This window comes from Ruditapes philippinarum, unplaced genomic scaffold (genome assembly GCF_026571515.1).
Source record: "Ruditapes philippinarum isolate M1 unplaced genomic scaffold, ASM2657151v2 ctg1882_1_1_1_1, whole genome shotgun sequence".
Lineage (NCBI taxonomy): Eukaryota > Metazoa > Mollusca > Bivalvia > Venerida > Veneridae > Ruditapes > Ruditapes philippinarum.
Genome location: NW_026865725.1, coordinates 1 through 134,370, shown reverse-complemented (window position 1 = coordinate 134,370; position 134,370 = coordinate 1). Strand labels below are relative to the sequence as shown.

At 32.5% G+C, this 134,370-nt stretch overlaps 6 protein-coding genes across 8 annotated transcripts; 4 read left to right on the top strand and 2 right to left on the bottom strand.

Moving 5' to 3' along the window:
• Positions 1-31,574: 31,574 nt before the first annotated feature.
• Positions 31,575-36,723, top strand: LOC132730111 (uncharacterized). The gene is made up of 2 exons (XM_060715966.1): positions 31,575-33,822; positions 35,515-36,723. The coding sequence occupies exon 1, from the start codon at positions 32,786-32,788 to the stop codon at positions 33,812-33,814; it is 1,029 nt and encodes a 342-aa protein (XP_060571949.1). The 5' UTR covers positions 31,575-32,785; the 3' UTR covers positions 33,815-33,822; positions 35,515-36,723.
• Positions 36,724-45,489: 8,766 nt separating this feature from the next.
• LOC132730115 (WAP four-disulfide core domain protein 1-like) lies at positions 45,490-53,447 on the top strand. Of its 2 annotated transcripts, none has more exons than XM_060715971.1 (8): positions 45,490-45,572; positions 49,801-50,005; positions 50,367-50,405; positions 50,684-50,734; positions 51,160-51,306; positions 51,812-51,929; positions 52,361-52,479; positions 52,969-53,447. In XM_060715971.1, exons 1-8 carry the CDS (start codon positions 45,558-45,560, stop codon positions 52,998-53,000), a joined length of 726 nt encoding a protein of 241 aa, XP_060571954.1. In that variant the 5' UTR covers positions 45,490-45,557; the 3' UTR covers positions 53,001-53,447. The 2 variants fall into 2 exon arrangements, with proteins under 2 accessions (XP_060571954.1, XP_060571953.1); XM_060715970.1 differs by lacking the exon at positions 45,490-45,572 and adding an exon at positions 45,830-46,038.
• Positions 53,448-66,015: 12,568 nt separating this feature from the next.
• On the top strand, positions 66,016-74,225 carry LOC132730124 (heat shock 70 kDa protein 12A-like). 2 transcript variants are annotated; one of them, XM_060715979.1, is made up of 5 exons: positions 66,016-66,122; positions 70,176-70,495; positions 70,669-70,887; positions 71,144-71,279; positions 72,065-74,224. In XM_060715979.1, exons 2-5 carry the CDS (start codon positions 70,181-70,183, stop codon positions 73,117-73,119), a joined length of 1,725 nt encoding a protein of 574 aa, XP_060571962.1. In that variant the 5' UTR covers positions 66,016-66,122; positions 70,176-70,180; the 3' UTR covers positions 73,120-74,224. The 2 variants fall into 2 exon arrangements, with proteins under 2 accessions (XP_060571962.1, XP_060571963.1); XM_060715980.1 differs by lacking the exon at positions 66,016-66,122 and adding an exon at positions 67,267-67,887 and having other exon boundaries at positions 72,065-74,225.
• Positions 74,226-80,054: 5,829 nt separating this feature from the next.
• On the bottom strand, positions 80,055-100,690 carry LOC132730097 (histone-lysine N-methyltransferase NSD2-like). The gene is made up of 12 exons (XM_060715950.1): positions 100,458-100,690; positions 99,897-100,057; positions 99,424-99,639; positions 98,110-98,217; positions 94,547-94,661; positions 88,493-88,568; positions 88,003-88,113; positions 87,307-87,390; positions 84,974-85,037; positions 84,529-84,711; positions 83,485-83,538; positions 80,055-82,730 (listed from the first exon to the last, which is right to left on the bottom strand). Exons 1-12 carry the CDS (start codon positions 100,688-100,690, stop codon positions 81,640-81,642), a joined length of 2,496 nt encoding a protein of 831 aa, XP_060571933.1. The 3' UTR covers positions 80,055-81,639.
• A 942-nt stretch (positions 100,691-101,632) lies between these two features.
• LOC132730110 (putative histone-lysine N-methyltransferase 1) lies at positions 101,633-124,481 on the bottom strand. Its single transcript, XM_060715964.1, has 9 exons — positions 124,363-124,481; positions 120,590-120,684; positions 112,309-112,364; positions 111,374-111,571; positions 111,036-111,122; positions 105,615-105,695; positions 105,015-105,110; positions 103,389-103,476; positions 101,633-101,853 (listed from the first exon to the last, which is right to left on the bottom strand). The coding sequence occupies exons 2-9, from the start codon at positions 120,639-120,641 to the stop codon at positions 101,648-101,650; spliced, it is 864 nt and encodes a 287-aa protein (XP_060571947.1). The 5' UTR covers positions 120,642-120,684; positions 124,363-124,481; the 3' UTR covers positions 101,633-101,647.
• A 166-nt stretch (positions 124,482-124,647) lies between these two features.
• LOC132730116 (7SK snRNA methylphosphate capping enzyme-like) lies at positions 124,648-134,268 on the top strand (the record flags this gene model as incomplete). The annotated part of the gene is given in 7 exon segments (XM_060715972.1): positions 124,648-125,166; positions 125,168-125,419; positions 125,483-125,520; positions 125,522-126,110; positions 126,531-126,749; positions 127,339-127,465; positions 133,717-134,268. Coding segments are annotated over 7 exon segments (2,092 nt in total), but the record flags the coding sequence as incomplete, so codon positions are not given.
• Between the last annotated feature and the right edge of the window lie 102 nt (positions 134,269-134,370).

Here is a 134,370-nt window from a genome sequence, read left to right as displayed (position 1 = left end):
AAAGAATCAAATAACGCTTTTTATACGAAAATGGTGTAAGATTATTGTTAAAGCCTTTAGAATGACATATAACAATCGTGGTCAAAATGTTAGCGTGTGCGTAAACATTGTTAGTAATCAACATCACTTTTGAATGGTTTGGCGGTGAGTGATTTTGTTTCATGAATCGTTTTCTTTCAAATATATTTTTGTAGGTATATACTAAAAATAATGTTTTTGTTAAGACATAATACTAATGCAATTATACCATATGAGCAACATTGAGCCATTTTAAGATAACACACCACTGTCTTGCATATTTATTTCAATATATATTAAGCAAAATTGTTATACGGAAAGTACTGAAATCATTATTGAAAGGTTTCCAATTAAAATCATATGTTAGGAAATCTTGTGCTGCAATGCTGTTGCAGGTGTATGTATGACATATACACACCAACAAGTTCATAGTTTATTGTCTGTAATAGTTTTGCGCAAACATCTAACGAATTATTCACCTGGTATTCTCACATAACTTTCGTTTATTTTCATTTGATTAAATTTGCGATCAAACAAAATATTAATTCTACTAATTCTCAAAACGCAGTACACATATAAACCTACCGCCGTTTGAAAATTTACGTTAATATAATAATATTGTCCACATAATCGTAATGACCCAAAGCCGTTCTTGCCTACTTTCGAGATGGTGTCCCATTTTGACGCCCTTATTTAAGAAAATATCAGTATGACAGCTTGCAATACAGTCTCGTTCGGCTCCATAGACATTAAATCTACACGCTTTTATATATATAACTTTAAGAATGCAAAAACTAAAAAATATGATTTACTAAGTCTTACGCCACTTTTATGGAATGACATGAACGGCAATTTGAAGGTTCTGTTACAGATTTTTTCAAGTTTCACTGTTTTTGTAACCTGCTCTTTTCATAACTTCCCTGAATAGGCTTAACGAAATAGAGCCTGGAACACTTTCAATTTTATCGTTTTGGGTGTTCTTAAGGGATTCTGTACGCTTTGGCCGACATTTAAGTTGCATTTATTACATTAACATGGAATTCATGGTACAGGGTAAATGTGAAATAACAGTACCAAGATGTTAATATAAGTTACGAAAATAAAACCCTCGAGTAATTGATTAATCACCTACCTGCAATATGACAGTGAGAATCTTGAACATTTGTACAGATATATTTATAGGATACCATAAATCTCATAATCTATTTTCAGGAGTGTAATGACACAGAAATTCTAATAAAGTTGTCATTAGAAGCTTCAAAACAGAGGCAGATAATATTTCACACCTGTCCTTGAACAACGTATGTAGTGAGAATCTGCAAAGAAGAGGTTCCTCAAAAGCAATGAAAAAGAAAATAATAAGTGAAGATTGCAGACTCCAACTGACTGACTTGCTTGTTAAAGATATTTAAGGATTGACATTAACCGTCACTAATATTTAAAACAAGTTTACCTGATCACTCGGAAGAAATGTTAGAAATTAATAGTAATGTTCACAAAGATCTTAAAAGGTTATTACAATAAATGTAGAGCTGTTTTTATAACCAGTGAGTCAGTATGTTATAAGAATTTTGTATCTTTGAAAATCTTGATTTCCTTCAAGAGTTTGAATAGTTATATCTGTATCTGCTTCATGATTATATTGTCTTGTGTTTCTTTTGATATTGCTCGAGCTCACTAATTTTTTTTTACTAAACAATCATTTTATTAACTGCACATCTGTGTCCAGATGGTTGTTAGATTTTGAAGTGAACAAAGAAATTAAAACATCGAAAGATTCATTATGGCTCTGCAAATTTAAACATCGAGATAAATAACAATGTACGATACGCATGGTCAGGTAAAAGCTATATGAACTCACCTAAGCGAACGTGCATTTAAAAATATGAACTTTTAATTTTCTAACATAATAATTATTTTAATGCATGCCAAAATGCATTTCGTTTTATGGAGCACGAATTGTTGAAACAAACGCAAATGATAATAAAGCACTTGGTTACCTTTCTCTAAAACAAATGAGTATTTATCGTTGGTCTGTGAAACCACAGAACGACATTTGTAGAACGCTATGATTGATATAAAGATAATGGCTCTGTTTAACTGATATATGCGTATTTTTAAGAATAAAAGTAAATTTATTGTGATAAGGTATTTGGTTCTTGAAAGGATGATAATGTACTTTTATATACTTAATATATTCAATATGTACTTATATTTAAAGTTCATATTCTTATTTCTTTGATTTATATCCTTTAGGAAACACTGATTCATGTCAAAACAATCAATGCACGCATAATGTTGAACTGGGAAAGTGTTTGTTTAACACTAGCTATGCTCCATTGGAAAGGTTTTTTAATGTTTTTTATCATAACATGAAGCTATGCGGAACTTATTAAACTTCGTTTTTTGATCATTTTTTAAAAATTGACTTATCACTAAAACAATGAGGGGTTATAGATCGGCAATTTCCTTGTTATTATATAGAGTTGAAAAAAATTTTTATAAATTTTTCAAACGGCTTTTTATTTTAGTTTTTTGATATATTGTCGACATGGCGGGATGGCCCTATTTTATATTTTATTTTTAAAAAGGGTTTTAAGCTAAAACCCCAATATCTTTGGTTATATTAGGTTATATTAAAATTTCTATATAAATATATAAAGTGACTTTTTTTACAGACTAGATGGTACAATTTTTTGCAGATAAACATTTTTGAATTTTCCCCTGAGCAAAAAACAGCCGTAATCCATTAATATTTAAATTTAATTTCATTTAACCTTGGAAAAAAACGGTTTTTAAATTCGGGGTTTTTCCCCCACTTAACAAAAGGCTCTTCGATTTTAAAATATACCCCCAAAAGTCCTAAGTCTGGTGAAATTAAAATCTTCAAAAGGGAGATCGTCGAAAACAAGGAAAGGAAAACAAATTGCACACTAGGTGGCAGTTTGTCCCATTAATAGTTAATAATATATTAATAGAGAAAAACGAAATGCACGAAGAACGCCCAGAATTGTAAAATTGAAAATAAAGAAAAACAAAGAAAAAAAGAAAAATTAACCCAACAAAAAGAAAAACCCTCCAAATTTGTTTAACTCAAACCCAAATTTTTTCAGTTTCTAAACAAAAAAAAACCATTTTAACTTTTTTTTCTTTTGAAAACAAATTCATCTTTAAAAAAAATTAACAGGTATGTTTGTCCCGCAAAACATAAAATGTTAAAAAAACGATTCGGGTGATTTTCCAAATTTTCCCTTTAAATTTTCCCTTCTGTGTCAGTGGTAAAAACCTTTTTTTTAATGAAAAGGGTTTGGAAAATCATGATTTTCAACAAGGGTTTGGTTTTTTCACCCAGTTTTATATTTTAGATTTGACTGATAAGCTGAAAGTGTTGAAACTCTTCAAACATGTGTTGTGGGAAAGAGGATAAACAATGTCTATATAATCAATACTTTGAACAAGATCAGATTAAATGGTAGAAAAATATAATACTTAATCTATTAACAAGGGTGAAATTTTTGTTTCATTATTTTCGGGTTAAAAATACTAAAAAATTTTAGAATGGAAATTCGTTTTTTAAAAGGTTTTTGAACTGCGAAAAAGTTTTAACCGTTAAAAAGCCCAAACCCTTTTCAATTTTTATTCAAAAACCCGGGGGTTATTTGCCCGGGGGAACTTTCCCATTAATCGGGGGTTAAATGTACCCTTATGAAAACATTCGATAAATCTAACCCAGGGGGCCCGCTCGTGTCTGACTTTAAAATGAGGCGGAAGGGTCCCTCCCCCCTATATTAAACGGGTTTAACAAACTAGAAATTCTTGCCCAATCACAGTGCTTTTTAAAACCTTTTAACCCAACCCATTTTTATTATTGTTTACGTTTTTAGGGTTTTTTTAAAATTTTAATTCATTTATTTTTTTTTTTATGTTTATTAATTTTGGCAAAATTAAAAAGATTTTTTTAAATGACTAATTTTCTAACCAAATGTGAAAGCAGGCCCTTTGTGGGGGTCCCAAAGGACTGTTTTTTGGGGTCTACCCTTTTTGATTGTAAATTAAAAGAACTTTTTTAAAACCCTTTTAAAACGTTTTTATAACACCGGGTTAACCCTCATAAAATTCTCATTCACTTCCCCGTTGATTTAATTTTTATGATAAAACCAAACTTTTTTCTTTAAAAACCATTTACCACCATTTTTTTTTTTTTGGATTGTTTTTATTCCCAGGGCAGGGTCAACCCCATTTTGCAGTTTTTTTTGAATATTTTTCCCACAAAGTTTGTAATCCTAGTTTTTTTTTTAATTTTCTCATTTTTTTATTTCATAAAAGGAAAAATAAAAATGTGTAAATTTATTTGTATTTTTTCCGGGTTTTTAAAGGGTTTTTAATAAGATCGGGAAAACGTTTTAAAAATTTGTTGTTTAAACATAACATTTCTTTTTTATTTTTTTTATGGGGTTAGTTTGAAATTGCAGGGGTTTTTTTAAATTTTTTAACTAAGGGGGTTTTTAATGAAATGGAAAAAAAAATTTAAAATAAAATTTAAATTTTTTTTTAAAAAAATTTTAAACAAATTACTATTGTGCATTACTATTTGTAGAAGTTTGCTAAACTTAGATTTTATTTTATTTTAAAAAAACTATTCGAGAAATTTTTAATATTATCCGTTTTCGCAATTTTTGGCCAAATTTGGAAATCTGGTATTTTAAATTGGGAACATATTTAAATAAGATAACAAAATTTCCTCACAAAAAATCTTATATGAGTGTAATGATACAAAACTTTAAATTATAAAGGTGTATAAAGGGGAACATTGAACAGAGACTTTTTAAAACGTTCACCCCCTGTTTCGGGCCCTCTTTTGGAAAGCCCCTTTTTTCTGAAAAGATTGTAACATGGCTCCCTGAATATTAAAAGGTCGTAAAAGACAAGGGGTTTGTAAAACAAAAAATTTTTAATACCTGCTTTCAAATTTTCCAGCCGTGCTTTTAAAAAGGGTTTTGAAGCGCAGTTTGTTGATATATATATTGTTTTACTATTTTTCAAATTCTGCGTTATTCTGAACACAAACATGTATATATCCTTCAGATTATATGTGTTTACCAATTTTATAATTTTATTGATTCTAAAACATAAGCAACCCAAGTGTTGTTGAACGTTGATAAGTCATTCTAGCACATAAGTGTTGAAGATTAAATAATCGCTTAACCCGGTGCTTGGTGGCGTGAGAGATGGTACACATACATGATCTGAAATGAACAGACATATGATTCTGATAACATTGAATTAATTTCTATTTTAGATGAAAAAAGGCAACCAAACGTTTACTAGTCAGAACAATAATCACACTGAGTCTGCAATTTTAATATTTGATATAATAATAAATAATAATAATTATAATTCATATAATAATGTTGTTTTCATTGCCTCCGACGGACCACCTGTTTGCCAGATTTTTGTACACAAATAGCACTAAAGGTTTATCGGCCATGTGACACATGCTTCTGGTAGTTGTGCCTAATAATTGTAAAAATTGAACAATGTATCAATATGTCGATGTCTTTACTCGTACTTTCTGCGTATTGAAATTGTGTAAAGGTGTTCACTTTGCTTTTAAATTCTGGCATTGCTACTATCAGACAACCGTCAATTAGCATTCCGAGATAACACATCAGTGCGAAACATATCACAGACCTTGGATCATCTCTTAGAAAAGATAATTAATGTTATGTTTTATCACAAAACAAAGTCCCAGTGGTAAATCAGCTTTTATCTGACAGATCAGACTTCTTTCTTAGAATTTTAACTTCTAAAAAATTATAATTTTTATTTAAATACACAGTAAACAAAAGGTTGGTGTAGGATGAACTAAAAAAATTATTGCTTTTACCTTAGGTTTCTGTTAGGTGATTCCCAGTCTCAATAAATCATACAAGAAAATATTTGCAAAACTAGGGTTAAATTGTAATAAATCAATATTATTTTAGTAATAATAATATCATTGATCCGGTCCTTCATTTAAAAGGAGACAAAGGTAAAGTTTTCATTTTTTCGTTTTGAATTTTTCATTCATAACTCATGTTCTCAAAATGAATACACTAGGCAGTCACAGGAACAAAACTTTCCTCCGAATAAAGAATAAAATAGTGGTTTCCTAACTTGACCCACTCGGATCAGGTTAGAGCGTTAATATTTCACAATTGTCTTTGTCACAGTGAAGTCTGGAAACGTTAAAGAACATGTCAAATGAATGTTTCAATCGTACAATATCCACAATATATGTTATTGTAAGTTCCGGGGTTTGAACAAGTCACATGTTTTATGATTTAATGCCATAAGTAATATAACAGATAACTTTGTTACTTTTCAACATTTACATTAGAATTAGATTCAACCTGACATAGTCAACGGAATTATTGTCCTACTTTACATCAAAATGTCATCAAAAATGTAAACATTGTTAGCAATCAACATCACTTTTGAATGGTTTGGCGGTGGGTGGTTTTGTTTCATGAATAGTTTTCTTTCAAATATATTTTTGTAGGAAATAATGTTTTTGTTAAGACATAATACAAATACAATTACACCGTATGAGCAACATTGAGCCATTTTAAGATTTCATACCACTGTCTGTCAAGACTATTCATTTTCAAAATATATTAAGCAAAATCGTTATACGGAAAGTACTGAAATCGTTATTGAAATGTTTCCAACTAAAATCATATGTGAGGAAATCTTGTGCTGCAATGTTGTTGCAGGTGTATGTATGACATACACACACCAACAAGTTTATAGTTATTGTCTGTAATAGTTTAACGCAAACATCTAACGAATTATTCACCTGGTGTTCTCACATAACTTTCGTTTATTTTCATTTGATTAAATTTGCGATCAAACAAAATATATTAATTCTACTAATTCTCAAAACGCAGTACACATATAAACCTAAGGACGTTTAATAACTTGCGTTAATATAATAATGTTGTCCGTATAATCGTAATGACCCAAAATCCGTTCTTGCCTACTTTCGAGATGGGGTCCAATTTTGACGCCCTTATTTAAGAAAATATCAGTATGACAGCTCGCATACAGACTCGTTCGGCTCCACAGACATTAAACTTACACGCTTTTATATACATAACATTAAGAATGCAAAAACTAAATAATATAATTTACTATGTCTCACGCCACTTTTATGGAATGACACGAACGACAAATGGAATTTAAGGTTCTGCGGATTTTTCAAGTTTCACTGTTTTTATAACCTACTCTTTTCATACTTTCCCGAATGGGCAAACGACCCTGGAACATTTTAAATTCATCTTTTTTGGGTTTTTTAAGGATTCTGTACGTTAAGCGAATTTTAAGTTGCATTTATTACTTTAACAGGGAAATTTCATGGAAGGGGTAAATTGAATAAAAGTACCAAGATGTAAATAAGTTTTCGAAAAAAAAACCTCGAAATTGATTAACATACCTGCAATATGACAGTGAGAATCTTGAACATTTTTATAGATATATCTATAGGATACAATAAATCTCATAATCTATTTGCAAGAGTGTAATGACACAGAAATTCTAATAAACTTGTCATTAGAAGCTTCAAAATAAAGACAGATAATATTTCACAGCTGTTCTTGAACAACATTTGTAATTAGAATCTTCAATGAAAAGGTTACTCAAGCGGAATGAAAAAGCAAAATGATAAGTAAAGATTACTCGAATTGACTGAGTTGCTGGTTAATGCTATTTTAGGATTGACAATATGTGTCACGAATATTTACCAAAAATGTCGATGAAAAATGTTAGTAACTTATAGTAGCGTTCACACAAAAATGCACCATGATTCAAAGAGAAAAGAACAAATCCTAAAAAAGTATCTGACGACGTTTTAAGAATTAAATTTGCTTTTATAATCAGTGAGGAGTATGTTATTAAGTACTTTGTATTAATACGCTTTGAAAATCTTGATGTTCTTCAAGAGGTTAATTTTTTGTTCAGGATTATATTGTCTTGTGCTTCTTTTATATTGCTCGAACTCATTAAATTTTGTATTTATTTATTAAAAAAATCATTTTAATAACTGCGCATATGTGTCTGGGTGTTACATTTTCAAGTTAACAATGGAATTAAAACATAGAAAGATTCATTATAGCTTAACCTTAATTCACTTATGTGAACATGGAGTACGACACGCATGGTCTGTAAAAAGCCATACGAACATTTCTTTCCTTACACACCTCAGCGATCTTTAATCTTAACAAAGAATGTTTCATTTTCTTACATAATAATTATTTTAATTGCATGTTTATTGCCAAAATGCATTCGTTGTGTCGAGCACGGATTGTAGAAACATACGCTTATGATAATGAAGCACTTGGCTACATTCCTATTAAACAAAGAACAAATATTCATCGTTGGTCTGAAAAACCACAGAACGACATTTGCAGAACGTTATGCTTGATAAAGAGATAATGGCTCTGTTTAAGCGATATTTGCGTTTTGCAGATGATTTTTTAAAGAATAAAAGTAAATTTATTGTGATAAGGTATTTGGTTTTTGAAAGGATGATATTGTACTTTTATATAATTACTTAATATATTCAATATGTACTAATATATTCAATATGTACTTATATTTTAAAGTTCATTTTCATATTTCTTTGATTTCTATCCTTTAGGGAACACTAACTGATTCATGTCAAAACAATCAATGCACGCATAATGTTGAATTGGTAAAATGTTTAGTGTTATTTATCAACATCTTGAAATTTAATCTAATCAATTCGTATCACACTATATAATGCAGTGTATTATTACTTATTTTAGAGACAACACAAAATAATGTGAATACTATCTCAAACTGCCACTGACGACGATGGTGATGTAAGGTTTTATTCAAAATAACATCAATGCATCAAGCGTTATCTTTCATTTATGCAAACCAAACTGTGATCCAGGCTTTTAGTTAAAATTAAATAATCAGCCCATCAAGTTTTATAAGACCGTCAAGTTTGATAGGGCCGTCTACATGTTTACTGGTGTTTGCTTCTATTGTTATGAATTTATGTCAAATTAAATGCCAAATCTGCCCCACAAACAAATGACAATTTCTCCCATTACGCAAGAACGAATAAATAGTTTATATTGAAACATGTGTTCTTGTACCAATTTGATCGTAAAATTTGTATACCTATGCCATCTATACATGTTACCGGTCATCTGATACAATGCTATTGTATGTTCTACAATGTTATCAACGTTGGTCAAAACTTTCTTTACAAATTGCAAAAGTAATTAAAATAGTTCCTGTAACAGAAATTGAGATTGTTTAATTAAATGTATTAACATAAAAAAACTAATAAAGAATGGCGAGCGGAATTTCATATGTAAGCATAGAAATTGTGCACATTTGACCATTTTGTCATTGCAAAAGTTTAGCTAATATATATCTAATTCGTTGCCAGTAGTCATTATCTTAGAGTAATAAAAAAGAATATGTTTGTCCTAAAAGACAAAACAAATGGCGGAACGAAGTAAGATGAGGTCTGTACATTACATTTTTATATCTTTTACACAAAAGGTTAGAACTACATAAAGGGATGTCTTGCTTGTTATATTTCATTCAATAATTTATTTTCATCAAGGGTTATATTCACAGACACTTGGGGTGTGGAGCTTAAAACGCCTTTAAAATCCAAATAGAAAATATATTTGTTAATCCCAGCACATGTACTGACTATATATGTAAAAAAAGTTTAATATAAGCCGTTTTGAAAAAAAAATCATATTTCAACGTCTATAATAATTTACAAGATAAAAATGTTCGCCGGAAAAAAATACGCGCACCTACCGTCAATATCACCATGTATTTTATTCCATTTCCAATATTTTCACATAATCCTTTTGTCCATCGACACAGAAGATGTAATTCTTCACGATGATGGTCAATTTTAAACTTCAACGCTAATATAAACAACGCAACAGCCGAAATAAACATCAAGATTATCGCCGTTTTACTCCATTAACAATTTCTTTCGATAAATTCAAACGTGGCCCCAGCTTTGCTGTGTGCAAAATGCGCTGCGCTTTGAAGATGGGAATCAGTCGGCTATGGGCGAAGCCATCAGGTAATATGTTGGTTCCCAAACTTAAAAGCGGAGCGTATTTGTACACGGCAATATGAAATATGATATTTAAAAAACAAAAAAAACGGCTTATATTAAGTGTTTTTTTTTATATATATGATCAGTACATGTGCTGGGATTGACAAATATATTTTATATGGAATTTTAAGGCGTTTAAGCTCCACACCCCAAGTATCTGTGGTTATATTAGGTTATATTGATATTCTATATAATTATATTAACGTTGAACCTTTTTCTACAGTACAAGATGTGTACAATTTTAGTGCAGATATACACATATGAATGTATGTTGTGTTAGATAGCTCTGTGCAAACACATGGAGCAAATAAACAGCCTGTAATCCATTATAATTCTCATTTAATTTCACTTTCTTGTGATCAAACGGAATTATTCTGCTTTTCCACTTAACACAACTATTTCGATATTAATATCCCGCAAGTCCTAAGTCTGGTGAAATTAAAATCTTCAAAGAGGAGATCGTCGAAATCAATGAAAGGAAAACAAATTGCACGTTTGTCGCATCATTAGTTATACAAATAGAGAAAAACGAAATCCATGAAGAACGCCCAGAATTGCAAAATTCAAAAGAAAGAAAAACAAAGAAAAAAGAATAAAAGAATAAACAACAAGAAGAAAACCTCCATAATGATACTTAACCAAACTTTCAATTTCTGAAACAATTAGAAAACAATTTACTTATTTTTCGTTAAACAACTAATTCATCATTAAAATACATCAACAGGTATGTTTGCGCCGCAAGATACATAATGTGAAGACGATTCGGATGATAAGATACCGTTATCCTATTTACCTGAATTTTCTTCTGTGTCAGTGGTACAAACACTTTTTGTAATGTGAGGCTGTAAATCATGATGTCAACAATGTTGTTATCATTAGCTTTTGTAGATTTGACTGATAAGCTGAAAGTGTTGAAACTCTTCAAACATGTGTTGTGAGAAAGATGGTTAACAATGTCTAAATAATAACTAGTTTGAACAAGATCAGATATTAGATAGAAAAATAAATATTCATAAATGACAATTTGTTCTTTTTTCTGTTGATATACAAAAACTTAGAATGAATCGTTTAAAAATTTCAAACTTTCGCAAAAGCATAACCGTTAAAAATTGTCTGTGTAGCTTATGAAACGCCGATGTATCTACCAAGCAGCCCTAATCGTACAATTTAATTATTATTGATTTTTATTTTAATTCTGTAACTGGCAAATAGATTTATTCAAATGACTAATTTCTAACCAAGCTTATGCATCACGAGTTTGCAGGTGTACTCGAACGCTAATTCGTCTAGATGTCGATTGTAATTTAGAACAGTGTTCAAACCTTTAACGTTTTTTATACACCTGGTAGCCTCATATAATTCTCATTCACTTCTCGTTGATTTAATTATGATCAAACAAACTTCTTCTTTCAAACCACTTACACCAGTTATTTGTTCTGAATGTTTATTACAGGGTATGTCTAAGCCATTTTGCAGTAAGTTGAATATTTTTCTACAGACGCTTGTAATCTAGATTTTTTTAATTTTCTTATGTTTTAGTCATAGAAGAAAAATATCAATGTGTGAATATTTGTACTTTCCTGTTTTAAAGTATTGATTAGATCAGAAAACTTAAAATATACAAATTGTGGTTGAAACATAACATTTCTTTTTATGTTTTTAGCTTGAAATTGTATGGTTTTATAATTTTCAAACTCAGAGATGTTAATGAAATGGAAAGAACAAAATTAAATGGAATTATCTTTTAACAAAATTATACAATTACTATTGTGCAATCACTTTGTAGAAGATGCTAAACTATGATATATTTTATAATAAAAAAACTCATTCGAGTAATATTAATATTATCGTTCTGCAATATGGCCTAATGGAAATCTGGTATATTAATGACATATTTATAAGATAACATAAATCTCACAATATCTTATACTGAAGTGTAATGATACAGACTTTCATTATAAAGGTGTCATAAAAGAGACATTGAACAGAGACATTGAACAGTTCACACCTGTCTCTGCCCTCTTTTGTAGCACTCTTCTGAGAGATCTGTATATAAGTCGGATAAGAAGTGCTTGTAAACAGTAATTATAATACTGTATCAAATTATCCACCCATGCCACGAAACGGTTGAGCGCAGTTTGTTGGTATATTGTTTTTAGTTGTTTTTTTTTCAGATTCTGTGTAATTCTGAACACAAACATGTTTATATCATTCAGATGTTATGTGTTTACCAATTTTATAATTATTGATTGTAAAACATACGCAACTAATGTGTTGTTGAACGTTTCTAGTCTTTAGGGATCAATCATTCTAACACATAAGTGTTTATGATCAAATACCGCTTAAGCCGGTGCTAGGTTGTGTGAGAGATGGTACACGTACATGATCTCAAATGAATAGATATATAATTATGATAACATTATTTTGATTTCTATTTTAGATATAAAAAGGCAACCAAACGTTTACTAGTCAGAACAATAATCACACTGAGTCTGCAAGTTTCATATAATAATGTTGTTTTCCTTGCTTCCGATGTATAACCTCTTTGCCAGATTTTTGTACACAAATAGCACTAAAGATTTATCGGCCATGTGACACATGCTTCCGGTAATTGTGTCTAATAATTGTAAATATACCAATGTAGTGAAATGTCGATGTCTAAACTCGCACTTTCTGCGTATTGAAATTGTGTAAAGGTGTTCACTTTGCTTTTTAAATTCTGGCATTGCTACCATCAGACAACCGTCAATTAGCATTCCGAGATAAAACATCAGTGCGAAACATATCACAAACTTTGGATCATCTCTTAGAAATGATGATAAATCTTAAGTTTTATCACAAAATAAAGTCCCAGTGGTAAATCAGCTTCTATCTGACAGATCAGACTTCTTTCTTAGAATTTTAACTTCAAAAAAATTATATTTAATTGCACAATTAACAAAAGGCTGATGTAGGATGAAATGCAAAATTATTGCTCTTATCTAAGGGTTTTGAATGTGGATTTCTCGTCTAAGTAAATAATAGAAGAAAATATTTGCAAAACTAGCGTTAAAATGTAATAAATTAATATAATTCCGGTATTAATACAAACATGGGTCCAGTACTTTATTTAATGAAACAAAAGCAGATTTGATTTTGAAGTTGACTTGAGAAGAATGTTTTACAGCAGTATAATTGCATTTATGAAAAAAATGCTATGTCACCTAATTAATACGACATTAAATGCATGTAGTAGGAACAGTAGTATTTTTCCTACTATACAATTGAGCTCTTTATATTGCAAGAGTTTCTAGTGAATTTTGAGGTCAAGGTCATATCTAAGCCTTTCAAATGAAAGATAATATGCAGATGTGTCTAATGTTTATATACAAAGGCAATAGTAAACTAATTTTGGTATGTTTTGTATAACATTGCTGTATTAAACTTTGAAATACAGTGAGTTGTTTTACTTAAATTCTTTTTCAATAAGCCATTACATACTTCTGAAAACACAAAAACACATGTAGGTCACTCATCATTATATACCTGATGTGAAATATAATGTCTTTATAATGTGCTCAGATCATTTTTATTTGTTTGGGTCGTCAGACCAAACAAATAATGGTAGCGGAATTTCAGACCCTGATGCTGTTAATTGCAAATGCCGAAAGTAGTCCGCTTTTTTGAAGCGGTTACATCCCTTTATATGTACACTAACGCCGAAAAATTCAGGGGAGATCACTGAGTAAAGATTGTCAAATGACAGGCGCATTAATTTTTAAGCAAAATAGTTCCCGAATGGTCGAAGATTTCTAATATTGTTTTATTCTTTATAGATATACATGCTTATAGTAAGCTCCATGATTATTTACATCTTTGTTAAACAACAGGTTTAGCGTCGAAATAATAAGAGTTACAAACCCACTGCGGTATACAGTACCCCGGATATTGCTCGATATTATGAGGACTTTCATCCCATTTCGCGACTTTGAACGGGGAACGAAGGTAAGTTCAGCGACGATATTTTCCAAACTAATGGCTATTTCATTTATCTCAACTGGTTTTATATATCTAGAGGTATTTTTGTAGCTCTAAAAGACGTAAAAGTATTAAAGGTATTTGTAAAATTGATTAAACTACCCCTAAACGACCCGCTGCTCACTAGAAAATACTGACCGCGATACTGTAGAATCGTTAGAAATTATTATATTACCAATATAAAAAAAAATGAATCGAGCAATTTTTTTATTCACAATCCAAGTATGCTTTGTCCAAATTTCAGGCAAAAAGTGTGAAAGTACAAAAAGATACAGGCCAAAAAAGATACAAGAAAGTGTACCGAGTATTGATTTTAAGTGTACTGAGTATTGCAAAATAGCCCAACTTTAGTGTACAGTGTATTGCAAAACAGAATGAGCACATTAGTATGGAAAATCGATATTTTTGTCTAATTTTCACGTCTGTTTATCGATTCCATTTCATTTTGCTGATAATGTACTGTTTATATGATATTTATTCAAATATTCAGATTCAACAATGCATTTTTAGTTTTATTACTGTTCTTTTCTTACGGGCAAATACAGAGATTTAATTTCCCATTTGATTGCAAATCACAATATGGATGAAATAAAGTGTGTGCAGGGTCGGAAGCAGGGTCGGGAGCAGGGTGGAACCATCAAAATTGACGGTAAAAATCTTTAAAAACATGTCTCAAGAAACTGTGATCAAGGAGACCCATTTAGATGACATTAATAATAGTTTTTTACAGGGCAAGTTTGCTTTAAGAAACATATCGACACACTTAGTAAAATATTGGCCCGAGGGCTTATGCCGTCCAAACATGCCGGTATCGTCTTAACCTTTTACTGCATGAGCATATTGCGAAAAAAGCCTGTTTTCATTGATTTAAGCCTCTTGTTACAAGTTCAAACTGCTATGAAACTATAAAAAAAATGTTCCAATACTGATCAAACTGGGCACAAATGTTGGCTGGACCATAGCCTGTGGAAAAGCATGCTCAATTTTAAATTTCCAGTTACTATGGCAACAGGGGGACGTCTCAAAAATGCCAAAACTCTCTATTTTGCGTTGTTTTTTCCCATCAAAACTGATTTCAAGGTGCAGCAACTTCTTAATTGATTGAGATAAAGTCTAAGGTTTTCGGGCGTTGATTACACCGTTCGTTTAAATCGATCTGAGGCCATTTTAGCCCCCCCCCTCACAAGTCCCAAATCTTCTCGGCGATTAGAGGGGCTACTGCCCCACATCAAAACCCCAAACAGAAGGGAGCACATCCCCCCCTGTGGCATCCCCTTGATGTACCTTTTTAATGGGAGGGGGTGGCGCCGAAAAAGTGATCACTCTTTTGAACAACATTTCTCAAACTCAAAATTTCTGAATAGCGCATGTTTTACACTATTTGAGGCCTCAAAACGGGTGGGGTGTAAAGCCTTCAAAACACTCCTTTATGAAGTAAAAGGTTATAAGGAACATAACCCTTTTATTTCATCTGCTGCCCTTTATCATAATCTTATCAAAATCCATTATTCGTTTTTTTAGCTGTACCCGCTCGGAAGTCATACGGTAACTCATTGCTAATGACGTAACAAATTTCACGTGCAGACGGTCTGCCGTTGCTAGAGTGCAGGTACAAAATGACCGAAAGTTACCTTTATATGGATTTTTGGCATAGTAGGAAGTCGGTTGATATTAGATATTGGCACACTTGCTCAATACCGTCTAATATTGACAATCTTGAGGCAGCATTAATGCACCTTGGATACTTTTTTACGATTTAAAGTAAGATATGCAATTATTATTAACAACTTCTGGAAAGGTTGATCCTTCGATAGCAACGAAAACTTTTTAAACACAGAAAATTGCCGAGTTCGATCGACTGAGATTTTTCATGAGCAGGAATGAAAATCTGGATTATTCGCAGATGTTTCCAGTAAAGTACCTCCGAACTCTGCATATTCTGCACATATAGTGTAAATAAGTATACACAATAAGAAATATTTAAAAATACTCTGTGTTTACTACTTGCATTTGCTTTATATTGATAACCAATACTCGTTACACTAAAAAGCAATACTCATGACACCGGCGGGCAACTCCAACGCAATACTCGGTACACTGACATATGTATTTATTCTCAAAATGCACTGTCATCTGAGGTTCTATTGTCGATTGAACATTTACAACATAAACATTATCATCATTGTCACATTTCACTAGATTCAAGTTTTCCTTTTAAGGAAGTATATGCACAAAAACATCAAATTTGACTGATCCGAGCTCATTTATCACGTGAGCAAAGAGACGAATTTTACTTCCTAATTACATTTCAAAGCTATTTAATTCTCATCATTTTTATACGCCCGTTTGAAAAACGGGACGTATTATAGGAACGCCCCTGGCGGGCGGGCGGGCGGGCGGCGTCCAATTTTGTCCGGAGCATATCTCCTACATGTATGGAGGGATTTTAATGAAACTTCATAGAAATGTTCACCACTATGAGGAGCAGTGTCGCACACATGAACCAGGTCTCTAGGTCAAAGGTCAAGGTCACACTTAGAGCTCATTGAAAAATGCTTGTCCGGAGCAAAACTTCCACATGCATAGAGGGATTTCAATATTACTTGGCACAAATGTTCACCATTGTGAGGCGGAGTATCGCGCGCAAGATTCAGGTCCTTGCGGCCAAGGTCAAGGTCACACATAGAGGTCAAAGTTCAGATAAAAATATGAAGATGTGTATATGGACCATTTAGTCATCATTTATTGAGGGATTGTAACACAAATGGTCATTATCAAGACTATGGCTGTGATACATATAATTTAGGTCAATATATACAAGGTCAAGGTCACTAAAGATGATGAAATATCCAGATTTTGTCCGGAGGCATATCTCCTACACGCATGGAGGGATTTTAATGAAATTTCATAGAAATGTTCACCATTATGAGAAGCCATGTCACGCACATGAACCAGGTCTCTGGGTCAAAGGTCAAGGTCACACTTAGAGCTCATTGAAAAACGCTTGTCCGGAGCAAAACTTCCACATGCATAGAGGGATTTCAATATAACTTGGCACAAATGTTCACCATTGTGAGGCGGAGTGTCGCGCACAAAATTCAGGTCCCTGCAGCCAAGGTCAAGGTCACACATAGAGGTCAAAGTTTAGATAAAAATATGAAGATGTGTATAGGGACGATTTAATCATCATTTATAGAGGGATTGTAACACAAATGGTCATTATCATGACTACTGCTGTGACACATGTACTTTAGGTCAATATATGCAAGGTCAAGGTCACTAAAGATGGTGAAATATCCAGATTTTGTCTGGAGCATATCTCCTACATTTATGGAAGAATTTTTATAATACTTTATGGAAATGTTCACCACCATGATATGTATTGCTCCATGCATGATCCAGGTCTCCAGGTCAAAGGTCAAGGTCACACTTAGAGCTCATTGAAAAACGCTTGTCCGGAGCAAAACTTCTACATTCATAGGGGGATTTCAATATAACTTGGCACAAATGTTCACCATTGTGAGGCTGAGTGTCGCACGCAAAATTCAGATCCCTGCGACCAAAGTCAAGGTTACACATAGAGGTCAAAGTTCAGATAAAAATTTGAAGATGTGTATACGGACCATTTAGTCATCAGTTATTGATGGATTGTAGCACAAATGGTAACTATCATGACTACAGGTGTGACACATTTAATTTAGGTTAATATTTGCAAGGTCAAGGTAAATGGAGATGATTAAATATCCAGATGTTGTCCGGAGCATATTTTCTACATGCATGGAGGAATTTTAATGTTACTTTATAGAATGGTTCACCACCATGAGACGTAGTGCCCTGCACATGAACCAAGTCTCTAGGTCAAAGGTGAAGGTCACAGTTAGAGCTCATAGAAAAACACTTGTCTGGAGCAAAACTTCTACATGCATAGAGGGATTTCAATATAATTTGGCACAAATGTTCATCATTGTGAGGCTGAGTGCCGTGCATAAAATTCAGGTCCCTGCGACCAAGGTCAAGGTCACACATCCTGTGCATATCTTCCCTACTGATTTGTTTTAAGGTTCATTTAACAACACAGTGCCAAGAATAAAAACTTGCTTGCTAGATAACACTTATCCATAATGCCCCCATCTCCATCTAAAGCTTTCGTAAACGGGCGTATTTTGTGACTATGGCACCCTTGTTGGGTTTTCAGCAACTAGAGAAATTATCGAAGTATTTGTTTTTCTATAAAATTTATATCAAACCAATTTAAAATGACTAAATATCGTCACTGAACTTACCTTCTTTTCTCGTTCAAAGTCGCGAAATGGGATGAAAGCCCTCATAATATCGAGCAATATCCGGGGTACGGTATACCGCAGTGAAACCCTAATTTAAAATAATATGGTTTTCTTCAGGCCGGTAACATATAACATCACCGTGGCCGAGGGGTTTGCATGCTCGCTTAGGAATCGAGATGTCTGGAGTTCAAATCCCAGTTAAGGCAACAAATTTTTTTATTGTTTATGTAAAATAAACATTGAATTGAATATCAGTGTTGCAATTAGTCTTATAGTCAATTTACTACAGTTAAAACACCGGAAAGCATTGGTGGCACTATACAAAAACAAATTGGTTTATAATCCCACAACCTTCACCTTTCTGACATTCTGAGACCCAAACAAATTCAGCGCCTTCTGTGCTTTGATTCTTGAAAGTGGTCATGAGCTCAAAAAATTTCATAATATTCTCCGAAAAGGAAACATCTCTCTTTCTTGATATCATGACCTAAAGACAAACTCCGAGTTAGTAAATCTTTGTTGAGAAAAAGTGCATAACATATACACATGTATGAAACACTTTCCAACATTTCCCTCACATTATTTAACTCATAAGCTGGACTATTTGTTTTAGCTATGGAGAAGACACGACCTTCTGGAAAAGGGCAAAATTTGACAACAAAGCCATAAATTGAATAATGTTAATGGAGGATCACTAGACAATGTTTCATGCCAGAATCTGAACTCTAGCCCTAGTAGTTTTGAAGAAAAAGATTGTTTAAATATTTACTATATACATTTAAGGAAAACCATTACCACATGGCGCCCCAGGGCTTTCATTTACAAGTCCACAAGACAATGCCTTGTGTAAATATCTGTGCTCAAGGCCTTTAGTTGTAGAGAAGAAAAATTTTTATGTTTTTTTTTTAATCTATTATTCATTTTGGTTGTCGTGGCAACCAGAATTTTGCAAAGAATCAAATTCTTTGGACAGCATTCGAAGCCCTTTATCAATTGAACAAAGCTGGAAAGTTTGGTTTTAATTGGACTTGTACTTTTTAAGAAGATTTTTTAACTCAATATATAATCTCTATAACACACCAATACACGCGCACGCACACACACACAGCAATAACAACAATTTAAAAAAGAGAATGTCTGAAACATTATTAATATTTTTTCATGTAGAAAATACGAGGAGTGTACATTACGATTTACTCTTTCAACACATTCCCGTTTAATTAGATTATAACGCAGACGTTTTGTTCTAGTTGGCAATATTTATGCCAGACAATTGTTTAGTAGCATTCCAGCTATGTGCATCATCATAAAACTATTGACCCTGGGTCATATTCATTACACCTTGATATTCTTTAGTGATAACAGATGAAGTAATTACAATCTGCTAAGAGCTGTGGAATACAAGGAAACCTTTAACCACAGCTGTATCAAAGCTTGTGATGAGTTATTCCGTTGTTTTAGATGCCTTTTTAATGCTTTATAATTGATGTTTTGAATAATAAGGAAAGGTTGTATTAATTAGTATTTGATTTAATTATTTTTTAAATAGTCTAACATGTGCATCTTAAGTTTACACACGAAAACACAAGCACAGTGTAAGCTTCCGTCATAAGGCATTTTTATTTAATAAAGCAAGCTACATGTACTTAATACTATTCCCATACAAATTCGCACAATTAATGATTTTATAATAATTGGGAATACGAATTTTGCTTTAGTTAACAATTGTTTGAGTAACATTTAAAACTAAAAAAAAATATGCCGTTATAAAATTTAGTCATATTTGACAGGTTTGCCTTCTCCATTTTGTGTAAATTTTATGTAAATTATTATATATTTTATGTCAAGAATATGCCATCACACTTTAATTATGAGTTGAGGAAGATGTGAAAATAACATAAAACAACCTGGAATTTTTTACAAAGACTTAACTGTAAACTTATCATTCTTGCATACTACAATCATGTGAAAAATTCAGATATTATGATCAAATGCATAAATATTTATGACACAAAGGGATCTTCTTTCATATTTGCAAAAGAAAAATGCTTTAATAAGGTTAAGATCAGGTGGCTGTTAGATATTGTCTGTTTGGTGTTTTTTTTGTAATCACAAATGATGTACTGTAGCCAACTCTATAAAAAAAGTTAACTTACTCAATGCATAATTTACTTTTATTTACACATTTAAAAGAAGATTGAACATTTAACTGAAGTGTTTGTCTGAAACTCCATATGATAGCTGCCGCGCATATATTATATAACGTATAAGTATTTATTAACTAACGTTTTCTACTGCCTGGAGTTTGATACAAAAAAAACATGCCTTTGTTTTGAAAAAGGTTGCAAAGTACCTGAAGTGCCTGTGTGAAAGAACTATGACAGTATATTTCCTTAGAAATAAATTGCGCATGCGCAACTTATTACTAAAATGTTTTCGGATTTTTTCTTGAAACATTTAATTTTGTTTCATGCAATGTGCATGTTGTAAACAGAAACATTCTATGTTTCAACTCAAAAATCAATGCAAGTGTACCGTTAGTGAAATATTATGAACATATTTCATTAGGTAAATCTTTATAATGTGTTAACGCTATTCACAAGGCTCATTTTTTCTAGAAATTAATATCATTAGTTTCGTATGACTTTAAAAAAGGGTCTTCTTTATTGGAAATGCTTAGCACCTTCACATTTGAAAAAGATTGCTCATTTGACCTGAATTCATGTTCAGGTATTAACAATTTCAAAAATGAACCGGAGTTGTCTGGTATGTGTTTAAAAAATGTTTATGTTTACCTTGCTTTATTTCTTAAAGATCCTGTAACATATTTTTTTATGGTTTTTATATCATAAATATGATGCTCAAATTAAGATTTATCAATTTTGTAAGTTCCAAAAAGCATTGTTTATAAAAAAATTACCGAATTTAACATTTCTTGTAAATAAAGGGAGATAGTAAGACAATTATTTTCTATAAAGTCTAAGTCAAATATTTCTATAAGTCAGAAATGAATGCATATATTTTAATGATTACATATAATGTGCACACTTATTTGCAGTACATATTTTACATATTCTTCGATGTATGAAAATTGTTTGATAAGCATTATTATATACATAATTATAAAAAAATTCACCTAAATGTGGAACACAACCTTAAGTACAACCTACAGGATCTTTAAATGAACTTATCAAGCTTCTAATTTTGGACCGGTTCCTTTTGAGGATATCATAATCTGGAAGAGGGCTTATCCCTCGGAGGCATTAATCGCAACAGGATTACATGAACATTGCAGACTCGTGTTGATTGAGTCTGTACATGAGGGATAATGAATAAGTGCAACATCCCACGCGCCCCTAGCGTCGGCTTGATCAATAGTCAATTTTCAACACTTAAGTCCTGGAATCAATGATTCCAAAATACCAGAAACAGATAACAACACTGAAGTTGCGGGGCAATTTGCCACGCTAGATATATATATATAAATATATATATAAATATATATATTGCAATTGAAAACCCATACAAACCCGACAATGCATATCTTTTGTAAACTTTATGGATTCATCAAATTAAATATTGCATATAAAAACATTCTAGTTCCGTATTCCTAAAGTGGATTTATTATAAGCACTGTTTAATTAATTACTTAAATATTCATTCATTTCTGGTGTTATAATCACTATTTCAATAACACTTTAACAAAACCAAGCTAATGGAAATATCATGTCTTTTTTCAACCAACTGCCACGTGTTGGCACACTCATCTTCTAAAAGTCATCTAAAAGCCTTTGATGTCGTCTAATGTATTTACAACAAAGCCGCTCAAGCAATTACTGCTCTTGTTTATTTTGGCTGGTTCGGAAATTTATTCTCAGCTTTACAATGAGAAATAGGCAAGGACGAATTCAGTAAACAAGATTGAATAAAAGTAAATGAGATAAAAAAGGTTCATTGTTTTTCTAAATAAATACAAATGATGTACTGCATACATCAATCGGAACTTGCACACTTAAAATCTTCTTCAGAGATGTTTTTTCATAATCAATTGGGGCAATAAAGGAATTGCAGAGTGATTTGTCTAGCAGCTGCAAAATTTTAGTTCATAATTATGAACTCATTGAAAATACTTTCACTCATCGGTTAGCATTCTTAAACATATTGTTCAATCCTCACATCTTAGTTGGTAGGTTGTAGTCCTGGTTCATCAACAAGAAACACATTATACTCTATATATAACAGAATGTACATTAATTGCGGTTTGTAATGATATCACGCTTAACATGGTTTGGCAGAAGATTTCTGTAAGACCATAATCTATGATCCCGCCCATGTACCACTGACATGAGCAATTTCATTACACTGATTATAACGGCATTAATGACCTACTATCTCACCATTAAATACGTGGAAATCAGAAACGACAATTCCAAAAATAATCAAACTAGTAGTTACATCTATGGCCTGATTTAAACCTTTAATTCATGATATGTTAGAACGTTTCAACTGAACCTGACAAATTCTTTTATAAGATGGCATTTTAGCATATAAGGATCTAGCAAAACAAAATAATTTAAGGTCTTATTATCTAGAAAAGAATGATAAGGAAGATTTCACAAATGTGCTATTTTGATGGTATGATTCACTTACATTGATTGTGTCCTCATGAGCCGAGTACAAAATATTGAATACGGAAACGGACATTCGTGATTCTTCGGTCGAAAATGACTGTAATTTCACCATGTATACATTGTAACAAATATGACTATAAATACGAAAATATGGTTTATTGCACCCTTGATGTTTGCAGAAGGCGAACGATGAAAACTATTGTGAAAGCTTGCAAAACGAAAAAGAAGTTTTCAAACAACTGATTTGAGTGAGAAATCTGAAAGGTCTTACGGTGTTCATTTTCCGAAGACAAAATTGTTTGCGTTGTTTATCTGATAATTTTCAAAATATGTTTTTTGTGTCTGCTACACTATGTGCCAAATTTTTTACTTTCACCTTTTCATGCAGGAAGTTCTTGAACTACATAGCAGACGGATCTATATTATCATCTCATTGATAGATAAATAGATTATCGATCACACGAATTGTTCTAGGTTGGTAACATATCTGCTAATTGTCTACTAACATTCCATGTTTATGATTCAGCATGAACCTGTTAACCTTGGGGTCATCTCTATCATACTGTCTTTTTTCTCTGTCGACAGCACATAGCGAACATATGAAGGTATAAAGTGAAACAACTTGCAACACAAAACAAGCATCAAACATTAGTGTTAGTTGTATCGTATACTGAGATTTCTTCGTATTCTGATTTCCCGTATTATGTGTACGGAGGCAACAGTTTAATAGTCAATGTCGGCTTCAAATCCGCTTGCTTTACTCTGAACTGAAAATAGATTTGAGTGCTTTATATCATGTATTTTGGTCTATGTGAAGTTGACTAGAAACTTCGACGGGAGCGACAGCGACAGGAGAATGTTTCTAATTTCTGTAGAACAGCTACGGATGGATACTAACATACTTAGTGTCAAGCTTTTTTGGCTTCATTAATATTCACTTTATTATGTCACTATGCGGTTCAATGAAGTACTATGAAAAGTAGAAGTCGTCTATGAACGGAATTCTATGTAGTATCGACTTTTGTTCTTCTATGAAAATTAACACACATAATTTTTAAGAAATACAGCGTTTTCATTGGATGACAAATAAAGTTGGAGTGAATATTAATGAACCCAGATAAAGCTGAACGCTAAAAAAGATTAGTGTCCAACTTTAATTGTCATCCAATGGAAACGCTGTATTTCTTCAAAATTGTACCTTTACACAAGGACATCACGTATTTCAGAGAAGAAAAGGAAAAACTTACTTTTCGGCTGCATCCGCCATCTTGTTTGTTTGGTTAGCGAACGGCTTGATTCTCTCCCTTGAAGGTGTTTACTATTTATATTTATTATTGATTATTTAATATGCAACGTTGATTTACTGTTGAAATATTTGAATTCTTTAAGTAGTTTAATTCTTAATTACTCTTTGCTTTGATTTATTTTATTAATTAATAATAAATTCAACGTAATTTTGTTATATCGAATTTGCTTTTTGTTGATCTACTTGCATTGTTTCCTAGAAATAGCAATCCTAGAAATAGGATTAGAAAATAGAAGAAGAAAAACGATATAATATTTTTAATACTTTTGCTCCATATTATAAAACAGATTTGTTTAAGTACAGAACGAAGTATTCAAACATTTTCTTTAATCGGCGTCAAACAATGAATTACTTTGTTTCTTCACCTTTTCGCACTAAAGAAGAATTATCGTTATCGTTTATAAAAACATTATTATTGAATTTGTAAACATAACTTTATTTCTATTATTATATGAATTACAGATTAAAACAGTTAAAAGTTTAACATGACTTTATAAGTAGTCTTTTGAGTACTCTATGGTTACATATATCAGTAATTTCGTCTACGTATTTACTTCCTTATTGAGTTTTTGTCAACTGAAAATGATAGGGAGAATATTTTAAATATGGTTCCTATCAAGCTTTCATTCTCAAATTACTTGTTTATTTGTTGCTAATTTAAATACATAATTGGTCGTCCGTGTTTTGTGAGCTGCAAACACGTTTATTTTTCAAGAAGGTTTTCAAAACAATGTTACATATTAAACTTAAATTTCAAGTGTTTTACGCAGATCTTCTTCTGCACGAATCTGAAATATCTAGCTATTTGAAATTTAGATAAAAATGAAATCAACAGCTTTTGTTTTGTTTTAAAACAGGTGTCTGTTAGATAATAATCGATATGGTATGTAAATTATCATAATTTTGGAAGATTTTACAGTCAAAATTTGTGATAACTAATAATTTTAAGCGCAGATATTTCATTTTTTGTTGAAATTCAAAAAACCAGAACATAACAAGATTTTCAAATCACATCCGTTTCATAGTGGTTCATGTGAATTTATTGTTGTGTACAGAATATTATGCACAGTTTTTGTATATAAATTGATTTTGTCCTGAACATTTGGTGAACAAAATACACACATAAAATGTTTAATTTCTAACCAATCTTTGACCTTCAAGTTTTCCTTTGGGTGATTCCAGTTTCCTTTTTTGAATATTGTTTAATCACAAAATGAAACCTTGCCTACGTTTTAAATATGTTTTAAATATCTTCTTGTGTTATTTCTGTTTTGTTTCTAAGTTGACACACGGTCAAATATGTCCTAAGTCAATCTTTAAATTTATTATCTTACTTTCGTAATTGACTTCGCATCAATGGGCATTAACAATCGACATTATATGATCGGGTTTAGTTTTTTTTTATTCAATTTTCATTCTGTATTTTGATGGAAATCAAGTTCACAGCAATTATCGTTAAGCATGCTTTAGAGGAAATAAATTGATATAATAAAATATCAGCAGATGGAATTTCTTTATATTTACAAATCAGTTCTTCACATTGAAATATTTGTTAAGCAGGAACACTGCCAACGGATGCATTATTTTTTACCAACATTTAAGCTTTTTGTACTCAATTAAACTTGAAGAAAATTTGGCAATAGGCACGCAATCAAAATACTTTAGATATTGTAAAGATAGGTTCAATGCAAATATCAGACTAGGCATTTTGCTGGATGATTAAGCTATTTAACAATTATCGAATGAGTCTAATGATGGATGCATAAAAACATTTACTTGCATGTCTCATCAAATATGACAGTTTGCAAATTGTTACTTTTTTGTCGAATGATTCTATTGTGACAACTTTAGATTGCACTTCTGGCTTTTATTGCATAACATAAAAATAATCTGTAGAAACTATGCTATGATATAATCATACATTTGCAAATTGCCAATTGCTATATTGACTTAGTAATTTTGTAGACATATGGTGAGTTACTCAAAGTAACTGATGGCGGTGAAATGTACCTTTATATAAAAACCATTTATGTATATAAATTTTGGTAATTTGATAACATAAATAATTTGAGAAAATTTATCACATTTATTTTCTCTTTTATTCCTGAATATATAATTCAAAACATGTTTAACTACTGAGTTTCTTTCATATGACACATTTAATTTTCTCTGTTTATTTTTCGCTTAAAATATACTTAATGCAAACAAAATGTGAAACTAATTGTAATCGTTTACTTATATATATACAGAAATTCATTTGTTTAAACGATAACATTTATTTTTTGGGCGGTGATGCCACATAAGATTTTTAAATGTCAGCCCACATTTATTGTGCTTATCCGTTAACTTTTATCAAGGCATGGTGTATATGCTTGTTTTATCCGAATCGCATGCATGTTCTTTCCATAACTAATGAGATACATCAGTAATGTAAACATTGTTAATTATATACATTAACTACTTCTAATTGTTCGTCGCACACACCGTTGTGTCTAATGCAAGTACAAAAAAACACACACAAAAACGACCCAAGACTCCGACTGCCCCAGCTATAAATCAACAGTATTACTGGTATCTAAGCTTTAAGACATTTAGATAAAGACGATGTGGGTGATAAGATATCCGATCTAGCTGAATATTTCTATGTCAGTGGTACAGGGTTTTGGAAGTGTAAAGGTGTAAATCAAGATGTCAAACAATGTTGTTTATCATCAACTATCATATCTTCGATTGATAAGCTGAAAGTGTTGAAACTGTACAAATAGGTATTGTGAGAAAGACGGCAAATAAAACTCATCTGTGTACACAGCAATAAATAGAAAAATAAATATTTATTCAATAATATGTTTAATATAAAAATTTAGGCGCAATAAAGTAGAGCGTGAAAAGCAATTTGCTTCTAAATTACCGGATAACGTTTTGTAAAAGAATCACTCAATATACGGTCTTTCATTATCATTAAGTTGTTACGAATGTGAATATCTATTTTTCACCCCAGAGGTTGTATCTGTTCATGTCTTATAATATTGTGTAGTTGGGTCAGATGTTTTTACTTACACATGTATTATAGCAATAATTCACATTCATGTCGTGCTTATGACATGTAATAATGTCTTGTCCGATTTAATACGTTACTTCTTTATTTTATTTTTATAAAATATAGACTTTAGTTTGAAACTGGTAAATTCTAGACATACCTGTGCAACAAGTTTTTCAGGTGTACTATCATATTAATTTGTCTAGATGTTAAAACTGTTTGCACATCAATTATACACCTGGTAGCCTCATAAAATTCTCATTTAATTCTCGTTGATATAATTAAGATCAAACTAAGCAACTTTCAACGATAATTTGTTTCAACGTTTATTACATAGTAAATCTGAGCCATTGTCTGGATTCTTCTTCCAGACTGAATTAGGGTAAAATCTGCTAGATCATACAAATTTTATGATTGTAACATTGCATTATCTTTTTATGTAGCTTTTAAAAAAAACAAACAACAAAAACATAGTTTAATTAGGTTAAATTAGATTTATACAATCAAAAATGACTGACATACGTATTACACAATTTGTAATCGTAATCTAGATTCAATAAAGTTGTATTCTGTAATATTACCTAAGGCAATCTTTAATAAATGCGAAGGTATATTGATAGGGTAACATAAATCATATATCTTATCCTGTACTGTAATGAGACATACATTCAATATATAAGTGTCAATAAAGAGATATCAAACAGAGACATTTTTGTAGCAGAATTCAGGGATATCTGCAAATGTCTGCTGAGTATAATTTGTAAACAAAGTGGTTATAAACAGTCATCATAATTCTTTAACAAATGGTCTACCTGTGTTATAACAAATGAGCGCAGTGCGTCGTTATATCTATAATTGTACATGTTCAGATAAGTCTGCACTGACCTCGGCACAAAATTGTAATTATATGTTAGTTATTATATGTATACCTATTAAATAAGCTAATTCATTGATACCGAAATGATACGTAACGTGTATAAAAACTTAACAGTCTCTTATAAAATGCATGTTGAACGTGTACCAGGTAATAAAAATCTGTCTGAAAACAGATCATTTAAATTTCAAAGAAACATAATAGAAGCATGTTGATGTCTACTTTTAATTTCTGCGCATCATAATTATCGTAAAAAGGCATTAGGTATGCATTCAAGTATTGACATTTGTCTTGTAATGGCATCAGACTAACGTCAATTAGCATTCCTAGATAAAACATCAGTGCGAAACATTTCAAAAACATTGGATCATCTCTTTCAATTGATAACATATCTACAGTTTTATCACCGACAAATCCCCTTAGGAAAATCAGCTTTCTATCAGAGAGATCAAAATACTTCTTTTTCTAGATTTCAAACCTATTTAAGTTAACATATTAATCTGAAAAGTTAACGAAAGACTGTTGTAGGATGTCGTACAAATATTTATTCTCTAAGGCGACCTCATGTTTCTTAGTATGGGATTCTCGACACATCAAATGGTAGAAGACAATATAAGTTACTCTATGTAATCAATTTTGCTCACAAGAGAAAGATTGTTGTCAGTATTTTTACTTGTTTACTTATACAGACTTACTTTGTTGTAAAATGCAAATCTTTGATAAGTTCATTTGACAGAATAAATACAGTTCAATCTAAGTCAAACTCTATTAGTATTATAATTTTTTTAAAATTCTTACAGTTCTCCTACCAGCTAAGCGCATAAATATTATAAATCTTATGTGTAAAAAAATGATTCAAACTTTTTACGTGCAACGTAAAGTCTGTTGGAGGCAAATGGTTCTTCCCAGCGCAGATCAAATTTATCGCTGCTTTAACTGTTTTCTTTAATACTTTTATATTCTGAATATGATTCATACATGTAATATGGTAGCTATGTGCATTTGATCAACAAGTTGGGTAGTTAAATTGTTAAGAGAATAAAGTTGTTTGATCACATTAGTGAGAGTTTTACGATGTCAACAGGTGTGCAATTCCATCAGATGTTTGCATAAAACAATTTGTTTTAGAATCAGACAGGTAACTGTTAAACAACTTCTTGTGATACCGAATAGATACTAAGCGTTTTGTTCTGAATAGAATGCAATTATGTACTATAATCACTCATCATATCTGTTTGTTTCATTTAGCGGTTAGCAGATTCAATGAGTTTAGACAGAAGACAACAATGGTTACAAAAGATTAGATAGAGGCAGTATATGTGTCCATCACATGTAAATGGTCAGTGCAAACACACTCGTGTTGGGTTTCTGAAACCATGATATTTATTTGTTTTATGCTGTCACTTTATTGTCAACGAAGATCGTAAACATTTTTAAAATCATCTCAAGTCAACTTCGAAGTCAGATTCTGCTGTTGTTTCATTAAATGAAGTATCAATGTTTGTATTTATGCCGGAAATAATATAATGATTGCTTACCCTAGTTTCTAGCATTTTTCAAAGATATAGCAAAACATCATTTAGTGGCATTCACCATTACTACAACTTGCCAATAATATAACAAACCATAGTAATTCGCATTATTACATAAACATTAATAAAAAATCAAGATTGGATTTGAAAACAGTTTAAAATAATTACACTTATTCCTCTCAAGTACATAAAGTAACAACTCGTGTGGACGTGAAGATAAAAAAAAAATGAAAAGCATAACAAACATTTTCTGATACAATTTACTGAGACGGGAACTCCACACTCAGAATCCTCAGGTACGATAGCCTTTTGCAAACGGTGCAGTTTAATTTTATTTTAAATGAAGTTAAAAATCTAGGAAAAGAAATATTTTCAGGCTGTCTGATAGAAGCTGATTTACCGCAGGGACTTTGTTTTGTGATAAATCCGGAGATTTGTTATCATTTCCAATGTTTGTGATATATTTTGCACTGATATGATATTTTATCTCGGAACACTTACTGACGATTGACGGTAATAATGCCAAAATGTAAATGCAAAATGAATACCTCTACACCATTTTAATACGCAGAAAGAGCAGGTAAATATATCGACATGTTACTACATTATTGTATTGTTACAATTATTAGACACAATTACCGGAAGCATGTGTCACATGACCGATAAACCTTTAACGCTATGTGAGTACAAAAAAGGTGATCCATCCAGAAGCAATGAAAACAATATTATTTTATGAAAATTGCAAGTTTGTTTGATTCATGTTCTGACTTGTAAAAGTTTTGTTGTCTTTTTACATCTTAAACAAATTTAATCAATGTCAGATAATGAGTGTGCAGATCATGAGTGTGCACAATCTCTTACGTCCCCTGTCATCTGCTTAAGAAGTAATCAAACTTCAACACTGCTGTGCTATAATCAATGATCCAGAAGGACCAGAAAATCTAACAACACTGAAGTTTGATTGAAAAAATAATACTTACGGAAAAACTAAACAGACCACGTGTAAAGATCTTGTGTTCATAACAACACAGATTATGAAAGAGTAGAAAAGATTGATACCGACAAACTAAACTCAGCGTTTTTATAACACGGATGGATAATTTATTACAGCATCGTTATTTCTGTTATATAACAGATCTCTCAGAATAGTACTACAAAAATGGATTGGAGACAGGCAGATGTCAATTGTTCAATGTCTCTGTTCAATGTATCTTTTATGACAGTCTGTATCATTAAACTTTACTTTAACAAATTGTGAGGTTTATGTTCTCCTATTGTATATCATAAATATACCAGATTTCCATAAGGCAACATTGCAGAAAAATGATTTATTTCCAGAAGGAGTTGCATGATTACCAAAATATATCACAAAATTAGTTAGTATCCGACATAGTGGTTGAGCATTAATCTTTTATAATGGTTATATTGTTAAAAGATCATCCCATTTACCTTCTTACTCTTCTTGCTTAACAGGAAAGTAAATCATACAAGCGTTTCGTGGAAGTAAAATTAACATATGCTTAATGGCTTAGACATGCCTTGTTATAAAAAGTCAAATCCAGTAATTGCAGTTAGTGGTTTGGAAGAGGAATCCTGTTTGATCATAATTAAATCAACGAGAAGTGAATGAGAATTATATGAGGCTACCAGGTGTATAAAAAACGTTAAAGGTTTGAAAACTGTTCTTATATACAATCAACATCTAGACGATTTAACATTTCATCCTACATATAAACTCACTAATGGGCCCCACAGAGAGAAGACGCAGCTATCAGCAGCCAGTGGTCATAACGAGGCATTAGCAGCTACGGTCAAGACGTATAATTGTTCTTAATTAAAGTAAAGCCTGTCGTATTTTTCACAAGTTTAAATTATTATAGTGTAATTATTTAGGACTAACAAGTGTTTCATTTGTGGATATTAATTAAGCAGTTAAGAAAAGTGTGATAAGAGGTATGTTTAATTTATTTGTATATATTTAAAGTTTATACTTAAAATCGTTTAATTTTTTGTCAAAAAAAAAAAAAAAAAAAAAAAACTCGTATTTGTTTGATGTCTGAACACCACAGACAATATATTCATTTGTAGTTATACATTTTATAACAACAATATTTATTAGCCAATTTTGTCTGAACACTGCTGCCAAATACAAAAAAAAAATGTCTGAACACCACAGGCAAAACAAGATACAGTGTTCGTAATCATGCTTATCCAAACACCATGGAAAAGCAAAAATTGTCTGAACACCACAGACAAAAGACTCATTTGTTCGTAATGAAATCATGCTTATCCAAACACCATGGAAAAGCTAAAACTGTCTGAACACCACAGACAAAAGATACATTTGTTCGTAATTATGCTTATCCAAACACCATGGAAAAGCTAAAACTGTCTGAACACCACAGACAAAAGATACATTTGTTCGTAATTATGCTTATCCAAACACCATGGAAAAGCTAAAACTGTCTGAACACCACAGACAAAAGATACATTTGTTCGTAATTATGCTTATCCAAACACTATGGAAAAGCTAAAACTGTCTGAACACCACAGACAAAAGATACATTTGTTCGTAATTATGCTTATCCAAACACCATGGAAAAGCTAAAATGGTCTGAACATTACAGACAAATTATATATTTGTTTGCAATAGGGCGTGTTCATGCAACATGACATACATAATAATAATAATAATAATAATAATAATAATAATAATAATAATAATAATGATAATAATAATAAAAAAAAAATCAGGCGTCTTGCATATCACAGAGGGACGAATTAATGATTTATGTAGATATCTATTTCACGGCGTTATTTACGCCTGACTGCGATTAAATTCTAATCGTTTATATATGTTTCTTCTTCATTTTATTGCTTAAATGGACTGCTGCTAGAAATGTTTAAAAAACATTTTTCAGGATCATGGCCGACGATCAAGAGGTCGGAAACAACCAGTCCAATATTCCCAATATATTTGAAAAATTCGGGACACTTGCAGGATCTTCTAGTCAGTTAGAAGACATCCAAAATGCAATAAAAGGTTTAACGGATTCTCTGACTGAAATGAGGTCTGACGTAAATTCTTTGAAAAGAACTGCAGTTACCTGCGAAGAAACATCAACTTCGAAACGTTTTTGCACGAGGGATGATTCAGGCTCAGATCACGAAAGCGTGGGAGATTTTTTCACCGAATCTGGGGTCACCGACGGAAATGATGATGATGATGATGATGATGAATTCTGCATGGTGGATTTCTTCGAGGATGCCTCAGAAACAGGAGCGGCGATAAGTGACAAACTAGCCACTTTGAGCAATAAAGCTTTGCAGGTACAACCGAAAGAAGAAAAAATAAAGGAACTTTTGGACACACACAAGAGGCCTAACAATGTAGAATTTCTACAAGTACCTTTGGTGAATGAGCAGTTGTGGCGACAGTTGCCATCTCAAGTTAAAGCACAGGATTTTCTGTTGCAGAGGACACAGAAATTTTTTTCGTCTGCTTTGGTACCGGTATTGAAGACCATGGATGAGTTAAAGACAGATGGACGACCAAAAATGAAAGAGTTGATTGGGGATACTTTCAAACTGTTAACCAATGCTTTTGTCACTACTTCTCAGATGAGACGTGACAGGATAAAGAAAGAACTTCTCCCGCTTTATAGGCCAATTTGTTCAGCAAACCAATCTGCCACTCATCTGTTTGGCGATAAAGTAGATGAAGAACTTAAAAAGTTAAGGGACAATAAGCAGCAACTTACATGTACTTCCAGGCGTTCTTTTTTAGGGAAACGCCAGGGCATGGCGACCCTGGTACCTCAGCACAAACGGAAACATGCGCTCAATTCACAGGGCAACATGAATTTCAATCTACAGCGACGGCGTCAAAATCACAATTACAGAACAAAACAGCAGAAAAAGAATACTTTCCAATCAAGAGCACAGAAAAATTAATATCCGAAGTAAGTAATCATAATATGAAATATTCCTCTACCATTATAAATACTTCACAGAATTTTCGGGCGGGGAAGACCAGAATGGCGTTGAATGAGTGGAGAAAAATAACCAAAGATAAATGGATACTAGAAACTGTAGACGGTTATCGGGTACAGCTGTCAGCAACTCCTTTTCAGTATAAAATTCCAAAACCATTTAATTTTAAAGAAAACGAAAAACAAGCAATACAGTTTGAAATTACACGGTTTTTAAATCAAGGAATAATAGAACTTGCAGACGAAAACTTGGACGGAGAATACATTTCGAATATATTCACAAGACCAAAATCAGACGGACGGATTAGAATTATTTTGAATTTAAAATCTTTCAATAGCAACTACGTCAGCAAAATACATTTTAAAATGGAAACTTTGGGGTCAGTGACCACAGCAATGAGGAAAAATTGTTATTTCGGCAAGGTCGACATTTCTGATGCTTTTTACACTATACCTATATACGAACGGGACAGACGGTATTTTCGTTTCTTTTTCGAAGGTGTAAAATATCAATTTACAGCGCTTGTGATGGGATTTGCAAAAAGCCCTATGATATTCACTAAACTGATGAAGCCAGTTTTTTCTCATTTAAGAGCGCGGGGTCATTTAAGTTCAATTTACATCGACGACGCATGTTTGCAAGGTCAGTCATACTCCGCCTGTGCTCGAAATATCAGCGAAACAATTGATTTATTAGACAAGTTAGGATTTACAATTTCAATGGGTAAATCTGTCCTGGTTCCGTCGAAAAAGATTGTATTTTTGGGATTTGTGCTGTGCTCTAAAACAATGACAATAAGATTAACAAAGGAAAAATGTGATGATATCACAGAGCTTTGCAATAACATAATAACATGCCGGCGAATAACAATTCAAAAATTTTGGAAAACTGGTTGCAGCATCACCGGGGGTTATGCATGCTCCGTTGTACATAAAACCTTTAGAACGACATAAAGAAAGGGAACTGAAAAACCATAAGGGTAATTTTAATAGTTTTTTTACAATCACGCCAGATATTTTGGAAAATTTGCGATGGTGGATCACTCATATACATTCATGTTTCAAAAGTATTACATCGCCTGACCCGAATAACATTATGTTTACTGATTCTTCGGGACATATGTGGGGCGCGTATGATAAAACAGAAAATAGACGAACAAATGGTTTTTGGTCGGCGGAAGAACAAAATCAACATATCAATGTGTTAGAATTAAAAGCGTGTCAAGTTGGGCTATTGTCGCTTTTTAAACACAACAGAAATATCTATATAAAAATTTATATGGATAACACTACGAGTGTATCATACATAAATAATTACGGGGGAAGAATAGATTCATTGAATAAAATTGCGCGCGATATCTGGCATTGGTGTATTCAAAGAAACATTTTGTTGTCAGCACATCATATATCGGGGTCATTGAACCGCACGGCAGACAAACTGAGTCGTACTGGAAATGAAGATTTAGAATGGAGTATATCACCTGAGATGTTCACAGCAATTTGTCGGTCTTTCCCGTCCTTAAATATAGATTTATTTGCATCTCGCTTAAATAACAAGTTTCCGACGTATGTTTCAAGACAACCTGACCCAAATGCTTTTGCTATAGACGCTTTTTCATTCTCATGGCATGATAATTGTTATTATTGTTTTCCACCTTTCAGTGTAATAGGCAGGGTCCTGCAAAAAGTAGAAATAGATCAAACAGAACTACTGTGTTTAGTAGCACCAATATGGCCTGCACAGACATGGTGGCCGACATTAATACAACTTATTGTTGCACCATGCCTTCTACTTCAGCACCCTCAGGACATCCTTACGTTGTGCCATCGACCGGGAAAGAAACACCCATTAAAAAAGATGAGGCTGGCGCTTTTTCCCTTATCAGGAAAGCGCTTGAAGATAGAGGGATTTCAAATGAAGCTCAGCAGATTATCATTAATTCGTGGCGGAGAACAACCAGGAAACAGTATCAAACATATCTTAAACAATGGTTTCATTTCTGTGAAGGGAAACACGATCCCTTTAAACCCCTTGTAGCAACAGTGATAGCATTTTTGTCTCACCTATATTCAAAAGGGATAACCTACAGTGCGATTGGTATTGCCAGATCAGCAATTTGTGGGTTTGTTAAGATAACTTCAAACGTAGATTTCAGCAATAATAATTAACCTGATATCACGGTTCATGAAAGGTGTATTTAACACAAGGCCGGCACTTCCGAGATATAAAGAGATATGGGATGTGCGAACAGTTTTAGATTTTTTATCAAAAACAGAAAATGATACATTATTATTTTTGGCTGGAAAATTAAGCATGTTGTTTTTATTGTTGTCAGCCCAGCGGTGTCAAACACTCCATCTCATTTGTTTGGAAGACATTAATATTTCAGACGAAAGATTGATAATAAACACTCCACATTTATTAAAAACATCGAAACCTGGTCGGCATCAGACACCCTTTTTGTTTGACAGTTTTAAATCAGATAAACGCTTGTGTATTGTCAGCGTCATTAGTGAGTATTTACAGAGAACGAAAGACCTCAGAAATACCAACAAATTACTGATATCAACGGTCAAGCCTCATGGGGCCGTTTCAAAACAAACAATTTGTCGCTGGATTAAGCTAATTATGCACAGAGCTGGGGTGCATAAATCATTCAAACCACATATCACGCGCGCTGCTGCGTCTTCAATCGCACACATGCGTGGAGTCCCGTTACAGACGATAATTGAATCAGCGGGATGGAGCAATGCTAAGACATTCGCTAAATATTATGATAAACCAGTATCAAATACCAATGGAAAATCTATGCAGGCTATCATAGATATTGCTAATTAGAGTGTATAATATTAGGACAAAAAAAACAAAAACTGTAGATCTAGTGATAATTATAGCTATATTTAATTACTTTCTTTATAGTTGTGCATGGCATTTATATTCTGTAAACATATGAAAAACATGTATTTTTACCGAATTGCAGAATACAAAAAGACCTTTATGTCTTGAAATTAAATCGTTGTTCTTCATAATAACATGAAAGATAAATATTTACTATGCCGTGTGATGGCACGTAATGTCCTTTCCAAAATATCGCAAAAAGGACTCTAAAATCTCTGTGGGGCCCATTAGTGAGTTTATATGTAGGATGAAATTAAATGATTAAGCTAGACTTACCTGTAAGGTGAAGGTTAATCATGATTTCATCCACATAAAACTCACTAAGGGCTCACACACCCAACCCGCTACCTCCCCGTTTAAACTGATATTTTTGCGATATTATTCGGCATTACTTACTCTAAAATATGACCACTGGCTGCTGATAGCTGCGTCTTCTCTCTGTGTGAGCCCTTAGTGAGTTTTATGTGGATGAAATCATGATTAACCTTCACCTTACAGGTAAGTCTAGCTTAATCATTTAATTAAAGTACACCTGCAACCTCGTGCTGCACAAGTGTATCTAGAATAAGTTCATTTGACTTAATGCAATTTGCCAGTTTAAAATCGATGTTTGCATGTTATGATCATGAAATTAATTGAAATTATTGTATATAGATATTTGAAGTCATATGGTGACTTTGCAACTTTACAGATGGATGACCTCGTGAGAAATTTCAAGCACGAGCGGGCTCCTAGAGATATCGACGTTACACAAGCTACACAGACAAGTGATATATTCTAGGCGTAAATGAAATAGTAATTCATTCTGATAACAAGTTTATGGTATATTAAGGTCACATAACATTTGAATATTGACGTTGGTCTTTTTTAGGGTTATGCTTTTGCAATGGTTTGCATTTTTTTAAGGCTTCATTAAAATGAGTTTTAGTATATTAACAAAACAATTATGTCACTGATGAGTATTGTGACAGTTTTTTAGTTTATAAATTATGGAGAGTAATTTTACTTTGGATTAAAAACAGAGTCTTCATTTTATCAGTAATGAATACAAGTGCTACTAATTTGTTGTAGATGTTAATTGCATTTTCAGGTTACCATAAATCATTCTGATAAGCACAATACCTGAGCTGGTCAGGTCAATTATCTAATACATGTTAATCTGTTATACCAATTTATTACAGTTCCAGGTAACCTGATCTTTTCAGGTACTCTAAATGAATATATGACATTTTCAGGTCATACCCACTTTCTGTCGGGTTACTTATGCAATATCATTTAACATAATTTAACATTAGTCAATTTCAGTATACTAATCATTTCTTCAGGTATACCTGAACTTTTCGGGTTATGTTTTAGTATAAATAGTAGGTTTATTCTCAGAAAGGGAGAGATGGGGATAGAATTTTGAGATAGATTTGGAGATTAGATTGAGTTTTGGATTAGATAGATTTTGATTGGGAGATGAGTTTGAGATTAGATTAGGATGGAGATTAGGGAGAAATATAGAAATATGGAAAAGAAATTATTTGAGTACTTCAGTATAATTCATCAGAAATATTGTTTTAATGTAAATATTTGAATAATGTCAAGTTTGAGTGTAATAACTTTTAATATGTTTGTGTGTTTGCGAATAAATAAATAAATGAAAAATAAATAAGTAGAAGTAGAAACTGTATTCGTATGTGTTTTTTTCGGGCCTGCTGAATGTTACTTTCATGCAGGACTTTGTTAGCCAGACTTACCTCTCCAATGCTACCTAAGGAGAAGAGACTAAGTTTGGTTACAGTATATATTTTCTATCTATTATCTGATCTTGTTCAAAGGAATAATTATATAACAAAGGAATAGTTATATAACAAATTTACTTTTATCTTATCAGTCAAATCTACATATATAAAGCTGATGATAACAACATTGTTAACATCATAATTTACAGCCTTACATTACAAGTAAGTGTTTCTACCACTAACACAAAATAAAATTCAGGTAAATAGGATAACGGTATGTTATCATCCGAATCGTCTTCACATTATGTATCTTGCAGCGCAAAAAGCCTGTTAATGTATTTTACTGATGAATAAGTGTTATCACAAAACATTAGCATTTGGTTTTATAATTGTATCCGAATTTAGAATTTGGTAAAGTATCATTGTGGATTTTTTTTTCTTTTTTGTGTGGAAAAAGCAGAATGAAATCGTTTGATAACAAGAAAGTGAAATAAAATTACAAGTGCACTGGATTACCGACTGGGTATTCGCTTGATGCGTTTGCACACTTCTAATTATGCGACTTACCTCCAGATGTTAACATCTGCACCACAATTGTATATATCAAGTTCTGCAGAAAAAATTGGCTAATATTAATTTATTTATAATATTTATATTAACACATATCACCCTTGATAAATAAATAATTGATTTAAATACAACAAGCACGACATTATTTATACATGTATAAGAGATACATAGACCTGACTTTATTTTGTTCTACGCTTTGGTATGTCTTTTAGACACACATATTTATGTTGTTATTCTCAGCGAGTCATTATTAGAAACGCTTTGGATATATTATAACCAAACTTTTGACTAGACATGAATGATCGCATGAGCACAATTTGTATGAAAGCCTTGTCTGTTTTATTCAAACATTTTTTATTTCTGTTGACACAAGGAAAATAATTTGAGTTAATATGTCGATTTATAAAACAAAATTTTATCAACATTAATAACATTGTAGAAAGTACAATAGCATTTTATCAGATGACAGGGAGCCTGTAGAGACGATATAGGTATACAAATTCAACGATCCAATTAGTACAAGAACACATGTGGTTACAAAACTATTTAAAAAAAAAATATTCTATAAGATTTGTGTTAGCTTGATTGGCAATTGGCATTTGTTTGCTAGGCAGATAATTTGGCATAAAACATTAAAAGCTAACAAAAACAAACAGAGGGACCATCATAAAAAAGTTGTAATGACGGCATTGCTTTCTTAATAATCTGAAGGATCGCAGCTTGATTTTCATGAAATTATTAATTTAAAAATAATATATTTTTCAAATACATTGAAGATGTAAATTTACCTTAAACTTTATTTAAAAACTTATATGACTGTTGTTGCTTAGCACAGGATAAGATAGTATCTAAATTTTTATTTTCTGCTCTTAATCTTTAAAAAGAAGAAGAAAAGATATTGCATAAATTGTTGGAGAAGTTTATAATATCAAAAATATATAACAAGAAAGTAATAATTAACACAAAATAAGTTATCTGTTCAGCATATATTAGAACATCCAATGAATAAATGATATACATAAAAGAAATGTGTTTTTTAACAAAGACTGTTCAAATATGGGGACATATATTTTTACTTTTCAGTCTGTTATAACAAAAATATTTAAGAGGTTATTTTTCTTTAAAAGCATTACATTCCGCTAATGTCTTTCTAAAGATTTTACAAACCAATAAATAATGCATTGTTTTTGTTGAATAGCAATGTAGCCAAGTGTTATTCTTATCATTTGCCGAAGTTCCAACTCGTACTTGACAAAACCTAACCATATTTTGGCAAAAGATATGGAATAAAACATTTACTTCAATAAGACATTATAAGTTCAAATTCTTAAAATAAGAACGATAAGGTCAGAGAATTTACATTAGGGTTTAGAAAAAAAAGATCATATGGAATGTTAACTGACCATGTGTGTCATAAATTGCTAATTATCTCGATATTTACATTACCAGAGTCAAAGGTTCAAGCATAATGAATAATTTGACATTTTTATTACATTGTGAAGTTAAAATGAAGTGAAACCTGAAGACAGATGTGTAGTTATTAATTGACTCTTTGTATGTAGGTTGTTGACTTCAAACCACTTTCCCCTCACCGCTGTGGGTTCGAATCCCGACAGGGACTTTGGATTCTTTCATGTGAGAAAGCTATTCAGCTAGCTTACGGAACGTCGGTGGTTCTACTCAGGTGCCCGTTCGTGCCTGAAATTATGCGCGGAAGGGCACCCGAGGTCTTCCTCCACCAGAAAAAATGGAACGTCGCTATATTACCTATACTGTGTGGGTGCGACGTAAAATCCAATCAAACAATAACAAACAAACAATTATTTGTGTACAAACTTAAGTGAGCTCGAAACATACAAATAGGAACAATACAACATTTTTTCTTAATAATCTGACATATGTTCAAACCATTGTAGTACTCAAACCTCTAAAAGCATGTGATAAACAATTTTAATTTTTTACGGTAACCAATGACTCCAACTGAGATCAATAATTCGATTATAAAAGTCGCATTAAAATTATTTCTCAAGAAGTCGGCCGTTTTTAGGTTTATTGGGTATTTTGTCTTTGTGTATCATGCTGCAGTTTGTGTGGACGCTGATATTTTTTTAAATAACTAAGATAAGTAAACATCTTAACAACATTCATGACAGTTAATTTTAGTCCTAATGTATCTATAACCAGTAACGTCAGCCAATTCGTATTTGCAATCATTACTTATCAACTTTGTTTACATTGCTCTTCTTTTCAGAGTCTTAACATAAGTTATTCAAGGACAGGTGTGAAATATGAGTTGTCTCTGTTATGAAGCTTCAAATGACAACTTTATTAGCATTTCTGTCTCATAACACTCCTGAAAATAGATTATGAGATTTATGGTATCCTATAAATATATATCTATACGAATGTTCTAGATTCTCATACTGTCATATTGCAGATAGATGATTAATTACTCGACGGATTTCATTTCCGTAATATGTGGCGGTATAAAAATTGTGTTATTTCATAACTCCTTGAAAACATAAATCGCATCGAGGAGACTTGGTCAGTTGTTTTCAAAATGTTTGTCTGTTTATTGCAAAAAATGCATTTTAGTCGTTTTTACGTTGGATATAGATGCGTTCTAGACTTACTTTTGTATTCTAAACAGTTTGTCTATAACAATGTGTAGCTGTAAGTATATCAGAAACGAATAAGTATATATTATGCTAGTTGCTGGGTAGGTTTTGTTTCTTAAGCAGGGTAGTCAACGTTGAAATCGCCCTCTTCTGTGACACAATATACCACAAATAGGTATAAGATTCATGTCGAAAGAAGCCGAGAACGACTTCGGTGTCAATACGGTATAGCCCGACATCATTAGACGATTTATTTTGAAACGGTAGAATAGTTATGCATGTTAATAATTATAGAGAATCTAATTAACTGTAGAAAGTGTACAAATATGCAATAGCAATAGATATGAAATGGTTCCACCGACAGAAATAATAACAATAAAAACACCGGCACTTAATACATTTACAATACAAGTAATTAACACTGTTATAGAGTTGCGCCAAGTTATTTTAGAAAAAGCTTATATATAGAGGATATTTGTTTAGTTCAGTATAAGATCGAAATAAACTTCACCGAGTGAGCACCAAAAGGTATACTTCAATACAATACAGTAACACACAGTATAGTACAGTAAAGTACAGCACAGCACTGTACATCGCACCGCACTGCACTGTACTGTGTAAGTAGCTAATCTCACAAACATGAACTTTTAGTGTTCACAAGATGAAACATATTTCGAAACATGGATATACTTAATTAAAATATTGTTACAGGTATCATATGTGTTTTGTATGTAATATACTAAAATACAACAAAAGTAGTAATATATAATATAAAGAGCATCTACACACGAGGCAATCTGTTTTGTACGAGTAGGCGTAGCCCCCGAGTATAAATCAGCTTGCCGATTGTTTTGATGTTCTTTCTCTTTTGTATCATATTCAAAAATTAAAACACGTTTCCTTATGTCATAATATGAAACCCCAGAAAAAAGAAACCAATGAACCAGCATCTGAAAATGATATTTCTATCGCTATTCCTTTCTCTGTCGTCACAATAATTATGTAAACCCCAGACAAAATGAACCAATCATTGAGCATACTCTGGAGTGCAGGTAACTAATACCTGCACTCCAGTTAAATAGACGTAAATAATCAGAACTTGTTGAACTGAAAACAACTAATGTATCTGTTTTATTGTTTTATAAACACCTGTTTTTACACCACGTTGTTAATTTGCTGAAATGGAAACTGTTTATTTTTGAGACAAAGAAAATTTATATCCGTATTGCATATGGTTACTGTTTCTTTTGCAAGAGGCAACAAATATGCGTCACAACTGAGGTATTAAACTTAAAAGTCGAAAATGAAATTCTTAAATATCAGAGAAAAATGATTTTATGAAATTAAAAAAAATGAATGAAACGATACATACATGATTAAATGAAAATGGATAAATAAATGGCTAACTGGTTTGTTGAAACGCCGATTACATGTTACTAGTCCCGCATGATTTCTGATTCTGCGGTGGGGGGAAATAACCATAAGACTCAATGTCCGTGACCAATTGTCACGGAGAAATTATACCTTATTCCCGGATAGAATCGGTGACAAGATGAAATATTTAAATATTAGTAAGACATGTTATGATTCTTTGTCTAATTCAGAAACACATTTGTAAGAATGAAAGAAATGTAATGTATCTCCTCCTGATTAAAATTTAAAATGGAATGAGGACACAAAAACATAGAAAGGTTAACACAGAAACATAAAACGATAGAAGAACACACTCATTTTCGTTTTATCATTTTACAAATTACAGACTTTATATAATGGAAAATAATAACGATAAGAGAAAATTAAAAACATGAAATGACGAAGAGTTAGAGCGGTATACATTCATCCCCAGAAAAATATATTGAGCAGTAAAGACGCGCTTCTTGTTATTTTTACAATCAAGACATGTTGGTATGTTACTGCAGGGCATCCAAAATAAACATGCTGTATTGACAGGGTCAATTACTAAATGATTAAGGATGTTTACGTGTAATCGTCTAGTCCAAATATTGCTTACTGGAAATAAAATGTTTATGGACCTAATTGTATATAACACAACTGGTAAGAACATGAAAATTCATTATGTTAATATACTAGTAAATATATTAACCAATGTAAAACCTTAACTTAAATGTACATGTTTATCTTCAAATCTGGACAGAACCAATGATCTTTATTGGAATTTTTTTTTCTTCCAAATATATACTGACGGAAAAGCGAACAGTGCAGACAGTGAACGGATGTTCCGGTCGATTATATAATCATGGTTTGCACTGTTTGCATGGATAGACCATTTTGCCAGAAAGAGGCTAGAGGTTACAACATATGTACTTACTTATGGAAACAGTTTACGTATTCAAACAGGAAATACTATGATTTCTGTTTCAAAGTAACAATCTATGGATATTTGTAAATAGTAAAGAAAGACACGTATGCAGCTTCAAAGCATAATGATGTTATAACTCAAATTTTGCTTTGAGTTTAATTTCCATAATTATTGTTCATATAGTTCTATGTATGATAAACATCAATTAATATATACGTTTGTATTTTTATTTCATCAAATGATTAACATAAAGAATTGAAAAATATCCACAAATGTATATTTTTTCATACAAGTTTGAAGTATTAAATGATTTTGAATGACCTGAATTTGTTATTTTCCAACTTAAAATCTTCCCTTTAATATTTCCAGGTTAGATTTCAACTGTTATACACATTAACCGATACCCTATTTTCTAAAAATTGGCAATTCACAATGTTCATTTGATATAAAATTTTACTTTTTTAAAAATGTTTTGTTTCAATACAGAAGGATTGTTTTGTAATCAATTTAACTAAATAATACATTCTGTGTTTGCTAAATTAAGTGTAAAATCCTGGTAACTATACGGATAACGCATCAATTTAGAAATTTTATTTCTCTAAAATGATGTAGGATTTTTTATGACATTTAGCTCTTAATTACAACAATAATTCTGTTTACTATGTTATGTTGAATCTAATTGAAAAGTTAGAAAGTAATTTAAAGTTTTACTTATGTTTAATATATCTCTATAATAACTATGAATATGATCATACTAAAATCATTTTGTTTTACTTTTTAAATTATATCAACCACTTGAATATTGAAGACATAAAATTATTTTTATACTTGCCCAATGCCCCATATTTGCTCGAGCAATGACCCTTGAAAACTTAGAAACCCAAGTTTAGCGTGTTTGTCATGCATCTGGTGAGTTTTGATGTAATCATTATTAATTTTATTCATAGTTGATGAATTAATCACGCAATTGCATGTATGAATAAGTAACCGACGCACAAACCTGAACAAATTATAAATTGAAAGTTTGAATAACTATACTGTTATGTAAACTTTGTTGTAGCGAAACGAAAATAATGTTTCTTTGTAACACATAACTGCACTTTTCAGTTGTTTAATTGATAATCGCACGCATTTGTGCACGCATAGGCGTTTTTGTCCATATTGATTTATTGTGTTTTTTACTGTTTTAAACGATACAAAAGAAAATGTCTCGCTTTTTCTGCCAGAATTATAATTAATTAGGAATAATCATCGGATTTTGTCCCGAAATTCGTCTAAAAAGGAAAAAAGGAGGTTTTGTTTATTGTGGAATTACGATATCTTTTATTTGTTAATTCTATCATACTATTAGATAAAAGGACTCAGGTAGCAAATTAGTTTAACAGTGTTTAAATCAAGGGTGATTTATCAGACTATCAACGTCGTGTATTTAGGATAAGAGGTAGACTGTAGCGGGTTAATGCGACTAATTTAGCTTAAATTACCACAGTATCAGGAAAATTTCTCCATCAGTTGATAGGTGAAGTTTGAGAGACGAATACCTGCCAATGTAGGTATGTGAAGATACCGGCATGGATTATAGACACGTATGTTTCAATCAGTGTTTTGTTTTAAAGGAATACGTGAGATGTTTGAGAGGGCTAACGGGATTTATTGATAAATATTTATATTTAAATCATCTATATTGATCGAAGTGTTTGAACGCAATTTTGAAATTTGACGAATATAATGCTATTTTTCTTACTAGCTGATAATCTTTAAATATGAAAGATTCAGCAATTTATTAAATTCGAAAATAAATAAAGGAAAAAGGTTATTGTGATAAAAAGTTTATGATAAAATTAAAATATGATTTTAACGTTGATTTTAGTCCTTCAGACGACTGGGACATTGTTTGGTGCACAAATTTTACCTGACCCTGATTTGAAAGCTATACTTAAAGGAAAGAAGGGGAATGGAGTTAGAAAAAAGTCAAGATTAAATGAAGAAAATAAAAGTGATTCAGGGGGGAATACAAATGAAAATGTTCCTGAAAAATGGCTCGTAGATGCGGTAAGAATAATATGAATTTTGATATGGATATTATTAAGAGAAATATAAAAGAACGTCTAATAATAATCGAGGTCCTTATATAGTCATTGATTTTATTATATAAAAAATATTACCGCTTATTTTCTTTTATCAGCAATATTGCAAAAAGATACATTAACGCTACAATAGTTAAATGTTTATTATTAAAATGTAACTGAATAAAAATGTCCAAAGTAAATTATTAAATTGCAGTTATATATCTTTTTTTAAAAATCAATACGTACACGTTCTTGCTATAATTTTTTAAGCGAAATCCTTTCAATTTACAATTGACATTTATTTTTGAGTCAGCATAAGACTGGTCCATTCTAAAGATAAACGAAACGAGGATATAAGTATGAAATCGAACTACACCAGTCTATTATTTTTACAACTATTCATCTATATATGTTACTTTGACAATTCTTGCACGGCTATTGAAAATTGTTTTTCAAGGCACCATACCTTAAAGAATTGATCCTTTATCAAATAATTCTGTTACGTAAATTGTGTAAATTCTATTAATTTAAAAACACAAATCTTCATTGCAGCCATAAAGTATTCATTTAGTTCGTCAAAAATGGCCACGACTTTTGATATGATATTATCATGTTTAATTCATGTACATATATTTAACTTTTTTTTGTTTGCTTTTTGCGTTTTCAGTTAAAAATGGTATAATACATTTTCCATTTTCTTATTGCGTTAGGTTTAAAAGCAATATATTTTCATGCACAGATAAAAACTTTTTTTGTAAAAACAACTCAAACTTTTAGATAGAACAAATGAATGAAGAAGAAAACAATGAAAACGTAACACAAAACGAGACAAAGCGATGAAAGATAGTTCTACTATGAAAAAAAAATCTCCTGTATATCCGCTAAACTGCGTTTCCTCATTGCCAGACAAAACTATGTGTTATAGTAAATCATACGCAATGTCAAACGTTGAAGACAGATGTGCGAACATAAAATGTTTATTGACAATTGTCTGATGGAATGATTGCCAACTAGAACAAACCGTCTGCGCCTTCTCTACAATTTATATACAAGATTAAAGCGACATTTCTCTTTAACTTCAAATCTAGATTTTAACAATTTGAGTGTAAAACCATCTAAAATCTTAGATAACCGTTACTATATAGATTAAGAGTCTTTATAGACATTTTGTTTTTCTGCGAGATTTTCTTGTGCAGCTCACTTTAATGTTAAAATGATGTGCATTTGATTTTGTCATGTCTAATACAATGGTCGACTATAATGCTCAAAGAAGGTCCTTCCGTTGTTGATTTATAAAATTTGTAAGTGATTTGCTTGAAATTTATAAATAAAATATGCATTGATATTCTGAATGTGAATGTTATTTTTCAAAAAAATAGACAAATGCAAGCAATGTCAAGAATATTATGTTTTCATTTTACATGTTTAAATGATAAATTTTGCTTCCACTTGACAGTACCGTCCATGTATAGCCTCAATCAAACCGAGCCTGCAACATTTTCAATCTGTCATTTTGTGTGTTCGTTATGTTTTCCGTTTTCCTCTACTATGTTTGCAGATTTTTAAAAGTTATTTTCACCTACATTAAAAGATTTTAATCGGAATATTTGAAGTATTTTTGGAAGTAACTTTATAACTTTGAACGAGAAATAAAGTAATATTTTCAATATGAAGATGAAAATAAGGTATAAATGAATATTGTGAGTTTGTTTTGCAGAAGGTATAAAAGGAGCCCTACTGAGCTTAAAGGCCTAAAATGGAATAGATCAAGTGAAGCGCTTTAAGTGAAAAAATATTCGAACCAGACTAATCGTTTTCTTTCCTAACTGAATTGAATATCGTTGTTTTTTGCGCGATTTTTAGCTCGATTTTAACGAAAAGTGTTGAAACGCATTTAAGTTTTGGGTCATTTTGCACAATAAATTGATTATTCTTGGTCAATGGTATTTTTATCTTTTCTGGGGGATGTTGCTAAATTTATACAAGTTTAAAGCGTTAATAAAAACGTCCCTTAGTTAACACTGGACATGGAATATAATAACAGTGACATTTATCTAATCAAATGATAAAGAAATTCGAATAAATTTCAGAATTTCAGAATTTATAATAGAAGTGTCCTTTTCTGTTTTAAAGATAATTTTTGAATTGCCAGAAAATAAAAAAAAATATGTTAGTCTGATTAATTTCATCCAAACTAGCCAATTTAATAGAAAAAGATCGAGACGTAACGAATATCTTGCTTCATGAAAAGTCTAACAGGTGTTAGAAAACAAGTGTTTTATCTTGTAACAGCCTTTACGTCTCTTAAATTGCTGATTCTGACAGGAATCTGCATATTTACATCCCCGTGCATAGTTGTGTCTGAAATCTAATCAACAGTTTATTGTAGGGAATATTAAAATAAAGATGGATTATTTTATCATTCTACTTTGAAAAAAAAATCTCTCTCTCTCTCTTTCGTTTGTTACAGTATTAAAACTGTATAATTTGTTTAAAATATAAAAAATAGTGTTTCTGATTCATTTGCATATTTTATTGAACATTGGTTTGAAATTTATACTTTCTTCAGTACACTTACTATAATAGGTAAACATTATAGTTGATATCTATAAAAATGTCTTTATCTATCAATAATGCACATTTTGTGGCCCATATCACTAAAATAATACAAATAAACCAATTGTCCTAAAACATACATGTTTAATGTCACATTAAGACGAAGAAAATGCGGATAAATAAATGCGATAATACCAATTTAGGAGAGTCTGGAGGACAGAATTATCTTGTTGTCCATAGTTCGTAATAACAGGGAATACTGTTCAAATTTCTTGCTTATTTAATAAGGTTATAATACAGATAATACAAAGTAATATCGGTTGAAACTATCTGGTGAAAGATGCATTTCTTATACAAGCGATATTATTTCATGTAATGGTGTCAATAATAAGTTACAATAAATTCTACTCTATTCTTTATTTGACCGGTATTAAAATGTGACACGCAAGTTCAGGTATAATATACGCATGTTTAAATATTCTTTAAATGATTTTCTATAAGATAAGAGAATACACTGTAGTGGATTAAAGGGGATAAATAAGTTGAAATAATTTGGTCACATATCAATAATTAGCTCGAATTGGAATGTGATGCAACGATCAAAATATTTAAAGATAGTGCCTGAGTGGAATTTGTTTCAAACATGATACTTCTAAATAATTATAGAATATCTTCATCATTATAAACATTATCCTACGGCAACTATTAGGCCCCTTATTTCCAGTCACCAAATACAATGACATATTTTAACTTTTTTATCAAAGAAAGTTAAAAGTGCAATATGCATTTTACATTGTCAGTTTCATGGGTTTTTTAAACATCTGTTTATTTTCATTACATATTTACAATATTCAGTTTACATTTACATCTTTAATTGTACTGCATGTACTATTATTCAATTTATGGTATATTTTTGTAAAATTTAAAGCATATTCATAATCAAGAACCTTTTTGATACAGTTTTACTTGCGAATATCGTAGGTCGTAGTCATGCGAAGAAATTAATATAAGAAATATGATCCAAGCCTACAAAGTGAAACTATGTTAGTTCAAAAATAGATACTACGCCAAAATGAAAGAAATATAAAGAATAAAAAACAAAACTGGAAATAGGCATATACCAGATAATCACGAGTTATCATGTTCATTTTGATAGATATTTCTTATAATTGTCTCTATATATTTTCAGATATTTTATGACGATTACCAATCAGATGCTCCTGCTGCTCCAAATATGGCGTCGGAAGATGTGTGTCCGCCGGTTCCGGATGTTGTATCAAATGACGCATGCGCACATAATTCGTGTCAAAGAGATACCGATTGTTCGGATGGATACAGTTGTTGTTTTACCGGATGCTCTTTTACGTGCCTTCGTGAAGTTCAACCAGCCGCTCGTAATTCCTTATTATTTGATTCCTTCTCAAAATTGTCAATTATGAGTAAAAATTTTGCATCGTCAGATTATTACAAAATGAATTCTTTCTTTTCCAAGAAGACTCAATTTTAGCAAGATTTCTTTTCCTTTAAGAAACAAAATGGAAACGCATTAGGTCATTAAAATATCTTTTTGTAAAATGATGAAATATTTTAACCACAGTTAAAATGGTCAAGTAGTTAAAATGGCCAATCGCTTTACTTTGGTTTCAGTGTTTTTTAAAGATAATAAATCATAAATCTGTTTTAATATAAATTAAGAATCTCAGTTGGTATTGAACTTATTTATCAAATGTTAGTAAGTGTTGTTTTCTTTGTTAGTTGTCGACTGGCGGAAGGAACCAAGAAGATCAAGATCTGGTAAGGCACTAGTAATCTAAATCTGTACTTTAATTATTTTCTTAAATGACGACTTCTTTTATATTTTATTTCAGTTTTGATCATTTTAATGTGTAATTTTTTACATAAGTTTTTGTGTAACATGATATACAGCGCTAAGTACCAATTTAATCATTTCTTATAGTTTACAATTCATTTGGTCACAGATAAATAAATTTTAGCATATGTTATGACGACTGATTGATTTATTGATTGATTGATTGAATTCAAGCATTTTATTTATTGTACATTATTTTAAGGAATATCCTGGTTGATCAACAGACCAATTAATGACGATTCCTCCAATGAAGGTAATGGTACTGTTATTTTAGTTTTGTCAATATTGTCAGTTTGATATTTTAAGATATAATTGCATTTGTCAGATAAATGATTTGATCTTTTTTTTAAATACGCATATCTTGTTTAGTTATCCCCCCGTACATAACTGAATAAAAGTGAAATATAAACCATGATCCTATTCCATTTTATGACGTTTCTGTAACATAAACTCCATTAGTATCGAAGTTAAAGATTGAAAACTGCTTAAGTCGGTGCTGGTATTGGTGTTTCTTGCACTTTTTATTGCAAGTCAATATCTTTTCCCTTTCTTTAACAAAACAAACGATTTTATTGTTTCATAACATTATTAATAATATTAATTTATCTCAAAAAGTAAACACGCGTTGTTATCTTTATTTAGTTTATAATGGTCCTATCCAAACATAATTATTTGCAGTTGAAACATGCAGCACCAGTCCCATTGAATCTGACGAGGACCCTCTATTATGCCCCCAGGGATATTTCTGTCACGTGACTGATCCTGGAAATATAAAGGATGGAATACCAAACAGCGGATATTGCGTAAAACATAACGAAGAAAAATGTAAGACAATATCTGTTTTATATAAAGGAGATTTTAATTTGTGTTAGCCCTCGGAGTTATACATCAAGAATTTTAAAAGTAATAATATCCACGTGGCATGAAGCTGATGTCTGGATATATTGCCAGCAAATCTTAGTTTGACTATTTAATTTTCCGGAAAAGATGCGCATTGTAGACCAATGCAATTTTATAGCAAGCAAGTTATTTAATTGAACCGGGCTACAATTATCAAACTGTGTGTCATCTTAATTCAGAAGTTGATTACTACTTTTTAACTGTCAGTTACCATCATATATATCAAACTATACTATTGTTTGATGAGTTATGTAATTTTGCATCCAATAGTTAGTTTTGAAGAACGAAATTCTGCTTTTTTTTCCATAACTTTAGATTTGAAAATCGCAAACATAAAACCCCAATAGAGATATGTTCCTTTGTTATCACCTTTCAATTTTTTTTTAGTTTCGAGGAATGATGTATAATTATTTTTTATGGTTTTTTGAAGATTCCCCTGGAGAAGATAATCTTGTAATTACATCATCATTGAAAAAGAGAAAGACGTGTGCAGTTGACGATGTTATATTATTACATGGTGCAAAAATACAACTGAAAGATAAATTTTGGTAAGTCAAAAACATCGTTTTGCTTACTATAGAAATGTTAAAAGTTAAAAAAAAGCTTATCGATAGCAGTAGAAATGTCCGTGAGTGAAAACTCTGAAAATGAATGCTAAGTGTCGCAATACTTTTGTACTGGTCATTTGGTTCATACTTGTAGAGATTGAAAACTATTCAACAAAAATAGGTAACATATAATAACTTCAGACAATTTAGAACATTGTACATTGTATGTGGAAACTTATGCAAATTGACGTTATGACTTTTTGTTCTTGTCAGCAATTCATTAACTGACAGCTTAAATAGCCACGAACAGGAAAGAACTTTTGTCAATTTAAGATCATTTCAAATATAAAAAGACGTTTAAAAAATGCATAGCATTGCCATTTATTTAAAAGATTTTTATGCAACCAAATATACTTGTTTACTTTTTGCAGTCGCTGTAAAAATGGACATCTTTCATGTAGAGAAAGAGGTAGAACATCTAAAATAAAGAAAAAATATAAAAACAATAAAAGTAATACAAGAAATAGAAAAGAAAAACGCCAAAGAAAAGGTACTATAAATTACTACTTTTTACAATAAATTTAAATGTGTATCACTTTTAATTGCAATGGAACAATCTCACGTTCACCATTACATGTTACATGTGGAAACGAAAGTCGAGTAAAGGTCGACCAAGTCTGCATATTCAGGGGCAACTAACTTCAAACTTTCAACTTCATATCCACAAGAGAGATTCTAAACATTTTCTAACACTATCACCGTAATCCGTATTTTGAACAATGTATAAATGCAGATATCATGCAAAGTAATTATGAAACTACTGAAACATTACAATTTTCAATCGATTCGTTTCCTTGTTGACTTTAATATATTTGTTAGCCGGTTTTTAACTTCTTAAAGTGTCAGCATGTACCGGGTATTTTGAAATCCGAATTTCCATCCTATTGTTGATTTTGTTTTTTAATATTTCGGAGTCATGTGACCGTTTGTTTCCGACAATTTTGATTTCGTGTTATATCTTAATATTCTCGTGTTTCAGGTAAAAACAAGACGCATTCCAGAGAGACCTGATAAACTTTACTTATCTAGTTACAAAGACATGTTATCAATTAAATTATTTCCTTTAAACTACAAACACCACAATAACAGATACTGGATTGAGCTCGTCAGTGGAGGAAATTACATCATAGGATTTCATGACAATGTCGTTCTTTTATTGCCATTCCTGTGAAAGAATTTATATACATATATATACAATTATTCTAATATTGGAAGTGTATACAAGAATTTGAAAATCCCAGATACAAAACTACTGGCAAATACATAGAAATTCATTTACTATGCTTTTAAAATCACATTTTAAATAGAAATACGTAGCTCTTAATTCTTAAGTTTATGTTTTAAGCACACGCTTCTTCATTGTCGCTTTTCGCAAATTATTGTTACAACTTCCAACGCGAAAAGAAACTCATATTGTTTCATTATTTTGAATCAGTGTGCGCCTATTTTGAAAATTGTATGTAATGATTATTGTTAATAAAAAACGTGTTATGTTATGTCTACAAAATGTTTATTCTGAATAACGTGCCTAGGTTCCCATACATATATGACAAAACCTGGTAATTTCAAGTTTAAACAGTATAAATAATCTGAATAATACATGTACATGTATATTAAAACACCGTATTACCGGCGGCAGTGATGGCAAATCACGGCAGTGATGGCAGATATCTGAAAAATACCGATCGATACAGGTATGTTATAAATTTGGTTGGTTTAATTATATTACACAAATACGGCCCATTTCATTGCTATAAAACTATTGTCCATTGAATGGAGATACTGTAAGGTAATTTTGGACTGGTTTTTTTTCTGTTTTAAGACTATTTTGAGCAGGTTAAAAGTGACAGCCTCGGAAAAATCCCTGAAAATGTCTGTTTTCTGTTCAAAATATCTCAAGTTTGAAGTAAATGGCAGGATTTCCTGTTATCAACATAGACGTTCATCCATTGGGGTAACGCAAGCCAAATATTTACCCCGTGAGTCTTTTCTTGAAAGTTTTACAGACGCTCAATCTTATCCGGTCGAAGAAAAAATGCTGCCGTTGTAGGCAGATACATATTATAAATGCTGCCGTCGATGGCAGAAATACCATGAAAGTGGCTAACATTCTGACAGAAAATCAAGTTCAATCTTTTATCAATTCCTTTTTTTCTTTGCGTCCTTTTAGTCGGAATTGAGACGTTAAACTATCTTTTCTAATATTTTCTCAAGATAGAAAAGTTATTAATGCGGTATGTGCATCGAAAAAAGCTTTTTAGCAACATGCAGTTACAATACAAAAAGTGATGATTTAGTACGACAAAATTGCACTATAAATAGAGAAGTATCAAGTTAAACACAAAACAGTTAATAACGTTAATTAAAAGGAGAACAATGCTCCATTTTATAACAATGTAAAGGGTGTGGTCTATGTAATGCTTTTATTTTACTAAATTTTACAAATTAACAAAAGAAAAGCAATAGTACAAGTGGGCGAAATCAGGTGACTTTTAACCAAACTCTAAAACAATATATCCTTTGTGTAAAGATCTCTGACGTTACAGTTTATATTGACAGTCGACAATATATATGTAAGAAAAATATGATACTGACATTTTTCACCGACGGTTTAATACTTTCTAACTTTCAAACAGCCAGTTATCCAGAATGTGATGATTAGAAATATCATTATAATATTGATTGATATTATGATGTAAGATATTAATCAATGACTGAAAGGCGGCTCTGTCTCTCATCTTTTACAATTGAATATATATCTATTTATATTTTTATTCATATTAAGTCAAATACAATGAAGACGTTCCCCTATATTGAAAATGAGTGCATATCTCTTATGAAGTCTTATTTGTTTTATTCTGTTCATTCATTTACTTATTCTTTTTACTAATTTTATTTTGTTTTTGTAATATTTTTTTAATTATCTATTTCATAGACTTGACGCTAAAAAATCAAATTCAAAAACGTTTTTTATTTCAAAATAAGTTTTATCATTCTAATTACAACACAGTTTTTGAAGACCTTTTTGGAAACGTAAGATTTCCGAGCAAACCATCGTTTCTGATAAATAAATAAGTAAGATCAGATGAAATGATTGTTTAATCTCTGTTAATGTATTGTGTATCTGCCTGATATATAAAACATATGTTATCAATTATAAAAGATTCTCAAAAATAACAGGAAATTAAACAAACAGCAGCTAAATGGTGCTTCTAATGCCATGACTCTACTATATGTTGAACGTCGAGCATCATAATAATTATTCATACCTGTTGGTTTTAAAAAATCATTGAACCATCAACAGGGATAAGCTCAAAAAAGGAAAGAATTTCACATAAAAAAGGTAATTGTTTTTTATGAAGAATAAAATGAAGGAATAACCCAGCTGTTAATTTCGACTTCCGACATATTGATCACTGACTTGCGATCGAGCCCTAGTAGGTTCACAAAGTCGATATCTTGTATGAAACCGACACTGGTAAGCGAGCAATTCAATAGGACGAAAAAATAATTCCAATATGCTTCGGGCTTTCATGTTTTTGAAACAGTCCCTCGATAAAACTGAAATCTACCATGCGATCCTTGTTTACAAGAAAAACTCTACAGACATTAGAAATTGAAAATTGTCGGATACCTGTCTAGCAAATAAAAGCAAATAAAAAGAAAAAAAAGAAAATACGAAGGTAAACAAACTAATAAGAACAGTCAAAAATCGTGCGGCCCGCCACAAATGCAGTTTAACGTATGATATTAACAGCAACATCATTCCATCCCAGCAATAAGTAGTTGGTTTTTTTCTCTTCCGGTGCTTAATAAAACAAATGTCATTTTCATTTTGCTTTTATAGCCTGGGAATCGTCAGACATAATTGAATTAGCAAGTCTACGTCTGAAAGTATTGCCAGTGTTTTATGTATACCTACCTGGTGGCTGATACCTTTGATGTTTTGAAGTAAAGTCATTAATTGAATTTTAAAATCTTTATAACGTTTTTGTGTACTTCAACTTGATTTTGCTCTGCTACTCAACTCAGAGCATTATTTCACTAAGGAAAGAAAAAAATAAAGCCACGTTTTACACCACAAACATATTTCTTTTCTTCTCCTTCGTTTCGTTCTATCTTTAGATTTTTATCTTTTTTATCATTTTAAGGTTGTTCATAAAGATTCATCGGAATTGTAGGTTTAAAGTCACGATATTGTCATTGTTATGTGTAACCTTTCCAGCTTAGTATGCCTACCAAAAATCAAGCCCTTAATTTAGCTAATTTAAAGTATTGTTAGTTTATTGAAAGCTTGAAATCAAAATCAATGTTGACCAACTTCAAAAAAACTATTGCAATTAAAACTATTTTTATTGATAATCATTTCTTTATACATGTGAAGTTTTCTTTTTAACCTTATAAGAGGATCTGTACAATAAAAAGCGGCAGATATATTTGCCATGTACATGAATACAACATATAAAGATATATTAAACCCAACTTTCTTCGAAACGCATTTAGAATGTATGAAATGCTGTTACATGCATAATTATATTACTATGTATACGCATTTTTACTATAAAAACAATCATAAATGATATAGTTATTTTTATAACTGAAATTAACGTTAAAGGCGTTCAAATTTAACGTACTAGCTTTTTTTAGCTACTTACATCATGCTGCTTTATAACAAAGTACTTTCCGCCTGGAACACGCCCATGTTCTACTGACACATAGAACCATCCATACATCATCATTATCTTGTCACTTAAAGCCAGTTTCCCGCGGTTAAATGCTACCTGTTAATCTGATAAGCGACCTACATCTAGTTACTTGTCTGATTTCAGTCTCCATTAATACTGACATAAAAACAACAGTGAAAATATAAATGAACATTCATGAACAAGCACTATTAGGTTGTTAGAATCGTGTATATATTTCATTTATTCTAAATTAATGTTTATAAGACTGTAGCTTTGCAACATAATTTTCCTTTAACCAATCTGTTAACATTGTTGGTGAATAACAAATTAGCCAGAAAGAACATACAAGCAATTACTTATTACTCATGTTCACAGTTTAACAAAACATGAACTTGAAAAATAAACTTCTTTTATAGAGACGAACACATATTCTTGCTTCTAGCAATCCGTATGCTGACTTTTTATTCTCGTAAAACTTCGGACATTTCCGTATGTTAATATAAGAAACGCTTTCCTTTTGATAAAGGACGAATTGATGTGTTACGCATACATGTAAGCATGCCTGGTAATGTTTTCTGATTGCAATAATAACATAAAATGATCAGACAAATTGAGAAGAATGTCGATTATAAACGAAAACGACCTGCATTTACTGAAATATGTACGATGACTGCACATTTCAATGGGTTTTGTATTCATTTTTCTAGAATCACTAAACTATTTACAAAGTAAAATTTATTAATGAGGCGATTTAACTTCAAAAATAAAAATACTTACCGACATCAACGAAATAGGAGCATAAAATGACTAGCCGGTGATAGGGAGCGTGATAGGTGATCATGATTTACTCTATCATTTCCTCACTTTAATAGACTCACTGAAATCGAATCGGATGATTTGTTTCTTTTGCTTCTAAAAGACCTCAATAATTAAAACAATCTTAATGATATTCGTGAACTGATTGTCATTACTCGTGAAACAATCCGTTGTGGCAAGTTCAAGAAAATAGCCCACGACATCGATTGCCTCTGATTTAAACCAACATGATTATGATTCACGATGAAGACGGTGTGGGGGTGATGAGATATCCCTTTTAACAGATCTTTCTATGTCTGTTCCTTCTATGTCAGTGGTACAAGATAGTGTAAAGTTGTAAATCAAGATGTCAAACAATGTTATTTCTCATCCACTATCATATCATAGATAAGTTGAAAGTTTTGAAACCCTTCAAACATGCAGGTATTGTGAAAAAGATGACACATAATACACACTTATATGCACAAAAATAAATAAATAAAAATATTTACTAATAATATTTGTATGTATACATGTATTCATATTTAGGCGCAATACAGTGGAGCGTGAAAAACAATTCGTTTTTAAATAATGGTACAATTTATTTAAAAAAATCACTTAAACCCTCAATTATAACAATAATTTAAATCCATTTCGTGCTGATAATTTGATACTTTGTTTCCTCAATTCATTTCATAGACATTGGTTTGAAACTAGTAAATTCTAGACATATATGTGCAGCACGTTTTACAAAGTGTACTAGAATTTTTAATCGTCTAGAAATTGATTGTATGTGAAAACTGTTTGCAACACTTTAAATCAATTACACACCTGGTCGCCTCATATAATTCTCATTTACTTCTATGTGGTATAAATAAAGATCAAAGTAAGATACTTTCAACAATAAATTGTTCTAACGATTATAACATGGTATATCTACGCCATTATGCAACTGTCGGAATTCTTCTTCAATAAAGTATATATCGGTAAAATCTGCTAGATCAGACAACTTGTATGATTGTAACATAACATAACTGTCTACGTAAACCTTGTTTGCTTGTTTGTTTGGTTGGTTGTTTGCTTTTACGGTGCACCAACACAATTTAGGTCTCATGGCGCCGAAACAGGAAGGATTCTTTTCGCTAACCTTGGAAATCAACACCAGGGGTCAAAACTACCGCACCTCTAGTGCCAAGATATGTTTAGACTCTAGTAATTTGAACCAATTTAGACGTCTCTTGATAAACGGTGGCTATCATTTTGATGCATCAATCCTTAAAAGCAACTGCTTAGCCACAATGGGTATTTGATTTAACAAATAAAACATATGCAAGGTTACGGACTGGTTGGTCAGACTGAAGAACGTATATGGCCCGAAGACTCAATACTCTGAAGAAATAGAACTGAATTGCCGTGGTTTTCTTTTGTTAAGGATACTTTGGACAACCTTGTTTATCAAATTATTGGTTAAGTAAATCTGTACCTAGTCGCTTAATTTCAAAAGTCTTGTTTCATCCAAAGTTGGAACAGTGATGTCCAATCTTTATGCAAATGTTTAAACTACCGTTTATATATATCAGAGTTTGTTTTCGAAGATTATTTATCATACTTCCTTTGCAACTGTCTTCCGTTTTGTTACAATTTAGATTTATGAATCATAAAATGCCAATTCAGAAACCTAGATTCCTAAATATAGAGAGAAACTTACGTATATGTACTTTATGTGAGTCAGACCAACTGGGTGACGAATTTCACTATCTCTTTTCATGCGCATGATCTAGGTCTCCACGTCAAAGGTCAAGGTCACACTTAGAAGTCATTGATAATCGCTTCTATATGCATAGAGGGTTTTCAATATAACTTATCACAAATGTTCACCATTGTAAGGCGAAGTGTCGCGTGCTAAATTTAGGTCCATGCAGCCAAGGTCAATGTCACACATAGGGGTCAAAGTACAAATAAAAATATGAAAATGTATTCGGACCATTTAGTATTCTTTTATTAAGGGATTGAAACACAAATGGTCATTATCATACCTGCTGGTATGTAATTTAGGTTAATATATGCAAGGTCAAGGTCACTTAAGATGGTAAAATATAGCAATTTTGTTCAGCGCATATTTCCTCCACGCATGTTGGGATTCTAATGAAACTTCATATGATTCAACTTCATGAACCAGGTCTCTAAGTTAAAGGTAAGAGTCACACTAAGAGGACATTGAAAAATGCTTGTAAAGAGCCGAACTTCTACATTCGTCGGGGGATTTGAATGTAACTTTGCACAAATGTTCACCATTGTAAGGCTTATTGCGTAAACAATCGAGGTCCCTGCAACTTAAGTCAAAGTCACATAGAGGGGTCAAAGTTTCTGTACAGGGGCCATTTAGTCTTTTATTATTTAATGGATTGTAACACAAATGATAACTACCATGACTGCAAGTGTAACACATGTAATTTAGGTAAATATTAGCAAGGTCACGGTCACCACTAGAGAAGATAAAATATCCAGATATTTTCCAGATATTGCCCAGAAAAATCTTCTACATGCATATCTATAATGCCCACTTCTCTGTCAAAAGCTTTTTTTGACGGGCTTATTTTGCGACAATGTAGTCCTTGTTCATTATAACACTGACAACAGTTGTTTGTTGAAGGTACAGTATTGTATATATGTTGTACTCGTTCATGAAAAACAACTATGCTAAATCTGCTACTTTTACGTCAGGTCACTGATTCAAATGACATATTTGCAATACCGTCAATGAAGTCACTGTCGACTAATAAAATACAAAATTTGAAATGAAATATTTCCGAATCTGATATTTAAGGTGGAACAGGCTGATAAAACGTTACATAAGAAGATAAGTACATTTACAAGGCAAGTTGACGAGCATGTGGTGTAAATGATGTTCTCCCAAGAAAAGATCAATTACATGACATTCTGAAGTGACAATAGAATTTAAATATCCCGCGCCACTACGTGTATTTGTTGAATTAGGTGGGGAAAAATCGCAAAGTCACACTATGGTACGAAATGCACATGGAGTGAGGATAAATTAAAAATTTAAAAGGTGGCTGCAACAGTCTTATTTTCTTCACCGCTGAAAGGCTAAGTAATCAAATTGAATGAGTTTGTTGGCGGGTTTGGTGAGTTATATCTCAGCATGCGTATAACACTTTGCAAACATGAGCCTTATGATTTCAATGGAATCACGTCTTGATGTTATTAAAGGAGCAACATTGTATTTGTTTTGGTCACCTTTAAGGTATTGTTAACGACGATTGCAAAAATAGAGAATATGAAATATGATAAACAAGGTCAAAGGAAAGGCGGCGTTCAATGAACGCAAACAGGAATCCGTAAAGAAGGTTCAAGACAGCAAAATTGAAAATGTTGCAAGCTCTGTATGATTGAGCCTGTTTATAGACGGTATTGTCTAGTGCAAACTTCCTTCCATGACCCCTAGCACCGGCTTAATTAGTATTCACCATTTAAAATGAAATTGTAAAATTTGGAATTTTGAAACATCTGCAGATGTGTTCATACGGCAATTATCATGGAACATTTAATGTGAAACGGTAGCGCCATTTCATGATGGTCCCCAAGTAAAAGAATGCCCGTAAAATGAAAACTAAATAAAATGGACTTTTGAGAGGGATCAGATGTTATTTAACCTGCATATTACAGATAAGACGTCAAAAGACACATTTAAAAATCAGGCAGCATATCCTTAGGGTGATTCCACATTATTCAAGTAGGAATATTGGAACCATCCAGCTAGAAAAACGTCAAAAGTAAAAACTAAAAGTACCATAAACACAACAATAATGTCGTAACGAACGATCTTTAAGGATCGGAAATATAACATCTCTGATTGAATTTTCGGGGCGACATTTTATGGCCTCCATATGACACAAACAACGCTGACGTGGCGATAAAATAGAGATCAGGAATCCGTAAAGAAATTCCAAATCGGCAAATTGAAAATGTTGCAGTCTCGGTTTGATTATGCCTGTTCATGGACGGTACTGTCACGTGCAAACTACCGTTCACGCCCCCTAGCACCGGCTTAAGCAGAATTTACCATTTAACATGAAATGGTAAAATTTTGAAGTTTAAAACATCCGCAGATGTGTTCATACGGTGGTTATCATGGAACCTTCAATGTGACACGGTAGCGCCATTCTATGAAAACTGCGGATGGTTCCTTAGGAAAAGAATGCGTTTGCACTAAACGAGAAATAATGGACAGAACTAAATAAAATCGAATTTTATCGAGGTTATGAAGCCTGCATATCACAGATAAGACAAGACGCCAAAGACAAATTCAAAAAGCAGGCAACATATCCTAAGGGTGATTCAAAGTTGCAATGTTTAAACTTGGAATAGCAAAATGGCCTTTTTATAAAGATCACCACGACCATGCCAAAAATTATTTGCAATGGACAGGAACAACGCTGTAAAGATTTCGCAAGATAATTTGTATTTGAGAGGAGATTCCCATGGAAAAGACACATGAACAGAAACAAAAGTAGCTTTTAAAAATCAAGAAATGCCGATAATAAAAAGTTTTTGTTTTACTTATCGACATGTTACCTATCTTAAAGAGATATCAAGAATTTAGAAGTCTTGTCATTGATTTGCCGAAAATGATTAACATTACTGTTAAAAACATAGCATTTATAATCGTTTTGGTGTCACTGAAATACACGTACGTGTGAAGGTTATAATAACGAATTCGAGAAATGAATTTACTGCTTACCTAAATAACCACCAGGTTAAGGAATACAAATGAATTGCAGTGGATCAATTATTCATTGCTTAATTGGTTATCTATTATTAGCTATGTGAAAATATGAACCTGGAATATAATATTTGAACATTTTTTTAATCAAGAAGCGAAATAGACAAAAATCTGGAAAATCCATCAAAGTTCTTAAGCATTCGTCAAGATATTTTGTGATATGACGGAGCTATTGTACTTAAATCTCATACTTTAATTGTGTATTAAACATGACATCAAATAATGCAAATTGTTGATTTTTGATATTGACATATAAATTCTACAACTTCTCTAAAACGGTTATCAAATAGTGTAATAATGGGATTAAAGACATAGTAAGAAAAATAAACTAAAGTTCATATGCTTAAGACATGTTTAGTCATTACAACTGTACTTGTAGTCATTATTATATTCAATGGTTGCATAAAGATATAATTTGTGGTTAAGGTCACTGACTCTGACGACTGTCAATGCAAAATCTGTATGTGTCGATTCACCAGTCTGCTTACGGACGGTACGTGATTTCATGCTATCTGCCGTAGTGCGTTATACATTTTCTAATGTGATTTATCACGGATTTAAGCAACTCTCGAAACTCATTGATTTACAAGTGGACGCAATGATCACTTAATGCATTACAAAGATAGGATGTCAGATACATGAGATATAATCTTAAATATTAGTACTTCAAATAATATAATACGTGATGCAAAGACGATTATTATGTTTTTTTAGAAATCCTTTTTTTTTATATTTAAAATTTTCAGGTCACAATTTAAGTCAGTAATTATCAATTTAATTCGATGTATAGAATTAGAGCTGTATAGAAGTACAGCTATGGACAGCAATAATTTACAGTACGTAATATATCGCTGACATTGGACTTAAAAATCATAGCACAATTTTCAAAAATATTTACAGAACCAAGCATTTGCAAACCATTATATCATTACATGAATAAACATATAAACATGTTACAAAATTTACACGATAGGAACGGTCTTAGTTTTGTTCAATGTGTTGTAATATCTGAAAGGTAACACAATTAGGCATGTTTGAAACAATATTATATGATTATGCAAAATATTAAATATTTTTTGAAATCAATATTTTTAAATAAACCAATATGACAAATAAATATCAACTGAACTTATCTGTGTCATAGTAATAATATGATTATCAAATGCGTGGTCCAAAATATTCTCAGTTTAAATCCATTATGTCCAGTGAAATGGTCTGATGATCCGAAGTGCCCGTGAATCTGTTCTAAAGAATGCCAAAACCTAGTTATTCAAGATGTAGCATTTATAATCAGCCTATGAAAATTTCATTCATAGAAAGAAATCACCTCCTTAGCAGGATAACTCAATTTTAATTTAGGATTAAGGACCATTTCTCATAATGTAAGTCTATGGGAAAATCAATACGAGAGTCTGACCCTCTTCACGAAAAACCGCAGGAAACCACATCGGAGAGTGAATTCACTCAATACTAACACGAAATTTAGTATAAACAAGAAGTATCTTTAAAGAAAGATAAGCAGCCGAACTAAAGCTGGTTAATTTGCATATCGTTTCTTATGAAACATGGAAATAGAATCATAACGATTATGATATTAAGCCTATTATTAAATTTTACGTTTTATCATTTTTTTTTTTAATTTAAAAATGATATGCATATGTTGGCACAAACGAAGTATTTTAAATAGACACAGAATGTAAAGTTTGAAGTTAATCCTTTAAAAGTAAAGAAAAAGTCAAAAACTACAAACAAAACATTTTATTTCGTACTCATTTTTTTCGTCTACGTTCATTTTTTACGGTCTTGAAATTCTTTTATTTCTATTATTGTGAATGTCGTTTTATCTCAAAGAAAAATATTAAAGTAATTGAAGTTTAATCAAACCGAAGTTTCATTAGAAAGTTAAAAATAATGACAATGTTTTGTTGACACGAAATACCCGAATCAACAGATTTGCAACCCCTTTGAAAAAAGAACCGGACACAGGATTTCTAATCTAAAAATACGTTGACAAACTTTATTAAAACAAACCATTCAATCATAAGCAGTTATATAAATACTTCAGTAATATGAAAGATACGGGAAAATTATCAACTTTGTATCCATTTCAGATAAATAACTGATAATGCCGGATAAGTTCGTTTACTTATGTGCTTTTCGCTTTTTTCATGCGCATGAGTAAACGGGACGTAATTGTAAGTGGTGGTTTCATTAATGCTTGACAAAATTAAATACATCATTTAAGCAACGTAAAATTATCTGTAGGAAGATGCATGGAAATATAGAATTTATAATGTGTAGGAGAAGGCATCTGGTTAAACAGAACTTAAGTATATGAAATTTAACTTGATAGTAAAAGAGCCTTTGAATGAAAATAGTTAGTTTTTCAAACAACTTTAGATCAATTAAATATTAGACGTATATACTACTATATCAGAAAAATCCTTTGTGTTTTTTTACTAATTTTACAATGGCCAATCAGTTTCAGATTTTTAAATGACCAATGAAAATTGTTCATACATTCAGTTCTTCCCTTTAAATTTTACAGGACGTCCAACCGAAAACAGACGACCTCCGGCCAAAAAAGTGACAAAAATGCGCACAATCAGATGAACACTTATGTTAATTAACCGAACGAAAACTTACTTTAGAGAAGACAGGTGAAATAAAGTAAATTAAACGTAAGTGTAGATATGATTTATCAAAATGAAATCATGACAACTAACTTTTTTTTTACTTTTTACATGATCATATCTCTTTGCACTAAGCGACTCTTGCTGCATTTTAAAAATGGCATCAAATTTGAAGGTTTTTAGCCGCTATGTAAGATTAAATTTAGGCTCCTAACGTAATACCGTCTGACATGCCGGCATAATGCATATAAAGACAATCAACTTTTGATCTTAAATAAAATTATCCCAAATGCATAAGATATTTCCATCAGGACAAGAAAGTAATTGTGGGTTATTTCCTTAATTGAAAAAAAAACGGGCGACAAATTTGTAAAACACAAAGGTTGTTGTCATATATGTTTATAACAGAACTATATTTGTTAGGAACAGACCAACTTCACGATAGGTGTGTTTTTCTTTCTCCTATGTTCTCAGCAAAAATCATTAAACACCAACTTATCCCCCCACCCCCTTAAATCAAATTAACACCACACAAATTATGCAAATCGTCGAAAATAAGATTTTGTTCTCCAAAGAAATTCAAACCATTTAAAATAAAAGGAAAAATATCAATAGGAGTGTTTTGTGGATTAAAATAGCCACTTGAGTTTGAACGTAATATATGACAGATCTGTACATGGTGAAAATCATAACGCATTTTAGATAAAAACCTGCGACGTTTCTGTCGCTGTTGCAAATGACTGCTTACAAAGTTTGTAGTTGTTAGATTCACGCTACCCCCAATTTATATGCTAGATTTGCACCTGTAAAATTTCACAAACTAAACCAGGAAGTATATTTTCCACGAAGGCGCTATATATAGAGAGGGTGTATTCGTTTCAACTTAAACGTTTGAATTTTTAAATGGAGCCGACACTTTTATAATCAAAACATCTATGCATACATAGCTGGATTAAAATTGTAACCACGCCATTACCTACGTCAATGAATAATTAAGTTAAAAAATCAAAATACTTTATTATACATGTAGTCATGCACCAAAATATATCAGGTTACATCTGGTACCGATTTGTTTAACACGAATGTACCTATTGAACTAGTCTGGTTCCCGTCGTACTATAAATTTTAGTACAGAGGAATGCAGAGAAAAGGGCAGGTAATCCAGACTACCTATTGAACAGGTTATTCCAAAGAGAGTGTTACATTTGTCACTTTGGTAAGTAGATAATGTTTTATATTACACCAAATTTTAATCACAATAATTCTGAGGTTTATGTTAAGTTACGAACCATACATTTTACAATGGAATAAGATATATGCGGATAAATCTGATACATGTTTGGCTTGTTGGTGATTTTGTTTTCAAATTTATGAAACCAAAAGTAGATCTTTGTTTTTCTTTCGTGCAATGAATAAATTGAGTAAAGAAGTAAAAAGGGAAAGTTAGATGACGAGACAAGTGATGAATTATTTGTATACACACTTTGACCTAAGAGGACAGAAGAAATCTTATCTACATTTCATGTTCTAACATGTTTGATAAATTTCCTAGTAATATAAATATTCAACCCCGCCTCTTCGTCATATGCGAAAATTACATTTTTGATGGGTAAATAACAGTAACAAATATATATCTAAACAGTTAAGAAGATATACATTAACTGTTGACCATGCTGACCACACTAGATAGCTAAAACCTATTTTTAGACTGATGTCCGACAGTTTAAGGGGGTATAACTTTACCTGGTGTGAGATTAGGTATAATGTGACGATTAAAAAATATGAACTTGTGACAAGTTTTAACGTATTTCCAGTAGTTCATGATTTTCAACAATTCATTTTTTTGTATAGTTTCAGATATAAAATTTGAACAAGTGACCTACTATCTTGTTTTTTAAATGCAGCTATGAAATTTGGACTATACGCACAGTTTTAGATGCAAAACTGAACTTTGATATCAGCTGACCTAGATTTTGACCAAGTGACCTACATTCTTGCTTTCTTTAAGTAAAGCTATAAAAGTAGGACAATGTATAAAGTAAAAGATAAAATATATTTTTTGCATTTATTATAACATAGTGCCCAACATCGTTCATATTCTTGTACTAAACACTAGCTTTCGCTGAATTTACACAAAATAACACTCTATGCTCAGATAAGCGCTTTGTGGCCAATGCCCTCCTTGTTTTTAAGAAACTGGCGACTAATTTGTGAAACCTTAGTTTGTTATCTTATATGTTTATAACAAAACCGTAAGTTTTAAGAACTGACCTATTTAACGGCGAGTTTTCTTTCTCCTATGTTTTCAGCAAAAATCATCACACACATATAGGCAATAATTCGCAAAAAAACTTCATCCTCCTAACCAAAAAAAAAAAAAATGGAAATTGTCGGAAAATATTTATTATTCCCTATCGAAATCGAAATTGTTTTTAAAGTAATAGAAAAGATATAAAAAGGAGTGTTTTGTGCTCAATTGATGGAAAAATAGCCAAAAGAATGTGTGGACTTGATATAGAACAGATCTGTATATCTCGAAACTCTTCAAGTATTTTAAAACCTGTGACATTTTTTCTTGAATTGTGAATACAACATTCGTAGTTGTTGGACTGAAACTATCCCAAATTTAAGTGCTGGAGCTGCACCTGTAAAGTTCGGAAACTTTATCAGGAAGTAATTTTTCCACAAAGACGCTATGTATAGAGATAAAGATAGTATATTCGTTTCAACTTAAACGTTTAACGTTTTAAATGGAGCCGACACATTTGTTATCAAGAAATATATACATACATAGCTTGATTACAAATGTTAGCACGCCATTACCTACGTCTTCGGATAATTAAATAAAAAAATTCAAATACTTTTTTAAGCTAAGTGACCATGCACCAAAATTTATCGGGTTACATCTAGACCGATTTGTTTAACACGAATGTACCTTTTGAACAGGTTATTTCAATAATAGTGTTGTAGTTGTCGTTTTGGTAAGTAGATATTTTTTTAATATTAAACCAAAATTTTAATCACAATAATTCTGAGGTGAAATGTTTACTAACGAACTATACATTTTACAATGGAATACATATATGCGGATTGGTCTGATACATGTTTGGATTATTGGTGATTTTGTTTTCAAATATATGAAACCAAAAGTAGATCTTTCTCCTCTTTGTTTTTCATTCGACAAACAGTTAGTGCAATGAATATAATTGAGTAAAGTAGTAAAAGGGGACACTTAGATGACGAAACGATTGATTAACTATATGTCTAGACTCAGCAAATATACACCTTGACCTAGGAGGACAGAAGAAATCTTATCTACATTTCATGTTGTCAACATGTTTGATAAATTTGCTAGTTAGATAGACATTTAATTCATATGTGAATATTACATTCTTTGATGAGTATAAATTTGCTAGTTAGATAGACATTTAATTCATATGTGAATATTACATTCTTTGATGAGTAAATAACAGTAACAAATATATATCTAAACAGTTAAGTAGATATACATTAACCGTTGATCATGCTGACCACACTAGATAGCTTAAATCTATTTTTAGACTGATGACCGGCAGTTTTAGTGGGTATAACGTTACCCGGTGGGAGGGGAGATTAGGTATGATGTGACGATTAAAAAAATATTCTTTGATGTGCAGCTATCAAAAGTGGACTCTACGCACAGTTTTCTATGTAAAACTGAACTTTGACAACAGTTGAGCTAGATTTTGACCAAGTGACCTACATTTTTGCTTTTTTAAGTGAAACTGTGAAATTAGGACTATGTATAAAGTAAAGATAAAAGATATGTTTGCATTTAGTATGGCATAGTGACCAACATCGTTCATATTCTTGTACTAAAGACTAGCTTTCCCTTAATTTACACAATATAACACTCTATGCTCAGGTGAGCGATAAGTGGCCAATGCTCTATGTTTTTAAGAAACTGGCGACTAATTTGTGAAACGTTAGTTTGTTGTCTCATATGATTATAACAATACGTAACTTTTAAGAACAGACCTACTTCACGGCAATTTGTCTTTCTTATATGTTATCAGCAAAAATCATAACACAACTATAGGCAATAATTCCCAAACTATTAAAACCACTTTACCAAACAAATAATGCAAATTGTCGGAATTTCTTCTTTTTTCCCTAAAGAATTCGAAATTGCTTTTTAAAGTAATAGGCAATATATAAAAAGAAGTGTTTTGTTGTAAATCGATGAAAAAAATAGCCAAAGAGTTTGTGTATGTAATAAAGGTCAGATCTGTATATCTCGAAAATCTTCAAGTATTTTAAAACCTGTGACATTTCTTCTTGAATAGTGAATACAATATTCTTAGTTGTTAAATTCAAACCATCCTCAATTTCAGTGCTGGATCTGCACCTGTAAAGTTCGAAAACATTATCAGGAAGTAATTTTTCCACGAAGACGCTATATATAGAGACAGAAAGAGTATATTCGTATTTACTTAAACGTTTAAAGTTTGACGTTTAAAACGCAGCCGACAAATTTGTAATCAAGATATATATATATATACATAGCTTGATTACAAATGTTAGCACGTCTCTGAATGAAAATTTCAAATAGTGACCATGCACCAAAATATATCAGGTTACATCTGATACCGATTTGTTTAACACGAATGTTCCTATTGAACATGTTATGTTATAGTTGTCACCATATGCAGATAAATATGATAAATGTTTGGATCGCTGGTGATTTTCTTTTCAAATATATGAAACCAAAAGTAGACCTTTTTCCTCTTTGTGTTTCTTTCGGCAATGAATAAGATGAGTAACGTAGTTAAATAGGAATCTTAAATGACGTACAAACGTTTCGAATTGATGAATAATTTGTCTGAAATAAACAAAAACACACATTAACTTAGGAGGTCAGAAGTAATCTTATCTACATTTCTACTTATGACATGTGTGACAATTGTCTGAGAAAACATTCAACCCCGACCCTTCTTCATATGCGCAAAGTACATTCTTTGCTGGGTAATTAAACTTTAATACATAAACTTGATATATATACTTGATCTATATACTTATTATTATCTATATAGTATACTTTATATATAAAGATGTATCCACTTTTCCATCTAAAAATAGAAAGTAGATTTTAGCTAAGTGGGTTCATCTTAACCTGGTAAGAGATTTTGTCTTATGTGATGATATGGAAGAATATGAACTTGCAACAAATTTAAATTGTACTTCGAATAGTTCATAATTGTTGACAATTGATCTGTTTTGTATATTTTAGCCGCAATGGCAATGGCAGCTGAAAAGTCAACTTGTAACAGACTACTTGTTGCAGCTATAGACTTTGGAACCACTTACAGTGGGTATGCTTTCTCGTTCCGTGACAAGCCAAACGATATACATACCAACCCAAACTGGGTAGCTGGTTCTGAGAAACTTATGTCACTAAAATGTCCCTCTTCAGTTTTGCTTAAACCCGACAAAACGTTCCATTCGTTTGGATTTGAGGCTGAAAATAAGTATAGTGATTTGGCGGAGGATGCCAAACACCACGGCTGGTACCTTTTTCGACGTTTCAAAATGATACTTTATGAAACAACAGTAAGTAACGAAATCCATTTGATGTTTATTATAAATATGTTACACTTTTACCGATCACATTCATTAAAAACTTAAATCATTATCCATAACATTAGACAACAATTACCATTGATAAGACTTACGGTTTGTTTCAAATACATATATAGTTTTGTCATGATGTTCTGTCTTTTCAGAATTTGCAACTTGACACTCTCATAGAAGACATTTCTGGAATGAAAATGCCAGCCATAGATATATTTGCTCATTCAATGTCATTTCTCAAGAATCATCTTTGGAAAACGCTGCAGTCAAGGGTATGTGAAATACTTGAAACTGACATTCAGTATGTGATTACAGTTCCGGCTATTTGGGATCCAAAGGCAAAGCAATTCATGAGAAGGGCAGCTTATAAGGTAAAGTAATCATTATATGATTTGACCTTTGCATTTTTTTTCAATATGATGAATGCAATATGATTGCATACATTTGTTTCTATGAATAAAATTAAATCCCTTAATTTAAACAATGAAGATTTTGAATGCTATCAGAAATGTGAAATAAAAAGATATTTATTAAATAAGTTTACACTCTAAATGTATTTTTGTCTGTTATTTGATTATCATTATGTGGAATATACCAGAACTTTTATCAATAAATTATTATCAATAGGCTGGAATTCCAAACGAGCAAATATCCTTTGCCCTTGAACCTGAAGCAGCATCACTCTGGTGTCAGGTTGAAACAGATGACAAGCTCAGTAGTCTCTCCGAGCAATTAACTAAATATATGGTCATAGACTTAGGAGGTAAATTTAATTGAGTACATTTGTCAATACTTCTTAGATTAATTAATATTTATAGTCATCAACTGCACACTTGAATAACAGGTATTGTCTTGTTGTTATAAGAGATAAAAAAAAACCCAGACTCTGGCAATCGGACGTATCCTTAGATACATTTATCGTGTGCAAACTATATTATTTCATATTAATATTGTTCTTTCCTTTTTACGTTACCAGGCAATTTGATTAGCATAAATATTAATTTAATTGGCGTTATGAACGTTATTTGTTTAGGAAATATATATCGATTTTGAATGCATTGTTGTAGGATAATGTAAGGTTTGAGTTCAAATCATTTGAAAATAAACAGTGGATATTAATCTATAATGCAAGAAATATTTCTAATTCCATTCTAACATGCTAATAAAATATAAAATAAATAGAATATTTGGAACTACACTGAGCGTAAAAGTTATTTTTCTGACGTCATTTGGTTTATTGACATATCTTACGTCATATGACGTTGTTTATGCTGTGCATTTATCGTGTAATAATGTACTTATGTACTAAACTGCCCTATCCGTTTGATAGGAGAATAGCGTGAATCATGTTAGAACTGTGTTATAACGCCTTGGTTTTGCATTATAGATAACCCTTTTATTTCTATTTTGCATAATAACGCCTTTTTCCTTGCGTTATTAAATATTTTGATTCGCCTTTTTACGCCTTTATTTACTTTAGAACGCCTTTTGATTTGCATTATAACTTTTTTATTACCGTTTTCCAATATCTTAATATATGGTATTCAGGAGGAACAGCTGATATAACAGTACATCAGAAAATGGACGATGGAAGTTTGAAAGAGATACATAAAGCAAGTGGAGGAGCATGGGGTGGAAATGAAGTTGATAAGAACTACTTACAATTGCTTGAAAATATAGTACAGGCGGCGGCAATGGACAAATTTAAGCGAGAGGAAATGATCGACTATTTTGACCTTCTTCGAGACTTTGAGACAAAGAAAAGATCGATAACGAGAGACAATGAAGGGAAAATAACATTCAAACTCCCCCTATCACTGTGCAAACTCGCTGAGTTAGATGGGATCAAAATGGCCACAAAAAGAGCAAGGTTACATGATAAAACAAAATACAGCTGGATTGGAGATAAGTTGAGGATTGAAAAGGTTGCCGCAAAAGCCTTATTTACCCTTCCGATAGAAATGCTTATCAACCATGTTAAAAAGATGTTTGAACAACCAGAAATACAAGATATTGAGGCTATACTTCTTGTTGGCGGGTTTAGCGAGTGTGATCTCGTGACAGAAGCATTCGAACAAAGCTTCCCTGACAAAAGACTCCTTATTCTGAAGGAAGCAGGTTTAGCTGTGCTTAAAGGAGCCGTTCACTTCGGTCATCATTCGGATGCATTTAAAACGAGAATTGCAAGGTTCACTATTGGAAGAGAAATATTGCCTTTGTTTGAAAAACATCACGACCCTGCTAGAAAAACTATACGTGATGGACGGGAGCATTGTAAAGAAATTTTTAAAAAGATTATTGAAATTGGAGAGGAAATTCCAATAGGAGTTACGAAAGAAGAGAAATCAATTGCAGCTTATGCAAGTCAAGAACATGCAGCAATTACATTATTTAGTTCTACAAATCTTGATGTTACTTATACAACAGAGTCGGGGTGTCAAAAATTGGGAAGATTAATAATTAATTTGCCGAAATCACAAAGCATTTTAGACAAAAGACATACCACTTACTATTATTTCGGCGACACTGAAATACACATTCGTGTGAAGATGGCAAAAACAAATGAAGAATTTGAAAAATGGATTGACTGCTTCTCAACATAATTGTGATTATTACCTGTCATATAGAAAATGCATGTACTAAAACGAATCGAGCGTCGTGGGTTAAATACATAGTTACATTGATTTTCAAATTATTTGGTGCTAGAATAGAGAGAAATAGAATCCCTAAAGAAAGTCCAAAACGGAGGAATTGAAAATGCTGCAGACTGGGTTTGATTGAAGCATGTTCATGAACTCTACTCCAAAGTGCAAGATACCGCCGACACCCCTAGCACCGATCTGAGAAGAACTCCGCATTTTACATTAACTAAAAAATATTTGAAACATATGCAGATTAATAAAAAAATGAAGAAGATCTAAAAGCAAAATGTTAAGCATTCCATATCAAAGCTCTTTATTGATTGTAAAGATTTTATCAAATATATATAGTGATAATGCATCAGACTGTATAAAGCAATAAAGCAATATTGTTTTTAATTCATTTAATGTTATGTTGCATAGCAAAACAATAATTAAGTAGCATTGCTACATATGGTAGTAATAATATACATGTACATGTATTTGCTTTGATTTTTTTTTTTTTTTTTTTTTTTTTTTTTTTTTGTTGATTTTTTGCGCATTGGTGTTTATTCATACATGTAACTACAATTTCTATGTATGAAACACATGTATGTTATATTGGCGATCAATAGTTTTACATATCTACTTAATCAATGTTACATATTGAATTGATTTGTTTGTTCAAGATGCGATGATTTCATTTTATTGTATTTACACTATTAATTAGAAACCAAAATACCAATAAAGTAAGACTCTTAGACCTATTGACTTCTCGAATCCTTATGATATTAAGATGACTTTTAGACCCCTTTACACTTATATCCCTTTTTCAATGACCCCTAGTGGGTAGGACATTTCGACCCATAAATCAAATTTTGTACTTTAGAAGCGATTAAAAAAAAAATATTTTCATGACAGTACTCGAAAAAATACCGATAACTTAAAGTGAAGCAATAATTTTACATGGTTTATTATTATTTAATGTTATGTCACATAGCAACATAGCATTGCTACATAGCAGTAATATAATTTTTGTTAAAAAAAAGCCGGGACATAATATATAAAGATCCAAAACAAAAAGTGAAGGAATTATGATGATGATGATGATGATGATGATGATGATGATAATAATAATATAATAATAATAATCATAATAATAATAATAATAATGAAAATGAAAACGCGAGATTCGTGCATTGCGTGTTCGTTCATTCATATCTACAATTTCTACAAGTTTGTAAAGATTTAGTTATTTTTTTTTCCGTGTGAAACACACGTACTAGTATGTTAAATTGATGAATAATTTTATATGTCTACTTAATCTATTTTATATATTGAATTGATTTGTCTGTTGTTCGAAATTGCGATTTATTTTTATAGTATTTACATGATGAATTAAAACCCAAAATATCAATCAATCAATCGATCATTTATGGTAGTGATTTGAAAACAATCTTCATGTATTCGATTAAACGTATTTCGAGGATAATCTGTGCTATATTTTACAACTACAATGTACATTATGATCTGTCGAATTGTATACTTATATTAACAATATTTACGAAAAAGTTATCTTGTATATGTATAACGTGTTTGTTGATGATTATTATTTATATTTCAACAGCGTATCATAATCATATTTTTATTAATTCTTTACATCAGCATAGTCGATTTTGTTTGCATATAACTAGGGAATACAGTTAAGACCATCGTGGTTATACTTTATAATCCAGAGGCGAAAATGCTACAGTGCGATGACGACATACGACAGTGCAATGACGACAATGCGATAGTGCGATGGCGGCAGTGTGATAATGCGATGACGACAGTACGACAATGCTATAGTGTAACAGTGTAATGACGACAATACGATAGTGCAATGACGACCATGCGACATTGCGATAACACTATCGCCCTGTCGTCATCATACTATCGCGTTATCGCATTGTCGCCAACGCACTGTCTTGTTGTCTTCATCGCACTATCGCCCTTTGTATTTTAACGTATAACCACGATGGCCCTAACGGTATTCCGTATATTTATCGAGTCTTCGTTGCATCGTCTCTTAAATTTCAACCCGCAATTGAAAGACACGATAGATTTTCCAAGCATCATTAGCAATGTTTATCCTGCTGTTATTTAGGTTGAGTTGATAAGGAATTGGCACGGAATGTGAAAGATATCATTTACAGTTAAGATATTTGGAGTGTAGGTAATGCTTCAATCTTTAAAAGGATGTAAAATTTACTGTTTATCACTCACTGGAAATTAAGATAATATTGATTAATGACATAAACTGTAAAAAACAGTATTACTAAATAATAGCAAACATATATCCGAGTACTAAACCATGTAAGGTCACGAGTTCATAAATATTGTGACGGTACAATCATTTAAGGTCACGTGATCATATATATTAAGACGAAATAATCACTTTCATGGAAATAGCTCAGGAATAAATCATTCTTATTAAAAGTTATTGATGATGAACATACGAGACAGTAATGATATACAAGGGAGATCACTCAATACTGACAATTTTGAGTACAGCCATGTGTAACCTGCCTTTGACCATATTGTAAAATATTTCACTTTTTTCTTAACCATCAATAAAAATTTATTCCTTTGTAGAAGATTTCGTACCACCGGAGTGAGGAAAACATTCAATGAATTGCTTGAATTCTGTAAGTTTAAAGTTCAGTTGCTTTGAGAAGAAAACGGTTATAAGCAAAGTCCGAGCCATATAGCAATGTAACACCGCACTTTGGGGTCAAACGCACTTTGGGGTCCGACCCCAAAGTGCGTTACGTACTTTGTGGTCCGACCCCAGAGTGGGGTCCAATGTCGACCCTAAAGTGCGTTAAACGGGTTCATATGCATTTTTTAACATCAGGCAAATGACCGCACTTTGGGGTCAGAGAAAATTAATGTTCATTATGTTTAAAATAATATATTGTTGTCAAAGCATATGGTAAACAAAATTCAAGGTATCAAATAGACGCAAAACATGTACCCTGAATTATAGTTGAATCAATAGGGATTTAAATGGTCTTGATTAGTCACCAAATAAAGATTTTGTATCAATTATTAAGCAAAAAACTTTTTTTTCTCAAAATTTTCATTTATTTTAAAAGAATGTACACCTTTCATTATTTCCATAGTTTTTAGCTAATTGCATCATTTTCCCGTTTTTTATTTACACATTTTATAGAAATATGATAGTCTTAGCATAGACAAAGGTATAAATTCCATGATTTGAAAAAGTTTCCAAATGCCTGCAAAGATAAATACCTATCTTTCTGCTTAGTAACACGAGAATAATACATGTTTTTAAATGTAACGAGTTCCAAGGTTTTATCAGTCAAAGCCTTCATCTATGATACAGTATAATTTCTTGACCAATACTGTTTCAAAAGGCCCCCCTTTGTAATTACAAACGCATTGGAAGAAGGACGTACAAAGCCGAGATTTACTTTCAGGCAATTAATCGGGTATTTGGTAGGTGTGACATTTAGCTTTTGTCAATTTACAGTAGCATTAAGCAGTTGACAGTAGGCAGTTGACAGTAGGCAGTTGACAGTAAGCAGTTGACAGTAGGCAGTTGACAGTAAACAGTAGGCTGTCGTTTATGGAATTCCGTAGCCAGGAGACATTTGAATCGCCAAAAAAATCAGGATGACTCAGCTGTCGGAAATGTAGGGAAAGTCTGAACGGGTACAATCCTCTTTATACATTAAAGCTCTACGAAGATTTTAACAGAAATGTTGTTGAAAACAAACTCCTGTTTCGGTCATTTAAAATTTTTGCGGGCTGACTTTAATTGGTCTCTGAAAACCTAAGAGTGTTCTGTTTAATAATTCGACATTGTAAAGTCTGAGGTTTTCGATAATATTACTGAAATGATGGTTGCGATGCAGTGAATATACGAAAATCCTTTCTAATAAAGGTCTCAGAGAGTTAGTTATGGTGGCTGATTTCGGCATTTTCTTCATGTTCTTGTCTTCGTGCTTTCGCCACTCAAAACTAGAAGGCGAATACACGATAATATGCTCACTTATCACGTCTTCGCTTTCGACTTTTGAGGCTGCTGACACGAAGACACGATACTTGTTAGGCGAAAAATAACGATATTTTTAATAGGCGAAGACATAAGACTTTCTGTAAATTTATCGTGTCTTCGTGTCATCGTCTCTTCAACCTGCAAATTGAAAGACACGATAAATTTGGCAAGAATCATTTGCAATGTTTATCTTCTTGTAATTTAAGTAATTTAAATTCCTTATGTCGATAAGGAATTGCCACTGCATGTGAAGGATATCATTCAAGGTTAAGATATTTGGAGTGTAGATCTATAATGCTTCTATCTTTGAAAGGATGTGGAATTTACTGCTAATCACTCACGGAAAGTTAAGATAATATTGATTCATGACATAAACTCTGTTTACATAATATTCTTCCGGAATTTCACACATTTATCCGAAAAGTAAACCATTTTAGGTCACGTGTTCATAAATATTGTGACATCATTTAAGGTCACGTGATCATATATAATAAGACGAAATAATCACCTTCTTGGAAATAGCTATGAAATAAATCATTTTTTTTAAGTTATTGACAGTACTTATCGAAATACAAGGGAGATCACTCAATACTTATTTATTTAGAGTAGTAGCCATGTGTAACCGGCCTTTGGCCATATTGTAAAATATTTCACTTTTTTTTAACAATCAATAAAACCTTTTTCCTTTGTAGAAGACTTCGTTCCACTGGAATGAGGAAAACATACAATGAATTGCTTGAATTCTTTAAGTTTAAACTTCATTTGCTCTGAGAAAAAAACTGTAATAAGCTATAGCTGTATTGTCATGGTATTTCTTCGATGCATTTTGCATTGATAAATGATAACTTTGCCATCTTGAGAAAATATAACAAATGAAAGTTTAAAGACATATGCTACAGTTACATAGACATAAAGACAGACTGAAAACTGTATGATAATAGAATTTGTTCCAAATTTGAATGAGTTTAGATTTGTAAATATGACTACTGTTAACAAAAAAGCGAACTTAAAAGGACGTTAATTGATACCCCGTTTGATTTGCGTTACTATTGTTGTATATAAACCAATTCGAGACATATATGTGAAAACTAGCTTTCTTGAAAATGGCTTCCTTTTAAACTCTGCTCTTTAATAAAAGGACGGACAACTCTTTGTCCTTTTCTCGTAAGAGAAGGGGAATGCTGTGATGCGTGTATGTGGTCGCAAGGTCACTTTCCTTACGAAAACAGAACAAATCTGGTATATATGGTCCTGTAAGATCCTCTTCCCTCAGTGACTTGCTGCCACCTAAGCATATCATTCATTAATATATCCTTTTATTTCATGCTTTCCAGTGTTTTATTGTAATATATCAGAGGATTATATAGAGGATATTTGTTTGTTTTGCATGTAAGATTGAAATATAATTTCACTGAGTGAACACCAGATTCAATATTTTCACGAGTGGCGTAGCAACGAGTGAAAATATAATAGCTGGTGTTCACGAATGAAATATATTTTAATCTTATATGTAAAACAAATAAATTTTCTTTTTATTTCGTGCTTTTTTAACTGATTTAAAGTATTTTTTACTGATTTTGCCGCGTAACGTCGCGCATTCTCCTCTGTGACGTCATCACATCATGGCGTCACATCATCAATTTTTAAACGTCTGTTAAATTTCTTTAATTGTGCTACATTTTTAACATGATGTATGAGGACATCGACTTCCTTTTCTTAAAGAAGCAAAATTTACGCATGACGGCATTTATTTCTGCCTGTTATTCCATGTAGTTTTGATTTTATTTTCACCCGCATTCAGATATATATAATTATAGTCCGGCTACAGTGAATTGGGTTAAATCGGATATAATGATAATGTTGTATGCACCATGCATTTACTTTAATCTCTACAGTAACATCATTTACTCTAATCTCTACAGTAACACAGTAACATCATTTATTTTACTCTCTACGGTAACATCATTTATTTTAATCTCTACAGTAACATCAACCATTATCGTCTTGCGCCATTAGATGTATTAGAAACAAACTCAGGTATATTATGTATTTAAGCCATAAATAGACAAAACTATCATGATGATTTTTTAAATGAAACCTTCGCATTCAAGTCTGCTTCCAGTATTGATGACCTTTGTCAACGAAGTTAAAATTTACAGGAAAAATTATTCAAAATGATCACTGATTTTTGCACTTTCAATATCCGTTTTTCTTCATAATTATAATAAACCATTCTAGGTCACACAAGTGACAATAATTTGCCCTCCATAAGCAACTTTATTTGATTATTTACCATTTATCTTCTGAAATTAAACATGACCACAATCTCTGTCTTGGTGGATGGTTGAATTTTAATAAGTAGAATAACTTTGCTGTTGACACTAAGTAGAAGGGAAACAACTCTTGTGCACTTTCAGTTAAAGATATGATCAGTTTATTCTCTTAGACAAAATGGCCCAGTATGTAGCATAGAGAAGGAAATAAACAAAAAGTGCCAAGTTTAAAAAAATTCTTATAAGTTCTCTTCCCTCAAATGACATGTTTCAAAAATTATAATTATTTCTAATATTTTCATGTTTTCTAAACAACCTTTAACGTTGAGCAACCAAGAAAATCAGTTAAAGTCATATGAACTTGTGGTCCAACCCTTTTCTTTCAAAAATGTATCTTTATATTTTTTGCTATATATATTGGCATTGTACAGTATATCTTGTAAAAAAAAGGGAATAAAATGTATTTTTACTAAATTTAACTAAGCTATAGTTCACCATTCATAGCTATCAAACTCACTCGATGTCACGTGACATGCATTTCAGGTTCCCAGTCTTCAATAAGGTATATAAAGAATAACATAACGAAACTTCACGTTATTTATTAATGCTAAACTTTTAATCGTAATACATATAACAACCTATTTAATCAGTTAAAACAAACTTACAGCTAAAAATAATATAAAAAAAACAACAGCAGCAAAGCAACATTTGACTAGATTTCAAAAACAGTAACAAGTATAAATATATCGTGTAACTTTATCACAGACTTTGATGAATGGTAGTGTATACAGTAAATACATTAAACATTAATTATAAATATATGTGAATCAAAAGTTAACTAGACCTTCGTAGATCATCATACAATTCAGTACACATTAAAAAGGCTCAGGTCAATCAATTGAATAATGTTTATATCAGACTACAAAAATAATTAAAGATATAGTAATATGTAGAGTTTTAAGCACAACATATCTACTTTGTGTGAAGTCAATACGTGTTTATTTTATATTTACAAAGCTACTGTGTAGCAATTATCAATATTTTCTAATATCAAATTTGAGCATAGTGTATCTTTAAGGTAGTTTTCAATATAAAAAAACTCATACATTATATAATACATAATATATTTTGTTTTCATTTTTATATGTTCAGAAAGCCACAACTGAGCTACAATTTTATGTCTTAAGATCTGATACATAAGCAAATCATGAGTTGTTTTATGACATTAGGCTCCATTTTGAGAAATGGTCCAATACTCCAAAATAACTGACGATAATGACCAAGGTCCAATATCACAACCATTTTAAAACACAGGTATTTACAAACAAAGTTACAGGTATTTACAAATACAATAACCAAAATAATTAATATATAATGCAAAATTGAACCAAAACATTTTATCATTAAAGTAACTTTACATAGCATTCTTTTTAAACATGTAACAAGCAAAATACACAAATGTAGTAAAATTAACAGTTATATATTATTGAAATAAACACACGATGTAAAATTATCAGATAACAAATAGTCAATCCTGAATAAAAACTTTTATCACAATTGAAACAAATAAACATGGCAACAATAATCACACAAAAAACACCCACAAAAACAACAACAGCATTAAAAGCTATCACAGTACAAGAGTGATCAGTGATGACATGTTTTGCATGATGATCTAGCCAATTAAGCAGTTGTATTAAGATTGTTCCCTATGTGTTATGGATACTTTTTAACATGTTGCATCTACTTTGTAGAAGTCAACCGAAAATCATTAAGAGGCCAATAGGCAAAAGAGGCCATATGCTCAAGGGCAAATTGACAAAAAAGTCATTGAATTGGAAATTGCCAATGATACACATAGCTAGACAGGTATTGAGCATTCCTATAAAGTGTGGATCATTCCCAAATTGCACTAGTAGTTATTCCTTAAAATGAATGTGTACATGTACAAACTTGTAGTTAAGAATTTTTTAACCATACTAGGGACTCTACAAAGGGAGCAATTAACTGATTATATAAAATAGATAACATATATCAACAATAAGTATCAATTTCATTCTAGAGCTATTGACCAATTATGATTTTTTTTCTTATTTTAAATTCTAGTTGTTTCTGTTCTTTCATTTGGAAATGATTAATAATGTTTGAGCAATTTAAACAATCATAACTTTATTCTTCCATAAGATCAAAGGGGTCACTGTCCTCATCAACTTCTGCCACATGTGCTGGAACATTCACAACAGCTCTTTCCCTCACTTTATCAGAGCCGTCTGTTACTGTGTCATACATATAATGCTCCTCTAGATCAAACTCACTATCTGACTCATTATCTAAATTTTGTTCTGTACTTCTAGTACTGCCAGCATTTATTTCTTCTCTGTCCATATCAGGCACAGCATCACTTTCAATGTCATTGAGATCAATTTCATCATCTAGTCCAACAATGTTCTGTACCTCTTTCTCATTACCAGGTTCTCTAATGATTGGTGACCTATCAACTGTATTACCCTGTGTTTTTCCACCATTTCTTACGATCATGTTTTCTTCAGGATTGGAATTTTGTTCTTTCTGATAAACTTTTTCTGTTACTTCATTCTTGACATATGAGTCAGTATTACTTTTGATATCATCAGGACCTGTACCAAGTTCTGTTTTATCCTGCTCAATTTTATCACTTTTGTTACTCAAGTTCTTTTCTGTACTGTCATTAGATAGTTTAGTTTTTTCTGTATCAGTTACTTCTTCTAAATTCTCATTTTGTTTAGAAGAGTTATTCCCGTTTTTTAATTTCTCTTCACTGTCGGTCTCTGTAAGTAGTGCAACCAATTCACTTTTATTCTCTTTCTGCTTCTTTGCTTTCATTCTCTCTTGATTACAATCTGAGTTTTCTGCTTTCTTCCTCTTTGTGGATTTCCCCTTAACCTTTGGAACTGACTCTTGAACTCTTTCATTAGTCTTGTTATCTTTTGTCTCATTGGTTATTTCTTCTACTTTATCTCCAACAGTCTTTGTGATATCATCATTTTGGGTATACATTTCCATTGTAAAAATATCACTGTCAAGTTTTAAACTTATATCAACAGTTTTTGATAAAGTTTCACTTTTATCTGCCTTGATTTCAGAGTTTCTTTCTGTTTTACTGACATCTTTATCACATTCTATACCATTTGTATCAGTTCCCATGTCAGCCTCTATATCTGCTTCCATAAAATTCACCTTTTTCTTGGAAGACTTCTCACTACTGACTGTTGATTTTTTGCCTGAAAATAAACAAAGCATAAAAATGTTTGGTTGCCTTAGTAGAGCTTCATTATTCATTAAAGATCTTTATAAAAAATAAAAACAACATTATTGCACAAATAGTAACTGAATGTTTTATTTTAATTCATTTCAAATACACATTTCTACACAAATTACATTTTGAGGCAGTTTTATCACCAATGATATTTTGCAAACCCATTTTGATATTCCTAGTGGTGCTCATATTCAATTAGAAGCAAAAGGTATCATGATTAAATGGTATAATGAAATATGCAGATAAACATAATTGAACCATGGTACAAAATCAGCATTCTGGTTTTTTACATTATTTTATTTTCCATTACTCTTTATCAATTATATTTCTAGAACTTCCCATTCTTTCATTGTAAACTTGTTCAATTTAACATTTAGCTTCAAAATTGAATGGATAAGGGCATCATTATGGGTCATGGAGCTAAGATTATCATAGAAGTATCCAGTGAAGAAGAGTGAAAATTAAACATTGTGGCTAAGAAAAGCAAATACTTTAAACTTGTTGCCAACAAAAATAGCTTTTAAACTGTAGAAACATTATTTATGTTTAAGTTTGATAAAAAGAAAATTGAAGAAAATTATCAGGAATGATCTTAGTTACTTTTGCAAAGAATCTTTTAGAAATTATTGGCATAACTTAATCCATGATAAAAAGCTGTGTCCCTGATTTTTGAAAACAAAAACTATTTAGTGCCTAAAAATCATTTAATATTACAGTACCTCTTTTCTTCTTTGTTTCCACAACAATTAATTCTTCAGGCATAAAGTCAGAATCTGAAAGTAAAAAAAAATCCTCCATTATGCCCATCCAAATGTAAATGGTGAGGTTAAAAGTGAGTCAAAACAAGGTTACATTTTGCCATATTTATTTTCATTTTTTGTTATACTTTTATTGAATAATCAATAACCAACATGGCACATGGAAATTTGTATGAATATCCGTCAGAATGTATTGGTAATACTCTGCTGATAAAAAGAATTTAGGAGTAACCTTTTTATATTTAAGGCTGGTTTTATATTTTATCTTAAACATTTGTGGTTATCAATTTTAAGTTAATCATCATTAAATTAGGCAATCTTTTGAAATATATAGCTAATTCACTTCATATTGACAATGAAAGAATAAGCATAAATATTACTCAAACAAAGATCACTTTGTATTGTATTTCATCAAAGACTTTAAAAAAAAAGAAGCATTTAAGTTGTATAGATAATGTTTAAATTTCTTCAGATTAAAAGAAAAAAAACAACATAGTTAAAAAATTATTATTTATCCTTTACCAAATTAGGATTTAGACATGACATAAAATGATCACCACAAGTGATTTGTAGGTCAGTATCTTACTTTATTTTCATATGGCAAGCAAAAATGGAAACAGATTTAATTTAATGTGTATCATCATTTGATAAAGTACACCACTATATCTGATCAGGTCGTTTCTGATCAAGTTAATAATTTTCAATGTACACATATAATTTAATATTTCAGTTCACAAAAAATGTATTATGGGTTGGGTCAAAAGTTAGAACATTATTTAAGGGATTCCCCCTAGATATTATATTATTATGCACACCTCTAACTATTGCAACACTATTCTCCACTTTCATAGACACATTCTGGAAGCCTCATCCACCTCCCTTCTCTCCCCCACCCCAAACCCAATTAAACTTTTAATTATATAACTTCACATCTGACCCTCAACAAATCAGTGATTTATCAAATGACATTACACCCAAAATTGATATCTACTTCCTAAAAAATACCGGCATCAGAGTCATCCAACTGACTGTTTATTGATTCAAGCATTTCTTCGACATTGTCCAGCAGTGCGTCTGTATGCTCTAGAACATCGTCCATTGTATCCTCGTCGAGAAAATTTACCTGTTCAACTTTGGATTCTTGTCCAGATACCGTCTTTGAACTCTTGCGCTTTTCAACTTTGTTGCCTAAAATTAGTAAAATATTTAGAAACTTTAATCTTAAAGTTTCAATTTAAGCATTACATATAATTATGTTCTAAGTTCTAAGCTTTGGTACATTGAATTACTTTATTTCAACAGTAATGAGATTCATTGTCAAAAAGGGCTTTCTTTATATAATCTTTTCCAGGATGTATGCTCTTTCTTTACTTTAAGGCATGTTTGTTTTTCATTAGAGAATAAAATAGTAAATTCTGACAATAACAAATCAAAGACTAAGAAGAAATACCTTTTGATTTTGAGCTCCATGGACCTTTGTACCTTGAGGCAAATCCAAACAGTTCAATTCTCTCCTAGAAATGACAAACCAAAAAGCATAATCTTTGTATATATGAGCCGCGTCGTGACAAAACCAACATAATGGGTTTGCGACCAACATGGATCCATGCTGTTCTCTATCAGTTTCTCTACTTGTTATAGTTTGTAAGCGAACAGCATGGATCCTGATCAGACTGCGCGGATGCACAGGCTGGTCTGGATCCATGATGGTTGCAAACCCATTATGTTGTATTTTGTCATGACGCGGCTCATATATTGTGAGACCTTATTGATGACCTTTCAATAAGAAACAGGTACTATAGGAATTTAAGTTAAGTCATTGATTCTACTGGGTCTTATTTTTTTCTTATTTTGCATCAATATTGGATAGTTCCAGGAAGTAGACCAAAGTGTTTATAGTTTATAGTGAATTTATTTTGGTGTTATTGTGTGGGAGCTATAGATCTATATGCTTATAGAAACACCTACAAATCCAAACCTGAAACCAATCAGTACTGAGCAGTTAGTGTAAAGATTCTTGCTCAAGGAAACAACAGCTTGCCCCTGACTGGGTTTAAACCAATACATTCAGATATACTAAGGTTACTTGTCTGAGTGAGTGGTTCAAATCAGCTCTAAACTTTTAAAATTTTCAACCAAGATTAAATTTACATAAAACTTATGATTTCAGTGTTAATAAATGCCTGCCTAATTGCCATGGCTAGTGTAACTAGAACTGCCACTATCATGGCGTGAATACCCCCGCATACCACTTTGTCAGAATCAACAGTGGCCATTTAGAGCTCAAGGACAACCTCCCTGCCAAATCTGAGGTTACTAAGCCAGTGCATTGCTAAGTTATGTATTCTACATGCTTCAAATGTGAAAATGTCAAAATCAATACATTGCGGACAGGACATTCTTTAGCAATTGAGAAGAAAAGCTTTTTTTATGTCAAGGTCCCTGTGACCTTGGCCTTTGACCCAGTGACCTCAAAATCAATAGGGGTCACCTTATAGTCATGATCAACATCCATGCCAAATATGAAGACTGTGGGTCAAAGGAATCTTAAGTTAATGGGTGGACAAACTTTTTGAAGTGAAAGTCCCTATGACCTTGACCTTTGATCCAGTGACCTCAAAATCAAAAGGGGTCATCTACTAATCATGATCAACATCCATGCCAAATATGAAGACTGTGGGTCAAAGGAATCTAAAGTTATTGGGCAGACAAACTTTTTGAAGTCAAGGCCCCTGTGACCTTGACCTTTAACCTGGTGACCTCAAAATCAATAGGGGTCATCTACTAATTATGCCAAACCTCCATTCCAAATATGAAGATTGTAGGTCAAAGGAATCTTAAGTTATTGGGCGGACAAGCTTTTTGAAGTGAAGGCCCCTGTGACCTTGACCTTTGACCTGGTGACCTCAAAATCAATAGGGGTCATCTACTAATCATGACTTACCTCCATGCCAAATATGAAGACTAAGGGTCAAAGGAATCTTAAGTTATTGGGCGGACAAGCTTTTTGAAGTCAAGGCCCCTGTGACCTTGACCTTTAACCTGGTGACCTCAAAATCAATAGGGGTCATCTACTAATTATGCCAAACCTCCATGCCAAATATGAAGACTGTAGGTCAAAGGAATCTTAAGTTATTGGGCGGACAAGCTTTTTGAAGTCAAGGCCCGTGTGACCTTGACCTTTGACCTAGTGACCTCAAAATCAATAGGGGTCATCTACTAATCATGACTAACCTCCATGCCAAATATGAAGACTAAGGGTCAAAGGAACCTTAAGTTATTAGGCGGACAAGCTTTTTGAAGTCGAGGCCTCTGTGACCTTGACCTAGTGACCTCAAAATCAATAGGGGTCATCTACTAATCATGACTAACCTCCATGCCAAATATGAAGACTAAGGGTCAAAGGAATCTTAAGTTATTGGGCGGACAAGAAAAAACCGACGGACGGACAGCCGGACGGACGGACAAGCTGATTCCAGTATACCCCCATTACAACTTTGTTGTGCGGGGGTATAAAAACACATGCAGGGCAAGTGAAAAACCAAACATGTCTTTTTGCTGATATGGTATCTTTACGCTGATCATGCTAAAATCTTTGGTAAACAAAGTTTTGTGGACCTTCACAAGGGGAGGTATGTTCAAATTAATGGCCAAGTAATTAATTGCCCTCGGGTCAATTTTGATTTCAGATTTATTTTGAACACTACAATTTAACTTTAAAGTGATGAATTTACTTGGATAATTCATGTGAATCAAGTTAAATTTAATAAAATACTTAGTCACCTGAACTGTGCAGCTTCTAGCTCTCATGGCATTTTTCTTTGCAACACCTATTTCCTTCTTGTAGGACTGTCCCTTTTTTGATATCTGAAATTAAAGACTTACCAGTAACATTGTATTTTTTCCCAGATATTTACATGGTCCTTTAGTAAGATTTTTTTGTGGATTGAAATCTAGAAAACATGTCATCACACTAACCTGAAACATGCATTGCATTATCACTTGGGGAAAACATTTTTATATTATTTTTGAAGTCCAACACACTTCTTACCGGTAAATACAATCTTCATAAAAACTCAAATAATAATCATTTATATTAATTCTGTACTAATGACGAGTTATACAAACAATTTTTTTCAGTGACTGCTGTAATATTAAAAGCTTATCACAATGTCTTCCACAGATATCTGATATTCTGCCGGGCCGCATTTATAATGTTACATTCTGGATGCTGCATGAGGCTGCGAGTTACAATGAAGTAGCCTTGTCAGATCCTACAATATTGACTTCTGAATTTTATTCGTTTGAAACTGATTTCTCTCAAACTTACATTTGAATAATTCAGAACTCATGAAAAGTTAATAACATAATTTCATCATGGTAATGGTTAATGGAGGTCACATAGATTCAAAAAATTAACATTTACATATAAGAAATCAATTGGTAATAATTTATTTAACGGCTGAAAATATGTCCTACCTGATAGACTATACCATCATCATCTTCATTGCCTGTGAACATTTTCAGATAGTCTGCTTTCACCCATGTTCTTGATACATGCTCATCAAAGAAAACAACATGATAATGGGTCTGAAAAAAATAATCAAACTTAATCAATTGTTACCATGCTAGAAAATAAATAAATCAGCCAACTCTAACATTTTTTTATTGTAATATTTTTTTTTCTAAATTATAACTTGAATGAAAAATATAATGGATAAAAAAAACATGGGTTTTTTTTTCAGTGGGGAGATTATTTATCGGCAGCTAAGTCAAAATAAATTGTACATACTGCACTAGAAAAAAAGAAATGAATATAAAAAGTTTAAACTTTAAACTCAAGACCCACTACAGAAACGATTAAGTTCATGCACAACATGGTCGAAATGCTCTTCTATGGATAATAAACTGTACTTGTTACAGAAATATTATATCAACATTAATACTAATCACAATGAACAAAGATTACTGGGATCATAGAGTCATCCGAGTCTATACTGAAGAAAGTTTCTGTATCTGGATCTATCTCTACCATTGCAGGCCACCTGATAAATCAATAGAAACATGTAACATAGTACAAGAAAGTGAAGTCACCTCCTCAAAGTATTAAATATTAGTTAGTTATACAACAAAGCCATGATGGCCCTGAGGTCGCTCACCTGTATATAGGCCCCCCAACCCCCACCCACCCCCCAACGTTGCAGGGCCAATTTAACCCAAGGGCTTTTATTTGCACAAACTCGGTAGACACCCATAAGAAGATGTTTCATGCTAAACATCTAAGCTCTAGCTCATTGGGCTTTTTGAAAGAAGATTTTTTTTAAGTTTTTACTATACACATATAGTTAAAAACAATGACACCCCTGGGGCCGGACCAGTTTTGACCCCAGGGCTTTTATTTGAACAAACTTTGTAGACACTTACTAGAAGATGTTTCATGCTTAATATCTAAACTCTAGCTATTTGGGTTTTTTCAAAGAAGATTTTTAAGTTTTTGCTATACACATATAAAGAAAATCAATGACCCCCGGGGCCGGGCCAATTTTGACCCCAGGTCTTTTATTTGAACAAACTTTGTAGACACTCACTAAAAGATGTTTCATGCTTAATATCTTAACTCTAGCTATTTGGGTTTTTTTCAAAGAAGATTTTTTAAGTTTTTGCTATACACATATAAGGAAAATCAATGACCCCCGGGGCGGTGCCAATTTTGACCACAGGGCTTTATTTGAACAAACTTGGTAGACACATATTAGAACATGATTGATGCTGAATATCTTAGCCATAGCTCTTTGAGTTCTTTAAAAGAATATTTTTTAAGTTTTTACTATAATGCATATAGGGAAAATCAATGATCCCCCGGGGCGGGGCCAATTTTGACCTCAGGGCTTTTATTTGAACAAACTTGGTAGACACTTATTAGAACATGTTTCATGCTAAATATCTTAGCTTTAACTCTTTTGGTTCTTTAAAAGAAGATTTTTTAAGGTTTTTACTATATGCACAGGGCTCGAATTTAACACTCGCAAACTAGCAAAATGCTAGTTGAAAAATGATTTTGCGAGTTAGATTTATGACTACTCGCAATTTTTTGCGAGTTGAAGAAAAAACGGAATACGCTCGTCAGGAAAATCGGGCGTAATATTCGCAGGAAGCCGAGTTATAAACTATGCACGCACTTGCTGTCTGGTTTACATTTTCTATACCTTAACCTCGCTTAAAAACGTAGACAAATTTAAACCAGTCCAAATGTCATTTTGTCCGTGTAAATCAAGAGTGATCGGAATAAAATGTCAAAACAAAAAATAACGAACTTCTTCCCACTTACTGAAGCAAATGTGTCTTCCGATAACAATACTCTGAGTACAGAAGATGGTTCACAGTCTATCAAAAGAAAGACAATCAGACCTTCAGTTAAAACGGTTAAAAAATGGGAGAAAGAACTGCACGTCAGTCTTACGTACGAACTCGATGACGATGGAAATGTTGCCAAAATATTTTGCACCGATTGTTGTGCGCATAATCCAGACTAGACATTGTCGGTATGGCGACAATATTGCATTATTATTTTTTTACAGGTAGATTGACATTTGATAAGAATCCTTGTCCCCTAAATCAAGTTTTTGAGTAGAAAGTTACGTTGCTGATTCGTACCCCGGGCAGTTCGAACTCGTCCAAATTAATTACAATTTTAATTTTGTTATTCTCTATATCCAGCAACAACTTTGTCTTTCAGCAAATCAAATAATTAAACTTAAAAATGAAGTATTATAATTTTTTTCATGCCCAATTTCATGATTAAATCAGCTTTTTATGCAGAAATAAAAAAAAATCTTTCATATCAATCATGTTAATTTAATCATTTATTTCAGTGAGTTAAAATATAAGATAGTTTTATTCTTTATTTTGAGTTGTTCCAACATGACAATTGAGATACAACAATTGAATGAACTCAAGTTATAACAAACTACTGTAAATTTATGTGTTGTACTACAACATTTATTAATAAAAACATTTTCAATAAAATTCATTATCATGATACATAATTGTAACAACAATGAATTAATTATTATGGTACATGATAATTCAAACAATTAATGAATGTACACAAAAGTTTAAACAATTTTGGAATTAAAAAATCATTGTTGTAAAAAGTGCTAGTTGAATTCAGTTTTTGCTAGTTAAAAATTTGTCCACTAGCAAAAAATTGCTAGTGGCCAAAAAAGTTAAATTTGAGCCCTGATGCATATAGGGAAAATCAATGACCCCCTGGTGTGGGGCCAATTTTGACCCCAGGGCTTTTATTTGAACAAACTTGGTAGACACCTATTAGAACATGTTTGATGCTCAATATCTTAGCCTAGCTCTTTGAGTTCTTTAAAAGAAGATTTTTTAAGTTTTTACTATATGCATATAGGGAAAATCAATGACCCCCCAGGGCGGGGCCAATTTTGACCCCAGGGCTTTTATTTGAACAAACTTGGTAGACACCCATTAGAACATGTTTCATGCTAAATATCTTAGCTCTAGCTCTTTTGGTTCTTTAAAAGAAGATTTCTTAAGTTTTTACTATATGCATATAGGGAAAATCAATGACCCCCCGGGGCGAGGCCAATTTTGACCCCAGGGCTTTTATTTGAACAGACTTGGTAGACACTTATTAGAACATGTTTCATGCTTAATATCTAAACTCTAGCTATTTGGGTTTTTTCAAAGAAGATTTTTAAGTTTTTGCTATACACATATAAAGAAAATCAATGACCCCGGGGCGGGGCCAATTTTGACCCCAGGTCTTTTATTTGAACAAACTTTGTAGACACTCACTAAAAGATGTTTCATGCTTAATATCTTAACTCTAGCTATTTGGGTTTTTTCAAAGAAGATTTTTTAAGTTTTTGCTTTACACATATAAGGAAAATCAATGACCCCCGGGGCTGTGCCAATTTTGACCACAGGGCTTTATTTGAACAAACTTGGTAGACACATATTAGAACATGTTTGATGCTAAATATCTTAGCCATAGCTCTTTGAGTTCTTTAAAAGAATATTTTTTAAGTTTTTACTATAATGCATATAGGGAAAATCAATGATCCCCCGGGGCGGGGCCAATTTTGACCTCAGGGCTTTTATTTGAACAAACTTGGTAGACACTTATTAGAACATGTTTCATGCTAAATATCTTACCTTTAACTCTTTTGGTTCTTTAAAAGAGAATTTTTTAAGTTTTTACTATATGCATATAGGGAAAATCAATGACCCCCTGGTGTGGGGCCAATTTTGACCCCAGGGCTTTTATTTGAACAAACTTGGTAGACACCTATTAGAACATGTTTGATGCTCAATATCTTAGCCATAGCTCTTTGAGTTCTTTAAAAGAAGATTTTTTAAGTTTTTACTATATGCATATAGGGAAAATCAATGACCCCCCGGGGCGGGGCCAATTTTGACCCCAGGGCTTTTATTTGAACAAACTTGGTAGACACCCATTAGAACATGTTTCATGCTAAATATCTTAACTCTAGCTCTTTTGGTTCTTTAAAAGAAGATTTCTTAAGTTTTTACTATATGCATATAGGGAAAATCAATAACCCCCCGGGGCGAGGCCAATTTTGACCCCAGGGCTTTTATTTGAACAGACTTGGTAGACACTTATTAGAACATGTTTCATGCTAAAAATCTTTAGCTCTAGCTCTTTTGGTTCTTTAAAAGAAGATTTTTTAAGTTTTTACTATATGCATATAGGGAAAATCAATGACCCCCCGGGGCGGGGCCAATTTTAACCCCAGGGCTTTTATTTGAACAAACTTGGTAGACACCCATTAGAAAATGTTTCATGCTAAATATCTTAGCTGTAGCTCTTTTGGTTCTTTAAAAGAAGATTTTTTAAGTTTTTACTATATGTATATTGGGAAAATCAATGACCCCCCGGGGCGGGGCCAATTTTGACCCCAGGGCTTTTATTTGAACAAACTTGGTAGACACTCACTAGAAGATGTTTCATGCCAAATATCTAAGCTCTAGCTCTTATGGTTTTTTAAAAGAAGATTTTTTACGTTTTTACTATATGTATATAGGGAAAATCAATGACCCCCCGGGGCGGGGCCAATTTTGACCCAAGGGCTTTTATTTGAACAAACTTGGTAGACACTTATTAGAACATGTTTCATGCTAAATATCTTAGCTTTAACTCTTTTGGTTCTTTAAAAGAAGATTTTTTAAGTTTTTACTATATGCATATAGGGAAAATCAATGACCCCCCAGGGCGGGGCCAATTTAGACCCCAGGGCTTTTATTTGAACAAACTTGGTAGACACCTATTAGAACATGTTTGATGCTAAATATCTTAGCCATAGCTCTTTGGGTTCTTTAAAAGAAGATTTTTTAAGTTTTTACTATATGCATATAGGGAAAATCAATGACCCCCCGGGGCGGGGCCAATTTTGACCCCAGGGCTTTTATTTGAACAAACTTGGTAGACACCCATTAGAACATGTTTCATGCTAAATATCTTAGCTGTAGCTCTTTTGGTTCTTTAAAAGAAGATTTTTTAAGTTTTTACTATATGTATATAGGGAAAATCAATGACCCCCCAGGGCGGGGCCAATTTTGACCCCAGGGCTTTTATTTGAACAAACTTGGTAGACGCTCACTAGAAGATGTTTCGTGCCAAATATCTAAGCTCTAGCTCTTACGGTTTTGTAAAAGAAGATATTTAAAGTTTTTTCTTTCGGTTGCCATGGCAACCAGAGTTCTGCATGGAATTAAATTCTTTGAACAATTTTTAAAGGTGACCACCAAAGGAACATTCCTGTGAAGTTTGGATGAAATTGGCTTAGTGGTTTATGAGGAGATGACTCATTTAAAGTAAAAGTTTACGGACGGCCGGACGCCGGACGAAAAGCGATCACAAAAGCTCACTCTGTCACTTTGTGACAGGTGAGCTAACAAAAACCAAAATCGTTAAATAACAATATTTTAATAAACAATATTTTACCTACTGAACTTAACACAAAGACTATAGCATCACTTAATAACTCTTGACCAAGTTTTGAGTCCTGATTAACCCAGGAAGCCAACACAAAACAAAGTTATTCTAGTTATTAGAACTTGAAACTCAAATTGATTTACAGTAAATATGTTAAAATTACAGTAATGAATGAAGAATGAAAACAGTAAAAACCTAAATTTAAATACTCAGTAGGGGTTAAATAATGAATAAACTTTAAGATTTACCAGTGAATCAAACATGTTGTTCACATCTCTGAATGACATATATAAGCTTACATGAAAACAATAAAATCATAAATACTCTATTTACAAATTGTTCAAGCAGTGCAACAATATAGTAATTACAAGTTACGAAGTATAGGGTTATAATATTTCAAAATAGTGTTGGCACATACATTATACTGTGGTATGGAACCCTCACACCATATTTTCTTTGATATTTGATCGAAATATATAATCACATCATAAACATTTACATATCTCATGTATTTCAAGAACTGTACAGATGTAAAACATGGACCTTTTGGATATATTTAATAAACAAAAATGTTATGAATTGTTTGTAAAGGTAATTTTTGACAGAATCTCTAACAGAATCTTTAATTTTGTGTTGTTTTTCATCACAATTGACACATGTAAATACGAAAAATGAGCAATATATAGCAATACAGGTTTGACGATATTGTTGCACTTGAGCATACCTTGTTTGTTTGGTTTTCTGTTGCATCAACAACGTATAGGTCATATGGCGCCGAAACAGGGTAGATGATTTTGACTTAAACCTCAGGTGTTACAAATTTCAAAGCAATACTTGGGGTCAAAACCTTCTTACCTGCTGGAACTAAGAGTTGCATAGACTCCGGTTAATCAAACCTATTTTAAGTCACCTCTTATGATTGCACAGTGACAAACAGTGGATCGTAACATTCTTATGCCTCAACCATTATACAGACAAACCCTCACTCACAAGGGGCACAAAAACCCTAATTTATTCACAGTTCTAAATAAACCTTACCATGGATAGCCAGTCATTCTAGCCCACACCACAGAACCTTCAGCAAATTTTGTGTAGATATGTTCACTCTCATCATAATTCTCCTCAGCCTTTTCACAACTATTGTAGTTCTTATCTATTTATAAAAATAAAGTAAAAGAACTTTTTATTTTATGCTTTTCAGTGGATTACTGATTTATCCGTGAAAATTATATTTGATAATTTCACAGTGAAAATTATCAAAATATAATTTCACTCTTTTCAATGACGAAACTACTTTTTAAAGATTTTTCCCATGTGGTACCTCAATTTTATTTTTGCTGACAATTCTGACAATGTCAGGCTGTCTAAAGAAAAAGCAAAGCTGAAATTGATAAATAACTTAAATGTCAAAAGTAGGGATGGCAACGAGTAACCGGTTAACCGAGTACTCGATCGAACGTCCGAATATCGGTTAACAAAATTGATATTCGATTACTCGGAAAAAAATATTTCATTTCTACTTTTTGCGATTTAGAAAGATAAGTTCAGTAATTCGGAAATGTACACGTATCTGTATAAATACTTGTTAAGTGCAATCAAAACATCCTTGCAGACGTGTGAAAATGTTATCGTAAGTTTAACGAGGCGATCAGCAGTTCGACACGCGTATGGGATTAAACACAGTCCTGTGTCGTTTACGTCATTCGGCCTCTTATTATATTTAATCACCTTTAAATATTACACAGTTTGTAGCCGAAACTTGTCAATTATAAAAACGTAAATATATACAGAATATTATGTTATAGCTTTGTATTTTGCTACGAGCAGCGGTGGAAAAATTATTGATATCTCACGAGACCGAAGGTCGAGCGAAATATCAATTTTCCAACATTGCGAGTAGAAAATGCATGGGCTACAACATAAGAAAACTTTTCGTTTGAATTATAAATGATTTTCATTATACTACACTTCTATACGAAATTTCAGAAAATGAAATGTAGCTGTTAAGAAATAGATTTATGACCGACGGATGAATACGTAATTTTTGCAAAACCGGCCACGCCTTTTATAATTTTGGTTTCCGTTTCCAAATGCTACGTTTAAAGCTAAGATCGGAACCAACGTCAAAATTAGTACGGCACTTCCATATATGGTACAGTATTTGTCACTAACATATTACGGAATTTTGTAATCGTTGAAGCGTATTTCCGCTTTAAGTTCATCCTGTATTTGTAGGTATATAATATATGCTGTCATTGACATTTCTTATGTTTATATTTATATATGTATTTCTTGCAGTCCTTTTACTAGTTACGAATTCTATTAATTAAAATAGAAAACGAAAGTAGCATGCAGACGGTGTTGATATTGTGTGATGAAACTTTAAAGATCATTGGAAATCATCCGAGTAACCGAGTACTCGATCGGAAAAATGACCGAGTACTCGAGTATTGATTTTAGTATTCGTTGCCATCCCTAGTCAAAAGTTATAAAAAGAAGAAAACTTACTTCTATTCATTCAAATTCCAATCACCAAATTTCATCTCTAAATTTTTTGTCTCATTTTTACAGTCTGACAAATACATTCCTTCCACATGCAAACTGCTCTTGATGACATTTGGGCACATTAAAGTATCCAGTACGAGCAATAACTGTCGTATGCTTTATAAAAAATTGAAAAGCAATTACAGCTATCAGCTCGTAGAACAAGTAAACCACCCAGCGTTCTGAGCAAGTTCCAAGTTTTCCATTTTCATAGCTGCTTTTTTCATGTTTTCACATCTGTCAACACTTATTTTTTGTCAGTTTAAATCCTCAAATATGTTTTCTTTCTTTTAAAAAGGTGTATGACTAACAAATCCAAATGATATCCCTCTGAATCAAACACAATTATTTTCCTCCCGTGAAATACACAACTTTAAAAAATGGCTGCCGCTTACATTTAACAAAAGGTCTAATATAAATACGCAGTAAGTAACAGAAATATGGATGGATGGTTGGAATTTTTATTCTACAAGAATTGTTTGTTTTTTATATTAAAACAAGCGATCATTCATATTTTTTTAACAAAATAAATAATATCACTTTCATTTAACGTTGATTGTCGGACTTATTTTTCAGCTCAAGACTTCTTGTTTTTAATGAGAAATTCTGACTAAATGGGGCTCTCAATGGGGAAAACAGATTTTAATATTTACGTTAATATTATGGAAATTTCGTTATAACTTGTTTTTTAGCATAAAATAAAAAGACAATTTGTTTGTTTGTTGTGTAAGATGTAATTTTATTTCATCTCGTGAACTTTAAAAACAGTATTCTCACTCTTGGCTACGCCACTCGTGAGAATACTGTTTTTAAAGCCCACTTGATGAAATAAAATTTCATCTTACACACAAACAAACAAATATCCTCTATATCTCATTCATGAAAACCATAACTTAAAGAATGGGGCCATAAAAACTCATAACATAACGCCCATTTGTCAATCTTATGTCTCTAGGTCAAATTATTTTTTTGGCTACATGTGCCCAAGTTGAAAACTAAAATCTTTTATTAAGTAAAGGGCAAATACTACAAATACTGAATAAATCCACAAGAAGCCCCAAGGTGCATAAGTACACATGCTGACCAACATTCTTTTAAACTTTCAAGCCTACAGGTCATAAACTTTTTGAGTTACATGCAACACAAGTAAAAAATGTAAACTTTTACTAAGTCAAGGGTAATAACTCTTAAAATATCCACACAAAAATACCCAGGTGCACAACTACACATGCTGATCAACCTTCCTGTAAGGTTTCATGACTCTAGGTCAAATATTTTTTGAGTTACGTTCAACACAAGTTGAAAATTGTAAATTTTTACTAAGTCAAGGGCAATAACTCTAAAAATACTAAATATATCTACATGAAAATACCCAGGTGCACAACTTCACATGCTGAGCAACATTCTTGTAACGTTTCAAGACTATAGGTCAAAAACTTTTTGAGCTACATGCGACACAAAAAGGGAACGGACGGACAGGACAGACGGACAAGGGTATATCTAAATCCCCCCCCCCCCATAGTGGGGGCACAAAAAAAGGGCAAAGCAAAAATTGCAAATATCACAACAGAATTTGACAAAAAATAGCAGAAACTGGTTTACTTTTGTATTTTTCCATATGATAGTTGGGCACAACGTTCCCCTGTTTAAATGAAAACTGTACAGCCTTTTAAATGTTTTAACCTGCTGAAACTGAAAGTTATCATAAAATATCTAACTATAGAGCTAGGCCAGCCTGTGACCTGATACTATTGACTTTTGTATGTTGATACTGAAATCCCTTGAACTTTGAATAGAGGCTTCAAACTCAAAGAAGGGCAAATAAGCAGGTAGAGGATAAGTAAACATTTAGTCAAGTGTACAAATTTAAAATATGTCAAACTGTAACTGAAGACATTTACTATTCAATGTGTATGCTAGAAGAGAGTTATAAGTAACATGTTAGAAATATATGCCATGAAAAGGTTTACTTTAACTATTGACATACATGTTTTTAAAACTGATTTTTCTCAAAATTTTGTTTACTCATCTAGAGGCATGAAGATTTGAGAACTTACTAGTGTTCATACTACAGGTCCATCTTTCAGGAACGATTGTTGGGTCACTGACATCTGACAAGTATCTCCACTTCATACAGGTACTGTTACAACACTGAACCCATGTGCCTGGTTATTCCAGAAAAAAAAAACTCTATTTGATGTATGATCTTACTATATTATTAATTACTATTGATTCATTATAATTATCTCTTATATTTTCAAATGTTTTGTAATGCTACTGCAAAAGTTGGCTTTTAGCCTTTATCAAAATTCACAATAAATTGTAAAATTCTACTTTTTTGGTATAATATCCCAATCAATTTTATTTTACAAGCTTTGTATATTTAGATATGCATTATTAATAATATAGTCATTCAGCTTTGATAATAGTGTGCTAAGTATCATAAAATTCATTAACTGTTTACACTGGGCCTTACATATTTTAATTTAGAATAGTTTAAAAAATACAGAATGACCATTATACTTAAAATACTGTTTCATGAAATGGTATTACCCAATCATTTTTTAAAATGAATCTTTTCACTCTAAAATTTGCATCTGAAATCTGCCCACCTATCTCCACAGGAAGGATTATTTTAATTCAGACGTCACTGGCTCAGTCCTCGAGCTTAGCGAAATTGCTCGGTGACAATTTATCTCTGACTTTGTGTGTAATGATCATTTGTCTCTCACCAATGATTCAGAAATCATGTGGGAGTGATAGTTGGTCATCAGCAGAGAAACTGGTTAGTTATCAACAAAAGCTGGTTAGGTGCCCCCCACCCCCCCCCCCCCAAAGAAAAATGTATCAAAATTGGTTTTAAATCAAACAAACTTTAATTTCTACCATAAAGTTAGTCACACAGCTTCAAACGGCCTGTATGGACTGTTTTTAAAATCAAAGCAAGCCAAAACCATTTGAGCCGTGTCACGACAAAAACCAACACAATGGGTTTGCGACCAGCATGGATCCAGACCAGCCTGCACAATCTGCGCAGTCTGATCAGAATCCATGCTGTTCGTTATCAGTTTCTCTACTTGTTATACGGTCTGTAAGCGAACAGCATGGATCCTGATCAGACTGCGTGGATGCCCAGGCTGGTCTGGATCCATGTTGGTCGCAAACCCATTATGTTGGTTTTGTCGTGACACAGCTCATTTCACATTTTCAGCAGGATATGGGTTAAGATTGAAAGTACAAAGTAGTGGAGTCTCAGTTCATTATTTTTTCAGCACACACAGATGCATTATGCATGCAGTAGTATTAGTCAGCTCAAGAATTCTTGTGGCATAGGCCACATGCAGAATCAGCATGTTAATATGATTTTTTACCATTGATTTCAAGTTCTCTCTCTTGCATCTTTTGCTTCTTGCTTATCTTTTTCTCAGGTTTCTTTTTCTTTCCTGCCTCTTGTAAAGCTTTTTTCCCAGCATTATCTGCTCCATGTTTCTTTACTCCATCATAAAGCTTTCTCTTCTTAGCAGGTAATTTGTGGCTGTCAAGTTTCTGTTTCTTTATCTGTATAACTTTTTCTACCATGGACACTTCTAAGATATTAAAATATCAACTGCATAAATACCAATGCATGAAATAAATGTTGGGTTTATAATACAAATTCTGAATGATGGCAATCCAAAAAGAGCAATTAAACCAATATTGAATATGAGAAAACTGCAGGTTTGCTTTGCTCAACTCTGTCCTTGGAACAAAAAGTTGGTAATTTCTCATGAAGAAAAAGAAAATTAGTTTTAGTGCATTGTGTTTTGCTTACCCATCAACATTGTCTAAAGAATGTTTCACTAACCTTTGGCTTTTTCAAATGGAAGTTGCTTTGGCTCAAGTTTTGGATTTTTGTTGACTTTAGAGACTTTCTTCTTTTTAACTGGAGGAATAATACATTTGGAATGCGTCTCCTCAGCATCTACTTCGCTTCCAACTGGTGTTGTCTCATTTTCGTCTTGTGCTCTGATAAAATGAAGCAAAATTATGAATCGCAAAAAGCACTATAAATTTTATATAGTAAACACACAAATTGTTCTTGTTACCTGATTGATTTTTTTTTAAAATTTTAATCAAATAATTCCATCTTTTAAGGTATCCCTTTTTTAATTTGCCAAAAATGTAATCGGCTGTAAATATTTGAAGTGTTTCTTAATTTTGAGACATTAGTGATATCACTTATTTATTAATGTTTCTCATTTGACACAAGCTTCAAATATTTCTTATCTGATACAAGTGGAATCACTTGTTTGAGATTTCTTCACCTTTAAAACAACTGAAACTCATCATACAATGTGTAGCAAAGGAGTGTGAACCTTCGGTAAGTTTAATAGCACAAGACTGCCTATATGTAGAAGAAACCAACCTTTCTTCAACAGGTTCATCCTGTATGTCATCAACTACTATTTCCTCTTCATTAGCATCAGACCTGTTTCCATTATCCTCCAGATTATTGTTATTTTCATCAACCAGCTCTGTTTTTAAACCCTTTTTACCTTTTCCCTCTTTCCTAAATGGCTTTTCCCTTTTTCGGGGCCATTTAAACTTTCTTAAACTGTTTTTGTCTTTTTTCTCTTTAAACAACTGTCTTATTCCCATGTTAATTTAGGGGGGGTTATTTTTTTGGTCTTCTTTTTCCTCTTACTGCTATGTCCCCACCTCCCCCCTGTTTTTCCGTCTTTTGCTTTTTTTTCCATTCTTTGCCTCCTGTGGCACATTGTTTTTCAATTTAAATGTTTTTCCCAGACCAAAAAAAAAACTTCTGCCCCTTTAAATAACCCCCTTTAAGAAACAAAGAACCAAAAAAATAAAAAATGTTTTTGAACTAAAAAATTTGGGGCTTTTTTTTAAACTTTAAATTTGCTTTTAATTTAAAGGTATGTAGGATAATTTATGAAATACTTAAAGCATGTAGGAATAATTTAGGAAATAAACGCCAAAATAATTATTACCTAACCTGACAATAATATAGAAAACAGAATGGTGATTTATAACATGATTTAAACATCCATGCTGTCTGACCAGGCTCTTTACTGTTTCCCGACAGACTTCAAATTTTTCATCTTGAAATTCTCAAAAATCGACAATGGTTAGTTCCAAAAAAATGGAAGCTGGACAAGTCCATTCAAGAACTTCAGCAATTTAAGGGTGGTCAAATATCATAGGTTAACTGTTTATGTTCATTTTGAACAAACAATTCTGTGGGATTTTTTTTCTGGGATTCAAAGTTTATGGCCCCTAATCATTCTAAATAAAGGGGGGATAGCATGGAGGATAATCCTTAAAGGCCCCATTATGCTCCAGAAAAGGTTTTATTCTTATTTTTCAAAAGCTTTCATTTTTGGTGTACATTTATAATTTCCAAAATATTACTCATTGGCCAATTAACTTAATCATGTCTTGCTTTAATTTGCTTCTTTCTGGAAATTAGCAAAGTCATAGTGGTTAAGTATTTTGTATGGAAGTCAAAAGTCATGTGTCAATTAGTATCCTGTTAATAATTATAAGAAACATGCTGTAAATAAAGAATAAAATACCGGACCTAAAAACAGAAATCTATACAACATAAAAGGTCCACAAATATGGTAAAAATAATCTAAGATTAGAACCTTCAGTATTTTCAATCATTCCTGTACTTGGTCTAGGACAGGATTCTTGAGTAGAAACTTCAGTTTTCTTTTCTTTTTTCCCCACTGTTATACTGTACTTCTTTTTGACTGGCTCTTTTTTCTTTGAAGGTGAAGTTGCCTTAGGAGCCCATTCTGAAATACATAAGGAAGGGTATTTATTACATGCTTTTCGGTGGTTTATAGAAATATATCAGTGATATAAAACTGGTAATTTCACTGGTTGAAACAGTGAAATTACCACTTTGATAATTTCACTGTTTTGAATTTAAGCCCCTTACGTTGTTTCAGTGAAATACCAGCGTGCACAGTACTGGGTACCAACTTAATGACGTGATGTCGTAAATGACGTCACGTTGTATTATTGTTTGGCGCACTTTTCATTCAGTATTAGGTTTAATGTCTTTTTAAAACGTTTCTTTGCATATAATAAAAAGAAAATTTGTTTAGTTTAGTGTAAGATCGAAATATATTTCACCTTGTAAACACCAAAAGTTCATATTTCACTTGTGGCTGCGCCACTCGTGAAATATACCTTTTGGTGCTCACTCGGTGAAATATATTTCGATCTTACACTGAACTAAACAAATATCCTCTATATATTATCTTTGTGTGGAAAGTGAAATATGATGATGGCTTTTTGAATTATCTATCTGTGTCTATAGATATGAAATATATTTTTCTAACATTTCCTTTCATTAAATCCCATTTTTAAGCACATTTCAAAAATGTTATTGATCTTACTTCCTAAAGCTTTTTCTTGGAAGAAGCAGACTTTTTTACCCCATTAATGCCCTGTCAGTAGTCGGAAAGTGGTTTATCAGTAGTTTTAGACACATGTCAGTAGTTTTTAGGCCCTAGATTTATAATCACACTTGGTCATCTTTTTTATCAATTTAGTCATTGTGTCAGCAGTAGCCAGTGGTAAATTCCAATGGCAGATGAACTGTGACATCGGCAATTCAGCATTAGTTACTTGTTGTTGTTGTATTGTTACTTGAGGAATGAACCACTTTACAGATTTTTGTTTCTATTTAAGTTGTTCATAATCCTTATGTTGTTTACTGTTAACATGTCTCTTGCAATCCTTTCTCCCCGCATGCATGCAACTAAAATCACTCAAACACACGGAGCAGTGTATAAAATGGGCATCTTTACGAAATGGTAAGAGACAGGGCCACAGTTCTCTGTAAGAATCTAGAAACTTTTGTGATGATTTCTTGCGTTTAACAGGCGATTCCTCGCCTCCCGGGCCGTTCCATTTTCGTTTCCCCATGTTAACAATTTTCCTTTCAGGTTCCAACTTAAATTGCCGAGTATTCCGAATGCCAATTAAACACGACGAGAGAGGCATGAATTGTTATACGCTTTTATAAGCGTCCAGATCACCCAGAATGACACTTTTCAGCGCATTAAGTGCTTAATTTATCGGAAATTTTCGTTATTAATTCGTAGTGCGTAGTTTATGCGGCGAATCCGTAGGAAATAAGGGCAATCCGTAGAGGTAAACAGCTCTGAAGAAGTGACTTGGAAGTGTTAATAACTTTCTTATAGTGTAAAAAATATTTATAATTAGTCATAACAAAACTTAAGTAAAACCCATGCCATGGAACATTTGCAAGCTTCAACAAGCAAACAATAAGTATCATAATAGCTTTAAAAGAACATACCATCAATATTTAGGTTCATTGCATTTTCTATTGTAGCATCAAATATGGCTGTATATTCCTCATCTGTTAAGGACCTTACTGGAAGTGTCTGTAATCAATAAAACTTTGTGTAAAATATAACACAACACAAATCCCTCCAAAAAAATAACTAAATCTCTATGATTTTTAAGTCAATTTTAGCAAAATTTTGTTTAAAAAAAATCTTTGCTTGATAGTTAACTAAAAGCAACAAGGAAAAGGGGCATAATTCTGAAATTATGCCTTGCAAACTTACCTTGCCTTGATAGCCAACAAATATTTAAATTGAAGTGATTGTAACTATAACTGTTTTTGAGAAAAGAGTAAAATATTCAAATTTAGAAAAAAAGGAAATAATGAAGCAAAAATATATGGCTTCTACAAATGCATTTCAACTTTGATAGTGGAAAAGTGCTCCAAGTTAAGTGCATACCTTGAATAATTTTTAAGAAATATACCTTTATAAAAAAGTTAACCACAAAATTCAAAGTCAAATAGAGACATATTTACAATGAAAAAATAAAATAAATTTTAGAAATGCATTCAGATTTAAAAATTGAACTTGTAAGTATTCCAAGTCTAAAGTGAAACAGTTTTTGAGAAATCAACATAAGAGAGAAAAGAAAAAAAAACTTAAAAAGGGGCATGACTTTGCAAAATTAATTTTCAGATTATCAGCCATTCTGAAATGGTGTCACATTTTGATAGCAGACATTTATATAAGATTTGAAGTGAATAAGTTTGTTAGTTTCTGAGAAAATGAACCTTATTAAAAAAGATTTACCATGGCTAAAAAAAAACAATTTGAAAAGAGGATATAACTTAATTAGCAAATAATTAATTTAAGGATCATTTGATTTTTCTGGAAATGGTGTACTTTTATGACAATAAACAGGTATACCAAGTTTGAAGTGAATAGCTTTTATAATTTCTAGAAAACGAACCTTAACCAAAAGGTTAACCAACTCCGACATTTTATCTTCAAAATGTGGAGCTAAAAACATTTCTCACCTGTTTTTTTTGTTTTTTTTGACAGTTTATTTAACTGAGCAAGTATAAAAATAATTTAAATGATAAAGTCTAGTACAATATACGGTATTCACATAGAAAATAACGTGTTAAAAAGAACTGCACCCAGTGAGCATAGGATTTAGTTTAAAATCTCTAGAGCTGATGAATACCTCTCAGCAACAACCCAAATCTTTGTCTCCCAAAGGGTGTTACTCTTGGTGATGGATACTAAATAATAAAATATTTTCATTCTGCCAATCCACAAACTAATGTTTTAAATCAAAGTATTTAATAGAAAAGTTGGCCTAATACGACACAACCATGTCAATAACTGCCATTAGCATTCAAACAGTTGGGAAAATCATTCAGAATTACCTTACACTACATCTCTGCAATATTTTATTTTTTCATCTTTTTGGTCCTCTGATGTAGATAATTGTTATGATCAAAACTAGTAGACATTAATAAATTGTATTAACCTACTAGGTTATCACTTTTTTACTGTTCATTCTTTTCTGACTTAGTTTTTCTTCTTTATCTTTTTGATAAATTGTTCCGTTATATAAACACTTAGAAACAATGATGCTCGAGACTTACCACTTTGGGTTCTTTTGGCTCTTTCTTTTCTTTTACCTTTTTTGGCTTCTGTACCACACTTTTATTTTCTTTTTTCTTTTTTTCTTTGGCATTGTTCTGTTAGAAATAAGTACAACATGCATGAATATCTTAATTAAACAAACACATGCTAAATTCCTGTTGAGTATTTGCAAAATAATTTTTTACATTTTTTCAAATTTATGATAATTTAGTTAAACATTTAGACAGACTAAATTCTTAGATAGCCAATATGTGCAGATTGTTTTTAATGATAAAATAAAATGTACAAATATATTTAATTAACATTTTTAGAAACATGGTATTGCCACAAAACCAGTTTATTAATAATAAACAAATATAAGAAAGTGTTGTTCCACTTAAAAAAATAATAGCATTGTTCAGTGTGATCAAGTTTGAAGTGAATAGCTTTTATACTTTCCGACAAAATGAAACTTTTGTACTTTCTGACAAAATAAACCTATCACATAGGTTAACCAACACAGACACATACGAGAGGGTCATGGCAATACTTCTACTTTTTTCTTTGAACAGTGGAGCTAAAATTAAAATAATGAAACCAATTTTAAGAGATATTATTACCTTGTTTTCATCATTTTTCTGAATGTCTGATGCTGGTGTCACACTGAACTCTGTCTTTGTTTTGTTCTTCTTTTTAATAACCTTTCAATGAAAGATAATGATACAACAAATATATAGCCTTCACAATACATTAAAATATTTAGCTTGACCTTATTTTTACAACATTTACAGTACTTTTAACTTGATGTCATATTATCTTGATCTTTAACAAGAACTGTCAGAGGACAGTAACGCTCGACTATTCGAAAAGTTGTCACAAGTGTGTTTCATTGAGTATAATAATGCTTACCTATTATGAATACATAAAATTGTCCGAAAAGGTACAAAGGCTTGTTATTAAGATGTTTTATCGAGTTAATCACTGCTTTATTATTATAAAATGCATAAAATTGTTCAAAAAAAGGTACAAACCCTTTAGTAGTTATGGAGATATTAAATGCTTAACCAAGAATTTCTAAGTAGAAAAAGGGGCATAATTATGCAAAAAAGCAAATCGGAGTTATTGGACTTGTGAAAATCAAGTTAAATAATCACAGAGAACAAGTGTGTGGCTAAGCTTCAATCCATTCCTTTCAGTAGTTCTGGAGATACCAGCTTGCATGCAAATACTTAACCAAGAATTTCTAAGTCGAAAAAGGGGCATAATTATGCAAAAAAGCAAATCAGAGTTATGGGACTTGTGCCAATCATGTTAGATAATCACAGACAACAAGCGTGTGAAGTTTCAATCCATTCCCTTCAGTAGTTATGGAGATACCAGCTTGCACGCAAAAACTTAACCACAGGGACGCTGACGCCGACAAATGGGTGACTGCATTAGCTCGATTATTCTGCGAAAAGTCGAGCTAAAAAAGATCTGTTGAATACTTATATCGGTTTCACTACTTATAAAACGTAGCTATTAAACCTCCAGCTTTTGAATCATGTGATCACCCAATATAAATCATAATTGAATTCAATTTTATCAATTTAACCTTCTTTTGATATTGCCAGTTCAAAAATTCTGTATCAATTCCACATTGTACACTGTTCAGCCTTGTTTTTATTTTCAGAGTCCAGTAGATTTCAGTATTGTACTTAACAATGTTTAATTACATCATTATATTGTGTACTGTAATAGACTACAGTAGAAGTTCAAGTCATTAATCATTATGTACCAATATCAATAAACTTTTGTATTTTTTAGAAATTCACTTTAAATAATTTTAAATCTCCCAAAATTTATTTATACAAGTTATAAGTTTTGAACATGTCAAAACTAAAAATTTAATAATGTTATTCTGTTAATCTTAAGGATAAGTGTATAAGTGTATTAATAATAATTATCAATATGATATTTTTTGTGTACTATTATCAGGGTTCGACACTAACTGTTTTAACAAGGGATCCCATAGGAATCCCTGAGATTAAATTCAGGGATTCCTCCTAATTGTCAGGGATTCCTCAGATCAAAATAGTAAAATATGAAGGCAAAGAATAACAACAAGGGTGTGCAGCAATCCGATTTCAATTTTTTTTTTTAAAGACAACATACATGATATATTGCCTTGTTTCAGATGCAGAAAATGTAGTTTATGAGCCCTTTGGGTTTTTTTTTTTTGTTTGCTTGGATTTTTACGGCATGTCAACACATAACTGGCCATATGAGCCCTTTAGAAATATTGCTGTTTAAAGTTTTAAAAGTGTTTCAAAGTGTTTACTTTACTAGTATATATATAATTGGACTGCTAAGATAAATTAAAGCATAATACATTTTTACATGCACGTAAACAAAATAACATTAAGCTCACCACTGAACAAGAGTTCGATTTGAAAATAAAACCTGTTTTCTCCCTGGGGTTGATAATTGTGAATCAGTTTCTGTAAAGGAAGGTATAATGCAAGGACTGGGCAATGGGACTTAGGGTTTGAACTTTTGAAGTTAAGTAGGAACTGGGGAAACATTTTCCAAGATAGCCTAGGGTTCACTGAAATAGAGCCAACATATCATATGTAGATCTTTAAAAACTTACAGATAATGATTAGGCTCCATATTCCAGTAAGTTCTGGTATGGATAACTTTTGGAAAATATTTACTTTCATGTCATTTGAAATGAAATGTTTAATTATGATCACTTTAAAAAACACTAGAAATGTGTCCATAGGACACGGATGCCCCCACACGCCACTGTTCTGTCAATCTTATGACTCTAGGTCAAATATTTTTTGGACTACATGTGCCACAAGTTGAAAACTAAAAATCAACAAAGGGCCATAATTCTGTTAAATTTGGTCGCAGCAAAAATTCCTACCTTTACTACCATCTACACATAAGGTTGTTAATCCCTGGAAGTTTAAGCAAAATCTGCCATCCGGTTTAAGAGGAGTTGCGTTCACAAAATTTCTACATAGTATATAATGAAAAAAACAACAAAGGGCCATAATTCTGTTAAATTTGGTTGCAGCGAAAATTCCTTCCTTTACTGCCATCTACACATAAAGGTTGTTCATCCTTGGAAGTTTAAGCAAAATCTGCCATCCGGTTTAAGAGGAGTTGCATTCACAAAATTTCTATATAGTATATAGTGAAAAAATCAACAAAGGGCCATAATTCTGTTAAATTTGGTCGCAGCGAAAATTTCTTCCTTTACTGCCATCTTCACCTTAAGGTTGTTCATCCCTGTGAGTTTAAGCAAAATCTGCCATGCGGTTTAAGAGGAGTTGCGTTCACAAAATTTCTACATAGTATATAGTGAAAAAATCAACAAAGGGCCATAATTCTGTTAAATTTGGTCGCAGCAAAAATTCCTTCCTTTACTACCATCTACACATTAAGGTTGTTCATCCCTGTAAGTTTAAGCAAAATCTGCCATGCGGTTTAAGAGGAGTTGCGTTCACAAAATTTCTACATAGTATATAGTGAAACTAGAAATGTGTCCATAGGACACTGATGACCCCTCACGCCACTGTTCTGTCAATCTTATGACTCTAGGTCAAATATTTTTTGGACTACATGTGCCACAAGTTGAAAACTAAAAATCAACAAACGGCCATAATTCTGTTAAATTTGGTCGCAGCAAAATATCCTTCCTTTACTACGATCTACACATTAAGGTTGTTAATCCCTGGAAGTTTAAGCAAAATCTGCCATCCGGTTTAAGAGGAGTTGCGTTCACAAAATTTCTACATAGTATAAAGTGAAAAAATCAACAAAGGGCCATAATTCTGTAAAATTTGGTCGCAGAGAAAATTCCTTCCTTTACTATCATCTACACCTTAAGGTTGTTCATCCCTGTAAGTTTAAGCAAAATCTGCCATCCGGTTTAAGAGGAGTTGCGTTCACAAGATTTCGGGACGTACGGACGGACTGACTGACGGACGGACGGACTGACGGACGGACACTCGGACGGACAAGTGCAACGCTATATGCTCCCACTCTGTGGAGGCATAAAAAGTGATTTTCATCTTACTGTACACTTTTTGTGTTTAAAAGGAAATATCTCATCGATTGTTACATGTAAATTAAATATTTTGTTAAATTTTTACTAAAGCTAAAATATCAAGAAAAAAGTTTTGTTTGCATTACAAATAGGGTACCTTCAAATGATTTTGTTTTTAAAAATAAAAAGTTGCTCCAAGTCCATGACAGGATGTGTAATATCCAAATTTATTGTTCTCAATTTTTACACTGAAATGCCCGATTCTTTTCCTCCCTGTGTGTATTGATTTCTTTTAAGTTTTGACATATGCCACATCAAAGGCACTCACCGCATACAGCAGTCATGTAGTTCAGAGCACTGATTGGCCCAAAGAACTGTCAGATGAAATATACTCATTTGGTGTATGTTTCACCTAAGGATTTTTCTATTTTTTTGTTGGTAAATTATGCGTGACCTTGATTGACCTTAGAACACTTCAGTCTTTAGTTAGACAATATTTTTTAGCAATTAGGCTGCAGAGTTTCAAAAAGGATTTTAAACTGAAAAGTATGGATTCTTTTTTTCTATTTATTAATTATACTTTTGCTGTACTACAGCACAGGTTATCGGCGTGGGACCAAGCCCTACCCCTAAGGTACCACCCCCAGGACCCACAATACTACCCAAATATACTTCAATATATACTAGTATAGTATTATATTTTTTGATAGAATTGTTTGATTTTGTATTGACATGTATTTTGAATATATTGAAGTATATTTGGGTAGTATTGTGGGTCCTGGGGATGGTACCTTAGGGGTAGGGCTTGGTCCCACGCCGATAACCTGTGTACTACAGGGGAAAAAAATACATCAGTAATCTTTTCTTTTTTTCCCCTCTTTTTTACGAAAATTTACAATGATCAACAAATGCCGAATTTTTGCACACAAAAAAAAAACTTCGTAGCTACCGCCGGCAACGCCGATCTGCACATATTTGAAGTACACACCGCTCGTGTAATAATTATACGATAATTATTTTTCTTTCTTGAATTTTCACAACTTAATATTATGAAGTCAATGCATGATATAAAATTATTCAAGAATGTTTCTTTAGCCAAAATTATTTTCATTATATATCGCAAATGAGTTGATAGCAGTCACTGCACAAAGGAAATCTGGCGTACATGATTCAAGAGCGTAGATTTTACCGGCGGGATTTTTCTTTTCTTTCTTGAACATTGCAGTTCTGCCAGTCTTTATTAACTCTTTTCTTGAATATTTGTGATTCAATGATATTAATTCAGACAATTTCAAAAATTTACACAGCAATTTTTCAGGGATCCCAACGGAATCCCCAGCTAGGAATCACAGAGATTCCTCCCAACTTTTTGGGATCCTCGGAATCCCGGGATCCCGTTAACGTCGAACCCTGATTATAAATAGAACATATAATTATATTGTTTCTCAGGGTAAATTAGTGCATATTAGCAATCCAAGAACTGAAATAACACCCTGAGAGACATTTGTTATTTCTGTTACTATACCAAACCAACATTTTAATGTAAGTTTCAAATCAGCTATGTATTACTAAATTACCCAGCAAACACCTGACGTTGTTTCAACGTTGGATCTAAGTTGAATTTATGTCACGACGTCAAAATCCTAAATACAACGTTGTATTTGCGACGTCGTATCAACGTGTTGGAATTACGTCGATACGACGTCGGATTTTAGTGTAATCCAACATAGTAGTCTTGATTGAGTTACTTCCCTTTGTTCTGATTTATAAATCCGATAGGTGGCTCTGATTTCAGGTCAATATAATCATTCGAATTTTGTTATTCATAATTTTTTTTTTCACATCCATTTTATATTTTTTTTAAAAATTGTTGTTATACTAGACACGAAGAACTGAGTGGCCAATACTAAAAAGTTTACGCAAGGTATGATAATATATAACTTCTTCTAAGAATATGGTTAGTTGTAAGAAAGATGCATTTTGTACAATTATGACAGGATACCTTTTTCTCTGATACAGTTGTTGAAAGTTGTTTGGCTTTTACATGGTCACCTTCCAGTCCATCATTTTTGTTTGCAATTTCTTGTTCCTGTAGAATGATAAACGACAGATAATCACTTAGACGGTTTGACGATAAAAGTTAATTGTTTTTTTCTATTTCTGACCATTGCACCATCTATTTCTTTAATCTTTTCTTGCAATTATACTTTTTTCTTATATCAAATTATCCATCTTTTTTTATCCATTTTAAATTATTTTATATTATAAATTCCATGTATTAGAATCTACATATACTTTCTGTTTGTGAATTAGATAGTCTTATAATAAATGAAAGGTTACCTTTAAAAGACTTGTTTTGACATTGTCTCCAGACTCCGGTACATCTTCTGGCTTGAAGGTGTCTTTTATTTCAGCACTTTCAGTCTTATGATCTCCACTTGGATTAGCTTTAAGAAACTGCTTTGTGGCAGAAACATTACTGTCACCATCAGCTCTTATTTCCACAGACAAAGGCTTCTTCTTCGCTTCTTTCTTTTCCTACACAGAATGATGCATATAGGCTTGATAAGTTTATCAGTTAAAGTGTGCCAAATGTTTTTTTGATTTCCAATTGTCCAGACTTTATAAAATAAAGTTATCCCTTTTTTTTTTCTTTTTTGTCATTCAAAAACTTAATCTTCAAAATGGGAAATTATTAATAATTATGTAAAGCACAACTCACTTGTGCACAAGTCAAACCCTGAATTCCCAAACAATGGATCAATTAAACTATGTGCAACAGCAGGTGGAAAAAGCAGGGTTCTTACTTTCTGTCTATCCTCTTAGTGCCCTTACTCACAGGTCGAAACAGTAGTTTGTTTAGATGCAAAAATAGGAGATGTCCAATTAAAATATATCTTTTAGAATTAATTGGACCCTGACCTGTTCCTGTAAGATTGGGTTATATTATGTCCCAGAATTGTATTGGTAAATTCCCCTGCAACATATGGCACACCTGCTAATTTTAATCATTTCTGGCTTTTAATTTATGTGCCTACTTTAATAAATGACCCCCCCCCCCCCCAAAGATTATAATTTGACTCCCTGCGTCAGTGTGTGATGAAAAAAAAAAAGACTTTTAATAGTTCTAATGCAAATTGTCAAGTTGTAAAAACACTTAACTAAAAATAATTTGTTTAATTCAATTTTACATCTACAATCTTGTCATAAAAGCTATTTCATTTCAGCACCTGCTTTAATCTGTGTGTGCTTTTTAACATCACTATACAACATACCTGTTTTCCTTTGTTTTCAGTAGAATTTGATTTCTCACTGGAAGGTTTAGCTGGCACTGAAATATGACAGTAATATAAAATATAATTATAAACTATACGATCTCCATACTTTATGGCTAACATTAGATGAAAATACTCAATTATTATATCAATTCTGAACTTTTTACTTTCCTTCTACACACAAACTTGTTAAGCAAAAGCATCGCATTTAAATGGCACAAAGGTAGGGCAATATACAACTGAACTAGAACTGTGTCCAAAGGACACGGATGCCCCCACTGACAACTTATATATGGTATATAGTGAAAAAATCAACAAAGGGCCATAATTCTTTTAAATTTGGTCGCAGCAAAAATTCCTTCCTTTACTACCATCTACAGATTAAGGTTGTTCATCCCTGGAAGTTTAAGCAAAATCTGCCATCCGGTTTAAGAGGAGTTGCATTCACAAAATTTCTACATAGTATATAGTGAAAAAATCAACAAAGGGGCATAATTCTGTTAAATTTGGTCGCAGCAAAAATTCCTTCCTTTACTACCATCTACACATTAAGGTTGTTCATCCCTGGAAGTTTAAGCAAAATCTGCCATTCGGTTTAAGAGGAGTTGCATTCACAAAATTTCTACATAGTATATACCCAGCCACAAATGAAGCACATGCTTCAGGTAAGTCCCCCAGCTTTAAGTATACCTGAAATGTACTTCAGATATACTTACAGATTATAAGACCTGCTTCATCTGAAGTCCTACAGACTTCAATGATACACAACAACCATACTTCAAATGAAGCCCCTGGAACTTCAAGTATACTCTTCCTAACACATACCTGCTTCAGTAGAAGCCCAGGGAACTTCTGCTGGAAGTGCCAGGGACTTTGTTGATGCTTTGTAAACATTAATAAATAGATAAGAACAGTAATGGGGCTTCAATGATGCCTTAAACACTTATATGAAAATATAAAGCATATTTCTAGGGACTTCATATGTACTTTTGAGAATTGAGTAAAATTTAACTCACAAACACAAGTGATTGTAACATAATATAAACCATGTGTAATTGGTCAGTGAGGGGTCAAGAGTTTCTCCTTGCTGTTTTCATAATAGCCTGTGTTAAACTCGCCTATCTTATATAAAAGAAAGTGTTAGATAAGTGGGGTTTACAACATGTAATCTAATATCCTGAACAAATCTGGCTCTCAGAAAATTCAAATAATACTCAGGAAGTTTCTTTGGACCTCAGTGCTTATAATTTATAAAGATGCTTAGGACTAAAGTTAAACATGTGCCTAAAGTGTCATTTATATGAAACAACTTTATAATGTGAACTTTAATGAAATTATAATGGGACATTAAATGAGTTCTTCAATCAGATGGAAATGGAAATTTACTATTGTTCAATGGAATAATGGTAAGCTATTTAGACTATTTTGTTACATCAGCCTTTTCAAATTTACCTTAAATTAACACTAAGTATAAGTTTAGTTTTTGTTTCTCTTCATAAATTTTACATATGTCCTAATTTAAATCTTTTTCACTGAGTGTTATTAAGGGGGAAATTTTAAATCTGCCCTTTTCTTTACATTATGAACCAGTAAATTACATTCCTGTGCAGGTCATGATTATTCATAACATTTACATTTTGAGGGCAAGGGGCCCTTCTGTTTCAGTAAATTATGGGTTATTTAAACAGTACAATCAATCATATAAAAATGGAACCAATATTATTTTACCGTTGATAGAGTTTATTAAAATATTTCATAAGATATAGATTTATACCCTTTAACAATTTAAAACTTTATATATATAATTTATGATGCATTTAATGTAATTCTTCAATGATGCTTTAAATGTACTTCTTCAATGATGCTTTAAATGAACTTCAACTTGATGCTTAAATTGAACTTCTTAAGATATATAGTGTTTGATGCTTTTAATATACTTCAATAAATGATCATGCTTTAAATGAACTTCTTTATGTTGTGCTTCAAATGTACTTCATTATTAATTTCAAGCTGATGTTTAAAAGGGCTCCAAGTGATGCTTCTATTGTACTTCTGGTAAAGCTTTAAAGGTACTTCCTAAATTGATACTTAAAATGTACTTCCCTGAGCCTACCATGCTGAGCTTGTAGGTACTACCTGACTGATGCTTTATATATGCTTTCTTAAAAGAAGTATCTTTGAAGCATAATTTAAATATTTTAGACGGAGCTTTAAGTGTACTTCCCCCTGTTCGAGTGAATGTTAAATTTTGCTCCATAAAATAAAGTACACTAGAAGCAGGTACTTAAGTGATACCATATTGATACTACATTGTGGGGCTTTATAGGTACTTCTATTGTACCTAAAACGTACTGTATTTGTGGCTGGGTAGTGAAAAAATCAACAAAGGGCCATAATTCTGTTAAATTTGGTCACAGCGAAAATTCCTTCCTTTACTACCATCTACACATTAAGGTTGATCATCCCTGAAAGTTTAAGCAAAATCTGCCATCCGGTTTAAGAGGAGTTGCGTTCACAAAATTTCTATGTGGTATATAGTGAAAAAATCAACAAAGGGCCATAATTCTATTAAATTTGGTCGCAGCAAAAATTCCTTCCTTTACTACCATCTACACATTAAGGTTGTTCATCCCTGGAAGTTTAAGCAAAATCTGCCATTCGGTTTAGGAGGAGTTGCGTTCACAAAATTTCTATATGGTATATGGTGAAAAAAATCAACAAAGGGCCATAATTCCGTTAAATTTGGTCGCAGCGAAAATTCCTTCCTTTACTACCATCTACACATTAAGGTTGATCATCCCTGAAAGTTTAAGCAAAATCTGCCATCCGGTTTAAGAGGAGTTGCGTTCACAAGATTTTGGGACGTACGGACGGACGTACGGACGGACAAGTGCAACGCTATATGCTCCCACTATGTGGGGGCATAAAAAATCAACAAAGGGCCATAATTCTTTTAAATTTGGTCGCAGCCAAAATTCCTTCCTTTACTACCATCTACACATTAAGGTTGTTCATCCCTGGAAGTTTAAGCAAAATCTGCCATCCGGTTTAAGAGGAGTTGCGTTCACAAAATTTCTATATGGTATATAGTGAAAAAATCAACAAAGGGCCATAATTCTGTTAAATTTGATCGCAGCAAAAATTCCTTTCTTTACTACCATCTACACATTAAGGTTGTTCATCCCTGGAAGTTTAAGCAAAATCTGCCATCCGGTTTAAGAGGAGTTGCGTTCACAAAATTTCTATATGGTATATAGTGAAAAAATCAACAAAGGGCCATAATTCTGTTAAATTTGATCGCAGCAGAAATTCCTTTCTTTACTACCATCTACACATTAAGGTTGTTCATCCCTGAAAGTTTAAGCAAAATCTGCCATCCGGTTTAAGAGGAGTTGCGTTCACAAAATTTCTATATGGTATATAGTGAAAAAATCAACAAAGGGCCATAATTCTGTTAAATTTGATCGCAGCAAAAATTCCTTTCTTTACTACCATCTACACATTAAGGTTGTTCATCCCTGGAAGTTTAAGCAAAATCTGCCATCCGGTTTAAGAGGAGTTGCGTTCACAAGATTTCGGGACGTATGGACGGACGGACAGACGTACGGACGGACGGACGTACGGACGGACAGACGGACGGACAAGTGCAACGCTATATGCTCCCCACTTTGTGGGGGCATAATAAAAAAAATTTGTTTGAGAAATCAATCATAATCTTTTAGTCAGGGAAGACACCCATTTATGAAACCTGTATGAAAAATGTTATATCTTATTTATTATCTGTTTTCTAGAAATCCACAAGGCAATGATGCTTTATGCCTCATATCTAAGCTCTAGGCATTGTTACTTTAATGGAAGCAATGACTCATGTTCTTTACATTGTCTCAGGATAAACAACATTTTTACCTATTTTTTGATTTCCATTTATCTGTTACTGTGGGGACACAATTTTTTTAATTTAGCCTAAGTGTGAATTAACCTTCACCTCAGAAAGGTCAAACCTACGATCTGCATATCGATCATCTAATTAAAAATATAATGGTTCACATTTCCTTCATTCGTTCAAAAGATAGAGTGGACACAAAATTGCTGACATATAGATTGATGACCAGGTACAGTGATTTTTCTCGCTTAATTGGGAAGAGGCCTTAGCCTCTTGATTTTGGGAAAAATTATCGCTAAAATTGCTAATTTGGGAAGAAAAAAGCATGTTTCAGTTCAGATTTTGGGAAAACTGCATGATTTTAAAGAAAATTTCAATTGGGAAGAGGCCCTTTTTCGGAGTCTGTTATATAAGTAGGAAAATCACTGAGGTACATAATGATAAACACCCCCAAAAAAAATTCAGGAGTATAAAAATGCCTTGGAAAATTGAAAATGCAGGAAGATTTTTTGTCAAAGTACCAAATTAAAGTGAAAATGCTACCAAGAAGGTGTTGTTTTTTGTGGGGTTTTTTTTGGTCTTTACATCATGTTTGGTCCAATAAAAATGTTCAGTTTACAGGACTTATCCATGAAGGGACTTTGAAAATGCTGGAATTGGTTTATTTACAGCCTACTATATATAATACTTGTGACACGTCATCAAACTTCATTAAAATTTCATGTACATTAACAAAAGATTTGTTCAAATTAACAACATTTCATGTATTAACAAACAAAAGGGTCGTGATGATGATGACCCTTGGTCAATCACCTGATTATAAAGGAATAATAAGGATCAATCAATAATGTTAACAATGAATGATCAGCAGATATAATGTCTTAATCTTTAACTAATATCATTTATTCATATCTACATTTAAAATAGTGCAAACAAGGGGTGCCAATCTCAAGTGCAATTGTGTAAAAATTGTTGTTGTTTATTTCAAGTCATGACTTGTCTTTTTGATTTCAAAAAAAATTGGAAAGGTAGCTAGATTGTTTTTTTTTGTTTTTTTTTATATAGCAACAAATCAGCGACTTTCATTTTCAGGTGTATTTTGGGGTAACATATAATAGTGCATCCCCTGCCCCATGAGAATGATGCTTGAACAAAGCCAGGTTTACAAAAGAAATAAATTATTCTTTACAAAATGATTTGTCTGAACTCCGTCATCAACTTTATACATAAAAAAATTCAACCAATGATATTCTTTGAATGAAAATATTTATTAACAGCAACAAGAGTAGTCCCCTTCAATTCTTTTCTTTTACTAAAGTTCACAATTACCTCCCTTCAGGTCCAGTGTTCATGTAAATAAATAGGCCGACTAGACAAATGTATGCTTTTTTGAGAAAATTTATCAATTCAGATGCCAGATTTTCACGCACCTGTTTCCATAATGTGCACAATCTTTTAAAAAAAATAGCGTGAATCCCAAAATCGCACGTCCTAGAATAGACAATGTTTGGGCTCTGTGACCTAGTTTTTTTAAACCCAAAATGACCGTTGAAAAGGATATCAACACTTAAGAAGTGTGTATAAAATGCAGGTATTGTGCTCCATAAAAAAAACTTTATGTGAATTGATTTTAAGGAATTTTCTTGGAGGAAGAATTGCCTCTCAGCAGCTCCTGCTATAATCAAAAGGAAACTAGAACTGCCACTATCATGGCGTGAATACCCCCGCATACCACTTTGTCAGAATTAACAGTGGCCATTTAGAGCTCAAGGACAACCTCCCTGCCAAAACTGAGGTTACTAAGCCAGTGCATTGCTAAGTTATGTATTCTACATGCTTCAAATGTGAAAATGTCAAAATCAATACATTGCGGACAGGACATTCTTTAGCAATTGAGAAGAAAAGCTTTTTTTGTCAAGGTCCCTGTGACCTTGACCTTTGACCCAGTGACCTCAAAATCAATAGGGGTCGCCTTATAGTCATGATCAACATCCATACCAAATATGAAGACTGTGGGTCAAAGGAATCTTAAGTTAATGGGTGGACAAACTTTTTGAAGTCAAAGTCCCTATGACCTTGACCTTTGATCCAGTGACCTCAAAATCAAAAGGGGTCATCTACTAATCATGATCAACATCCATGTCAAATATGAAGACTGTGGGTCAAAGGAATCTAAAGTTATTGGGCAGACAAAGTTTTTGAATTCAAAGTCCCTGTGACCTTGAGCTTTGACCCGGTGACCTCAAAATCAATAGGGGTCATCTACTAATCATGACTAACCTCCATACCAAATATGAAGACTAAGGGTCAAAGGAATCTTAAGTTATTGGGCGGACAAGCTTTTTGAAGTCAAGGCCCCTGTGACCTTGACCTTTGACCTAGTGACCTCAAAATCAATAGGGGTCATCTACTAATCATGACTAACCTCCATGCCAAATATGAAGACTAAGGGTCAAAGGAATCTTAAGTTATTGGGCGGACAAGCTTTTTGAAGTCAAGGTCCCTGTGACCTTGACCTAGTGACCTCAAAATCAATAGGGGTCATCTACTAATCATGACTAACCTCCATGCCAAATATGAAGACTAAGGGTCAAAGGAATCTTAAGTTATTGGGCGGACAAGCTTTTTGAATTCAAGGTCCCTGTGACCTTGACCTTTGACCTAGTGACCTCAAAATCAATAGGGGTCATCTACTAATCATGACTAACCTCCATGCCAAATATGAAGACTAAGGGTCAAAGGAATCTTAAGTTATTGGGCGGACAAGCTTTTTGAAGTCAAGGCCCCTGTGACCTTGACCTTGACCTAGTGACCTCAAAATCAATAGGGGTCATCTTCTAATCATGACTAACCTCCATGCCAAATATGAAGACTAAGGGTCAAAGGAATCTTAAGTTATTGGGCGGACAAACTTTTTGAAGTCAAGGCCCCTGTGACCTTGACCTTTGACCTAGTGACCTCAAAATCAATAGGGGTCATCTACTAATCATGACTAGAGTTGGGTACCGCCAGAAAGAAAATACCACGGTATACCACGGTTTTTTCCTAAAAACCACGGTATAAACCGCGGTATACCACGGATTTTCATTGTATGCTATAGGTTAATAATAAGTATCAATTAAGGTAGGCTGGTATAGAATTTCAAATATTAAATTTAAGCAGATCTAGAAAATACTGATTAATCAAAGCATCATTTAAGTTTTTTCAATCAGGTACTTTCGCATGTTGACAATCATAAATTAATTGGGTCATGGATCAGTTCTTGTTTTTTTTGTTGTTGTTTTTTAATTACATATTGGTCTCTTTCAACATTTAACAACTGTTGTATAAATTGCATAGTTAAAATGGAAAAATAAAATGTTTTTATTGCTTATTGATTAATAAAATAATAGGTCAAATGCACGTTAGCCGATGACAAATATTTATTTGTCGGTTAATTTTATAACAGAGTCCCAGCTGTTATTGTATTTTTTTATTGCAAGGGCAAAGTATTTAATTAATCTGTGTCAAAAACCAAAACAAACATGTACCCCAAAAGCAAATTAAAATTATCACATAGAAAACTGCTGACCATGTTACTGCTTAATTAATATTCATTAGTTGAACGAACATTACTTTTAATCCAGTTTCTACGCCGTTCTATAATTAGTTAATTTCCATGCGCATGCAGTAAGTGCGTGACGTAAGGAAAACCCCTAGCCTGATTGGTCGCTATTTATATAAATACTTAAAATAGTAACACCCTAATTTTATGCAAGGAATGCCTTCATGAATTATCAATCTTTACGATTAGTTTTCGTATCAAATAAGCGATATTTGGACAAGTAAATGTAAGTCAACAATTCTTGCTTCTTCAACTGTGATCATGCCAGTCGACAATTCTGGCTTACATGCATTCAATTTTCGCTAAGAACTATCGAAGAATGATAATAGTCGGCGAAAGTTGTTTGCAAAAAGGTTTACTCAAAGAAACATTAACATATACAACAGAAAAAGTTTTTTAATTAAGTACATTTTACGGATCTGTAATTGTTTTAAATTAGAGCTAAAAGTACCGGTTTTCCAGGTCTGTACCGCGGTACGTACCGCAGATGTCTCGGACCGTGGTTTACCGGTATACCGGTTAAACCGCGCACCTCTAATCATGACTAACCTCCATGCCAAATATAAAGACTAAGGGTCAAAGGAATCTTAAGTTATTGGGCGGACAAGAAAAAACCGACGGACGGACGGCCGGACGGACGGCCGGCCGGACGGACGGACAGCCGGACGGACGGACAAGCTGATTCCAGTATACCCCCCTTACAACTTTGTTGTGCGGGGGTATAATTACAACTTTGTTGTGCGGGGGTATAAAAAAGAATATTTATAAAGGATATATACAAATAATGTACACACCTGAAAATTTTGGGCATTTAAAGTTTGGTTTCTTTGGTACCGCTTGCATCATTCCAAAGTGTTTCAACAGTCGAGTCCAAATAGTCTGTAAAAGCCTGTAAAAAGAAATCATTTTTAATCAATCAAATATTACTACAGTAAATTTTTTAAATTAGTTACAAATGATTAAATTTCATTAAGATAAATTGACATTTAAAATATATGTCTTATCAGAATATTGCTTTCAGATTCAGTAGAATTACTAAATATATATTATATAATTAAATGATTGTTATTTAATAGTATCACATCTTCAAAATTAAAAGTGCAATGAAATTTATGGGTACCAGCTACCAGTCAATTATTACCCTGGCAACTCCCTTAACCCAGTGTGCAGATTACAGAGATATGAGGCAAGCTTTTAAATACCTTCCCACTGTCCCAGTATTTGAGATAAAACACTTGCTTGAAGCCCAGGGCAAGTTAAATTACCAACAAGCAAGTTAAAATTATAACCAGTCTGTCCCATCAGGCACATGAAAATTTAATGACAATTTGTATAAAACATGCAATAATTTAAATTAAAAAAAACTGTATTTACACATCTCCAGTAAAATCCAAGTTTCTATAATATTTTTAAGTTGTGCATGTTTATCCAAACATGTACATGTCAAATGAAGCGAGTTGAAATACATTGTATCCGTATTAAACCCAAAATGGGAATATTTCACTGAAGCAATTAATAATTTTTTGCAGATACTTCGTCTTGTAACATAAAAAATGAATTCTATATAACCTAAGAGCCCTTCAGGCTTAAGCAAACAATGCAAAATTCAATTTAACATAGATATATAATACAATAAAAACAATACAAGTGGAACAAACAATCAACACAGGATAAGTTTTAAGGTTTATTTAATGATGATAAGACGTTTCGACTCTCACGAGTCTTCATCAGGGTTATAAAATAATAGATATATATAGATATATAATTATAAAAAACCTAGATGACTCTCATATTTCAACAAGAATCACAATCTTATCACATGGGAAAATTTATTGGGCCTGCCAGGGCCTAAAAACCCTTCTTTGTAGAGGCTGAATATAGGCTACTTCCCCAACCAAACTAGCCCCTTTTTTTCCCCAGTTTGATCCTCAAAATTCCCCAGTCTTTTAAAATTTCCCATAGAATTTGGAAAAAATTAAATAATGAGGTTGAATTAAGGTTTTTTACTGCCAAATTTGTATTGCCCAGTGCTTTTTGCTTGTCTATTTTGAAGAACTTGTTAAAAGTTTGTGTTAAATTTGAAACCCCTTTTCCCAAAGTATGCCAAAATCACGCATTTTTTTCCCCAAGAAAAAGGCTGAGGCCCCTTCCCCAAAATTGGTGTTTTGGCCCTTCCTACCTAACTTTACCAGACAAGTCCTTGAGTCTGACGGTCTTTCAGAATACTGCCATCTTATAGTAAATTTTTTTTACTATACTAGGCTATATTCTAGAATGGACCCAGGGTCTAAACAAGGCATACATATATCAGCTTAAGTTCATTCCCTTTTCATTAGTTTTATTATTGCAAGTTTTATTCCTCAAATATACAGAGGGGTCTAAACCCGGAGATTTTTCAGTGTTCGAAAGTAGCAGTAGTCCGATAGCCCATGACTACCACATTTCTCCTTGGCTACCAATATTTCGCAGTAAAAAGGCAATATAAAGAAATGTTTGGAACGAATTAATCATAATAGTGAAATGTCTTTTGGGCTAGTGAATATTCACAGGAACTTGAAATTCTATCAATATTAATGATAATATCCAAAATATACCCCCTATACAGTATGTTTATTTATTGATAGAATTTCAAGTTCCTGTGGAATATTCTAATTTGGTAGCCTGACCAGCCTATTGGATTCAAATCCTAATTTCGTACACTGATTACTGATTTTTTTAATTGACATGGAAACTTTCTGACTACCCAGACTTCCAACTCCTGTTAAAACTCCAATGGAAAACTTCTTCACCTGTCTGCCCCAACTTCCAATAAAATGAAAAGCAGAGTGCTGCATGGCAGAGTGGTTAATGCATCGGACTGGTAATCTAAGGATGCTGTCGCATGGGTTCAAACCCTGACAGGGACAAGCTGTTGTTTCCTTGAGCAAGAAACTTTACATTCATTGCTTAGTACTGGTTGGTTCCAGCAACGGATTTGAGTGTTTCAATAAGCTTAAAGCTTCCCGCACAATCAAACTAAAATAAATTGGTATAAACTTAAGCATGTGGGGAGTAGTGTTGAGTTACTAGTTGTGCATTGATTAGATTGCAGTATCCGTGAACACAGACAACTGACACAGTCAGTGCATTTGAAACTCAGTGCTGACCGCGCATTAAAATAAATCCATGTCCAACAAATTTTAGCAGTTGGCAATTTTTAGGTTACAATTGTGACCCCTGAGGGCATCTTTGATGTTTCAAATAAATACATTCAGTGCTTATCAGTGATTTTTCACCTTATATTACTGAGGCCTCTCAAAAGGCCTCTTCCCAATTGAAATTTTCTTTAAAATCATGCAGATCACAGATGCTTGGGGTTTGGAGCTCAAAACGCCTTTAAAATCCAAATAAAATGCATATTTGTCAATCCCAGGACATGTACTGATCATATATATCAAAAAAAACTTAATATAAGCCGTTTTGAAAAAAAATCATATTTCAACATCTATAATAATACACAAGATAAAAATGTTCGCCGGAAAAAATCCGCACCCCTACCGTCATAATCACCATGTATTTTATTCCATTTCCAATATTTTCACATAATCCTTTGGTCCATCGACACAGAAGATATAATTCTTCACGATGATGGTCAATTTTAAACTTCAACGGTAATATAAACAACGCAACAGCCGAAATAAACATCAAATATTATCGCCGTTTTTTTTCCAACGACAAAAATCTTTCGATAAATTCAATGGACCAGACGGCTATGAACGAAGCTATCCGATTATGTGGTTCCCAAACTTAAAAGCGCTGCGCATTTTGCACACGGCAAAGCTGGGGCCACATAATCGGATAGCTTCGTTCATAGCCGTCTGGTCCATTGAATTTATCGAAAGTTTTTGTCGTTGAAAAAAAACGGCGAGAATATTGATGTTTATTTCGGCTGTTGCGTTGTTTATATTACCGTTGAAGTTTAAAATTGACCATCATCGTGAAGAATTATATCTTCTGTGTCGATGGACCAAAGGATTATGTGAAAATATTGGAAATGGATTAAATACATGTTGATTATGACGGTAGGGATGCGGATTTTTTCCGGCGAACATTTTTATCTTGTGTATTATTATAGATGTTGAAATATGATTTTTTTTCAAAACGGCTTATATTAAGTTTTTTTGATATATATGATCAGTACATGTGCTGGGATTGACAAATATGCATTTTATTTGGATTTTAAAGGCGTTTTGAGCTCCAAACCCCAAGCGTCTGTGATGCAGATTACCCAAAAATCTGAACATGCATCAGCTATTTTTACTTCCCAACTTTGCAATTTTGGCGATAATTTTTCCAAAATCGAGAGGTTAAGGCATTTTTCCCAAATAAGTGAGGAAAAAAATGCATGGTTGTGGGGTGAACAGTTGATTTGGCTCAGTCAGTCAATGACTATAAAAAATCGTGAATCTGCCTATATTTATAAAATAATGCAAGAGTCTAAAACCTAAGAATACTTTGTGGTACCATATTATTCAATTTCCTGAAAAGTGATTAATAAGCTGAAAAAAAATACTGAAAACCAACAAACCTCGAGTCGCACCCGTAAGTTTACAGACGACACAATATTCACTTCCGCAACTTTCTATCCCAGCATTCTGATAGCTTTACGCATGCGCAACTCATTAAATGAAATTATCCTTGCTGGGCAGTAAGAATATGCACATAGGGATTGTTTCATGGTTTGGAAGGAATAATTTGCAATAGACGTGCAATTTTATTGTGAAGGATATCATAAATTAGTTAAAGACAGCTCTGAATGTTGGTATCAATGGTATATTGAAGTGTACAGCGTGGATTTTTTTATCATCAAGCTGACCGAGTTTTTGTTGTTCTTGGGACAGCGCTAGGTGGCGCTAACCGGAAATTGAAAATGTAAACAAACGCATGTGCTACGATCAGTACGTTTTTGACAGTTGAAGTTGTAATATTTCTAATCAAAATCGTGTATTGGTTTTTGACAGATAAACTTGCGATATTTCTGAAATAAATCGTGTATGGTATGGTTTATAAGTAAAAAATGAGTGTCCAAGTAAAGACACCAACTAAAACTAGATTTGATTGTCAGGCAGAAATTCAGTGTGGTGAAAAAAGTTTTTCATCACCTGAAAGTTTCAGGAAATCCAAAGATGACTTGAGTATTAAAAACGACACTAAATTTTCCCAACCATGGGGTAGGAAAAGGAGGTATAGCCAGAGTTTTCGTAGAGACGAAGGTATTGCTCGTAGGAAAAGACTTAGGTCCACTCCGACAGGACCACTTCCAAACCGATTTCTTAATGGAGGAAGCATAGATGATCCTTTAAATTTGAATGGCTTGATTCATCAGAACTGGGGAAAGAGTTAAATTCAGTCACACCACACAATCATCCCCATTACCAACACCTATTAGAAGGCAATCTGTAGAAGTCAGAATTCCATTCAATATCACTGATCCATTAAACCTGAATGATAGCGATGAAGAGGCCGATTTGGAAAAGAAATTGAAAAAAAAGAAGCAGCGAAATCGCCATAAAAAGAAAGAAGATGCCTTAATTTTCAGTCCTCCTAAACATATAAATAAAGACAAGAATCTCATGGAAGCTTCTTAAAATTGACATTGAACCAGAAAAAGCTATTCAGAACCATTGGGTTTCAAAGAATTCCCTAAGCCAAGACCAGTTTGTGACAAGATTGTGTCCCCCGTTATTTCCTCCAAATTCTCCAAAGTGCAAGAAAAGGCGGAGAACAGACAGTGGTGGAAAACCAGACCCATCGCCATCATTACAAAGATCTCTTCCCATTTCATCTACCAGTCCAACAATTAAATCAGAAAAAAAGACAATTCCAAAACGCTTTAAGCAACCAAAACCATCACAGACAAAAACCAGTATGTCAGTGCAAAAAAGTGAGAAAATTCCTGCTAAGTTCATATATGGCAATTACAACAGATATTACGGTTATCGCACCCCATCTATGATAGATAAACGTTTAGAGTGTATGAAAAAGGAATGGTTTGAAGGTAAAAGTGTTCTTGATATAGGTTGCAATGTTGGGAATTTAACATTATCATTAGCAAAGGATTATCATCCGTCAAAAATTGTTGGAATAGATATTGATCCCAAGTTGATAACTGTTGCCAGAAAAAACATCAGACTTTTCCTGTCATCAAATGTAACCGATACATCAAAGTTTCCGATCTCCAATGTTCTAAACTATGGTCCAATTACTGCACCACCTGTGTCTAAAATGGAATCCAGTAAGCACAGAAATTTCCCTCACAATGTGTTATTTATGCAGGTAAGTTTTAAAAAAAAAAACTTTGAATAAAAACTGATTATATTAACTTTATTTTAGTATGAATCATTTTTTGTGTGTGTTCATCATATCATAAATAAATTTCAATAATTGTTTAATTATTATGGCTGATCTCCCAAATAATTTCTGGTTCAAAAATAATTTGGATTTATAGAAGAAAATAAAAAATTGCTCAAATTATTTACTAATTGTGAATTTTCAATTTTGTACGGGAGAAAAAATAATGTCTGTAAATATTATAAATTTATGGATGCCTTTTATTTGTAGCTACATGTATATTGAATGCCTGAATTTGTTTTTTTTTTTTTTTTACTTGATTGTTATCTTTTTAATTTGCGATTTTACAAAAAACACCAGATACTGCACATTTTATTTATTATGATTATGTGTTTTATCTTTCAGGGAAACTTTGTTCTTGAGTCCGATGAGCTGCTGGAACTTCAGAAAGAAGATTATGATGTCATCTTGGCAATGAGCGTGACAAAATGGATCCATTTTAATTGGGGCGATGATGGTCTTAAACGTTTCTTCAAGAGAGTGTTCAAGCAGCTAAAACCAGGCGGAAGATTTATACTCGAGCCACAACCATGGTCGTCATACAAGAAAAAGAAGAAGCTAACAGTATGAGTTTTTAAATTCTTTTAATAGATTGTAATTTGATATGTTTATTTTACCATATTTGGGGCCAGTTTTGCGTCCTACAAGAAGGCATCCTCTACCTGTATTTAAAGACTGATAAAAATCACATGATATTACTAAGACATGGCAGGAATGGTAATTTGATAATTTATTTAATAACAAATGACTTTTGTGAGCAACACTTGAAATCTTTTGTAGTACAAATGTACATTACACTACAGGTGGCATTTAATTAAGTTCTGGTTCTTCAGTCTTGTGCCCCTCATCCAACAGATAGTTTCTTTATTGAAGTTCAATCATTAATGTTTGAAAGCTGGCTAGAAGATGAGTGGTTTTACTTCTTTACAGCTTTTGCTTGTGCCTGTAATAGTTAAGTGCTTATAAGGGGTTATCCTCCAGTGGGTGACATCCACTTTAAGGCTTAATTTGCACATATTGATCTAAATAATGTTGACTGAACATCCGGCACTTCAAAAAAATAACAATTATGTCAACATGTTTAATTCATTGCTCTGTAGTTAGTTCAAAAGCTGATATTTATTCATGATATTGTTTTACAATTTTACTTTAGGATGAGATTTTTGAGAATTTCCAGAACATCCACCTGCGTCCAGACCAGTTTACAGACTACTTACTGTCGAAAGAGATTGGGTTTTCTACTTGTAACACTGTCGACGTACCATTTAATGCTTCAAAAGGTTTTTCTTCAATAATTTGCAAGATTTTATATAGATTGTTAAGCTATATGCATATATACTTATACATTTAATTTTTATGGTAAAGATCTTATATAAATATATAAAATTTAAGAAAATTGAATCTTAAAGGGTTTTCATTCCATAGATAATAAAAAAATTATACATATTAAACAAGTCTAAGAAAGTGTTTCAGAGTTTAACTATTGCAATCTTTGCAACTTTTCTGTGACAGTTTAATGGTAGTCTATTGGAATTGACAACTCCTTCTAGGTTCTGTTTAGCTTGACTTATCTGGAGAAAAACATTTAAGCTTTTGCTACAGTCATGCTGTCAGTTGCCAACTAGAATCTTTAACATTGCCCATTATTTTTATGCCCCCACCATATAATGGCTGGGGCATATAGTGTTACCCTGTTCCGTCATTCCATCATTCTGTCATTCCGTCATCATCAGTTTTCGTTCATAATCTTAGTAAGGGTTGCACACATTCAACTCAAATTTTGCATATGGATATATCATGAGAAAATACAGGTCAAGTTCGATGATTTTTGGCAGAGTTATGCCCCTTTTACTTTGAAAATAATATGAAATTTTCAGTTTCCGTTCATTATCTCCCCAACGGTATACTACATTCAACTCAAACTTCACATATGGATAGGTCATAAAAAAATACAGGTCAGGATAGGTCATAAAAAAATACAGGTCAAGGTTGAATTTGGTCATGGTTTGATGATTTTGGAAGAATTATGCCCCTTTTACTTTGAAAATAATATGAAATTTTCAGTTTCCATTCATTATCTCCCCAACGGTATTACACATTCAACTTAAACTTACCATATGGATATGTCATGAGAAAATACAGGTCAAGTTTGAATTTGGTCATGGTTCGATGATTTTTGGCAGAGTTATGCCCCTTTTACTTTGAAAATAATATGAAATTTTCAGTTCTGTTAATTATCTCCCCAACGGTATTACACATTCAACTAAAACTTGACATATGGAGACTTCAAAGGAATAACCAGGTCAAGTTCAAATTTGGTCATGGTTCAATGATTTTTAGCAGAGTTATGCCCCTTTTACTTTGAAAATAATATGAAATTTTCAGTTTCTGTTCATTATCTTCCCAACGGTATTACACATTCAACTCAAACTTGACATATGGATACCTCAAAGGAATGAGCAGGTCAAGTTCAAATTTGGTCATGGTTCAATGATTTTTGGCAGAGTTATGCCCCTTTAACTTTGAAATAATATGAAATTTTCAGTTTCTGTTCATTATCTCCCAAACAGTGTAACATATTCTACTCAATTTGACATATGGATATGTCAAAGGAATGCATAGGTCAAGTTCGAATTTGGTCATGGTTCGATGATTTTTGGCAGAGTTATGTCCCTTTCACTTTGAAAATAATATGAAATTTTCAGTTTCCATTCATTATCTCCTCTAGGGTATTACACATTCGACTCAAATTTGAGATATGGATACGTCAAAGAACTTTGTATAAAAATGGTTTGTGTTAACATTGAATAGTTTTAAAGGCTTTGAACTTAAAATAGAAAAAAATAATTTGTGCAAACAAATTTGAAACTAAATATTATAACATCTGAAATTTTGGTTGCATGCGGGGGCGTCCGTGGCGTGACAACACATTTCTAGTTTATTTCTGAATGATTTTCTTCATACTGGGACACAACAACACGATTGTCTGGCCATGAAGTAAACCAGACTGAACTTGTCCATGACACACAAATGACATTGTCGTCCAGGTCAAATGAATTTTTCTTGATTTTTAGCTCGATGAAGTATATGGAGAGCTGTCCTACTCGGGTTCGCGTCCAGATTTCAGATTAAAGTTTTGGCGCAGTAAAATATTTTTCACTCTAACTTTTTCATTTCATAAGGTATCAACCTCAAACTTCAAATATATGTTCCTTATCATCAACCACATCTTATGTGACAAGGTTCATATCTCTAGCAGTAGCACCAATATTATCAGATTTATTCCCATTGAACTTGGAATTTTCCTTAAAAAATATCATTTCTTACTGTTACTTCTTTATTTCTTAAGGGATCAACTTCACACTTCAAATATATGTTCCTTATCATCAACCACATGTTATGTGACAAGGTTCATATCTCTAGCACCAATATTTTCAGATTTATCTCCCATTGAACTTAGAATTTTCCTTAAAAAATAACATTTTTTACTGTTACTTCTTTATTTCTTAAGGTATCAACTTCATACTTCAAATATATGTTCTTTATCATCAACCACATGTTATGTGACTAGGTTCATAACTCTGGCACCAATATTGCAAGAATTATCACCCCATAAACTTAGATTTTTTCACTTGAAAAATGTTATTTTTTTACTATAACTTCTTTGGTTTTAAAGTTATCAACCTCAAACTTCAAATACTTATTCCTAATCATCAATTACACATTATGTGATAAGGTTCTTAACTCTTGAAACAATATTTTCAGATTTATCTCTCTTTGAACATAGGATTTTCTTTAAGAAATATTATAACTTCTTTACTTTTTAAGGTATCTACTTCAAACTTCAAATATATATTTCTTATCATTACACACATGTTGTGTGACAAGGTTCATAACTTTAGCATGGCTGTTTCCAGAATTATTCCCCCTTGAACTTGGAATTTATGTTAACAAATGTTATTTTTTTACTATAACATGATGCATAAATATACATAATTGTTTTTTATTTCATAGTTTTTTAGCTCACCTGTCACTTTGTGACAGGGTGAGCTTTTGAGATTGCTTTTCGTCTGGCGTCCATCGTCCGTCTGTCCGTCGTCCATAAACTTTTACTTTAAATGACATCTCCTCATAAACCATTAAGCCAATTTCATCCAAACTTCACAGGAATGTTCTTTTGGTGGTCACCTTTGAAAAGTGTTCAAAGAATTTAATGCCATGCAGAACTCTGGTTGCCATGGCAACCAAAAGAAAAAACTTTAAATATCTTCTTCTAAAAAATTTGAAGAGCTAGAGCTTAGATATTTGGCATGAAACATCTTCTAGTGAGTGTCTACCAAGTTTGTTCAAATAAATTCCCTGGGGTCAAAATTGGCCCCACCCCAGGGGGTCATTGATTTTCCCTATATGTAAATAGAAAAAACTTAAAAAATCTTCTTTTAAAGAACCAAAAGAGCTAGAGCTAAGATATTTAGCATGAAACATCTTCTAATGAGTGTCTACCAAGTGTGTTCAAATAAAAGCCTTGGGGTCAAAATTGGCCCCTCCCCAGGGTGTCATTGATTTTCCCTATATGGCTATAGTAAAAACTTAAAAATCTTCTTTTAAAGAACTCAAAAAGCTAGAGCTAAAATATATGTGTATATCTAAGCAAAAACTTAAAAAATCTCCAAAAAAAAGCTAAATAGCTAGAGTAAAGATATTAAGCATGAAACATCTTCTAGTGAGTGTCTACAAAGTTTGTTCAAATAAAAGCTCTGTGGTCAAAAGCTCTGTGGCCCCGCCCCGGGGGTCATTGATTTTCCATATATGTGTATAGCAAAAACTTAAATATCTTCTTTGAAAAAACCCAAATAGCTAGAGTTTAGATATTAAGCATGAAACATGTTCTAGAAAGTGTCTACAAAGTTTGTTAAAAAAAAAAAACCCTGGGGTCAAAATTGGCCCCGCCCCAGGGGTGTCATTGTTTTAACTATATGTGTATGGTAAAAACTTAAAAATCTTCTTTTAAAAAACCCAATTAGCTACAGCTTAGATGTTTAGCATGAAACATCTTATGGGTGTCTACCAAGTTTGTTCAAATAAAAGCCCTTGGGTTGAAATTGGCCCTGCCGGGGGTGGGGGAGGGGGCAGATCATTGTTTTTCATTATATGTCTGTAGTAAAAACTTAACATCATGAAACATTTTCTTATGGGTGTCTTCCAAGTTTGTTCAAATAAAAGCCCTGGGGTTTAAACTGACCCCGCTTTGGGGGCCTATATACAGGTGAGCGACCTCAGGGCCATCATGGCCCTCTTGTTTACTTTGGAATAAACCAATTAAAATTGATAAAATTCATGAATACAGGCAATGATTAAGATATTTTGTAAGACAATATGGTCATTTCGATTAAACGGTTAAAAATATCGTAAACGTTTACGAATGAAAATCGAAACGGATCCGTTTAAACGTGTTACCGTGGGGGCCTTAGTGATAGCATTTCGTCTGGCAACTGTCCATAAACTTTTACTTTAAAAGACATCTCCTCATAAACCACTAAGCCAATTTCATCCAAATTTCACAGGAATGTTCCTTTGGTGGTCGCCTGTAAAAATTGTTTAAGATTTTAATTCCATACAGAACTCTGGTAACCATGGCAACCGAAAGAAAAAAACGTTAAAAATCTTCTTTTAAAAAAAAACAGAAGTGCTTAGATATTTGGCATGAAACATCTTCTAGTAAGTGTTTACCGAGTTTGTTCAAGTAAAAGCCCTGGTTTCAAAATTGGCGCCGCCCTAGGGCATCATTGATTTTCTTTATATGTACACATCTTTTGGAACTGTTTGTTTCCATAAGCAATAGCAATCAGTAATGTTTTTAGACATGCACTATTTCAGATACAATTATGAAGTTTGTGTTATCAGTTTAAGAGTTAGATTTTATATCTGCTTTTGTTTATAGTTTACTGAATTACTTGTTATGTTCCTTGTCAATGAGAGGTTTTATATTCAGGTGATGCAATTTGAATGAAACTTTAAAGGATTGATCTGTAGCTAAAACCCTTGCGCATATTTGTCAAGTTTTCTTGAGTTGATTTTTGGCTGAGTTATGGCCCTTGAATAAATACATACAACTTCGCTAAATCTGTGAATTTGTCTGTCTTTCACAAAACTTGTCGGGACTACTCCTCAGAAACTACTGGTGCAATTCCATCCAAACTTTACAGGAATTATCATTACCAAGTCTAGGTGTGCAAATTGTCAGCATTTTCCTGTTTCATGGTCTGTATGCTACCTGAAGGCTGAGCATATAGTCGCCACTTTGTCCGTCCGTCCACTTTTCTTGTCCAGGACAACAAGCGGTATCAACATGAAAATTTGTAGGTAGATAGATCTCAATGGGTAGATGTGCAGTGCACAAGAACCATAACTCTGTCTTGCCTAATTTTGGAGTTATTGCCCTTTGTTAATTTTTAAACTTTGTCCGGGACATAAGTCTAAAACTATAAGAGATATCAACATGAAATTTTGAAGGTAGATAGATCCCATTGGGAAGATATGCAGTGCACAAGAACCGTAACTCTGCCTTGCCTATTTTTGGAGTAATTGCCCTTTGTTCATTTTTATACTTTGAGCTTTCTCTTAAAATATAAGAGATATCAACATGAAACTTTGCAGGTAGATAGAACTCATAAGGTTGAAGTGCAGTGCAAACAAAAAACAATTTCAAATTGACCTTGACTCATAAAAAACCTTTACCTTAAAAGTCAAATTATTGTCATTTAATTGTTTTGCAAAATTTGGCTATAACTTTGTAAGTAAGGAATGGATTGTCTTCATACATAGGCACAGCAATCCTTGGACACAAGACTTTTAAGAATATTTTAATGAACTTGACCTTAAATCGGGTTAATTTGACCTTGACACTTTATAGAGGTTTACTAGTTTACCAGGCAATGCCAAAAATCTAAAATCTGGGCATTGTAGTTTTTGAGAGAAAAACTTAAATTTTATATATAAGTCTTTATAAACTAAATTAATTTCAGTTGGTAACATGAATTATTCATTGATTTTTTCATAGTCAAATGTGAAATTGAACACAATGCTAAGTTCTAGTTATTTTTACTGTTCACTGACCATTTACACCTGGATGGGCATATTGTTATTGTCTCTTTAACAAAATTAATGGTGGGGCGTCCGTGGCCGAGTGGTTAAGGTCGTTGACTGACTTCTAACAACTTGCCCCTCACCGCTGTGGGTTCGAATCCAAACAGGGACTTTGAATTCTTTCATGTGAGGAAGCTATCCAGCTAGCTTACGGAACGTCGGTGGTTCTACTCAGGTGCCCGTTATATTTTAATTTCGATTCATATAATGAAATTACTCATTGGTATGTCTGAATGAATCCTCAAAGTTAACATACTTTGCCCTTGATATAATCTTTAGGGGATAATGAAAACTGTATTTTAAGAGCAGGTATTTTATTCTGCTGAAAATAAACTAGCTTAGTATGCTATTTACATAATTAACATGTGTGACATACTCATTTCAGGCTTCCGTCGTCCTATCATTGTATTCACCAAGTCGGACACCGTTCAAAACAGTCCCTGGTCGGAAGTAGGAAATGCCACACCATTGAGAAGTAACCATCCAGCAGTATTCGGGAGTCATTTAAGCCAGATCTCAGAGGACAGTTGCTGTTCGTGTTCGTCCGTCTCGCATCAGTCTGTAGCAAGTGATGTAAATGACGTTGCTGCTGCGTCCCAGCAATCTGCAGCCAGTGATAACATTGAAAAGGGCGTGTCGTTTCAGGAATCTTTAGTGCCGGAAAATGTTATTCAACCTTTGTTGACAGAAGAATCGTCAGATTTCACTGGCGACGGTTCTGTCAAACCGTTTTCTGCACAACATTTGTTTGATGGAAATTGCTCAAGGTCAACAGATGTAGTGATTCCCTCAGATGGAAACGCAGGTTTGAAATCTGGGTCAGAAGATGAACCTTGTAAGGAGGTAGTGTTAAAAGTCGGCAAAGAAAGTACCAACACTTCATTGGATCAGGATATGTCGGAAAGTCAAATGAGGCTGAAGGGCCCCGAAGACATTGGTGCTAGCTATCAAAATCAGGGGAAAAATTGGGGGCTCCAGGGAAAAAAAGAAAAAAATTCATTATAATGGCACTAATGATTTGAAAAAAAAAAAAGGGAAA

Coding starts and splice junctions, on each gene's coding strand:
- LOC132730111 (XM_060715966.1), top strand. CDS start 32,786: ATGGCCGACGATCAAGAGGTCGGAAACAACCAGTCCAATATTCCCAAT.
- LOC132730115 (XM_060715970.1), top strand. CDS start 45,835: ATGATTTTAACGTTGATTTTAGTCCTTCAGACGACTGGGACATTGTTT. Junction 46,039..49,800: donor AAAAATGGCTCGTAGATGCG/GTAAGAATAATA, acceptor ATATATTTTCAG/ATATTTTATGACGATTACCA. Junction 51,307..51,811: donor AAAACATAACGAAGAAAAAT/GTAAGACAATAT, acceptor GGTTTTTTGAAG/ATTCCCCTGGAGAAGATAAT.
- LOC132730124 (XM_060715980.1), top strand. CDS start 70,181: ATGGCAATGGCAGCTGAAAAGTCAACTTGTAACAGACTACTTGTTGCA. Junction 70,888..71,143: donor TGAGAAGGGCAGCTTATAAG/GTAAAGTAATCA, acceptor TATTATCAATAG/GCTGGAATTCCAAACGAGCA. Junction 71,280..72,064: donor TATGGTCATAGACTTAGGAG/GTAAATTTAATT, acceptor TATGGTATTCAG/GAGGAACAGCTGATATAACA.
- LOC132730097 (XM_060715950.1), bottom strand. CDS start 100,690: ATGGGAATAAGACAGTTGTTTAAAGAGAAAAAAGACAAAAACAGTTTA. Junction 88,569..94,546: donor AGAATGACTGGCTATCCATG/GTAAGGTTTATT, acceptor TTGATTTATCAG/GTGGCCTGCAATGGTAGAGA. Junction 85,038..87,306: donor CTAGAAGCTGCACAGTTCAG/GTGACTAAGTAT, acceptor TGTCATTTCTAG/GAGAGAATTGAACTGTTTGG.
- LOC132730110 (XM_060715964.1), bottom strand. CDS start 120,641: ATGATGCAAGCGGTACCAAAGAAACCAAACTTTAAATGCCCAAAATTT. Junction 111,572..112,308: donor CTGAAAACAAAGGAAAACAG/GTATGTTGTATA, acceptor CATTCTGTGTAG/GAAAAGAAAGAAGCGAAGAA. Junction 111,123..111,373: donor TCAAAACAAGTCTTTTAAAG/GTAACCTTTCAT, acceptor ATCATTCTACAG/GAACAAGAAATTGCAAACAA.